This window comes from Schistocerca serialis, chromosome 2 (genome assembly GCF_023864345.2).
Source record: "Schistocerca serialis cubense isolate TAMUIC-IGC-003099 chromosome 2, iqSchSeri2.2, whole genome shotgun sequence".
In the NCBI taxonomy this organism is placed as follows: Eukaryota; Metazoa; Arthropoda; class Insecta; order Orthoptera; family Acrididae; genus Schistocerca; species Schistocerca serialis.
In genome coordinates this window covers 187,208,337-187,352,515 of record NC_064639.1, presented here as the reverse complement: position 1 = coordinate 187,352,515, position 144,179 = coordinate 187,208,337, and the positions used below count along the sequence as shown (strand labels likewise).

At 39.5% G+C, this 144,179-nt stretch overlaps 1 protein-coding gene across 1 annotated transcript; it reads left to right on the top strand.

Annotated features, from left to right (window-relative positions):
- The first annotated feature begins 47,423 nt into the window (after positions 1 to 47,423).
- LOC126456895 (ER membrane protein complex subunit 5) lies at positions 47,424 to 105,231 on the top strand. The gene is made up of 3 exons (XM_050092732.1): positions 47,424 to 47,606; positions 80,704 to 80,756; positions 104,158 to 105,231. Exons 1-3 carry the CDS (start codon positions 47,528 to 47,530, stop codon positions 104,380 to 104,382), a joined length of 357 nt encoding a protein of 118 aa, XP_049948689.1. The 5' UTR covers positions 47,424 to 47,527; the 3' UTR covers positions 104,383 to 105,231.
- Positions 105,232 to 144,179: the final 38,948 nt, after the last annotated feature.

The window sequence follows — 144,179 nt, the reverse complement described above, 5'->3', positions numbered from 1 at the left end:
TCCATACATGGGTGGAATGCGAAGGAACCTTAATCACTGGTACAATGATATGTTCCCTTTGCTATGCATCTCACAGTGGTTTGCTGAGTACAGATGTAGATGTAGATACGAGTGAGCTCCCACTCCACTATCATTGCTGTCAGTCATTAGGCAATATGGTAATGTCAAATCTGCTCATTGTAGAATTTTGCTATCACATAGCTGTCCTTTTTTATTTCATTAAAAGCTTGCTGGCATTCCTTACTCCATTACATTTTTCCTAAAAATATTATTCAAACAAGGTGCATTCAAAGCTCGATTTCTTATGTATTTTCTGTGAAAACCAGCTAAGCCAAAAAATGATCTTAACTCCTTCTTTGACTTAAGGGCTGGAAATTTTGCTATGACTAATATTTCATCACTGTCAGGCAAAATTCCTTCCTTTGTAATACTGTGACCTAGAAATTTCAACTGTTTCATAGTAAATTTACATTTTTTCAACTTTAATGACGTGCCTCCTTTCCTTAACTTTTCCCTAGCTCTTTTAATAATTCAGACTTCTCTTCCCAACTTTTATAAGTTATTAACATATCATGTGCATATATTATCAATATAGCAAGGAATTCTTTTCCGAGAATAAAATCTAAATCTGTTATAAACTTCACTAAGAAATGTTTAATCCATATAGTACAATACAGAAGTGATAAGCTCTGTCACTACACAGAAAACAAGTCATATCTGTTGAAAATTAGTGGTTAAATTGTACTATCACCTTTACATATACAAATGTGCTCTTAGTAACTGCATCTCCATTGAAACTGGCTGAAAAATTGTTTTTGTAAGTAGGCTATTGTCAGTAATGTAGTCTACACCAGATTTGCAGTTCAAATGCTTGCCCTTGCCAGTTCATGTCTCATCTGCTTAAATTATGCATGGATAAACAGTGAGCAACATATTGCACTGATATCCTAATAATATTCACTGACCCAGTCATTCCAATACAAAAACGATGTGCACTGTAAGTAACTACTGGGGGTAACAATGACCATAGTCTGATTCTATTGTCACAGTTAGCAGTAGACGTTATTAGAAGATTAACACTGTAGATAAGAATAATTATAAGTTCACAGTCAATTATTAAAAACAGTCGTGGAATCACTGAGTAATCTGCTAGATGCAAAATTTAGATAACTTCCAGTACAGTACACTTTCTGACTTGAAATGTGTGCTACATCATCTGCAGTACATCAGCCCATGTTTCTGAACATGTAGGTTTTGTTCCATTTAAACTCACCACAGAATGACTTACTATGGCTCTAACAAGCTTTTTTTTATAACCTTACAGTAATTATGACTGAATTTAGCTACTGTTGTTTGCTGGATTTTCATAAATTATGATTAAAGATTTACGTTTCTGATTAACTAAATAGTGCAATGATTTTCTTTTTTAAAAACTATTAGATACAAAGATAATTTCTGTTCAACTATTCTGGCTAGTTTGCTTAAATATGGAATTCTATTTTGATAACAATATTTTAGCTAAAGATCATAATTATTCCAGAATTAAATGAGCAGAAATGTTGCAAATATGTTTGTGTCATTAGTTGTTAGAATACTTGCCTTCATATCTTTTCAATCTACTTTTTCAGGAAGTCAGTAATTGGATATATGTTTACACATGAACAGACACAACAAAATCTAAAATTACTGATGTTTTGTAATTAGCACAGTTTTTAGATGAACTAGTTACTTCATTAACTCCTGATATCCAAAGGAATGTAACAGATGATAAAGTTGGCTAAGCTCTGAGTAATATTCAAGATTTAAGGTGCTGTGTTTATCATATAAATGATAACGTTGAAGATATCACAAAATTTTAAAAACATAATAATTTTCGCGGGAAGAAAAATTTAACACTAGGAAGGAATCCACCTGCTTTGATATAAGGTCAAGACTAGTCATGTAGGTTACATCTTAAAATTTGTGCACTAGCTCATCTATGTTTTCAAGATGGTCAGGTCAAGATGGTCAGTTTATCTTTCTAATATTTTATTTAAGTATGTGAAATCTAACACAAGCACTATTCTCCATCTCATTTGCATATTACAGCTAATAGATTATCATACTCACTGCCACTCCTCTCTATATGTCCCCAACTTCACGTCTTTTGGAATTCCGTTTCTATTGCTTTCCTTCTACACATTAGTATTCTATAAGACTCAATGAAAAATGGTTCATTTGATCTTGATTCACATTTACACTGGCAATTCTTTACGCTTCCTGGTTTCTCACTAAAAATATTCCCAGAAAAACTCCTTTACATCCTCCATTTGACTCTCATTAAGTTTCTCAGCACCTTTCACATTATTTTGAACTCAGTTATGATAATATTCCAAATCTTTCCTCTCATGTGAACTATATTCCTGTTCTTCAATGTATCATTTATCATCAAAATACTTAACTCCCTGACTTAATTGCTGCTGTTCTCATTTATAATGACAAATTGGGTTCGAGAAGAAAAACCACTTCCTGGTTCAATAAAATTTAACTCTTTAGTTGTCCAACAAAATCCTACTTTACATTTATTATCCAATTCATTCCCCAAAAAATTTCCTCCCTCAGATCAGATATTGCAAAGCATCCCTGTATAAACAGAATGTTATTGATTCTAAATGACAGTAGTATTTGCTTGTTCACAACTGTGTGATATCTCCCAGTAGCTCCTCTAATCTTAATTCCAATCACAGTCAACCGAGTAAAATCTGGACTGTGTTTTATTCTATCCCTTAAATTTTTGGACACACCGCAAACTGGACTCAAAGTCACAATTCAACAATTACCTTCTCACTAATCAGTTTCAATATGAATATGTGGACTACTCTGTGTCTCACTATCACCTTAATTTTCTGCTTCATACAAAAAGTTGCTATCAGTTTCTTTCAACCCTGTGTCCTTTATTTCATCCTTCTCTATGTGTCTTTCTATCTTTGCTTGCATAGTACTCACAGGTTCATTAATATCTTCTAAGTTGTGTGAATTGTGTTCTCTCTCTTCCCAACATTCTGAATACATTTCTCAGTGCATCTTATATTCTACTATCAATACTTTTATTATTATAGTGATGCCAAACTACTTTGAACACTTCATTATTTATGTATTTTTCACATTCCTTTTTATCCTCATAACAATTTACTGCTCTACAGATTGCAGCGGTCAAAATCTCACTGTCATGTACTCCCTATCACATTTCTGGTCTCTCTGGGTGTAATTACCGCTGCTGTCCCCATAGCTACCTCTCTCTAATAGTTTGTCTTTAGCTTCTACATCTAAATCTTTATACACATCTATTTCACTTCCTATTTTCTTCTCAATATCATCTACAACATCTTAACTACCCTCATTACTACTAAAAATTACATCTTCATCATTGCAGTCATCTAGGACACACACCTCATTCTCTTTATTACTAGTATCAGGAATAATTCCTTCCCCTCTAGGCACAAGAGTGTCAGGTTCAATAACACCTGTTAAGCTGGTCAAACCTATTTAAATGATATTGATATATGTGGTTACTATGTATATGTATCTTTGACTGTGTTTTACATCTTTGTCCCTACATGCTGTTCCCAGTCATTCCCAGTTCATTTACTTGTGTGTGCAAGCTAACATGTAGTGAAGTGTACCAATGTGAACCAATGTAGTAAATTATAGTATGTGAACAAATGTATCATGTTCTCAATATCCATAGAACCTCAACAGGTTATGGGCCCAGATACACAGATAACCGATCATTAAAAGTATCAGGAATCGCTGTTTAAAACCCACGTGTTATGATTCAAAGTCCAGTGTGCTGTTGTTCACAAAGAAGAATCATTTGAGTCCACAAATATTATGACAAATTACATAATTAATGTGCTGAAGCTAAAGGGATGTGAGAACTACTGAGATTGGGTGTTCGCTATCAAAAATGTGCTTATTCTCAATGGATTAGCGAAGTGTGTCTCAGAAGTAGTTTCATCAGAAGATTCGAAGGCCAAAACAAAGATAATTCTTATGATTGATCCATCTTTATATGTGCACATAAGATAAGCAAAAATGATAGTGGACTTGTGGAAGAAACTGAAATCAATGTTTGATGACTCTGGTTTTGTGAGAAGAATAAATTTATTGAGAACACTGATATCAACACATCTAGAAAAATGTGGTTCAATGACGAGCTATGTGAACCAGATAGTAGACAATGATCAGAAATTATGTGGAACAGGTTTTGCTATTAATGATGAATGCATTGGTTCGTTATTGCTAGCAGGATTGTCAGAAAAATATTCTCCCATGATAATGGCAATTGAGCACTCAAGAATGCAAACGCAATGGACACAATCAAAAGTAAGCTTCTTGAGATGGAAGAAGAGGTCACCATGACTGGTAGTGCTTTTAGGGCCAAAAGTTGGCAAAGTAAACCAAAGTTTTCTCACTGAAATGGAAATACAGTGGGAAACCAAAATAGGAAGCACATTGTTTGCTATAAATGCGAGAAACCAGGCATTTTAAAATTAAGTGCCCTAACAGTGAAAATGATGCAAGACAAAACAAAACTTCAAATGTTTTCAGTGCAGTATTTATAAGTGGCTCTTTTGACAGGAGTGACTAGTGTGTTGATTCAGGTGTTAGTGTGCATCACACAGCAAATGGAGAGCAGATAAAAAAACAAAGTGAATGATGTTAACATTCAATAGATGATGGCTGCAAATCAGACAGAAATCCCAGTGTTGTGCTCTGGAGAAGTTGGTTCAACAACAGTGGTTGGGAAGAACTTTTTTGATATTACTGTAAGAAATGTTATGTGTGCTCCAGAACTAACTACAAATTTGCTCTCTGTGAGCAGGTTAATTGAACAAGGAAATTTTGTTAAATTTGTTAGTGGTCAGTGCAATTATTTATAACAAGCATAAGGAACTGGTTACAACTGCAGATCTGATTAATGGTGTGTACAACCTAAATGTTGACAGAAGAAGTGATTTTTTTGGGAATGATCACAACATCTGATTGGCATAGAAGATTAGGTCACCTAAATGCAAAGGATCTTATTAAAATGAAAAATGATGCTGTAGAAGGAATGGTATGTGAAGACATCAACATCAACATTAGCAAGCAAAACTGTGTAATATGCAATGAAGGTAAACAAACACAGGCAGCCTTTTCCACTTGGAGGCACTAGAGCCTCTAAACCACTTGAAGTAGTACATGCAGATCTGTGTGGACCAATGGAGGTTATGTCATCAAGTGGTGCAAAGTATTTTTTCATTTTCGAAGATGATTACACCAGAATGGGATTTGTGTATTTTCTGAAGACAAAGAATGAGACATCAGAAAAATTTCAAGAATTTCAGAAAATAGTGGAGAATCAGCAAGAAAGGAAAATCCAAACAGTAAGAACAGATAATGGAAAAGCATTCTGTTGTGTGAATTTTGACAGTTTGTTGAAAAAACATGGTATTATACATCAGTTATCCAACAGCTATACACCAGAACAAAATGGTTTGGCAGAAAGGTTAAATAGAACTGTTGTAGAAAAGGCAATATGTTTACTATTTGATGGCAGACCTGAAAAAAGATTTTGGGCTGAAGCAGTTAATGGTGCAGTATACTTGCAAAACAGGTCAGTGAGTTCAAGTTTAGGGAATAAAACACCCTATGACCTATGGACCAGCAGGAAACCCAACACTGGTAATCTCAGAATAATTGGAAGCAAAGTCATGATGCATATTCCCAAAGTCAAGAGATCAAAATGGGATAAAAAGGCAAAAGAAATGTTATTAGTGAGATACAGCAACACTACAAATGGCTATAGACTCTTTGACCCTGAAGCAAATGATATTGTGATAAGCTGAGAAGTGATTACAATGGAAAATGGAAGTGATGCAGAAACTGAAATAAAGAATTGTGAAGAAATCACCACTTCAGTGGGGGATGATGAAGAAAATGAGAAGTCTGATAGTGTATTAAGAAAGGACTTACATGATGTCTCAAAAAAAGCAGTCACATCAGAGAAAGAAACTGATGATAAAAAATGTGTTATGCAAGAGGTTAAAGTGAAAAATATACCCCCCATGAACCACGGACTTTGCCGTTGGTGGGGAGGCTTGCGTGCCTCAGCGTAGGTGCAACCACAACGGAGGGGTATCTGTTGAGAGGCCAGACAAACATGTGGTTCCTGAAGAGGGGCAGCAGCCTTTTCAGTAGTTGGAGGGGCAACAGTCTGGATGATTGACTGATCTGGCCTTGTAACATTAACCAAAACGGCCTTGCTGTGCTGGTACTGCGAACGGCTGAAAGCAAGGGGAAACTACAGCCGTAACTTTTCCCGAGGACATGCAGCTTTACTGTATGATTAAATGATGATGGCGTCCTCTTGGGTAAAATATTCCAGAGGTAAAATAGTCCCCCATTTGGATCTCCGAGCGGGGACTACTCAAGAGGACGTCGTTATCAGGAGAAAGAAAACTGGCGTTCTACGGATCGGAGCGTGGAATGTCAGATCACTTAATCGGGAAGGTAGGTTAGAAAATTTAAAAAGGGAAATGGATAGGTTAAAGTTAGATATAGTGGGAATTAGTGAAGTTCGGTGGCAGGAGGAACAAGACTTTTGGTCAGGTGATTACAGGGTTATAAATACAAAATCAAATAGGGGTAATGCAGGAGTAGGTTTAATAATGAATATAAAAATAGGAGTGCAGGTTAGCTACTACAAACAGCATAGTGAACGCATTATTGTCGCCAAGATAGACACAAAGCCCATGCCTACTACAGTAGTACAAGTTTATATGCCAACTAGCTCTGCAGATGATGAAGAAATGGATGAAATGTATGATGAGATAAAAGAAGTTATTCAGGTAGTGAAGCGAGACAAAAATTTAATAGTCATGAGGGACTGGAATTCGTCAGTAGGAAAAGGGAGAGAAGGAAACATAGTAGGTGAATATGGATTGGGGGGAAGAAATGAAAGAGGAAGCCGTCTGGTAGAATTTTGCACAGAGCATAAGTTAATCATAACTAACACTTGGTTCAAGAATCATAAAAGAAGGTTGTATACCTGGAAGAATCCTGGAGATACTAAAAGGTATCAGATAGATTATATAATGGTAAGACAGAGATTCAGGAACCAGGTTTTAAATTGTAAGACATTTCCAGGGGCAGATGTGGATTCTGACCACAATCTATTGGTTATGAACTGCAGATTGAAACTGAAGAAGCTGCAAAAAGGTGGGAATTTAAGGAGATGGGACCTGGATAAACTGAAAGAATGAGAGGTTGTAGAGAGTTTCAGGGAGAGCGTAAGGGAACAATTGACAGGAATGGGGGAAAGAAATACAGTAGAAGAAGAATGGGTAGCTCTGAGGGATGAAGTAGTGAAGGCAGCAGACGATCAAGTAGATAAAAAGACGAGGGCTAATAGAAATCCTTGGGTAACAGAAGAAATATTGAATTTAATTGATGAAAGGAGAAAATATAAAAACACAGTAAATGAAGCAGGCAAAAAGGAATACAAACGTCTCAAAAATGAGATCGACAGGAAGTGCAAAATGGCTAAACAGGGATGGCTAGAGGACAAATGTAAGGATGTAGAGGCTTGTCTCACTAGGGGTAAGATAGATACTGCCTAAAGGATAATTAAAGAGACCTTTGGAGATAAGAGAACCACTTGTATGAATATCAAGAACTCAGATGGCAACCCAGTTCTAAGCAAAGAAGGGAAGGCAGAAAGGTGGAAGGAGTATATAGAGGGTTTATACAAGGGCGATGTACTTGAGGACAATATTATGGAAATGGAAGAGGATGTAGATGAAGACGAAATGGGAGATAAGATACTGCGTGAAGAGTTTGACAGAGCACTGAAAGACCTGAGTCAAAAGAAGGCCACGGGAGTAGACAACATTCCACTAGAACTACTGATGGCCTTGGGAGAGCCAGTCATGACAAAACTCTACCATCTGGTGAGCAAGATGTATGAAACAGGCAAAATACCCTCAGACTTCAAGAAGAATATAATAATTCCAATCCCAAAGAAAGCAGGTGTTGACAGATGTGAAAATTACCAAACTATCAGTTTAATAAGTCACAGCTGGAAAATACTAATGCGAATTCTTTACAGACGAATGGAAAAACTGGTAGAAGCGGACCTCGGGGAAGATCAGTTTGGATTCCGTAGAAATGTTGGAACACGTGAGGCAATACTAACCTTACGACTTATCTTAGAAGAAAAATTAAGAAAAGGCAAACATACGTTTCTAGCATTTGTAGACTTAGAGAAAGCTTTTGACAATGTTAACTGGAATACTCTCTTTCAAATTCTGAAGGTGGCAGGGGTAAAATACAGGGAGCGAAAGGATATTTACAATTTGTACAGAAACCAGATGGCAGCTATAAGAGTCGAGGGGCATGAAAGGGAAGCAGTGGTTGTGAAAGGAGTGAGACAGGGTTGTAGCCTCTCCCCGATGTTATTCAATCTGTATATTGAGCAAGCAGTAAAGGAAACAAAAGAAAAATTCGGAGTAGGTATTAAAATTCATGGAGAAGAAATAAAAACTCTGAGGTTTGCTGATGACATTGTAATTCTGTCAGAGAAAGCAAAGGACCTGGAAGGCAGCTGAACAGAATGGACAGTGTCTTGAAAGGAGGATATAAGATGATCAACAACAAAAGCAAATCGAGGATAATGGAATGTAGTTGAATTAAGTCGGGTGATGCTGAGGGTATTAGGTCAGGAAATGAGGCACTTAAAGTAGTAAAGGAGTTTTGCTATTTGGGAAACAAAATAACTGATGATGGTCAAAGTAGAGAGGATATAAAATGTAGACTGGCAATGGCAAGGAAAACGTTTCTGAAGAAGAGAAATTTGTTAACATCGAGTATAGATTTAAGTGTCAGGAAGTCTTTCCTGAAACTATTTGTATGGAGTGTGGCCACGTATGGAAGTGAAACGTGGACAATAAATAGTTTGGACAAGAAGAGAATAGAAGCTTTTGAAATGTGGTGCTACAGAAGAATGCTGAAGATAAGGTGGGTAGATCACATAACTAATGAGGACGTATTGAATAGGATTGGGGAGAAGAGAAGTTTGTGGCACAACTTGACTAGAAGAAGGGATCGGTTGGTAGGACACGTTTTGAGGCATCAAGGGATCACAAATTTAGCATTGGAGGGCAGCGTGGAGGGTAAAAATCGTAGAGGGAGATCAAGAGATGAATACACTAAGCAGATTCAGAAGGATGTAGGTTGCAGTAGGTACTGGGAGATGAAGAAGCTTGCACAGGATAGAGTAGCATGGAGAGCTGCATCAAACCAGTCTCAGGACTGAAGACCACAACAACAACAACAGCAGAAGATCACAAAGGCAACCCAAACCAAATATAAGATTTGATGATTATGAGGTTTATTTTTCTGCTGGAATTTCAGATCAGCTCGAGGATCCAACAACCGTGCAGGTGGCCCTTAGCAGACCTGATGCAGAAGAATGGAAACGTGCTATACATAAGAGATACAGTCATTTGAAGACAACAATGCCTGGGAAGTAGTAAACATTCCACAAAGTGCAAGTGTTGTGCAGTGTAACTGGGTGTTTTAGACAGAAATCAACAGTGAAAGTGAAGAACAGCATCGCGCTAAACTAGTGGCAAAAGGATTCGCTCAGAAACCTGGAGTTGATTATGATGACACCATTTCTCCTGGGGTAAGGCATTCAACACTTAGACTTCTAATGGCTTTATCTGTTGAACTAGATTTGAACATTATACATCTTGATGTTAAAACTACTTTTTAAATGGTATTCTCAAAGAGGATATTTTCTTACAACAACCTAAAGGAGTAAATCTTTGTAATGATAAAAGAAAGATTTTGAAGTTAAAAAGGGCTATGAATGGTTTAAAACAATCATCCAGAGTATGGAATGAGAGAGTAAATGATTGCTTAAGCAGTATAGGTTAAAAAAGATCTGATTTAGAACCTTGCTTCTTTACAAAACATACAGATAAATGCTTAGTTGCTATTGTAGCTTTATAAGTGGATGACTTTTATATTTTTTCAGATAACTTAAGTGAGACTGAATTTTTGAAAAATAAGTTAGGAATGGCTAAACATTGTTTGGAGATGGAAATCAAATATGATAAAGCAAATGGAGATTTAGCTTTAAGTCAAGAGAACTATATTGTTCAGTTATTGAAAAAGTTCATGATAGATTGTAAAACTGTAAAGACTCTTGTTGAAACAAAATTTGATTTTCTAAATGAAAAAGAAACTAAAACTAGCGATGTACCTTATCAAGTCTTAATTGGTAGCTTAATGTATTTATCAGTACTTACAAGACCTGACATCTTTTTCAGTGTGAGCTACTTAAGCCAGTTGAATAATTCTTATACTGAAACACATTGGATATGTGCTAAGCAAATTTTGAAATATCGTAAGGAAACTAAGAATTATGGTCTAAAGTTTAGGAAAGGAGATTCAGAATTATGTGGTTATGTAGATGCAGATTGGGCCAGTTGTCCTTTGGACAGAAAATCATACGCTGTTTTTATTTTCAAATTATGTGGGTCTGTAATGTCATGCCAGAGTGCTAAGCAAAAAACTGTTGCTCTTTCTAACACAGAAGCTGAATGTATGACTCTTTCAGAAGCTTGTTGGGAGGCTATTTATTTAAGGAACTTGTTACATGAACTGATAAGTTATAATAAGTATGTCACATTATTCAATGATATTCAGAGTGCACTGAACTTATCTATAGATACACCCAATCATAAAAAAATGAAGCACATTGATGTTTGACATCATTTTATAAGGGAAGTTGTGTCCAATAAAGTTGTAAAAACTGTTTACTTACAAACAGCTAACATGCATGCTGACATAATGACAAAGGGATTGAAAAAAGGAAAACATTATGATTTTTTGGACTGTATAGGTCTAGGTATTTTTTAAGAAAATCATTTAAATGTTTTGAAGTGGGATTGTTAAGGTTGCCAAACCTATTTAAATTATATCGATATGTGGTTAACTATGTATATGTATCTTTGACTGTGTTTTACATCCTTGTCCCTACATGCTGTTCCCAGTCATTCCCAGTTCATCTAATTGTGTATCTAAGCTAACATGTAGCAAAGTGTACCAATGTGAACCATTACAATAAATTATATAATGTGCACAAGTTTATCATGTTCTCAATATCCATAGAACCTCAACAACATCAACATCACAAACAGTAAATACTCCATCTACATCTAATACGTCTTCAATCATTACCTTACATAAACCAAATTCATCAGAAACGTCTGATTCCACCCGTCTGCTTTGACCCATGACGTCACCAATATGGTGGAAATGTCCATTCACCACGACTCCAATATGACGACTATGACGCCATTACACAAGTATGGCAACAAACATGAAAACAGATCGAAAAACCAACACACACATCTTCCTCCAAAAATATAATCAAACTAATGGGACAAGCATGGGAAATTTGTGGTTTATGTGTGGGGACAAACTAAATATAAACACACATAAACACACACCACCATCCCATACCATGCAAAACAATGACATAAATCGACAACACAAAATTCTCAAATTCCGCTACACTCACAAAATCCTCAGGAATGAGACACTTCCCTTGACCTATATTGGTCAATAGAAGCTGACGATATCACAAAACACATAGCTATGATTGCGCATTGGAAACGTACATTTCCCTTGACATATATAGGTCAACAGCAGCTCACGATACCAAAAAAACAGCTACGATCACACATTGGAATCGGACACATTCCTTGACCTACATAGGCCAACAGCAGCTGATGATACCACAATAAACACAGCTACGAACGTGCATTGGAATCAGACACTTCCTTGACCTATACAGGTCAACAGCAGCTCATGATACCAAAACACCTCACACCTATGACCGCGGATTGGAATTGGACACTTCCCTTGACCTATATACGTCAACAGCAACTCATGATACCAAAACACACATAGCTATGACCATGCATTGGAATCGGACACTATATAGGTCAACAGCAGCTGACAATACCAAAACATACATAACTATCACTGTGTATTGGAATTGGACACTTCCTTCACCTATATAGGTCAACAGCAGCTCATGATACCAAAACACACACATAGCTATAAGAACATATTGATATCAATCACTTCCCATTATCTATAAAGCTCAAAAACAACTAATGATACCAAAAAAATTTAAATCAAGTACTTCCCCAAAGATATCTAAATCAACCCCAAGTGCCAATACCGAAACATCAACCACCGACACACACAGAAAATACCATTGACCAAACAACACAGAAATACTCCACCAACCATCATAACAGACAAAAAATACACCCAAAAACATGACTACTTACCAGGAAAGAATTCTGGCGGTACACACAAGGTCAGACACCACAATCACACAAAGCCACATCCTCAAAAAGACACACACACACACACACACACACACACACACACACACACACACACACACACACACACTAACAAAAAAAACCAAAACAACCAGTCACAGACGACACCTGAACAGATCAAGCAGCAACACCAAAATGAACCCAATACACCACATAACACACGAACCATAAACACACCCCCAGAAGACACCACCAACCCCAACAAAATGACATCTACAAACACAACACACTCATAAACTAAACTCCATGCCATCGTGACGTCACACGCCATAACACCCGTATGTTACAGGTCAAAGCCAACAGGTGGGATTGGACACCTCCGTTGACCCCCATTTTCCTCATCTCCCACTGAAATTTCATTGCTTGATATACAGTAAAGATTTGCTAGAGATTCTCCATCTGATTCTATTGTAACACTATGAGTAACCTTTCCTGATCTTCTTCAAACATATCTATATTCATAACCTTCAAGGACTCCCAGTCAGAACATAAGCTATTCATTCTACATTTATTCCTATTTTTGTTCTGTTTGCAACATGGTTCAAAATTTTCTCTCCTCTCAAAGGGTATCAATATTCATGTTATAATAGTTTTATAATAGTTCACCCCAAAACTATCTGGTTCCCAATGCGGCAATATTTACTTTACTGGATTATTATCTCTGTTTTCATATCTGTTATGGTTAAATGGTCTATTATCCTCTCCCTAAAGCCCATTCCCATTGTCATGTGGCCTGTTATCATTTTTGTTTCTACCATTCCATAAAGCAGATCAGTAAGCCAACCCAAAATTTTATTCACCTATCGTCACCACATCTATCAGGCCTAACATTCAACTCATTTTGTACTGTTCCCAATCACAGAGATCTGAAAAATCTCACATTGACGCCATTGCCACTTCATTTCTGCACACAGCTGATCATGTACCAAGAAATCAAAAATGTCCGTCATCTCTGATTTGAGTGTGAACTTTTGAGTAGCTATGATGTAACCTGCATCCTGTTACAACATACTGTTGAAACTTTTAGCTGTGAAACTTTCTTCCAGTTCAACTAATTTTTTGCAAACATTCCCTGCATACATGCATCTATACTGTTAGTTACAGCTTTTTCTACTTCAACTACTTTATTGTTAGTCAAAAGTAACTGATTTTTAATTTTACTTTCTAAGTTGTTGATTTTACATTCATAATTTTGATCATTTTGACCTCCATCATAACACATGGCTTCCATTCTTTTTTATCTCATGGAGTATTTCAAAACTTTTATTAATTCTCTGAACTGTTTCTGTGAAATTTGTTTTAAAATTGGATATTTAGCCTTTTACAGTACCAATTTGTGCCTCAGTTTGTGTGTGCTCTGATTCTACAACTAATTTATAGTTATTGAGACCATGTCTTACTTCATTAACTTTAACATAAGTGTTTAAAAATATATTCCTTCATTCTTTTATTTTGGAATTTGTAGCCTCAGTTTTACTGCCCAAATCATTATTCAGTTCATTTATTTTGACTCTTCAATTGCACTGCCCAGATCATTATTTGTTTGCACTAAACTGTTGTTTAGTTTACTTTTTGTTGCACCAATTTCATTATGTGCTGTCTGAAACCTATTTTTTGTTTGCTTGAAATTCTTCTATTGCTTTTTAAACTATTCCTACATACATGTCAATATCTGTTTCACAACATCAACATTTGGTTTCAAAAGCTCCCTGTGATCCAAACCCCAACTACAAACATACTAGTATTTTCGCCTATTTCTTCGTCTTCCCAACTTTGATCTAGTTTGTTATTATTGTCCAAAATTACATCCACTTCACTGTGGCTATCACTACACTCTGAACCATCATTTGGTACTAAACTGTTATTAATCACTTCAGCCTGATTTGCCATTTTTAACTTCTGCGAAAACACTTCACAACCCTAAAGAAAAGTTTTCCACATGACCTACAATACTGTCTTTCACTACAGTACAAAAGAAAAGAAAAATTATGATCAAAGTGCTTATCATTTCTTACTCCCTGCCTCCCTTCCCTTATGATCCTCCAAAAACCCCTACCAACACTCCACGAAACCCAGAGCTGAAACAATCCCAGAACACTGTTGTTAACCTCTCCACCAAAATCCTCAGCCCCACAGAAGTTTCAGTCATATCCAAAGGCCTCAAATTCCCAGATTTAACCATGTTGGACTCGTGAAAGACCTATTCTTGTTCTCCTGCTCCCCACAGTGGAAACACTTCTTTGCTAACAGCTCCTCCAATGAAGCCAATGCAGTCCCAACATCGAACCCTACCTATCTGAATTCTTACCAGCATCCAACTGTGGCCCTCCCACACTCCCACCTAACCATCCCCTGGTCATCTTCCAGTCATTCCCAACCTCCAACCTGGCCTCACCATCCTTCCCCAGGGCCCTCCCTAAGAGCAACAACCTTAAACAAGAAGAGAGGACTGCCCTACACAATCTAAAAATGGGCCCTGACCTGATCATCCTTCCAGCAGACAAAGGTTCCACCACTGGTGTGATAAACTGGAGTGATTACCTGGCAGAGTGCTTTACCAGTTGTCTGACAGCTCCATCTACAAGCTCTACCAAAGTGACTCCCTCTCAGAAATCCATCCTAACCTCCGATGCCTGGTGAAATCTTTAGGTCCTTCCCAGAACCTCTCTCCTGAATCCATCTCCCAGCTCATCTCAACAACAGCCCACACATCTGTCTTCTACATGCTCCCCAAAATTCACAAATCTAACAATCCTGGGCACCCCATTGTGGGTGATTACAGTGCTCCCACCAAAAGAACCCCAGTCCTTGTTGATCAACATCTCCAACCAGTTGTCCAAAACCTAGCCTTCCACATTAAAGATACCAACCACTGCCTGCACCACCTCTCTACCAACCCTCTACGCCCTTACCTCCTGGATCCCTATACTCATCACTGACAATGCATCCTCCCTATACACCAACATCCCTCATGTCCATGCCATGGCCTTGATATGATTGAACACTATCTCTCCCAATTCCCTGTAGATTCCAGACCTACTACTTCATTACTCATACAACTAACCAACTTCATCCTGACCAATAACTACTTCACATTTGAAGGGAAGGTATATAAACAAATTCATGACACAGTCATGGGCACCCTCATGGCATCTTCCTATGCCAGCCTCTTCATGGGCCACCTAGAGGAAACAATCCTAGCTTCCCTAAACCCCAAACCCATGGTCTGGTTCAATATTATTGCTGATGTCTTTATAATTTGGCCCAAGGCCAGGATGCCTTATCCTCATTCCTCCATAACTTCAACACCTAATCTCCCATCCACTTCACCTGGTCCTCCTCCACCCATCATGCCACCTTCTGAGATATTGCTCTTGTCCTCTCAGATGGCTCCGTCCACATCTCAGTCCACATCAAACCCACAATCACCAACAGTACCTACACTTTGACAACTGCCACCCCTTAGACACCAAAAAATCCCTCCCACACAACCTGGCCACCCATAGTAGACACATCTGCAGGCAATATCCTCCAGACCTAATTTGCAAATAGATCTTTCACGCTATATCCTCACACACAACTTATCCTTAGGTCTATTCCAAAAACCAAGCACTTCCTTTGTCACCTAATACAACCCTGGAATGAAACAACTGAACCACATCCTTTATCAGGGCTTTGATTTATTTTTATTTACACATGAAGTTCCATAGAACCAAACTGAGGGGCAAATCTCCAAGGTCATGGAACGTGTGAGTACATTAAATTACAACATAAAAGTAATAACAGATACAAATAACATGTTTATGAACCCAAAAAAAGTCTTGCCATAAGTTTAAGTAAATGCAATCAACAATATAAAACAAGAATCAGCTTAATTTTACAAGGAGCTCCTGGACAGAATAGAAGGAGTGACTCATGATGAAACTCTTCAGTTCTGATTTGAAAGCAGGTGGGTTACTGCTAAGATTTTTGAATTCTTGTGGTATCTTTCATCATGCCCTGAAATGAGGAAAATCCTACCCAAGATACTTCCAACCCCTCCCAAAGTGGTATTCCACCATTCATCCACCCTCCACAACATCCTAGTGCAACCCTTTGCCACTCCCTCTCCCATCCCCTGTGATGGGGATAATACTCCTGTGTAAGACCCAGATGCAAGACCTGCCCAATAAACCCACCTGGCACCACATACTCCAGTCTGGTCACAGGCTTATCCTACCCCATTAGAGGCTGGGCCACCTCTGAAAGCAACCATGTTATATACCAGGTCTGCTGCAACCACTGCACAGCGTTCTACATTGGTATGACAACCAACCAACTGTCAACTAGAATGAATGGCCACTACCAAACCATTGCCAAAAACAAGGTGGGCCACCCAGTAGCACAGCATACAGTTTCAATGGCTGCTTCACAACCCATGCTATCTGGATCCCCCCACAACCACCAGCTTTTCTGAGCTGTGCAGATGGGAGATATTCTTACAGTACATCATTCACTCCCATAACATTCGTGGCCGAAGGTAATGCATTGCCTCCACCCCTCCTCCCCACCCTCTACCCAATATTGTGTGTGTGTGTGTGTGTGTGTGTGTGTGTGTGTGTGTGTGTGTGTGTGTGTGTGTGTGTGTGTGTGTACACACATCCCCTGCCCTATTATCCCTACCCAGTTTGTGTCCACACATCAGCTAGGGGTTGTGTGCTCATGCTCTAGTCTTTGAAATCACCTGTCCAGCCGTCTACCACCTGCGCCTTCACCTACACCCCTAGATAGTCCACAGATGGCCCCCCACTCTCTCACAAGCCACTAGACACTTCCCCCCAACCTCCTCCCTGCCTCCTTCCTCCTTCCATCCCCCCCCCCCCCCCCCTTACATCACCCCACTACCGCACCTTACTGGAAAAAGGAAGGAGTTGACAGTCGACTGAGCACAATGTAGGGAGACAGGCATGTGCATGTGAGAGAGTGTGTATGTATTTGTGTGCATGTTTTTCCTACAAGTGTGAAAAAAGAAGTCTATTCTGAAAGCTGGTGAATCTCTGTATCTTTTATTTGTGTAGCTACTGACGATGCAGCACCCCTGCCTTTCAGTGAGTCATTTCCTTTATTCCTGAATTATTTATAATTCTTAGTAAGATCTTTCTGTACATGATCTTAAATTTAAAATCACCCATTCTCCTCCCTCTCTGACAGATAATTATTTAATAATATATATGAACCTGCCCAATGACATCTACAGTCATGTTTGAAACTGACAGTCAGCTCTTACACCTCAGCTTGACCAATGCACAAAATCCAGTTCTGCACCCCGAAGACACAGTGCAGCTGCGGAGTTTGACAGTGTGGGGTGAAGAAGAGAATGGGAGTAGCATATGTCTCTTATTCTGAGCATTGGGGCAACACTCTGGTATATATCTGCTTGAGCCTCTGCTTCCCCTCTTGCTGTTGAAACTCATCAGAGCATGGTTCCTCTTCCTCCTCAGTCGTTCTGACAACATGACACATAAATAGCAAAGTTTGAATATAATTCATAGCTACACTATTCAGTAACCTGTATCTGTTGTTTCAATAATCCCTGTGAGCAGAGTCCAGTCAGCAACAACAAGCAGGAGTTTTCTCTTGTTTGTTTCATTTACCAGTACTGTGACCAGCTTTTTCTGTTTGTCACACAAGAGTGTCCAATATACAGTTGTGAGTCTGAAGATGAGAGTTCACAAGTGTGCAGAGACTACAATAAGAAGTCAATACGTGTAATATTTCAGTGCAGAGATTTAGGGAAACTGGTTTGTTTTCCATGTCTACTGAAATAAGCTCTGTATCAAAGATTTAAAGAGAATTGGGCCAGAAATCAAGTTAGCTAAGGAAAACAAATGTGAAGAAATTATAAGAATTTTCAAATATGACATATATGAGAAAGTAGATTGAATATGTGATTGTGCTATCATAAATAAATTATACAGTTTCTGTGTTTGTTGTCTGCAAAAGAGTATGCTGGGTGTGAAATGATTTGGATGCTAAGAGCTATTGATGATCTCAGACATTTATCATACAAGATAAAAAAAATGAGCAGTCCAGATCACATATGACTGCACAGCTATAGTACAATACTTTAGAAAAACAAGATATTGGACAACAGCTGGATAATGCTTATGGGCAATCGATTGAAAGACACAAATATTGGATTTGCAAATCTTTTTATGTACGCTTTTAATTCTGAGCTCACACTTTGTGGACACAATGAATGCAGTGAGTCATCAAATCCAGAAATTTTCAGCAGCTTCTAAATTTCATGCTGAATTTGATACTGTGCTTAGTTTTCACCTTTTAAAGTCTACTGTTTTCAAAAGAACATGTAAACATGTTCGCATTTTTTCCTGTGTGCTGGAGCTTTACCACAACTGAGCAAGACAGGAAATTACTGCCACTGATATTGTATTTGTTATCACAGATAAGAAAATGGTATTTCAACAGCTTGACAGTTTGTCATAGTTATCAGATATATGGCATATCATCCAACCTGCTAAAAAAAAGTGTGCGACTGCATTCTCTACCCCTTAACCCATTGCATAAACAAGTGCTTACTTAAGGGATATTTTCCTGATGAGTTAATACTGTCTAGGATCGTCTCAGTATACAAAAAGGGAGATAAAGACTCTCCATCTAGCTACAGGTCTGTTTCAATAGTACCCATATTCTCCAAGGTAATAGAATGCATCATGTACCAACAATTATCATCTCACTTTGAGAATCTAGGAATAATTAATGCTACACAATACGGGTTTAGGAAGAATCTGTCGACCATTGATGCAATCAACACGGTAGTCAGTTACATCCTCAAAGTTTTTGAGAACAAAGGCTTTGCTCAGGTCTCATTCTGTGACCTAAGCAAAGCCTTCGACTGTGTTGAGCACACGCCACTACTAGAGAAACTAGAATTCTACGGCATCAAAGAAACCAGTCTCAGACTATTAAAAGCTTATCTCAACAACCGTAAACAGGTAAATTTGTGTTGGTAAGGAAATGTCAAACATAGAAAATGTTAAAGTAGGTGTGCCTCAGGGATCTGTACTGGGGCCCTTCCTGTTTCTGATAATGATCAATGACCTCCCCTTGTTTATTAGATCCACCACTGTATTGTATGCAGATGATACGACTTTTCTCCATAGCAGTAACAGTCTTAATGATCTTAAAACCTGTGCTGAAAATACACTCACTCATGCAGCATATTGGTTCAGAGCAAATAGTTTCCTGCTAAATGAAAATAAAACTCAGCAGATAATCTTCACTCTAAGAGACAAGCCACTATCTCATGACCCTAGTTCTGTTAAATTCCTGGGAGTTTATTTAGATGAAAAGTTATCCTGGGGCCAACATGTAAACTATATTAGTAGTAGATTATCTAGAGTAATTTATTTATTAAGACAACTGAGATATTGTGTACCTGAAACATAGATCAGATCATCTTATTTTGCATTTTTCCAGAGTATAATATCCTATGGCATTATCTTGTGGGGTAACTGTAGTCATATACATGACATCCTATTATTGTAGAAGAAAGCCATTAGGATAATTACAAATTCTTCACATAAGGCTCAGTGCAAACCCTTATTTACTAAACAAAAAATTATGACTGTAATAAACCTCTATATATATACAATGTCTTAATCTTTACGAAGAAGAACCTACAAGATGTGAAACGTAGAGAAAATGTACATTGTTACAACACAAGAAGCATCAAACACATATACACGCCTTACCACAGACTATCAAAATCAATAAATAGCTATGAAGTCACAGGGCACAAGCTATTTAATAAGCTGCCACATGCCATACAGGATCTTCCTGAACATACATTCAAAGAAAGACTGCATGAATGGTTTATTGCCCACCCGTTCTATGATATCAATGAATTCTTCAACTGTAAAATGCAGTAATCCAACAGATGACCCACTGTACATTTATTGTAATATAAGCTAAACTATTTCAGTAGTCAATACCTTATCACACTGTATTATAAATTGTAACTTCATTTGACGTTGTCAATTGCTGTAATGGCCTAAAGACAATAAAATCTTTATTATTATTATTATTATTATTTCTCAGAGGGTAAACCCGCATAGCGGTTTTAGCATCATTTTACTCTTGTCTGGCTGCTGTTTAAATGGCACAGTATACAGTTGTTGGGAGGTACATTATATGAGACATTTCACAGTTACTCAGCACCAGATAACTGGCACACAGTTACCATGCTGTTGCTCTGGGAAGCCAACAGCCACGACTGTCCCAGCTGACTGTCGGTGACAGCATATCAAACTGATCAATGGAGAGGTGGCTGTGAGGACTTGTTGTAGTTCACTTCTGGTGGTATTGATGTCTGTTGTTCTAGTGTTCTCTGCTTTGTGTAGTCATTCATGTGAAATGAAACTTGTTCTTACCTGTTTTATCACCATGGAGGTACACATGGAAGTACTAATTACATTAGTAAATGATCAGTTCATTTTATGGGACAGACTCAAGATTTTTGGAAGGCTAGAATCATTAGAAGAAGCACTTGGATACAGGTATTCAAATAATTAACTAATGGTTGTGAAGAGATTGGTGAAAATCAAAGAAAAAATGACATATCTCTAAGATTAGATTAGATTAGATTAGATTAATACTAGTTCCATGGATCATGAATACGATATTTCGTAATGATGTGGAACGAGTCAAATTTTCCAATACATGACATAATTAAGTTAATTTAACAACATACTTAAGTTAATATAACAACTTTTTTATTTTTTTGTGTTTTTTATTTTTTTATTTTTTATTTTTCTTTTTAAAATATTTTTTTTTTTTTCTTAATTTATATCTAAAAATTCCTCTATGGAGTAGAAGGAGTTGTCATTCAGAAAGTCTTTTAATTTCTTCTTAAATACTTGTTGGTTATCTGTGAAACTTTTGATACTATTTGGTAAGTGACCAACGACTTTAGTGGCAGTATAATTCACCCCTTTTTGTGCCAAAGTTAGATTTAATCTTGAATAGTGAAGATCATCCTTTCTCCTGGTATTGTAGTTATGCACACTGCTATTACTTTTGAATTGGGTTTGGTTGTTAATAACAAATTTCATAAGAAAGTATATATACTGAGAAGCTACTGTGAATACCCCTAGATCCTTAAATAAATGTCTGCAGGATGATCTTGGGTGGACTCCAGCTATTATTCTGATTACACGCTTTTGTGCAATAAATACTTTATCCCTCAGTGATGAATTACCCCAAAATATGATGCCATATGAAAGCAATGAGTGAAAACGGGCGTAGTAAGCTAATTTACTAAGATGTTTATCACTAAAATTTGCAATGACCGTTATTGCATAAGTAGCTGAACTCAAACGTTTCAGCAGATCATCAATGTGTTTCTTCCAATTTAATCTCTCATCAATGCACACACCTAAAAATTTGGAACATTCTACCTTAGCTATATGCTTCTGATTAAGGTCTATATTTATTAACGGCGTCATACCATTCACTGTACAGAACTGTATGTACTGTGTCTTATCAAAATTCAGTGAGAGTCTGTTTACAAGGAACCAGTTAGTAATTTTCTGAAAGACAGTATTGACAATTTCATCAGTTAATTCTTGTTTGTCAGGTGTGATTACTATACTTGTATCATCAGCAAAGAGAACTAACTTTGCCTCTTCATGAATATAGAATGGCAAGTCATTAATATATATTAAGAACAACAAAGGACCCAAGACTGACCCTTGTGGAACCCCATTCTTGATAGTTCCCCAGTTTGAGGAATGTGCTGATCTTTGCATATTATGAGAACTGCTTATTTCAACTTTCTGCACTCTTCCAGTTAGGTACAAATTAAACCATTTGTGCACTGTCCCACTCATGCCACAATACTTGAGCTTGTTTAGCAGAATTTCATGATTTACACAATCAAAAGCCTTTGAGAGGTCACAAAAAATCCCAATGGGTGGTGTTCGGTTATTCAGATCATTCAAAATGTGATTGGTGAAAGCATATATGGCATTTTCTGTTGAAAAACCTTTCTGGAAACCAAACTGACATTTTGTTAGTACTTCATTTTTACAGATATGTGAAGCTACTCTTGAATACATTACTTTCTCAAAAATTTTGGATAAAGCCGTTAGAAGGGAGATTAGACAGTAATTGTTGACATCAGATCTATCCCCCTTTTTATGTAAAGGTATAACAATAGCATATTTCAGTCTAACAGGGAAAATGCCCTGTTCCAGAGAGCTATTACACAGGTGACTGAGAATCTTACTTATCGGTTGAGAACAAGCTTTTAGTATTTTGCTGGAAATGCCATCAATTCCATGTGAGTTTTTGCTTTTAAGCAAGTTTATTATTTTCCTAATTTCAGAGGGAGAAGTGGGTGAGATTTCAATTGCATCAGATTGCATAGGTATGGCCTCTTCCATTAACAGCCTAGCATCTTCTAATGAACACCTGGATCCTACTATATCCACATTTAGAAAATGATTATTAAAAATATTTTCAACTTCTGACTTTTTGTTCATAAAGTTTTCATTCAATTGATGGTAATACTGTCTTCCTGTGCTCTTGGTTGACCTGTTTTTCTTTTAATAATATTCCAAATTATTTTAATTTTATTATCAGAGTTGCTGATTTCAGACATGATACACATACTTCTGGATTTTTTAATAACTTTTCTTAATATAACACAGTAGTTTTTATAATGTTTGATAGTTTCTGGGTCACTACTCTTTCTTGCTGTCAGATACATTTCCCTTTTCCGGTTACAAGATATTTTTATACCCTTAGTAAGCCATGGTTTGTTACAAGGTTTCTTACGAGTATATTTAACTATTTTCTTGGGGAAGCAGTTTTCAAATGCATTTATAAAAATGTCATGAAATAAATTATATTTTAAATTGGCATCAGGTTCACGGTACACCTCATCCCAGTCTAACTGCTGTAGGCTTTCCCTGAAATTTGCAATTGTTAAATCGTTGACCGAACGTACTACTTTGGAGGACTGTTTAGTATTGGTGAATGGAGCTATGTCATATGTTGTAACTAGCTGTGCACCATGATCAGAAAGACCATTCTCAACAAGCTGAGCATTTATCTGGTTAAACTTATCTTGGTCTATAAAGAAGTTACCTATCAGTGAGCTGCTATCCTTTACCACCCGAGTAGGAAAATCAATAACGGGTGTCAAATTGAAAGAACTGAGTAATACTTCAAGGTCATTTTTCCTATTACCCTCCTTCAGAGAATCTACATTGAAGTCCCCAAAAATAATAATTTGCTTCCCCCTGTCTGACAGATAGCACAAGGAGTCCAAATTTTTGAGAAATAGATGAAAATTTCCTGATGGGGACCTATATACAATTACAATTATAAATGTGCCTTTATTTAATTTAAGCTTACAGGCACATGCTTCTATATGTTTCTCTACACAAAACTTTTTTGTTTCTATACTTTTTGCACAATGATAACTTTTGACATATATGGCAACTCCTCCTTTCTCCATATTTTCTCTCATTACATGTGCAGAGAGTTTATATCCACTTACATTTACCTCATCCATATCAGTAACAATGTGATGCTCAGACAGGCACCGTATATCTATTTCATCGTCAGCTTCTAAATCTTCTAAACAAACCAGAAGTTCATCTATTTTATTCTTTAAACTCCCAATATTTTGATGAAATATACTAACATTACTTTTAATTATACTTTTATGAGAACCTTTCCTTATTCTAACATTTGCAGTACTCTCCTGTCTGAGTTTCTCATTGTGCTTAGGCCTAGATCCTATCAAGTGTGATCACAAAGTATATTGTTTGTTACATTCCATTGTTCAGCAGGGTTGACACTAATGTCAAGTATCATTGTCACTTTTTATCATATGGCTGCATCTGTCATATCATCCTTAGTGTCTGACATCATGGCATAAAAAATGCTGAAACTGCGTGCAAACATGGTAGTCAGAGATCACAAATGTGTTTCTATAGTGCACAGGCAATGATGGAGTGAATAATCACACAACCGGGATACATTGTAGAGCACTTTTATTATAGCACGGAGCATACACAAGACAAGTGACCGAAGCCGTAAGCCTCACTGAGTGTCAGAGAGTTCTGGTTGACTGTCAGTGATGCTGTTTGCCAGTGTAGTGTTCCTGCATGATACTCAAGAAAAAATTTTATATATTAGTTTAGAAATCAAATGAATCAAGTGATGAGGCTTCAGAGTGGTCTGAGACACTGGGGGAATTCAAAATGTCCCTGTGAAGTCTTGGTAACAGGGCTGTAAGGTAAGATACTGGCTACCACATGCTGAATGGTATCCATGGGATGTTCAAGAATAAGCTACCACACTTTCATTTGCTAATGTTTTTTGTGTTCTTTTTTACCTCATAAATGAACTGTAACATTGTCAGCTGGAATTCCACTTTTTATTCATTGTATAACTGTCAAAGGACAGAATTATTCCGCTCTGGCTTGTGCTCCAAGATGCTAATTACCTCAAGTTCAGCTGAATCTGGTTCCCTTTTTTCTCATATCGAGTAATGCTGGTTTTTTAAAGGTTTCAACTTATTCTTCCCTGAGTGTTTTGGTTGTAGTGGGATGATGTATTTCTTCACTGTAAAAATGTTCAGTAAGTGGTAGATGACTAGTGTGATACTAATTTGTTTTGTTTTATTCAAAAATATACCAGTAATAACCTACTGCACAACCACTTTATGTTTTCTGTTTGAAAAACATTACATAAATTTTATTTCATGTTAATCTGAATGTTTCTTTCAGAGAAATGGCCACCAGTTATACATTTACAGATCTTTACCACATTTACAGATCTTTATCAGGTCACAAATTTTTTCAAACCAAGTGCTAGTCTGGATCAGGTGACAGAGGATTTAGGTTCACTCTGTAAAGGATTTACCAGGAAGACACTGTGGTTATTGTGGGAGGGCCAGGGAACAGCATCGACAGAGATCCTGGGTACAGTATAGAGTGTGACCTGGTAAAGATTGCGTCAGCATCGAGACACACCAATGTTGAATTTGTATCTGTCCAGACGCCATGACTGGCCTCATTTGAACTCTTCTGTTGGGAGAGTTAATTTGGAGTTGGAATGGCTGCTTGGGTCGGGTGCGGGGGCTCATATTGGTGTGGTTTCTGTTGATTCTCTCAGTAGGTGGGACTATACCAGGCACGGCCTACATCTCAACAGGAAAGGGAAGGGGAAACTGGCTGGGGTAATAGCAGGAAATTTAAAGGGGGGAGGCACTGCCATGAATGGTAAAATACCAGTGGTTACAGGTGTTGGAGCAGCACCTTTTTTAGGATAGGTAAGACAGAAAGATGTCAAGTTCTACGAGAGGTCAGGATTGAATCAAATCTTCAGTTTAGGAAAGAAATTAAACAGCACAATTCTAGCACATTGGATCACCAATCACAGCTGTCGATTATAAATTTTCACCAATCACCAGAAATTTTATCTTCACCAAGTTGTATCTCAGTCCTAGGTAATTGCATTGATGAATTAAAGTCACCCAACCCAGTTGACATAATCTGCCTCTCTGAACACCATATGATAAAAAGTGACAATGATACTTGACATTAGTGTCAACCCTGCTGAACAATGGAATGTAACAAACAATATACTTTGTGATCACACTTGATACCCTGTTCCTTTTGCAAAGTGGGCTACATCTGAGACACAGCAACCCAACCAATTGAATTTAAATCTACTCACTTTCTAAGGGACATCAACCACACTGTGCATGAATCTGACTGCTCAAAACATAATGCAGCTGGCTGCATTGCCCTTCACATCATCCACCTTACATCATGCCATGTTGTACATGAACATTACTTGCTTAACCATAATTCTGAAACAAACATTATCTCGAAAACCTACTGGCTGCAGGACAATTCTCAGACTACCACCATTCTGGCCAGACCATCCAATATTATGATTCACCATTGTGGATAGCATTTTCACATAAAGTGACATGATCAGTGATGGCACCAAACTTGTTATTTTATTAAACCACTTGAGGGAACATGCAGACATAATAATAATAATAATAAAGATTTTATTGTCTTTAGGCCATTACAGCAATTGACAATGTCAAATGAAGTTACAATTTATAATACAGTGTGATAAGGTATTGACTACTGAAATATTTTAGCTTATATTACAATAAATGTACAGTGGGTCATCTGTTGGATTACTGCATTTTACAGTTGAAGAATTCATTGATATCATAGAATGGGTGGGCAATAAACCATTCATGCAGTCTTTCTTTGAATGTATGTTCAGGAAGATCCTGTATATCATGTGGCAGCTTATTAAATAGCTTGTGCCCTGTGACTTCATAGCTATTTATTGATTTTGACTATCTGTGGTAAGGCATGCATATGTGTTTGATGCTTCTTGTGTTGTAACGATGTACATTTTCTCTACATTTCACATCTTGTAGGTTCTTCTTCATAAAGATTAAGACATTGTATATACAGAGGTTTGTTACTGTCATAATTTTTTGTTTAGTAAATAAGGGTTTGCAGTGAGCCTTATGTGAAGAATTTGTAATTATCCTAATGGCTTTCTTCTGCCATAATAGGATGTCTTGTATATGACTACAGTTACCCCACAAGATAATGCCATAGGATATTATACTTTGGAAAAATGCAAATAAGATGATCTGATCTATGTTTCAGGTACACAATTTCTAAGTTGTCTTAATAAATAAATTACTCTAGATAGCTTACTACTAATATAGTTTACATGTTGGCCCCAGGATAACTTTTCATCTAAATAAACTCCCAGGAATTTAACAGAAATGGGGTCATCAGATAGTGGCTTGTCTCTTAGAGTGAAGATTATCTGCTGAGTTTTATTTTCATTTAGCAGGAAACCATTTGCTCTGAACCAATATGCTGCGTGAGTGAGTGTATTTTCAGCACAGGTTTTAAGATCATTAAGATTGTTACTGCTGTGAAGAAAAGTCGTATCATCTGCATACAATACAGTGGTGGATCTAATAAATGAGGGGAGGTCATTGATCATTATCAGAAACAGGAAGGGGCCCAGTACAGATCCCTGAGTTACATCTACTTTAACATTTTCTATGTTTGACATTTCCTTACCAACACAAACTACCTGTTTATGGTTGTTGAGATAAGATTTTAATAGTCTGAGACTGTTTCCTTTGATGCTGTAGAATTCTAGTTTCTCTAGTAGTGGCGTGTGCTCAACACAGTCGAAGGCCTTGCTTAGGTCACAGAATGAGACCTGAGCAAAGCCTTTGTTCTCAAAAACTTTGAGGATGTAACTGACTACTGTGTTGATTGCATCAATGGTCGACAGATTCTTCCTAAGCCCATATTGTGTAGCATTAATTATTCCTATATTCTCAAAGTGAGATGACAATTGTTGGTACATGATGCATTCTATTACCTTGGAGAATATGGGTACTATTGAAATAGACCTGTAGCTAGATGGAGAGTCTTTATCTCCCTTTTTGTATACTGGGACGATCCTAGACAGTTTTAACTCATCAGGAAAATATCCCTCAAGTAAGCACTTGTTTATGCAATAGGTTAAAGGGTACAGAATGCAGTCACACATTTTTTTTAGCAGATTGCATGATATGCCATATACAGGGTGAGTCACCTAACGTTACCGCTGGATATATTTCATAAACCACATCAAATACTGACGAACCGATTCCACAGACCGAACGTGAGGAGAGGGGCTAGTGTAATTGTTTAATACAAACCATACAACAATGCACGGAAGTATGTTTTTTAACACAAACCTAGGTTTTTTTAAATGGAATCCCGTTAGTTTTGTTAGCACATCTGAACATATAAACAAATACATAATCAGTGCTGTTTGTTGCATTGTAAAATGTTAATTACATCTGGAGATATTGTAACCTAAAGTTGACACTTAAGTACCACTCCTCCTCTGTTCAATCGTGTGTATCGGAGAGCACTGCAACATACATCGTGTTTCTACAGAATGATCTGCCAACGTTGCTCGAAAATGTCCCACTGGAAACGCGTCGATGTATGTGGTATCAGCATGGTGGTGCACCTGCACATTCCGCAACTAACACTAGGCTGACCCTTGACAGGATGTTCGACAGGCGTTTCATAGTACATGGAGGACGCATAAATTGGCCAGCCCGTTCTCCTGATCTTACGCCTCTGGACTTCTTTCTGTGGGGTACGTTAAAGGAGAATGTGTACTGTGATCTGCCTACAACCCCAGAGGGTATGAAACAACGTATTGTGGCAGCCTGCGGCGACATTACACCAGATGTACTGCGGCGTGTACAACATTCATTACGCCAGAGATTGCAATTGTGTGCAGCAAATGATGGCCACCACATTGAACATCTATTGGCCTGACATGTCAGGACACACTCTATTCCACTCTGTAATTGAAAACGGAAACCACGTGTGTACATGTACCTCACCCCTCATGGTAATGTACATGTGCATCAGTGAAAAAGACCAATAAAAAGGTGTTAGCATGTGGACATAATGTGCTGTTCCAGTCTCTTCTGTACCTAAGGTCCATCACCATTCCCTTTGGATCCCTATGTAATTCAGGGCTCTCTGATACACACAATCGAACAGTGGAGGAGTGGTACTCAAGCGTCAACTTTAGGTTACAATATCTCCGGATGTAATTAACATTTTACAATGCAACAAACGGCACTGATTACGTATTTGTTTATGTGTTCAGATGTGCTAACAAAACTAACGGGGTTCCATTTAATAAAACGTAGGTTTGTGTTAAAAAACATACTTCCATGCATTTTTGTATGGTTTGTATTAAACATTTACACTAGCCCCTCTCCTCACGTTCGGTCTGTGGAATCAGTTCATCAGTATTTGATGTGGTTTGTGAAATCCAGCGGTAATGTTAGGTGACTCACCCTGTATATCTAAGCTATCAGATGATTTCAGTTGTTTTATGACCCCTTGTACAAATCTAGGCGATACTTCGGAGAAGGTTAGCTTGCTTGCATTTAGTGACTGTCTACCCCAATTTTGGGAGAGTAACTCTGATGGACTAATGTCTGGTTTGATAATTGCATCTCCTATTTCTTTCACTGAATTAATAAGAAACTCATTGACTGTTTGAGGGGGGATATTAATTTTGTCTTTTTTAGTATCTGTGGCAGCACTGTTAATTACTTTCCAAGCAGTTTTGCATTTATTGGTGGAATTATGTATGCTGTTGGCATTGTAGGTTTTTTTGGCTTGCAGGATGGCTTTTTTGTATTCATTCCTGCATTCCACATAGGCTGATTTGGCATAGTCAGACTTCACACTATTGTATATGTTGTACAGTAACAAAACTTGTTTCTTTAGATCTGTCAGCTGTTTAGTGTACCATATATTTTGTCTGTTTTGAGATCTGGATTTGTGGCTGCTGTCCATTATTTTGATTTTCTTTATGGGAATACTATGGTTAAGTAGGGTCAAGAATGCATTAAAAAATCTATCAAATATTATTTTGGCTGGCAGGTCTTTACTTGATGTGTAATGTCCATCGACACTACAATGGCCAATCCAGTCTCTGTCAGCAAGGGAATTACGAAATGTGATAATTTTATCCTCAGTTACGGGTCTGGTAATCACAACTGTTGGGACAGGTCTGTTTGCATTTCTCCTATTGAGGGGAATTTTACTTACATAATTTAGAGATACAGAGTCATGGTCAGAGAATGGGAACACTACAACTTTGAAGGTGTTTTCAGTCATCTTGAAGTTTACAAAGATGTTATCTAAACATGCTTTGTTTCTTGTGGGCCTGTTATTGACATGATGTAAATTGTATTGTCTTAGTAAGTTTTCCAGATCTGCAACACTACCCTTACATTTAGTAACATCAAAATCAGCATTCAAATCACCTCCTATTGCAATATCATAGTGTAGCCATTTAATATTACTTAATTCACTCAATAGCATGTCCATTTTTTCTAAAAATATGTTAATGCTTCCCTTTGGTGATCTGTACATGGATACTACTATTTGCTTATGACTATTAATGATTATACCCGTAACTTCAAAGTGCTGTTCATCACACAAGGAATTTAGGTCTAGTTTGGTTATTGTACAATTGAGTGACTGGTTGGAATAAATTGCCACACCGCCTCTAATGTGCTCTTTCCTACAGTAGCTATTTACTATACTAAAATTGTCAAATTTGGTAACTGCAAGTTCATTCTCATTAGCCCAGTGTTCACTCAGACAAAAAATATGAAACTGGTTATCAAGACCAAACTCGTTTATGATAAGTTCTTTATCTTTCAGTCCTTGAATGTTAAGGTAACATATTTTAAGATCCATGCTCTTATTGCTTACACACTGAACACTATGGTGATTGGTTTTCAAGCCTTTTACAAGGCTTATCTTTTGGATTTCTGCCTCTTGTTGCCTTTTACTAAAAAATTGTTCACTTGGAGTGGTAGCACATCTACTGCTGTATGCCTACTCTTCCCTCCTTGTGATGATATTGTAGATGAGGCTGCTACTACAAACTGATGGAACTGCTGTTTTGGTGTGTGGAAGCACTGTTGTGGCATCTGATGACTGAGGAGATAAGGCTGTTGCTTCTTCTTCTGCTGCTGTTGAATCTTGCTGATGAAGTGTGATAGGTACCGCTGCTGCTGCTGCTGCTGTAGGCATTGTTGTGGCAACTGGTGACAGTGAAGATTTGGATGTTGCTTCATCTTCTGCTGCTGTTGAATCCTGTAGATGAAATGTGTTAGGTGCTGCTGCTGCAGCGTTTGTTATGTGTGTAGGTACAATTGCTGCTTCCACCTCTACTGCTGCAATAGAAGTAACCATTTCTTCAGGCTCTGCTTGCGTCAAGCAAGGAACTGGAAGAGCAGCAATTACTTCTTGGTTGTCAGATGCTTTCAGTATCATGCTGATGTTTTGGCACAGAATCTTCTTGCCTCTGTTATTAAGGTGCATGCCATGTCTCATGTAACAGTCTCTTTGCAAGGAATCCATACTTATAAAATATGCATTTTGGTAGGCCCTGCAAATCATTGAGTATTGCCTGTTTGCTTTTATGATTTCCACGTTCACACATGACCATACCAAAAGGTCATGCCTATGTGGAATTCCGACTACAAAAAATGATTTCTCTTCTGTTGAATTTAGTATTGCCTTAAGGTTTCATGTTGCTCTGTGGAGATCATTTTTAGATACATTATTGGCTCCAACTATGACGATATAATAACTGATACCAGCACATAACAAGTATGAGACTGTGAGAGCAGCATTACTTTGCCACCTCACCCTTTCCCCAGAGGAATGAATACATCATGTCATTTATGACAAAATTTTAAGAGACAAGACTCCATTGCAGTTATGATGATTCCCCCACACACAGATCAATTTTTATCTAATGCACAGCCATATGTTATGGACCATGTGGGTTGTGAAATTCCCACCACAAGTCCAACTAGCCATGGTCATCCATCAGCATGTACATTTGGGTGTACTCTTTCAAGCTGCTGATCAAAGATACTCCATCATACAACACAGACTGCATGTTAGTAATGTTGATAACAATGATGGTGGGCAAGACTCACAACCTCAATGACAGTACAAGTAATGGCCTGGCAACAATGTACCAAGCCGATCCTGCATGATTTTTACCAACACTGATGTCACCGTGCCTGGCCAGAGTGATGATCTCCAGGCATCATTAACAACCCCCCCCCCTCTTCCCCACCATCTGTACCAGGCCTGCACATGTGCAGAAAATGGCCAAGCCCATCACCTATTCCTGTGTAACATGCCACCAGCCACACTGCACCTACACAGAATCATGTTTACTGGTATCATGCAATGGATCGCAACTGCCCACAACTGCCATCCTTCAAGCAATTTCCCAAACAACATGCATGGCTGTTGGAGGTGCATCAGATTGCGCAGGATATTTAAGTCACATCAACTGCCACAACGACAACAATGGATCACAACCACCTGTCTCTTTCAAGATAATAGACTTTTTGTATGTGACCACATCAATGGCCGGCTATACCTCATTGACGCGGGCTCAGAGGTCAGAACTTCACCACCTGCCTCACCAAGCTGAACAACATCCCACACAACTATTCATCTCCATGTAGCAAATGACTTGACAATCCATATCTACTGCTCACAAGTCTGCATGTTATTCCTTGTTCTCAATGGAGATTTCACTTGGACTGCAGATGTAGCAGAACCAGTTATTGGTGCAGACTTTCTCTGACACTTTCACCTGACTTGTCTAATTGTGTACTAACTCACACAACCAGTGGCTGCTTCTGTTCTGGTGTACTTGACCATACACCTTCAGTAGCCCAGCACAACGGCACAACTCATCCCATGCCATTACCACTGCCACTTGCAAATGTAACCAATGATCATCAGCTACTCCAGAAATGCCTCCATACCATCGACCATTTTCAGCACATCCAACAACTCCATCTTACACACCTGAAATGAACTTTCACTTAAAACATGACAGCTACATCATCAGATACAAGATCCAAGAGGAGAAAGGGAACTCAATGCAACATGACAAGAATCTCAACTGTCTGTGTGAACTACCTCCATCCATCACCTCCAACTCACTAACATCACTAGACTATCCTGACCCAACATCTCTACTGCCACCCAAGGAAAAGCTCACAACACTGCTTCCAGCTACTCCAATAAAGGTCAGTACTACACTGCTCACTTTCCCGCCCTGTGCTGAGACTTGATGCACCTTCCACCAGAACAATTCAGGCAGTGTGCCATTAAGAATGGAACAGTCCATAAGATCATCACAAAAACTGGCCCCTGGTATGCCACAGACTATGTTGGCTACTGTTTGACCTACTTAGAGCTGCCAAAGCGGCAATGGACAAGCACAGATAGTTTGCTCCTCCAACAGTTCCTGGGCTTCTTCCATAAAATTGGTCCCCAAAAAAGTGGATCTCTCAGGCTGTGTAGTGATTATAGAATCCTCTATGCTTGTATCATCATGGACAGCTATCCAGTACCAAATGGTCAGAACTTCATCAACTATTTGGTGAATTCCTCTGTTTTTAGTGTTATTGACTGTAAGATGACATACTTAGAAATACCTATATGACATTCACAAAACAGCCATTATTATGTTTTATGGTTTGCTCAGATTTACACTGATGCAGTACTGATTTTGAAACATGGCATAAACATGGCAATGCTTCAGCGATCATTTACTCTATAAATTCCCATTCTGTTACACTTATCTTGCTGACATTTTAATTTTCTTTCCAGGCAAGGAATCTCACATTAACCACCTCAGACAAGTTTTTGACACCTGTAATGTCTCTTGCAGTGGTCTCTCCACGATATTTTCAGAAATTTTATAAATTATATAACTCAGTACTTATCTCGAAATATCCCTTCTTATCTTACCGATTCCTAAACTTTAATATACGATGATTATCAATGCAAAGTAGTTTCAAGCCCTATTATTCCTTGTAGCGTCCATTTACTCCATGGAATAGCTTCTCTGCTATCTGTTTTCTCTTATGAAAAGAATGAGGCAATGCTTGCCGATTAGCCGTGAAAGAAGGAGGATGTATATGCATGTATTATTGAGCTAGTCACCATCTTGATGAGATTCTGTATGGGAAGGAATTTAATACATGAACTAAACTAAAGTAAGTGTGTTCACGTATTATTTAACTGATTATTATTGACAGTGTCCGCTTACTACGCTGTGTTGCACAGGATCAGTGGGGAACGTCTGATTTAGACTGGACGAACCTGCCGTTTTGTATGCTCAAGATATCCAGATAATTCAAATAAATAGGCTAACATGGTCTTACCAGCAGATCTCCAGTCTTCCCCATGTGATCGCCAAAAGTTAATAATTATTACAAATGTTTTCAGGAGATCGACTGACAATTTTCGTCGCACCGAGACTTCGAAATTGCTTCACTTCCTTATGGAATTTAAGTTAAGCTCAATTTAATCAGGATAGAACAGTATTGAACTGTGTGAATGTGATAAGGCTGCTTTGTGAATGAAAATTCCCTTAACATACGCATGATTTTACTATCCTGATCAGTGAAGCTAAATCAGGCCGGTGTGAGAGGGGTTTTAAATTTTTTGAATACCACAAAAAAAAAAAAAAATTAAACACCCTCTCTCACAACAGCATCACAATCAACAATGACAAATGTCAACTTTGACTCAAAGAAGTTGCCTTTGTTGAACAGATTATCAATTCATTGAGTATCAGTCCCACACCACAACATACACAGACTATTCAATAACTGCCTCCACCACAGGACTAACAGTAACTATGCTGGTTCTTATGCATGATAAATTTCTACAGAAGACATCTTCTACATACAGCCTACCTGCAAGTGTTGCTAACACAAGCTCTAACCAACGTGAATACTACCAGGAAAAACTAACTCACATGGATGAGCAAGATGCTATCCACTCTTGAAAGCATTGTGGGCTACCTTACCTAGGCTATCATCTCTGCAGATCCCCTCCATGCCCTCCCTGATGCACAGCTGTTCATAACAGTAGACATGAGTGAAACCGCTATTGGAGCTGTGCTACAACAAGGAGGGGGGTGGGGGACATGAACCTTTGCAGCATACACTCTGTTTCTTCTAACACAAGCTAACATTGTCACAAGGCAAGTGGACCGCATATGACAGGGAGTTACTGGCACTTTACAAAGCAGTATGCTACTTCAGAAAGGACGTAGAAGGATGTCCACTGATTATGTACACCAGATAACAGCTACTTGTTGACTCTATTTGAAATCCATCTGAGGATAAATGCCCCTGACAGTTTTGGCATTTAGTCTATGCTGCCCAGCTTACAATGTGTGTCTGCCACCTCAAAGGTGTGGAGAATGTATGCCAGATTATAGAATAGAATAGAATTGAACTGAAGTTTATTTTTCTCATAACATACAATTTCTAGCCATTGACTTAATATACAGGAGACTCATCAAAACACAAAACCTGGTTCACAATTTTCCTTGTAATACCTGTAAGATAATATATGGTACTGAATAATTACTTAATTAAGAAATTAATAATTTTTCTTCAAAAGTAACAAACTTTTAAAAATTAACAGTCTTAAATACTTGCTCTCTCCTGTTCAAATTTTCAGGTTGTCACTTATGAATTCTTCTACTTGAATAGTAACATTTCTGCACTAGTTTCTTGTATAAGGATTTTTCCAGTGTTTCTAAATTCATGCTGAGCAGTTCTCTTTCTTTCACTTTGTCATAAATTTTCATACCCATATAGTATGGAGTTTGAGCACAAAGATTTAAATGGTGGATGGGCAGCATGAAATTAATTTGATTTCTGGTGTTGTAATCACGTTGAAAATTATTTACTACAAATAAATCAGGGTTACTGTGTACAAAGATAATCAGCTCATATGTGTATAGTGAGAGAACACTTAATATACTTAAATTTTTAGGAGTGGGCAACATGATTTTCTTCACCCTACATTGTGCATATTTTTAATTATGGTTTTCTGAAGTTTTAGTATTCGACACATCTGGTTTGAGTTACTCCAAAATACAATTCCATACCTTATTACTGACTCAAAGCAGCTGTGATATACTACTTTTCTTATGCCCATACTGGTAACATTGTACAATTTTCTCATTGCAAATGCTAGACTATTTAATTTATTTGCAAGATATTATATATGTGATCCCCATGATAGATTTTTATCTAGTTGCATTCCTAAGACTTTCACACAGCCACGCTTCCTGCAAATCCTGGTTTCATGACTGACATGAATATCATTTAATTTTGTTTGTTTTGTTTTAAACTGCATTAACTGAGTCTTTTCGTTGTTTAATTTTAACCTATTTAAATGAAACCAGGTATCTAATTTTTCTAAAGTATTTAATACCGTTTGTGGAATATGATCAGTACTGTTACTTTCAATGATTACAGATGTGTCATTTGCAAATAAAACTAAGTAACACTCAGTATTAAGTGGTAGATCATTTATGTAAAACGGAAACAGAACGGGACCTAAGACAGAACCTTGGGGTACTCCATGTGGAATGGGTTTTCCACCTTGAAGTATAAGTTCCTCTCTCTGATGGTACAACTACTTTTTGTTTTCAGTTGGTTAGATAGGACTTAAACCATCCTAATACCATGCCCCTAATTCCATACTTTTTCCAGTTTACAGAGTAGCAAGGAGTGAGTCACACTATCAAGGCCTTTGACAGGTCACAAAAAATTCCTGTGACATGCAATGAGTTGTCTAGAGATGAGCTAATTTTATCAACAAAATTATTTATAGCAGGTACTGTGGTTTTGCCTTTTTTGAAATCTGTACTGACTTTTTGAGATTATTTTAAATTTTGCTATGAAATTTTGAATTTGTATGGTGACTACCTTTTCAAATATTTTTGATAGTGATGGAAGAAGAGAGACTGGGTGATAGTTTCCCATATTTTTGTGCCATTTTTGAGTAGTAGCTTAACTACTGCATACTTCAGTATGTCTGGAAAATAACCTTCTTGAAGGGATTGAGTAACAATTGTAGTTAGTGATGGTGCATTTATTTTAGAGACTGTTTTTAACACTTTTGTTGGTAACCCATCCCATCCTGCTGATGTTTTGCTTTTTAGTGATAGTATCACGGTAAATGTACTGAAAAATTCACCTTCAGATTGCTCACTGTTGAAGAAATTTACCTTGTCTGGGTAATCATCTACAATGATGTTTCATTTGTTTACATTTATAAGGAATTCATTAAATAATTCAGAAATTTGAACAGGATTTACAATAATTTCATCCTTTATCTTCATTTCAGAAATATCATGGCCTCTACCTGTGGTATATGTTTCAATTTTGATCACTGACCATAATGCCTTTGATTTGTTTTTGCTATCCAATATCTTTCATGCATCAGCATCTTGTTGTGTACCCTCAACTATGATCAGTTCACTGACGCAAAACAGCACAATGAACAGTTACAAGCCCTCATTCACAACCCATCTGTGAACATAAGGATTGAATCTTGTTCTGTACTGGGGGGTGACGCATGCTGTATTCTGCAACATTTCACAAAATGAGTCACACCCTCTCATACCTCAACAATTCTGCCATCCTATATTCAAACAGCTCCCAAATTTAGTACACCCTGACATTCACCCAATGATGCACTTAGTGATGGGCAGATTCATGTGGCCTAACATCAAGAAGGGCTATAAACTTTGGCCTCGCGTGCACTCAGTGTCAGAAGCGCAAACTCTCACATCACATGCAACCACCTGTAGGCCATTTCAAGATCCCAAAAGGATTATTTCAACACACTCGTATTGACCTTGTTGGCCCTCTACCTGACTCTGATGGCTACCACTATCTTCTCTTGGCAATTGACTGGGTAACATGTTGAGTTGAAGTAACACCCCTAAAAGGGATAACAGCTGAATCTACCACCAAAGTGTTTACTGAAATTTGAATCTCACACTATGGTTTCCCATGCTCATCAGGACAGCAAAAGTCTGTGCTCTTCCTCAAATTATTCAACGTGACAGGCATTAAGCACTTTAGAACCACAGCATACCATCCCCAAAGTAAGACTGGTCGAACTGTGGCACCACATGTTAAAGGCAACACCCATGTGCCATGGAGGACTGTGGACCAAGGCTCTCCTGTGAGACTTCCTAGGAGTTTGCACAGTTCAAAAACATGACCTCAAAGCCTCACTGGCTGAAATTCTATACAGGGAGACGCTATCTCTCCCAGAAGACTTAGTGCTTGAAGAACCATCACCTTCACCCCCAGACCTACCATATTCAGTCAGGTGTGACAAGAACCACATAGCATGTTGTCATATACCATCACCCCTCACACACTTGGTGCCTAAAGTATTTGTTCACAAAGCACTCACAGACTGTGACACCATAATGTTAAGAGATGATGCATCACAGGCAGCCTTACACTTCCTCCTGCTCGGGCCCCACAGAGTGCCCTGAAGAAATGATCAAACATTCCACATATTATTAAATGTAAAACATATAACCATGTCCATCAGTCAGTTCAAACATGTGTGGACACTACAGGACACCTCACTAGATTACAGCATGTGCCAACTGACCCCCTTGCTGACACTTCCCGACTCTTCTGTTATTGATTCTGTACTGAACACGTTCAAGTTGTAACTGGATGTTCACAACTTCTTTCCTGAGGCCCTCTACATCAAGCTCATGGAAAGCTACCTCCTCATCGAAGGTCACCATGGCAATCACTAGACTCCAGATGGTTCCATCACATGGCACTTCTGCAAGACTGTCAAGCTGCCATATGACATCAATATCACTCCCCTCACATCCCACATTTCCAGTGAGGGTATCCTCACAATCTTGGTGCCACCTTTACTTCTATTGAACCAGTCACCATTGCCACTGCCACCCAGCTCCAGTGACATACCCTCCACACTGCTATCCCCAGACACATGCCCCACTGCAAGCCAACCAGCCTCCATGATTACCATTTCTTTGCCACCCAACATATGATGGCAGACAACAACACACATGGTAGGCCTATCCATCTTTGTGCAATACTGCTGTGATGTGCTCCATGCAGCCTCCCTCACAGTGCTCTGAACTAAGAGGGTGAAGGGAGGGAGGGGGGGGGGGGGCAACTTTTCATTGTACTGAAAACAGCACTAGTGTTAGTCGACCAAAATCCTGGGCAGAAACATTCTGACAGTCAATCTGACTTACGGTTTTGTTGCAGTCAATCATTTGTCTTTGTCTTTGTCTTTTACATTGTATCCAGGTTATGCGATTATTTGCCACTGTTATCACCTATACCCCGTAGAACCACATTCTAACGCTTTCTTGGACGACAAGAGACTGTGCTGTGTTGGGATGCATGACTCCCATGTCTCTTCCAGTTGACTCATATGTTGTGCATGCAGCCGATACTCATCTTTGGGTCATCAGCTACATCGCCCTAACCGTTTAGTTCTTCTCCGAAGACTGTATCAGGTTAAAGAGAATAATATTAACCAATCTCTATTCTTGAAATAAATCACGTACTTGTAGAATCTTTTCAGTTCAACAACAAGATATTTTCAACTCTCATCCCCACAGTAACAATTATTCTGTACAAGCTCCCCCAAGCCATCTGGTTCCAAGATAAATGTCAGAATTGACAAAACACCCATACAATTACATATGTGCTGCCTCATGCAGAGCCAAGACATTAAGTAAGAGTCTCTACACAATACACACTTCATCTGTCTCTGTAACAATCCTTATGACACCACAAACCACAGAACATTATACAAACACTCTTTGACTTTTTGATATAAATTCCAAGGCACCTTGATAAATATGTTTTTGGTTCTTAAAAATCTTTCAAATACTTAATGCTATCACATTCGCTTGAAATGGGCATGAAAATTGCGATAAAATTTAAAATATTTCATTTTTTCAATCGTCTGATTGCGACTAGCAACATGTGTATAGGTTGGATACATTCTCTGAAGGATGTGTTATGGTGTTGGACTGAATACTTTATTCTTACATGCAGGTCATCAAAAGTTTACATACTAATCCTAAAATAGTTGGAGATTATCACCATCATTTCTAAGGTCCTCAAAAGGTATAATCTCCCAACATTGTGTCTTCTCATGTTGGTTGTAAGTGCCAACTGCATCTTGTTCTTCTTCTTTTCTTCAGGCATCTAGAAAAGACCACCCACTCTAGTAATTTATTGTGATTTATTTGTTGACTCTATGTCCAGCTGTAGACATATGTGTACAAATGTGAATGTCTGACTTTCTGCTGTCGCTACCCTAAAACGAGGTGACTTGGGACACTTTTTATGTTTCTTTGGCTTTTATTAGGACTCTTGCAATGTATGAAAAGAATGTGTACATCAAAATGTAGATCTAGGTCAGTAAATTACATTTACACATCTCATTTTATCTTAAAAGTTGTCTTTTCTCCATTTTTTTTGTTGGTGTCCAACATCACTCTGCAGGGTGGGATGACTTGGGACACTCAAATTTTTTTCTACAAAACCGCATTCATCTCACTAAAGAATGACTTTGGACAATGAAGTGTTTTTTAATTTTAAATATCTGACACCAATTATAATGTTCTTTAAGATGGGACAATCAAAATTATGATATATTAAAATTAAAATAAATGTTGAAAAGTGAAAACAAAAGAAGTGAAATAAGTTTTTTATGATATTGTCTTAAAAGAATGTTTCACATACAAAAGTATAAAAATAAAATGTTTTGTGTTGTTTTTTACATGAGAGTAACCAGATATTTGTTCACTTTACTCTGTGATTTCATACGGTAATCAGTAATGATCACAACAACAAAAAAAGAGGGGAACAAGACTGCACAAAATTTGTGCCACAGAGACTTCTTGAGTGTCTTGTTCATATTGAAAGACATAAATGTCCAGCTGCTTTTGAAACTTTCTTATAAATTAATTTTCCACTCTGAAACCTCTTATGGCCAATATTTTCCCTATGAATGTTTTCAGAACAACCTATGATATTTATCCAATGTAATTAAACATTACAGCAATGAACTCTCCTTTGTTTAACTCATCCACTTAACTGCTAGGTACCTGTGTACTAGTTTTTCTAATTGGTGTAGCTTTGTGCTCAACCTAATTGTCATCAGTTGAAAGATGGTCATCTATGTCAGAGTCATTGCTCTGATATTTTTCACTCTCTGATCTCAAATTTTCTACAGCAGAATGGTCAGAAGTAGAAGGTAATGCAGCAGTAGCATCAGAATTTTATGGGAGAATGAATCATGAGGGTTGTCCAAATCAATGTTTGCAATGCTTTCATCACGTGGAAGACAAAGTGGCTCTGTCTCCTTACTGTCCAAATCAAATAAAAATAAGTGAAAAGAAATGTCCAGTGTTTCTTTCAGTTTCATCTTTCTTTCCAATAGTTTTGGGAATGAGTTTCAAGATCTCTTGTGGACTGAATGGAAAAATTGTCTTTCATAATGGGACCCCGATTCTTCAGCTTCCATTCTTCTAAAACTTTTCAGCACTCAACCTTCAGCTGACAGAAGTAAATTACAGATATGTTGAATTAGGCAGAAGTAATATGAGGAACAGCTCATAAATAATGAACACCAATTTTATTTACTTATACATCTATTTATTTAGTTTATATATAAAAACAAAGATGAGGTGACTTACCGAACAAAAGCGCTGGCAGGTCGATAGACACACAAACAAACACAAACATACACACAAAATTCAAGCTTTCGCAACAAACTGTTGCCTCATCAGGAAAGAGGGAAGGAGAGGGGAAGACGAAAGGAAGTGAGTTTTAAAGGAGAGGGTAAGGAGTCATTCCAATCCCGGGAGCGGAAAGACTTACCTTAGGGGGAAAAAAGGACAGGTATACACTCGCACACACGCACATATCCATCCACACATACAGACACAAGCAGACATATTTTGGTCTTTAAATATGTCTGCTTGTGTCTGTATGTGTGGAAGGATATGTGCGTGTGTGCGAGTGTATACCTGTCCTTTTTTCCCCCTAAGGTAAGTCATTCCGCTCCCGGCATTGGAATGACTCCTCACCCTCTCCTTTAAAACTCACTTCCTTTCGCCTTCCCCTCTCCTTCCCTCTTTCCTGATGAGGCAACAGTTTGTTGCGAAAGCTTGAATTTTGTGTGTATGTTTGTGTTTGTTTGTGTGTCTATCGACCTGCCAGCGCTTTTGTTCGGTAAGTCACCTCATCTTTGTTTTTATATATAATTTTTCCCACGTGGAATGTTTCCTTCCATTATATTTATTTAGTTTTTTATTTATCGAGTCTCTCTTTCCAGTCCTTCAGTATAATCTCTACGCCTCTCTACAACTACAACTACAGCTTCATCTTGGAAGCCCTGTTATTCCATCCAGGACACCACATCTGCTCATTTGTCAAATGGCTTGGATAAAGGTGGTAGAAAGCTCTTCCAGAGAAGGATAACAGTATCCATGCATAGGTTTTTTCAACTTCGGGAGCAAGTTGAAGTCTGGTGGACTGTATGCCTTGGAGAATGAATGGCCCAGCCTCAGGTAACTGAGGCCAAGTCTTGTGCATTTTTCTGCGCAGGTTTTGCATGAAGTTGCAACAATGCACTGCTGTGACATCTGTTCCACATGAGACTATCTGTCATGATGATTGCTTGGTGATCATAAGCAAAAATCATCATTTGCTTGAGCTTTGATTGGGCACATTGAAATTTTTGTGGACACTGAGAATCTGAAGCTCTCCATTCGTGGGGCTGTGATTTCAACTCCAATTCAAAGTCTGTAATCCCTGTTTCATCAATAGTGACAATTCAACATAAGGATCCTTGATATTCATGGTCAAATCATTGTTTGAGGAAGGTTGCAATATCCAGGCATTTCTCATCTCTTCAGCAGTCAAATAGTGTGGGACCTGCCTCCCAGGAATTTTTCTCTTTTTAAAATAATTTGTCATAATACAGAATACTGATGTTGGGGAATTCCTGTGGCTTCAGAGAGTTCCTCACAAGTAACACAGTGATCTTCTTCAAGAGCATCTGCCACGAGTTTCACACCTAATTCATCCATTGACATTTTTGGCCTTCCTCATTTTGGATTATTGTTGATGGAAAAGAAATGTGAGATAAAATTATCACTCAGGTTTTTGAACGGTTTGACTTTACAGGGTATCTCATTGCTACAAATTTATTTAACTCTGAAAAACTTGTTTTGTGTGGAAATCAGTTTCCACAAATGTTGCTGCAGAAGTCTTGCAAAATAGATGCTTTCCTTCAATGCAATAAGTTCAGAACAACACTTCAGATATTACACATAAATAGTGAGTTTAGAACTCTCACAGGTGATGTTCAAAAATAATTTGCAGAAGCCTTTTATGAAGACAAACTTCTGAAAGTGGCTGTTCCCAGAGTGGTGACATGGTCTGAAGTGGAATGATCTTTCTCTACCTGGAAGAGAACAAAATCTTTTCTGCTATGTACTATGATTCAAGAGCAGCTAACAGCAGTAGCAGCACTCTCCATTGAGAAAGACTTTGTATGCTGTCTCATAGACTTCAGTGAACATTTAATTAACAGTCACAGCTGTTAAGGAGTGGCGAATGGATTTTTCATGTAAACATTCATCATATGTGTATTTCCATACAGCAATTGTTTTTCATTTTTAGTCTTTTTATATTAGTTATTTGGAACATCGTAGACCATCCTCCAATGAAGCCCCCCAGAAAAGCCACATGAACTGCAACTGACATTAGTATTTGCCTCTTTATAAAGCTGCTGGCTGCCAGTGGAAAGAGAGGCTTCTGCTGTACTAAAACACTCCTTGAATTTTTCCGTCCTAAGAAAAGCTTTATCTGTGCTTCCGCACTATAAGGAGCAGGCAAAAGAAGCTGGTTAGTATTCTGTGGTTTCATGCCACCCTCAGCAAGATCACTTGTTGTAGTGTTTTGAGTCCTCAAATTATTATGAAGTATGTATTTAGCAGTCACAGTGCTATCTATAGTGTAAAGCTTACACTTGATGGGTCTTTTTAACACACAAAACCTGGGATTCAGTACTTCAAATGCACATTATACTGTTTGACAAGCACACAAAAACCTATAGTTAATTTTTTTTTCTCATTATCAGTGACTTTACACTTAGGGTAGGGCCACATGAAGATATTTAATAATGGATATGCCTCATAAACTATGAGAACATAAGGAGTTGCATTCTTTTGTTCAGAAAGTGGTTAACCTTCCGGGATATTTAAAGTTCCAACAATGAGTTAATTTTTCTAATAGCAAATTCAAGAAAATGCTTCCATTACTGAATCTGCCCACTGAATCCACATCTATAGAAGTAAATCTATAATGAGCATCAACAGTTACTTTATTATTTTATTACTAGATCTGCATCATTTACCAGTCATCACTGGTCAGACTACATCAAGACTACTTACATAAATAAGAGTTATTTACAGTTTTTCATAAATGTAAAGACTAATATACACAATACACTGATTAGCCAGAACATCATGATGACTGACCTACTATTGTTACAAATCCATCCAGGTGATAGCAGCATTACCTGACAGGGAATGAATGCCAGTCAGACACACGCACGGTGCATTTAGTATCAGTGAGCATGCTATCCACGTGTAGAATGGGGAAGGCGTGTGATTTATCTGAGTTTGATCGAGGGCAGGTTGTGATGGCCTAGAGGCCTGGGATGAACATTTTGGAAAATGCACGACTTGTCAGGTCTTCTAGGAGTCTTGTGGTGAGTGTCTTCAACACATCATGAAACCAAGGTGAAACCATGTCCACACATTGTGCGGTTGGGCAGCCACCCTCAATTACAGCTATTGGACATTGTAGGCTCGACAGACTGGTAAAACAGGACAGGCAACAAACTATGGTGGAACTAACATCAGACTTTAATGCTGGGCAGAACACAAGTGTGTCTCAACATGCAGTGTACCAAATACTTCTAACGATGGGCCTCTGCAGCCAACAACATATGTTTCTGCCAATTTTGACACCACAACATTGGCAACTACAATTGAAATGGCCATGTGACCATCAGCACTGGACGTTGGTGCGGTGCAGAGCATAATATCTTCTGATGAATCGCATTACCTTCTTCATCTTCCAGGTGAACAGCTCCTTGACACCTTTACTGTGGGCCAGCAACAAGCTGGCAATGGCTCCATTATGCTCTAGGGAACCTTAAGGTGGGCATTCATCGGTCCAGTGAAGCTTGTGCAAGGCACTATGACATCCAAGGACTATTGCACACACACACCCCTTCATGGTGATCGTTTTTCGCAAAAACAGTGGCATTTTTCAACAAGATAATACACTATGTCACAAGGCCTGGAGTGTGATGGAGTGGTCTGACGAGCACAGTGGTGAGTTCCAGTCAGTGGCTATGGGGGCTATAGCCCCCCCCCCCCCCCCCCCCCCCCAATGGAGCATCATATTACACTGGATAAAATGACTTCAGAAATCAGCGAATATATTACAACATATTCATTCTTTTTTTATATAGTTATGTAGCAATATAGGTTGCAATGTATTTCAAACACATTTTAACAAAAGAATAAGAGCAGCAAATATTTTATTATTACACATTTTTTACCCTGAACTCCAAAACAGTTACCAGAAACTACTTTGAACAAAACCAAATTTTACCAGTTTGTTGGTGGAGGAGCCCAACTCTCCTTTTGTTAAGCGATACTTCATAGCCCCCCCCCCACTTGACTGACATCTAGAATCGCCTCTGGTTCTATTTGATGTGCTGACCTCCCAGTTCATCATATCTGAACTCAATACAACATACCTGGGTTGTGAGTCAACATGGCGTCAGAGCCCATTGCCTTCCCTCCAAGAAATTTACAGGAATTAGGTGACTTGTATATGTGTATCTTGTCTCATGCTGAAAACCACTTGGGTTTTTTTTTTCCACTGGTGACGCCCAAAAACATGAACTGGCGGAAGATTGTCGTTATTTCTAAGCTGGTGAATATAGCCTTGCAGTGCTCCAGTCTTTTGCTTGGTGCAACGATTTTGATGGCTTTCTTTTGTAGCATTAATAAACCCTTGCAACTTGGAGTGTTCCCAAAATAGTAGGCCATAACGTATGTGGCTATCAAATAGTGCATAATAGCCGGACTCGGTGGCCGTGCGGTTCTAGGCGCTGCAGTCCGGAACCGCGGGACTGCTACGGTCGCAGGTTCGAATCCTGCCTCGGGCATGGATGTGTGTGATGTTCTTAGGTTAGTTAGGTTTAAGTAGTTCTAAGTTATAGGGGACTGATGACCTAAGATGTTAAGTCCCATAGTGGTCAGAGCCATTTGAACCATTTGAAGTGCATAATACACTTTCGTAAGGTGTGGATCAGTTAATACACCTTTTAGTCTCTTCAGAAGGCATTACACAGGAGAGCTGTAGTATTCCTACACACACTGTGTGCTCATCCATTAATAGTTTGCTGTCATTCATGAATCCCAGCAGTTTGACAGCCTCCACATTATTGTGGTATCCAACGTTTCAGATGTTGTGTTTCTTTTTCGTTCATTCTCATTTTACTATTGATGAATCATTCTCTGATGTTTCCAAAGGGCTTGCAGAGCTTGTGCAGCAGCTTTTCCTTTCGAAAAATGGGTGGCGTTATCAGAAAACTGTAACAAGTGGTTGTTACAGTCAAGATCGTTGACACAAATAAGAAATACGAGAGGTCCTGTGACGGACCTCTGTTTATAGCTGAAATAAGAGGAGTCAGATAGCAGAAGTTTTCTGTGACAAGTGGTTGTTACAGTCAAGATCGTTGACACAAATAAGGAATACGAGAGGTCCTGTGACGGACCTCTGTTTATAGCTGAAATAAGAGGAGTCAGCAGAAGTTTTCTCAGTGTAAGATGTTTCCCGTCAACAGCTGCAAGATAGATGTACAATTGCCATTTCTTTTCAAACTGGGAGCGCTTTGCTGCGCGATAGCAGGAGTGTTATGCGCTGAACTGTGGAGGCTCTGCACTGCCGTGCCTCTGCTCTGCTGTGCGCGGTGTGCACTGTGCAGCAGGTCTACTGTATCTCAAACGCATTGATTAGACGATTACAGCTAATAAGAATAAAACGTTTCCTGACAGATAGCTGACATAAATAGTTTCAATGTTTTGCAAATATTTTTAAACCTCGCAGATTTTTTGTTATATTACCTTAACTTAAATCCATTTTTGATATTTAAGCCACGTACAATACGCATTTTATACTGAAAATTTAGATTCCTTTTTGTGCTACAGCGTCGAAAGCCAAATACAAAGGTAAATAAATACATAAAATTATTTTTTCCCTCAAATCAAATCGCTGTAAACTTTGGCTTTTCAATGTTGCCTACCGTGGAAGATCATTGTTTATGTTGTTGTCGTCTGCAAAAGTTGTGTAGTGTACACATAATAGTAAGGTCTAAGGTTACAATATCGGGGAGAGTTGGAAGTGATATTACAATATGGCATCATTAACACACAAATTAATTCTTTCGTTTGGATTGTTATCGTTATTACATGCGGCGTACTCTGCTGCACAACGTGAGTAGTAATCTACATCTGCATTGTTTGAAGTTCTTAATTGATTATATTACTGTGAAAGCGACAGGAATTTTAAATAATGTTTTGATGGGCCATTATTGTTTTACTTTCAGGAGAGTATTTCGTAAATTGTAAAATTTTGACCTTGGTGCTTGTAAATAAAATAATAATACCTTAGATAGTTTCTGGCTTTTGACTTGAGTCGTTTCAGACCAGTTCAATTCGATTTATTAGCAGCGTTGTATCTTATATATTGATGAAGGATCTGTTGTAGCTGATATTGCGTGAAGCAACTTTATAATTTTATGTTACTGTTACTTGATAAAATAGTATATGAAGCAATTTTAACTATATTTTATGTTACCTGATAAAATATTCGTAGGCCTATAAACAACATTGAGCGAGACGCACCACAGTTGAGATCACAAATTAGCAAAGTAAAAGAAGTTTTTCGAGGGTGGCCAAATACAATTATAATTTTAAAAAATGAGTTCTTCAATTAGCTTAACAAAGAAAATAAGCTGCCGCACTTTTAATGCTGATGATTCACGTATTCACAGTGCTATAAAAGCTGCTGATTATTTACGTTTTTCTCGAGTTCTTTGTTTTGAATGTGTCGAATTCCGATCACCATATCGTTGGTAATGCACTAAATAGGATTATTGTTTGATAAAGGGTACTTTTTCAATACATGACTCTTTCAGGCCTATGTATTGCACTAGGCCTATGAAAATCGCGCCTATTTCTTGCTTCATAGCTATAGACTTGACTGTTTAACACTGAGCACTCCTGATGTATCTTCCGAAAACATATACTTTCACAAGTGTATTTAGGTGTTAGACTTCCTCATTTTAAATTCCTTGAAGAAATACTTACTTGATTCCCTAAGTATGATCCTACAATTTTTGTAATAGCTGTCTTTTGAAGTAGGCAGACTGGTATTCCCTCAAAACACTATGCCATACCATAACATGCTGTGTGCAAGTGCGGAGTAGATACACAACACTGTGTCAGTACTGCATTAATTTTTAAGCGTCCTCGGCCATGACGATACAGACGTATTTTTTGTTTAACTGTTGTGCGTATTTTCCCCACCTTAACAGTTCATCCAGCCATACTCCCTAAAAAATACATGTGATGTTTGCTCTGTAGTAAACTTGTCTGCTTTGGCACTCTGTTAAATATAGCTATGTGATTCTGCCATGGAAGTAAAATCTGACTATTAGCTATGAAAGTTTGCTAACAGTGTCACTAGCCTTTATGTAAACTGTGCAAAGGATTTTCTGCACACTCCAGATGACTTAGTGTATTTTTTATTGAAAAGCTCTAACTTGTTACTAGTTTGACCATAGGTAATCACTGTGTAACACCATCTGTAAAATGAAGGTAAAAGTAATGTGGCTTTTGTATGGTCATGAGTGTGTCACCATCCGTAAAAGAGTCTACATCTACTTACATACTCAGCAAATTGCTGCGAAGTGCATGACAGAGTGTACTTACGTTTTCCTCCTTTCACATAAGTAGCATGGGAGGAATCTCTGCTGGTCATGAGTGTGTCACCATCCGTAAGAGTCTACATCTACTTACTTACTCAGCAAATTGCTGTGAAGTGCATGACAGAGTGTACTTACGTTTTCCTCCTTTCACATAAGTAGCATGGGAGGACTCTCTGCTTAAATGCCACTGTGTGGATGTAATTAGTCTAATCTTGTCTTCACAGTCCCTATATAAGCAATGCATAGGGAGCTGAAGTATATTCTAAAGTTGTTCACTTAATACATGTTCTTGAAACTTTATATGCAGGCTTTTGTGGAATATCAAGTTTCAGCATTTCAGTGATCCTCTCTCATAAGCTAGAGAAAACAGTGACCACTTGTACTGCCCTTTGAATACATTCCATATCCCTTGTTAGGTGTATCTGATGAGAGTCCCACACTCCTGAGCAATATTGTAAGACCAGATGCATTAGTGTATTGCAGTCTTCTTAGTAAAGTGCATTTTCCTAGAATCCTCTCAATGAAGTGAATCCTGCCATCTGCTTTATCTATGACTGAGCTAATGAGATCATTGAATTTCATATCCCTGCAAGTTCTTACAATCAGGTATTAAGATCAGAAATTAATGCCAGTTGTGATTCCTCGGCATTGTAATCATTGGATTCAAATTTTCTGTTTTATGAAACACACAGTTTTACATTTCCCAATGTTTAAAGCAAGTTATCAGTCTTTGTCCCATTTGAAATTGTTCAAGATCTACTTGGATATTTATGCAGCTTTTCTTAGATAGCACTTTGTCATGGAAAATTCCAGGTCATTAATATACAACACAGTTAGAAGGGTCCTAAAACACTTTAGGCACACCAGAAATTACTTATAGTTCTGTTGATGTCTACACATGCAAGGTCACATGGTTTGTGCTCCACCCAAGTCATCCTTAAACCCGTCATAGATTTTGCTTGATACCCAATATGATTGTACTCTTGGCCCTATATGACTGTACTTCTAGTAATAGCTTTTGGAGTAGTATTGAATGAAATGCTTTTTGGAACTAAAGAAATACTGAATCTCGCTTATTGCGTGGATACATGGCTTTCAGAATGTCCTGTGAGGAATTTGGGTTTCATATGATTCAGGTTTTCAGAATTCTTGTTGGCTGGCATGAAGAGTGTCATTCTGTTCAAAATACCTAATTATGTTTGAGCTCAGATTATGTTCCAAGAACCTATAACACATTACTTTATGATTCACTTTTGCTACCATTTTTGTAGGCACAGTTTTCTTTTTCCAACCTCTGGGCATAGTTTTCTGTCTGAGTGATCTCCAATATAGTATGATTAAAATAAGAATAACGCTGCCTCAATTTATGTGTAGAATCTGATGAAGATTCCTTTGCTCCCTGGAGCCTTGTTTAATTTTAGCAATTCAAACTGTTTCTCAACACTACTGGCACTAAAATCTATGTTACATATTTACCTATTTTTGCACTTGTTTTGGTATTTAACTTGGGCACTACATCTTCTGTTATAAAGGAGGTGTAATCCATCTCACTTCTGGCAAAGGGGTTACCTTCATAGTCTCAGATGTTATTGAATTTAGCATATGTTAAAATGTAGGAGCAAGTAAGAAAGACTTTTTTTATTTTCTACAAAAAAAAAAAAAAAAAAAAAAAAAAAAAAAAAAAAAAAAAAAAAACTTGCACCTAGATGCAGGTCTCCAAAGATGACACTGCGAACACCATTTTGAAGATCAGAGTTTTGTAAAAAAAATTTAAAATGATGCTGTATCTCTGTAACAGTTGTAGATATTTGTTTGGAGTTTTTTTTTCTTTGAAGGATAATTGCTTTATAATTACAATGGTATCCTCCATTTGGACATATCTGTCAAAGTTCTTTTACCGTCACCTTTTGAATTATTTCTTTTATAATTTACAGAAATTTTTTTCCAAAAATACCAATGATCCAGAAAAATTAGATTTTTTATGTTGATTAGTAGCATGTAGTACTATATTCTCTGTGAAAGAGAGCTTCCACTTTTAAGTTGGACAGGTTTTATTTTAAAAAATCCCTTTTCTTTAACTTTCAAGGCTGATGAATGTCTTCACTGAAGTTTTTTCTTACTAATTTCTTTGTTACAGTGTTTATTTCTATTGTCTTTGTTGCATTATTTCTTATTGCTTTCTTCATTACAGTTATTTCTTTTCATTTTCAAGGGTGCTGATATTTCTTACACTTTGTTGTAGTTTCTTTGTTGTGGTTGTTCTTTGCAGGTTTCTGTATTTTAGTTGTTCAGTGCTAATTTGTTTACTGAAGAGGCCTTAAAGAAATCGGAGACCATCCAGTGAGTTCTGTGTTTTTGTGAGGAATTTGCCAGAGCTCTATGCATCAAGAAAGTGCAGAGAAATTACTAAAGCTATGGATGAATACACTACAGCAAAACTGACCACACTCTTCAAAGCAGAAATTCTATCTTCAGAAGAAAATGAACCAAAGCACTCATGCACTTCTTGCAAGGAATTTTTCACAAATATCACTTCAGCTGTTGAACATTCTACATCCTACAGTGAAAAGGTGCTAGTTTTAACCATTATTCCAGAGACATTTTCAAAGAAAACAATTTTGAACCACATTCAATCAGTATCAAAGTACATGGTAGACAAATCAAGAAATGTGAGAACTGTAGAAGGAGTCTTTGGAAGACCAAATCGCTATTATGGTCATCCTGTAGAAGTAGCTCTAGTTCAAATAGCAGTCATTTTATCTGGAAGATAAGTGGGACTGTTCTCGCCAGAGTGCCAACAAAAAATGACACCATAACTGTAACAGTTGAAGGTCAAAAAGTTGTAAAAGTGAAGAGGTACATGACTTGCAGTATTAAAGAAACTCTTGCAATTTATAAGAGCAACTATACAACTTCACATATTGAAAGATCAAAATTTTATGCACTACGAGCTAAGTGGGTAGTTCCACATCCACCTAGAGATGTCTGTTTAAGTGTGTATTGCACGAATTCTGAACTTTGTGGGGTAATTTTGAAGAAATTACTGGAGCACGTGACATAAGACACCTTGGTCAGGCATGTGAAGTCATTAGTAGCTTGTGGCGTAAAGCGTGAGATGAGCGTTTCAAGAATGTGGTGACTGCCTTGGAAAGGGAGGACTGTCTTTACAGACACTTGGCCTGGAAGATGTAGCAGATAACTCTGCAGGAATAAACTAATTAAGAAAACTGTTGCCTTTGACAGTTTCATTGGTGAACTTGGTAAATTGTCAGTGAAATCAGTAACACACCACCATCTGAAGAAACTGCAACAACATCACATCAACACATGCTTTGCTAGCAATGCACAGAATACTTCAACAATGGCAGCGAAGATCATCATTAGTTCTGTTGGTACACCCAGTCATTTTAAAAATCGTTACCAGCTGTTTGAATTGAGTAAGTTGCTTGTGCCAACTGACTGGATATACAGTGCTACTGCTCATGGGAAGGGGCCTTGTGATGGTGTAGGGGGCCTGCTGAAGCACCATGCTACAAAACATAATCTTTCCAGACCAAATACAGCTGTGATTCAAAATGCTGAGGATTTTACGAGAGTCGTGAAATCTTATACATCCACTTCCCTCATTCTTTTGTCCAAAGAGGAAATCGAAGAATTCCGTGAGTAGAAAAAAAGAATAGTTCAAACGAACTACTGTGAAAGGAATTCAGAAGACACATTTTTGGACTCAAAGTGATGGGCGAACTCCTTTTGCACGCACTTTAAAGAGCAAGAAAGAAGAAATTTCATTTGTTTGGCCAACACCTCAGAAACAGCAGGATAATATTCAGATTCACGGTCTGAGATGGGGGATGTTTTTGGTGTTTGTGTATGACTGTGATTGGAGAAGTGCAGAGATTATAGACACGTTATGAGTTAAACAAAATTGTAGTGAACTTTATGCTACCACTTGGACCAGCTGCTGGATATAGATTTCCAGCTGAAGGGCAGCAACAATGCAATATGTCCTCACTTCCTGTTCACGATGTTATGAAGATTGTAAGTGCTCCAGTTCCTATTGGATCAGCAGGAAGGCATCACTCTATATCAGCAGAAGATACTGAAGCAGTGGAACACAATTTTAGTTCATTGACAGGAGTTGTATAAATTGAAACCTTTAAGTCTTTGGATTTTCACATACATTTTGAAACCATTTAAAATGCTTGGAAAATGAGTCTCGTACTCATCTTTCAAAACTAAAATTATGTTAAATAAGGCTAGGTTTTGATTTTTATGAGCCTGTTATTTGATAATGTGGTAATAAAATAGGTTTTATATCTGGCAAAAATTTCAATTGTTTATAAAATCTGTTCAACCTAAAAGTGGAATCTCTTCTTTTCAGGGTATGTAGAACTGTGTGGGGAAAAAAAAAAAAAAAAAAAAAAAAAAGTTTGGAACCATATAGTAAAAGAATTTTGACAGATAAGTCCAAATGGAGGATTTCTTTGTAATCACAAAGCAGTTACCTTTCAAGTTAAAAAAAAATTTAGAACTGTTCCAGAGATTAAGATTTTTAAAATTTTTTCCAAAATTCGCATCTTTAAAATGGTATGCACAGTGTCATCTTTGGAGGGCTGTATTTCAGAGCAGAAATTTTTTCAGAAAAAAACAAAAAAAAAATAAGTATTCTTTACTTAGACCTTCATTTTAACATATGCTGAATTCGATAATATCCGAAACTATGAAGGTGAGATCTTTTCCTAGCCTGCCTGAATTGATATGGACTATGCCAGGAACAAAAACTAAGTTGAACTATTGTATTTTTTCGCTAGTTTAGTCAGTTTTGGTTCCTGTGTCATCCATATGCGCCTGTATGTTAATTTTGGTGCCATTGACAGTCTTTACATACGACCAGAATTGCTTTGTGTTTTGTGAAATATCTTTTCTCTCTTAACAGTGACTTGGCATTTCATTCAGTTTGCCCCTATCTACAGCTGTATGTTTTGTTTTACATTTATTAAGGGGTAGTCATTGTTTCCTTAGAAGTTTCTTTACCATGACTGTATACCATGGGGAGTTCCGTTAGTCACAGACTAATCGGTACATATCTGTCCACTCCTTCATCAACTACCCTTGTAAACTTAAGCCAGCATTCGTTTAAATTGCCCTGGCATAAGATAAATGTTTCAAGTTATCTTTGAAATGTGATAAGACTACCTCTTTATGTAGGTTATTGAACGCGTAAATCTTTACATTGGTTGTAAGTGCCTTTTGTACTTCAGTAATCGCTGTTATTGCAACTGTGCTATGATCAGTGGTAGCAGTTTCAACAAGGACATCATCAAAGAGATTACATATTTTTGTTGCCAAATATCTAACATAATCCCATTATGAGCCAGCTTCCAAACTATATATTCCAGGTAGTTTTCAGAGGATGTTGTCATACCCACCAGTTACAAAACTGTAATTTGTTGAATGATTTAAGTGTTCTCCATTGATGTCAGTATGATTTGGGGACATATAAATTAATGAGTTGCAAGTTTCTCAAAAGTTTTTGATTACATCTGGGGTGAGTCCAGTGGTCAGTAGGACCCAATTATGTATAAGTTTATATCCATGCTTGATAATGAGTCTTAGCTAATTATCGTCACATGCTGCTTCAGTTTTGCATCTTCGTGGATCTGAGTTTTTTTTTCCTATTGCAACAAATACATCACCTCAATTTACAGTTAGCCTGTTTTTTTGAGATAGACTTAGGCTTACCATAAAAATCTCACAGCTGTCAAATTCAAGTTTTAGGTAAATTTCTGTATCTAGTACTGCATGACTTCAATTGTTTTTTGGAATTGCTTCACATTCTGGGCCTGTGTTGTGAAAGATTTGGCAGTTGATCACTGAATTTTTAATTCTTTCATCTCTTTGTGTGGGGGGGAGTTTATCTGGTCTTACACTAATGTTTTGGGGTCTCCTACAGCTAAATTGTATGGAGAGGCACATAGGTAAGTAAAAAAGAAAAGTTATGCACTCTACACAGTCAGCCACTCAGGTAGCGACACATTTAGGGGAACCATAAGATTCTCAATTCCCAGCTCGTCACACCCTAGCTGGTCACAAAAATATCCAAGTCTCAGGTTCAAGCGGTATAGGGCCATTGTTCCATTTTGCGAGCTTCATTAAAACTGTGTGAGCAAGGCAGGTTGTCTTGACCACCTCTGACTGTCACTATAATGTACTGAGCATGACCCAAAGACATTAGGGGTGATAGACGTCACACACATAACATAATACAGTTGATAATTGAAAGAAGCAACAAGCTAGTTATTAACATTACAGTTTCATGTTATAGTTCATCCATTTAGGATCAAAGAAACATAACTACAAAAACAGTGTTTTGAGATAATTCGATTTGAAAGTTTTGTCTGAAAAACTGAGTATTTTCTAATAGCTTTTCACAAACCTTTCGATGGTAAATAAGAAGTATACTTTATTGACGGTTGTTTTCTACTAGGTGTTACATATTTTAGTCACTCGATTGACACTAATGAATTATTTAATGAAATTATGCATGCAGTTACATTTGTCCGATACTTAACTTATAAATGGCTGGTGCTGTATGACATATAAATGCCAAACAAATAATATGCAGCTTTAAGCGATAATATGATATTAAAGATTACTGCAGTTGTGTTATTAATGTATTTATAAATACAGTTCACGCGGAACGAGTTATGGGAATGTGTGTCAGTGCTTTCAGTGAGAACTATAAGCAAGAGAACTGTTTTCCAGGATGTTTATCAACAGTTTATGATGGAGAATACATAAAAGCCATTATTATTTTCACTTTGTATTATTTGTCTGCCATATCATTGAATTACAATGAATAATTTAGATTCCGTAGAAATGTTGGAACACGTGTGGCAATAATGACCCTACGACTTATCTTAGAAAATAGATTAAGGAAAGCCAAACCTATGTTTCTAGTATTTGTAGACTTACAGAAAGCTTTTGACAATGTTGACGTGAATACTCTTTCAAATTCTGAAGGTGGCAGGGGTAAAATACAGGGAGAGAAAGGCTATTTACAATTTGGATAGAAACCAGATGGCAGTTATAAAAGTCGGGGGCATGAAACGGAAGCAGTGGTTGGGAAGGGAGTGAGACAGGGTTGTAGCCTTTCCCCGATTTTATTCAATCTGTATATTGAACAAGCAGTAAAGGAAACAAAAGAAAAATTCGGGGTAGGTATTAAAATCCATGGAGAAGAAATAAGAACTTTGAGGTTTGCTGATGACATTGTAATTCTGTCAGAGAGAGCAAAGGACTTGGAAGAGCAGTTGAATGGAATGGACAGTGTGTTGAAAGAAGGATATAAGATGAACATCAACAAAAGCAAAACGAGGATAATGGAATGTAGTCGAAGTTAGTCCGGCGATGCTGAGGGAATTAAATTAGGAAATGAGACACTAAAAGTAGTAGATGAGTTTTGCTATTTGGGGAGAAAAAAAACTGATGATGTTCAAAGTACAGAAGATATAAAATGTAGACTGGCAATGGCAAGGAAAGCGTTGTGAAGAAGATAAATTTGTTACCATCGAGTATAGATTTAAGTGTCAGGAAGTCATTTCTGAAAGTATTTGTGTGGAGTGTAGCCATGTATGGAAGTGAAACATGAACAATAAATAGCTTGGACAAGAAGAGAATAGAAGCTTTCGAAATGTAGTGCTACAGAAGAATGATGAAGATTAGATGGATATATCACATAACTAATGAAGAAGTATTGAACAGAATTGTGGAGAAGAGGAGTTTGTGGCACAACTTGACTAGAAGGCAGAATCAGTTGGTAGGACATGTTCTGAGGCATCAAGGGATCACAAATTTAGCATTGGAGGGCAGTGTGGAGGGTAAAAATCGTAGAGGGAGACCAAGAGATGAATACACTAAGCAGATTCAGAAAGATGCAGGTTGCAGTAGGTACTGGGAGATGAAGAAGCTTGGACAGGATAGAGTAGCATGGAGAGGTGCATCAAACCAGTCTCAGGACTGAAGACCACAACAACAACAACAATTTACAGGTAACAGAAATGATATTCTTGTTTTCTAATCTTCACATAACAAACATAAGAAAAATCATTTTAACAAAACACAGTGTTCCCTCAGACCTGTTTTTCTGTTCATGGAATGCTGTTTCAAAAATAATACAACACAGACATTTAAATGAACCAAAACTAGTGGTTTACATGAAATAGCTAAGGTGATGAACTAGCAACAATAATAAAGGAGACAAAACCAGAAAAAAACATGAAGTCTATTCCTGTGATTCTTCCATGTTTTCCTGATTTTCTGAATCATTAGCAGCATTGAGTCCTTGATATAATGTTTGATACCTGGGAGGTATAATACCCTTGTTACATAAATGTAAAAGATCTTTTTTCTTTTCTTTACTTGTGCAGAGAGGACTCTCATATGCTAGGCACAGAGTATTGTCTTCAGGTCCTGAATTCGAAGAATTTCGTAGGCGGGTCTTTTCTTGGTGTGCAAAACTTGAAAGTCAAGATCATCGTTGGAATGCTTGAAAAACGTGTCAGACTGATCTTTCCTATATTGCATCCAAAGATTCTTAAGCCATTTTACAGTTTCTCCATTCTCAGCAGTTTTCCCACTCTGACTATTTTCTTCTGAAGCTGGTTGAAATCTAAAATTTGAGTGTTGTCCATTTCTGTTACTCTGTACTTGTTGGAAGTCATTTTTACAATTGTATACCAGCCAATGGGATTGAAAACATCCACATGTTTACTTTATCTTTTGATGCTCGCATGCACTGAGTCTACTTCCATTTGTGTGTGTCCTGGCTCAAAAAAGCATTGGTCGATAGTTGGAATGTCCATTGTATTTACTGCATGCAAAAACATAGTGCTCTTGTTGGCATTCCTGTTCTGGCCCCCACATGCATCAGAAAACAAGTTTATCAGTTATCCTTATGCATGATTTTTCAAAAATACCGCAAATATGAAGCCACCTCTGTGGACCCCCTTTTTGCTGGTGTCTCGTCCCACATTTAGCAGTCGATTTTGTTGTCTCCTACATTAAAAACTGTGAGTTTGAGTTTGCACACGGAGAGCATTCTTTTATAGAATACTGCCTTTGCATTCACTTTAGGGCAGCAAAGCACAACTTGTAAGTCAAATTCAGCTAGCAAAGATTCGTCTTTTCTGGCACTTTCTTTCTTAATGTTCTTAAATTCCCGTGCCATTTCTTTCCTTTTCAGATGCTCTTCCTGATCCCTTTTAAAATCTTTGCCTTCCTTTTTCTCAGTCGAAAGGTGTGAAAACTTTAAACATTTATCACACATATCTTTTCATCGCCGGTGGAATTTCAGATTAAATTCCTTTGTGAATATCTCCCTATACAGCCATAATTTCTTGACTATCTGTCCTTCCTCATAGTGTTGTTCCCGATGCAACTCATACATTATCTTAATACTCATCAGCAGGTAAATAATCTGCTGTACACTCTTTCCTCTTGTAATGAGAAGGAAGGGTAGGAAAACGCTATGTTTCCTTATAACCTCTTTACTTTCTTCGGATCTCTTTATACCTGGCTCATGACATCCTCTTTACTCTTTCTCAATTACATGATGTTCATCTCTTTTTTTTAATAGTATTTCTTACAAAGGTTTCAGAAATGTCAAATGTCTTGAGAAAAAACTGCATACACACTTGAATCTTATCAGATCCCTTTATTAGATAGAATTTCTTGGTCCTCTTCCTTCGTGAGTTGTCCAATTTTTCCTCACACTTCATTTCTCTTCTTGTTCCACTAACTTATTTAGGTACTGCCTTTGTAGCTCAACTGACGCAAGACCCCAATAGGCTCTATGGATATTTTGTCTGTCTTGCTTAGTAAACTTACTGGTGCACTGTCGTGGACATTTAGAGCAATCTTTTGGCTTCACATTTCTTGCAGAACTTTGGAATTCTTCGTAGAAATATACACTCTACCATGCTGTTGATTGATTTTTCTTTGATTTCTTTTCCATTCCTCTTTAACCGCTACCCTTTTTCATTTTTTTGTTTTGTTACTATTCTCAGTACCAGTATTGTCATCTACAGTTTCCCCTTCCAGATGGTGATGATTTACTTGTGCATTAGTTGCATCCTCATCAGTTTTTGTGACATTCTTTACAAGAGATGTTCCATGTTCAGTACTGCTGTCTGTAACAATAACATGACTGGTATTCAGAGGATGGGAAAAGGAAATTAACTGGTATTGCTATAGTGTCTAGTAATTATTTGGCTACTCACCAGAATCTGTAGTGTTGTCCAGTTCATAAGAAGGATCATCATCTGTATCTGAACCAATGAATGTCCTGACCATCTCCACATCACATTTTTCCTCAGTTATGAATATTATCAATAATAATAATAATAATAATAATAATAATAATAATAATAATAATAATAATAATTACTATTATTATTATAATTATTATAATAGTACTTACTACCGAAATATATACACTAAGAAACAGTTTCTAATAAGATTCCATTAAATTCTGTTCCTTCTTGAGGCACATTTGAACCATCCGTCTTCCTCTGGATTCCATAGCGCTCCTCCTTTCTTGTAAACCCATTCACAACTGAAACAATATTTATCTTTCTTTCCAGGGAGTAGCATTTCATTGTTGTCACACAGCGGCAGTGACAATGCTTCTAAAGAGAAGTAGCAGGAAAAGCAACTTCTAACAGTTCTGTTAGGATCAGAGAAGCGTAAGAGCTGTTCCGTTTCACAAATTAACACTGCGTCCAGTGGTCTAAAGACGGATCAGCTCTTCCGTCTGTTTGATTCTTACTATTTTTTGTAAAATGTATATACGTTAACAACTAAAATGGAAACCACATAAGATAGAGTTATGCTTGTTTGATTGTAATGTAGGTCTTGATTTCTTGTACCTTATGGTACCAACAACTCAAAAGTGGCAAAAATGTAGTTACGTCTGTCTGATCCTAAATGGGTGAGTTGCTAAATTCCTTTATGTCATAAAATAAGTGGGCTACTAACTAGTTGTGTAGTGTTTGTTGAATGCTCATTCTGGTAAATTTTGTAGAGCTTGTGGAAGCTTATTAGATAATTTTTGCCCCATGAGTTCATAGCTGTTAAGTGATTTCAAGCTGTTAAGTGATGGTATGGAGTATAAATGCATCTGTTGCTTCATGTGCTGTGTGTTGTTTGTGTTGTGGTCTCAAGTCCAGAGACTGGTTTGGTGCAGCTCTCCATGCTACTCTATCCTCTCCATGTACCTACTGCAACCTGCATCCTTCTGAATCTGCCTAGTGTATTCATCTCTTGGTTTCCCTCTACCATTTTTACCCTCCACGCTGCCCTCCAATACTAAACTGGTGATCCCTTGATGCCTCAGAACATGTCCTACCAACTGATCCCTTCCTCTAGTTAAGTTGTGCCACAAATTCCATCAAGTTGTACCACAAATTCCTCTTCTCCCCAATTCTGTTCATTATCTTCTCATTAGTTACATTATCTACCCATCTAATCTCCAGCACTCTTCTCTAGCACCACATTTCGAAAGCTTATGTTCTCTTCTTGTCTAAACCGTTTATTGTCCATGTTTCTCTTCCATACATGGCTGCACTCCATACAAATACTTTCAGAAACGACTTCCTGACACTTAAGTCTATATTTGATGTTAGCACATTTCTCTTCTTCGGAAACACTTTCCTTGCCATTGCCAGTCTACATTTCATATCCTCTCTACTTCCAACATCACCAGTTATTTTGCTCCCCAAATAGCAAAACTCGTCTACTACTTTTAGTGTCTCATTTCCTAATCTAATTCCCTCAGCATCATCGGATTTAATTCGACCACATTCCATTATCTTCGTTTTGCTTTTGTTGATGTTCATCTTATGTCCTCCTTTCAAGACACTGTCCATTCTGTTCCACTGCTCGTCCAGGTCCTTCGCTGCCTCTGACAGAATTACAATGTCATTGGCAAACGTCAAAGTTTTATCTCTTCTCCATGGGTTTTAATTCTTACTCCGAATTTTTCTTTTGTTTCCTTTACTGCTTGCTCAATATACAGATTGAATAAAATCGGGGATAGGCTACAACCCTGTCTCACTCCCTTCCCAATCACTGCTTCCCTTTCATGCCTCTTGACTCTTATACCTGCCATATGGTTTCTGAACAAATTGTAAATAGCCTTTCGCTCCCTGTATTTGACTCCTGCCACCTTCAAAATTTGGAAGAGAGTATTCCAGTCAACATTGTAAAAAGCTTTCTCTAAGTCTCCAAATGCCAGAAATGTAGGTTTACTTCACCTTAATCTATGTTCTAAGATTAGTCGTAGGGTCAGTATTGCCTCATGTGTTCCAGCCCAGCTGATCTCCCCCGAGGTCGGCTTCTACTAGTTATTCCATTCATCTGTAAAGAATTTGTGTTAGTATTTTGCAGCCGTGACTTATTAAACTGATAGTTCGGTAATTTCCACATCTGTCAACACCTGCTTTCTTTGGAATTGGAATTATTGTATTCTTCTTGAAGTCTGAGGGTATTTCGCATGTCTCGTACATCTTGCTCACCAGATGGTAGAGTTTTGTCAGGGCTGACTCTCCCACGGCTATCATTAGTTCTAATGGAATGTTGGCTACTGCTGGGGCCTTGTTTAGACTTAGGTCTTTCAGTGCCTTGTCAAATTCTTCACGCAGTATCGTATCTCCCTTTTCATCTTCATCTACGTCCTCTTCCATTTCCCTAATACTCTCCTCAAGTACATCGCCCTTATATAGAGCCTCTATATACTCCTTCCACCTTTCTGCTTTGCCTTCTTTGCTTAGAACCGGTTTTCCATCTGAGCTCTCGATATTCATACAAGTGTTTCTCTTCTCTCCAAAGGTCTCTATAATTTTCGTGTAGGCAGTATCTATCTTGCCCCTAGTGATATATGCCTCTACATCCTTACATTTGTTCTCTAGCCATCCCTGCTTAGCCATTTTGCACATCATGTCCATCTCATTTTTGAGATGTTTGTATTCCTTTTGACCTGCTTCATTTACTGCATTTTTATATTTTCTCCTTTCATCAATTAAATTCAGTATTTCTTCTGTTACCCAAGGATTTCTATTATCACTCGTCTTTTTACCTACTTGATCCTCTGCTGCCTTCACTATTTCATCTCTCAAAGGTACCCATTCTTCTTCTTTCCCCCATTCTTGTCAATCATTCCCTAAAGCTCTTTCTGTAACTCTCTACAAGCTCTGGTTCTTTGAGTTTATCCAGGTCCCATCTCCTAAAATTCCCACCTTTTTGCAGTTTCTTCAGTTTTAATCTACAGTTCATAACCAGAGTCCACACCTGTCCCTGGAAATGTCTTATAGTTTAAAAACCTGTTTCCTAAATCTCTGTCTTATCATTATATAATCTATCTGAAACCTTCCAGAGTCTCCAGGCCTCTTCCACGTATAAAACCTTCTTTCATGATTCTTGAACCAAGTGTTAGATATGATTAAGTTACGCTCTGTGCAAAATTCTACCAGGTGATTTCCTCTTTCATTCCTTATCCCCTTCTCTCCCTTTTCCTACTGTCAAATTCCAGTTCCCCATGACTATTAAATTTTCGCCTCCCTTCACTATCTGAATAATTTCTTTTATCTCATCATACATTTCATCAATCTCTTCATCCGCGGAGCTAGTTGGCATATAAACTTGTGCTACAGTGGGTGGTGTGGGCTTCATGTCTATCTTGGCTACAATAATGTGTTCACTATGCTGTTCATAGTAGCTTCCTTGCACTCCAATTATTTATTTATTTATTTTTTATTTTTTTTCCATTATTAAAGCTACTCCAGCATTACCCTTATTTAATTTTGTATTTATAAACCTGTATTCACCTGACCAGAAGTCTTGTTCCTCCTGCCACTGAACGTCACTGATTTTCACTAAATCTAACTTTAACCTATCCATTTCCCTTTTTAAATTTTCTAACATACCTGTTGGTTTAAGGGATCTGACATTCCATGCTCCGATCTGTAGAATGCCACTTTTCTTTCTCCTGATAACGACGTCCTCTGCCCGGAGATCCAACTGGGTGTGTATTTTATGTCCAGAATATTTTACCTGAGAAGATGCCATCATCATTTAACCATACAGTAAAGCTGCATGCCCTCGGGAAAAATTACAGCTGTACAAATAACTTACGGGTTTGCTGCCGGGTGACGCCGTCGAACACCGCTGATATTTCTACAGGAGCAGACTCTGCCATTCTCAAGGCACAAATGCAAGGAAGAAGAAATGTGCAAGCAAATTTAATACCTCGGTTCACAGAGGAGAAACAAGGAAGACACCACACACAGAACATGTGTCAACACAAACAAAGATAACCAACGTCAGAAATATCGATAGTTACTATTAATCAACAAGTGACATAGCAGTAATTCTGTCCCTCTGTTTTTTGATGAGAGACAGAGCCGGATTCCAAGCAGCATTTAAACAAAATCCACCGTCTCTGTTAATAAGCTTGCTTGATAGTCTGATTTCAACAGCTTCCTTAATAACACTATCCCAATATCTGGACGTGCAAGCCAGAATCTCCGTGTTGTTGTATTCTGTAGGATGACCGGTGTCAAGGCAATGTTCTGCAATAGCAGATTTGCTCGGCTCTTATAAGCGTGTGTGACACTTATGTTCAATACACCGGTCTTTCACAGTCCTGATTGTATGACCAATATATGACATGCCACAACTGCAAGGAATACGATAGACCCCAGCCTTACGCAAACCAAGATCATCTTTTACGGACGCCAACAGGGCCTTAATCTTAGAAGGTGGTCGAAAAACACATTTCATATCATATTTCCGCAAAATATGGCCAATCCTGTTGGAAATGCTTCCTGCGTAAGGCAAAAAGGCCGTAGACTTAGGTGCCACTTCGTTGCTATCGTCACTCACCCATTGCACAGAAGGCTGATGGCGCAACACACTTTTGATCTGCCTCTCACTATAACCATTCTGACGAAAGGTGACTTCGAGATGTTATAGCTCAGCTGCCAAACTTTCAGGATCTGAGATAAAGTGGTCCCTGTGAGCCAAGGTGCGAAGTACTCCTTCACGCTGAGCTGGATGGTGACAACTGTCAACTCACAGATACAAGTCAGTGTGGGTAGGCTTCCTATAAACAGAATGTACCAATGTACCATCAGTCTTCCTTTTGACCAACACATCAAGGAAGGGAAGGCATCCATTCTTTTCCATCTCCATAGTGAACTGAATATTCGGGTGGATTGAATTCAGATGTTCCAAAAACCGGTTTAAATTCTCACTACCATGAGGCCAAACAACAAAAGGATCGTCTACATATCTGAAAAAACACGCAGGTTTCAGGGTCGCTGACTTCAATGCATGTTCCTCAAAGTCCTCCATAAACAAATTGGCCACAGTAGGTGACAACGGGCTTCCCATTGAAACTCCATCAGTCTGTTCGTAGTACTGACCATTGAATAAAAAGTAAGTGGAAGTCAGCACATGTCGAAACAAATTTGTTAACTCAACACCAAACTTAACCTCAATTAGAGAGAGGAACGCGAGTGAGAAGAGAAACCACATCAAAACTGACTTAAATATCAGAATCATTCAAACGCAATCCCTGCAATCGATGTAAGAAATCTGCAGAGTTCTTAATGTGGTGTTCACACCTACCTACTAGTGGGCTCAACAAACTAGCAAGATGTTTAGCTACACGATATGTCGGAGCACCAATATTAGAAACAATAGGCCTCAACGGGACAGTCTCTGTATGGACCTTAGGGAGGCCATATAATCTAGGTGGTACAGCACAGTAAGAATTAAGACTCTTGATAGTCTCCTGTGACAAAGAACTTTTCTTCAGGAGGTTATTTGTCTTTCTTTCAACACTCTTAGTAGGGTCAGCACCGATTTTGCGATACACCGAATCAGAAAGTAGACACTGCATCTTTTGAATGTAATCATGCTTGTTCAACAAAACGGCGGCGTTTCCCTTGTCCGCAGGTAAAATAACAATATCAGGATCCATTCTAAGTGAACGTAAAGTAGCCGCCTCGGCTGCTGTAATGTTACACTTGGATGGACGGGCCCCAGTCAACACACAACAAGCTTCCCCCCTAACCCCTTCCACAGCCTCAGAAGGTAGTTTATAAACAGCCTGTTCGATAAGAACTAATAATAAGATCAATGACCGGCAAACTCTTAGGCGTCGGTGCGAAGTTCAAACCTTTCCCCAGCACAGACAAAGCTGCGTTGTCAAACGTTTTCTCCGTGTGATCAAGAGATTGATCACAGAACGTCGAGAATTAGAATTAGACACTGAGCCAAGGAAACGTTCAAACTTCACCGAATGACGAGCAGTTACAGATTGAAACTCCCAGTCAGACTGTGACCAAGAGGCACAGTCCATCCAATCCCAAGAAAATTCAGAAACATTAGACGCCATCATTAAATGAAGCTGAAATAATTCCTTAGAAACAAAATCTAATTGATGGCAATATAGTGGATCCTTTCACGAACAAGAGCTAAACCAGCACGTTGCTTGATGCGATTGGCGGCAGGAGAATTAATATGATGCACAACCATAGCAAACATTGGAACCACACTATGATTTCGACACTTCAGGCCTGGATTTCATCCACAACCATATGATCCAACACTTGGACATTCCCCTGAGGCAACAGGTCTTCAAATCTACAACTATATTTGGCTCAAAGGTGCTTTTCCATCATAATGGCCAGACAGTGTAATTATCCCTGACCTTAAGCCCAGGAAAAACCCAATGTCTCTAGACAGCTACCACCCAGTTAGCCTGATGAATGTAATTTGTAAACTGCTTGAAAGGATGATCAGCTTCAGATTATGTTGGGTACTCGAATCTCGGGGCCTTTTTCCCTGTATCAGTGTGGCTTCCGGACAGGGCGATCTCCAACTGACAATTTACTCATGGAATCAGCCATCAAACAGGCTTTTACTCATCGCCAGCACCTTGTTGTGGTCTTCTTTGACCAACATAAGGTGTGTGACATGGCTTGGCACCATCATGTTTTAGTTATCCTCCATGAATGGTGCTTCTGGGGTCCCCTTCTGATTTTTATGTGCAAGTTTTTATCCCACTGGCTCTATCGGGTTAGAGTTGGCACTTCACTCAGCACCCCTCAGATTCAGGAGAATGGTATCCCACAGGTTTCTGTGCTAAGTGTCACACTTTTCCTCATTGCCATAAATGGGCTTGTGACCTCTGTTGGGCCTCTGGTTACCCTGGCATTGTACGTTGAAGATTTTTGCATCTGGTGCTGCTCTTACTCGGTAGCATCTGCTGAACGCCAGCTCCAAGGTGCCATCTGCCAGGCCTAAGACACCTAAAGACTACATGCATGTGGAAGCTTAATGCTCTCTGCCTCCTGGCCCACACATCTTGGGGTGCAGACTGTTTCACTCTTCTCCATATTTACCGTGCCCTGGTCTTGTACAGACTAGATTATGGTAGTCAGGTTTATGGTTCAGCAGCTCCTTCCACTTTGAAACTCCTCCACCCTGTCCATCATTGTGGGGTGCATCTGGCTGTTTGTGCCTTTTGCGCTAGCCCTGTTGATAGTCTCCTCACAGAAGCAGGGATTCCCCTGATACACATCAGACGGATCCAACTCCTTGTTTCTTACGCAATCACCATTCACCAATTCTCTGACCATCCTGTGAACCCTGTGCTCTGTGCCAATGAGGGGTGTCTCCCTCCTAGCACCCGCCCGTGGGTGGGATTTCTGATTGATATGTGTCTCACTTCCCTCTGTCAGGATCTCCATCTTCACTCACTGAACTGCACCCCGTGTGTTTCCTCCCATAACCCCACCCCCGCGCCCCTTGGATGGTGCCTAGACCACAGATTAGGACCGATCTGTTCCAGGGTCCTAAGATCTCTGTCAGTCCTATGGTTTACTGGTGTCTTGTATGAGCCATCCTTGCAGAGTTCCAGGGTGCCACCATCTTTTACACTGATGGTTCTAAGACAGTCGATAAGGTGGGATATGCTTTCACATTTCCTACTGGCTTCAAACTCCATTTATTGCCAGGATCATGTAGTGTGTTCACAGCAGAGCTTCTAACCAGGGCCCTCCTTTTTGTTTCTCAGGCCTCCCTCCACAGTGTTTTAATTTGTTCAGACTCCATGAGCAGCCTGTAGGCTATTGACTGATGCTACTCTTGTCACCCTTTGGTGTCTGCTATCCACGATCTCTCTGCCCTAGCACATGCCTCCTGTTCAGTCAGTCATCTTTCTCTGGGTCCCAAGGCATGTAGGCATGCCAGGGAATGAATTGGCTGACTATTTGGTTTGAGAAGCAGATACTTACCACCCCCCCCCCCCCCCCCCCCCATTTCCTTTCATGATTCCAGTTGCAGGCATGTGGATCTACATCAAATGTCAAATCTCTCTTTGCCCTAAATTGGAATGCCATCTGGAGCGCTACTGCTCATAGTAATAAACTCCACACAATCAAGGAGTCTGCTGCAGTTTGGTGTTCTTCCTTCCACTCCTCTCAGAAGGAGTCCACTGTTTTATGCTGTTTACACAATGGTCACACTCGGCTCACCCATTGTTTCCTCTTACGTAATGACCCACCCCCACAATGTGATTGTGGAGCCAGACTGACGATATCTCACATATTGGTGGAATGTCCCCCTCCTTTCGGCCCTTTTTGTTAAGTATGGTCTTCCCGATACCTTAAATTTAAAATTAGACAATCCACGGATGCTTGAACTGGTCCTCAGTATCCTTCGTGAAAGTGGTTTTTATTTCCAGATATAAGGTTCTACTTTAGTCTTGGAGCAGGGGCAGGTTGGTTGTGGTTGGGACTTCTTTTACAGTCCTCTTGGTCTGTGACCCCATGACCGCCCCCTTTTTTTCCAGTTTTTAGATTTGGACTCACCTTTTATGCCTTTACTGTGTGTGATCAGTGATCATTATTTTATAATTTGACTCCCCTGGGTTGATCTGTCCACTTTTAGCAGACAATCTTTCTTCTGTAACTCACTTTGGAATTGTGGGACTGCTGAGCTCGCCATTTGGTCCCATAAACCCTCTCAGTTAATCAGTCAATCAATACTTTAGAGAAAGCTGGGAATATAAATTATTTTGAAAGTGAAACTAATAAATTGTTATTGAGTTGATAACAGCATTTAATAAAAAATATTTGAATTTTTGGGGACAGATATTAATATTTTTGTTTCTTGCATCTTTTATAACTTTGTTTATTAGTTTCCATGCGGCTGTGCAACTATTGGTGGAATTCTTAATACTGCTGCAATTTTGTGTGTGTGCTTTTTGGTTTTTCCCCCCCTTCAGTGATGGCTTTTTTATACTCATTCCTGCATCAACATAGGCTAATCTGGCATTGTCAGTCTTCAGACTGTTAAATATGTTGTACAACAATATAACTCGTGATTTTTTAAATTTCTCAGCTGTTCAGTATATCATGGATTTTGTTTATTTGGAGCCTTAATTTTGAAGCCTTTTTCAGGTATTTCGTATTTCTTTATGGGGATATTGTCATCAAATTCTATCAAAAATACTTTAAAAAACTTATCATTGGGGGGGTTGTACCCTTTCAGATGAGCCCCCGACAACACAGGGATCACACTTCTGATGCCTGAGCACTAGCTCCCCACCAGATGTTTTGTACGGAAATGTATCAAATTACACTAAAACATTGATCATCTGATCCTGGCCACTCGTCATATAGGTCTAGACATTTCATTGCAGGCTCTTATGACACCACTGCTTTCCCTACCCTGGCTACCCTATAGAAAGAGGGATAAGGCAGATACCTGGGAGCATAGCAATTTATCCAATACTAAGTATGTACTCAAGCTGCTGGAGTACCTTGACTGTGACAAAGTTGTTATTTTTTGTGGAACATATTGAAGATAAAGGTGGAGAAGCTGAGTCTTTGGGAAAAATATACCATGGATCACTATTGATTAAAGCCGCCTCTGCTGCACAATCTACAGATGTTCAGGCATGTAGCCATCTAGGTGACATACCAGTGACCATTGCCCAACACAAAATTTTGTGTGTGGTCCATGGAATCATCTTTCAGAAGCCTTATGCCCCAGACAGATGATGAGCTATGGGCTAATCTCGAGTGGCATACATGTTGCTCGACACATCCAAAAAAGTTCCAAGGATAATGGACCAGATACAGGCACCTTTATCTTGGTGTCTGAAGGAAATGTCCTGTTGGACATGATATACAAGCATGATGTGAACACTTAAGTCTCATCACCCGTGAGGTGCTTCCATCATATGCTGCATGTTGGACCCAAAATGTGGACACTGTGGATCATCTCTCCACTAAGGTAGCTCTTGTGAATAACCACCTTTGTGTGTGTCAGTTACACAGATAGTCATCATCGACATTCATCATTTTGTCCAGTCTTCAAGAAAGAAAAGAAAATACAAATATAAATTGATTGAACTGCCTGTCATATACTGAGGCATGAGGAAAATGTGAACAGTTACATCGTGCTCAAATGATGACCAATTACACTAGTCAACAGCCATTTTGCATCTGGTATGTGATCCATCAACTAGTATGTATTCTGGTGTGTAGAATCCGAATATACCTTTCAAAATGTTCTAGCACATACCATGTTTGAGTGTTTAAAGGTTTTTTTTATTTTTTCATATTGAACTTCTGTTTTGATGTTTAATGTTTGTTTTTGGTTTGCAGAGGAGAGCTAGATGATCTACAAATCGTCTGTAAATGGTTGGTGTGGTAATCCAGTGGTGTGAAAGAAATCCTCAGAGAGTGTTTCCTGTGAAAGATAGTGCAAACTTTTTGTGTTTAAAACTTACGCCAAGAAAAATGGCAACTAGTAAATCTCATTGCTGTCTAAACCACCCTGACAACTTTTGTTGTGTGTGTGGGAAATTCAGTCCAAAAGCCCAAAGAAAAACAACCACTGATTTGGTTAATAAGGCGTATAAATTGTATTTTGATTGTCCTGTTGGTGATGAATATAAAAATTTTGCACCTCATATTGCCTGTGTAACCTGTACTACAACCTTAACCAAGTGATTGAAAGGAAAACGCCGGGCCATGCCATTTGCTGTTCCGATGGTGTGGTGTGAGCCTAAAGACCATTATTCAGACTGTTACGTCTGTCTTAAAAATATTTCAGGACAGTCAGGCAAAACTACACATAAAATAAAGTATCCAAATATATCTTCAGTGCATTTGCCTGTGCCCCATGATGAGGGGTTGCCTGTTCCTGTCTGTAACTTGAAAGCCACAGAACCAGACACCACGTCAAGTGAATCAGAAAGTATTGAACATATAGAAGAGTACTGCCCTCAGTATCATGACACTTCTCCTCAGCTCTTTAATCAAAAGGAATTGAACAATTTGGTTTGCGATCTAAAACTTTTGAAATGGCAAGCTGAACTCTTGGGGTCGAGACTGCAACAATGGAACCTTCTAGCTCCAGGGACAAAAGTTTCCTGTTTCAGATCAAGAGGTGCTTCCTTCGCTCAGTATTTCGATATGCAGAATTCTGTGTGTGTATGTAGAGATGTCAATGGTCTGATGATGCAGCTAGGTGCACAACATAATCCTCAGGAGTGATGACTATTTGTTGACTCCAGTAAAACCAGCTTGAAAGCAGTACTACTGCATAATGGCAATGAATTTCCATCGGTACCTTTGGCTTACGCAGTAGACATGGAAGAAACTTATGAAATCATGTCTTTGCTGCTACAGACAATCAAATACAAGGATCACAAAAGGCAGCTTTGCCGTGATTTAAAAGTTGTTGCACTCCTTACAGGTTTACAGACAGGATTCACGAAATACTGCTGCTTTTTGTGCCTTTGGGCACCCATGACACCAAGAACCACCGTACAGTCAAAGAATCGCCTACAAGGAAGTCATATGTTCCTGGAAACGTAAATGTGAACAATACCCCATTGGTTGAGCCTGGTAAAATCATTTTGACTCCCGTTCATATCAAGTTGGGCCTTATCAAAAACTTCGTAAAAGCTCTGGATAAAGAAGGTGAGGTCTTCAATCACTTAAAAGAAAAGTTTTCCAAGTTAAGTGAGGCAAAGCTGAAAGAAGGTATATTTGTTGGACCACTAATAAGAAAATTGCTGAAAAATCCAACCTTTGATACCAAACTCACAGATATCCAATTAGCTGCTTGGTCTTCTTTTAGAGCAATTGTGAATGGCTTTTTGGGAAATAGAAAATACAAAAACTATGTAACCATTGTGAATGATCTGTTGGACAACTATAAGAACATGGGGTGTAGAATGTCGCTTAAAATACACTTTTCGCATTCTCACCTTGATTTCTTCCTGGAAAATTTGGGAGCCGTAAGTGATGAGCATGGTGTATGCTTTCACCAAGACATTCTTACCGTGGAACACTGTTACCATGGTTATTGGAAACCTTTGATGATGGGTGACTACTTCTGGGGTCTTGTTAGGGAGAGTGATGAAACTGCAAACAAAAGAAGAGCTCTGTCGCCACATTTTTCAAAAACCAAAGACGATTAAAGGTGAAAATATCTTCTGAACTAATTTGGACCTTTTATTGACATCATGCCCGTATGTACATACAAAATAGTATTGATTTCAAACATTCTGAATGTGTATTTTTGTTTGACTTAATTGTGTCAGTTTTCGCTATTACCATTTTTTATTCTGCTGTTTATCTAGGAAATGTGACATCATAGAGAAAACCTGATTTTACCAGTGTATTCAGCACCCCAAAATTAGGTAAATCCACCCATTTATAAACCAGATGCAGAAAAAAAGTTTACATTTCTGAACTAGTATTATTTGAAACTCACAGGGTCCATCATCCCCATTACCTGAATTTCTTTTCCAAACCACATCTCTCACACCCCACTCTCATGTTCCCATGGCTCCATCTTGGGGAACCATTTCCCGTACCAAGCCGCAGAAGCAGCTTCCTCCTCCAGTGTGTACCAGTGACCGCTCCCTCTTGGTACCAACCTCTCCCTGGATCCGAGGACTGACACCAGCCGATGGCCAAAGGAACTGTGGCCTGTGTTGTCTAGGCTGCCTGCTCTTCATCCATCCCCACACTCACCATGGATGGGCCCTCACAGAATCCCAATCGCCAAAGGCTGTGGAGGACGAGGAGGAGGAGAATTAGAATCAGGACAAGGCTACTCTGGTGACAGTGGAGGGGCCACATCCAGCCCCCACCCCCAGCCTCCGTCGATGCAGTCAGACTTTGAACCAATGCTTATTTATGTGGTTCCATTCCCATCGGTTACAGGCACTGATCCTGGGGCATGACTGGTCCTTTTTCACACCTAACCTTGACACGTATAATATTATCATTCAGTGAAACTATAATGGATATTACTGTCACATGCCATAACTACAGCACCTTATTTTTTCCCCTTCTGCAATTTGTGTTTTTCTATAAGAAATGTGCTTCAGTGATGACCATTCATCAGTGTTCTATAGTTATCAGAAATTCTGTCATAACTGTGCTGGCCTCTCTCTGTCAGATTGTAAGATTACTCTTAACACACACACATGTCAGTGGAACTGCTATTCCTCTTTCTACATCTACATTGATACTGTGCAAATCATACTTAAGTACCTGGCAGATGGTTCATTGAACCACGTGCACAATAATTCTCTATTATTCCAATATCGAACAATGTGCGGGAAAAACGAACACCTATGTCTTTCCTTGTGAGCTCTTATTTACCTTATTTCATTTTGATGATCATTTCTCCCTATGTAAGTTGGTGTCAAGAAAATATTTTTGCATTTGGAGGAGAAAGTTCGTGATTGAAATTTCATGAGAAGATTCCGCCACAACAAAAAACGCCTTTTTCATCAATGTTCTATAGTTATCAGAAATTCTTTCAGAACTGTGTTGGCCCCAAGAGGGCATTTGGAGGGGTATATAAATTGGTTCACACAGATGTCATCAGTGAGTGGATTCCTCTTGGAAACAATAGGGGTGCAGATGCAAATGACTTCAGCAATCACTATTTGCACCAAGCAGGCCACTTACTTACACTGTGCTGACCACCTTAGCCCAACAACTCCCTCCCCCCTCCCCCTCTCTCTCTTTTTCTGCTACTTGGGTACTTAAGTGTGCACCACTCCCTGTCGGAGGGTAGGAGGGGGGGAGTATCACTAGCCTTCCAATTTATCGGCTTCCTACTGACCATGCTCTGTGTTTCCTCAATGATGATACCCCTAATACCCCTACCCATTTCAGTGTCAGCCAAGGCACATTTTCAGCTATTGACCTAACAGTCTCTTTCCTTAATCTCATAGCTCCTCTACAGTGCTCACTACATGGCGCAGTTTGTGACAATGACCACTCTCTGGTGATGTGGGCCTCTTTTTCCTTGCCACTGCCAGATGGGCTGACTACCACAGTAGATGCTTTGAAGCCAACTGGCAGTTGTACGCCTCTGCTGTTACCTTTACACTCTCTCTCCCTCTCTCCGTCAGATTGCAAGATGACTCTTGACACAATCACCTATGTCAGTGGACCTGCTATTCCCCTTTCTACATGTACATTGATACTGTGCAAATCACACTTAATACCTGGCAGAGGGTTCATCAAAACACCTGCACAATAAGTCTCTATTATTCCAATATCAAACAGTGTGTAGCAAAAACGAACACCTATCTCTTTCTTTGTGAGTTCTTATTTACCTTATTTCATTATGATGATCATTTCTCCCTATGTAAGTTGGTGTCAAGAAAATATTTTCGCATTTGGAGGACAAAGTTCATGATTGAAATTTCATGGGAAGATTCCGCCACAACAAAAAACGCCTTTTTTTTAATGACGTCCACCCCAAATTCTGCATCATGTCAGTGTGGCACGCTCTCCCGCGTTTTGCGATAATGCAAAACATGCTGATCTTCTTTGAACTTTCTCGGTGTATGTCATTAACCCTGTCTGGTAAGGATCCCAGAATGCACAGCAGTACTCCAAAAGAGGACAGACAAGTGTAGTGTAGGCAGTCTCTTTAGCAGACCTGTTACATTTTCTAAGTGCTCTGTCAGTAAAATGCAGTCTCTGACTTGCCCTCCCCACAACATTTTGTGTGTGTTCTTTCCAATTTAAATTATTCATAACTGTAATTGCTAGGTATTTAGTTGAATTTATGGCTTTTAGATTTGACTGATTTACCGTGTAACCGAAGTTCAATGGATTCCTTTTAGCATTCATGTGGGTGACTGCACACTTTTCATTACTTAGGATCAATTGCCAATTTTTTGCATCACACAGGTATCTTTTCTAAATCATTTTTCAGTTTGCTTTGATCTTCTGATGAGTTTATTAGACAATAAATGACAGCATCATTTGCAAACAACCTAAGATGGCTACTTTCTACAGGTCCCTTCCATCACCAACCAGTGCCATGTTGGACCAGAAACATTGCAATAGCTGTTCAAGATAATCACAGAGGCCTACAACATTTCAAGTGAAATCCTTTGTAAACCAACCTTATCACTTTTAAGCAACTTCATGCTAAGGCTTGCCATCTAATGGAATACAATAACAAGGGATGATGGGAGCACTATGCCTCCTTCCAGAGAATGTATGCCTCCTCATCCCAGGTGTGGGCCAAACAATGTAGTCTTCTGGGCAGCCAAAAATCCAAAACAGTGCCAGGTATCTTTCTTCGAGGTGGTCTTTGTACTGAAACCTTGGCTCTTGCTGAACACCTTGTTACCCACCTTGTGATGGCCTTGATGTCCTCTTCTTATGCGGCTGCCTTCCAGGTGTGTAAGTGAAAACGAGTCTCACTCTCCTTTTCGCCTTGGCATACTGAATTATACAGGGTCTCCAGTATAATTGGTCAGTGTTCAGAGATGTGACGGGAGTCATCATTTGAAGCAAAAAAGTGTAGTAAACATAAGCTCCAAAAGGCATACCTTAAGAGCTATGAACACTAGTTCATTAGAACAGATGTGTTTCATAGTAGCAAAGATGAAAAAGTGCTCATAGCTCTTAAGGTGTGGTTCCTGTCATATCCCTGAATATTGACCGATCCTCCTGGGACAGCCTGGAGAATGAAGCATTCTGGGGATTGGTTCAAACTGTTGCCTCATCTCATGATATGGCCCTGGGCCATGATTCTATTCACAGTCAGATTATCCAACATCTGACTATTATTCAGCAGCTCTATCTCGTCAGGGTCTTCAGCTGTATTTGGAAACAAATGCTGTAGGCATTTTGAAACTGACAGGCTGGGATGGCTCTGATGCCATGATGAGAGGCATCCATTTGTAACTGAGGCTGATACATTATTAAACAATGGGCAGACCGTAGGCAAGTTTCCGAAGTTTGAAATTCCAGCTGAGAAACTGTGGCCCATTGAAAATGAAAGCACTTTCACTGCAACTAATTCAAAAGATAAGCTATGGAATCTTCTACAAGACTGGCATAATAGGTAATCTTCCCGAGAAACATCTGGATATCCTCACAGGTCTGGGAAAGCATATCTTTGATCTCCTTGACATAGCCCTCTGTGGGCTATAACCCTTCTTTACTAAGGACATATTGTAGATAAGTGACAGAAGATTTAAAAAAATCAACATTTAGAAAAATTAAACTTGAGATGCTTTCCAGACATACCTGTGAAAACCTGACTTGGATTGTGTAGATATTCTTTATTTGTACTGCCTATAACCAGGATGTCATCAAGGTAGTTGTCAAAATGGGGGTATATATGCTATAAGCTATTCTAAACATCCCTTGGAAAATAACAGGTAAAGGCCAAATGTTTTTATAAAACTAAGATTTTCTTTGACTTTTCGGCTAGTGGGAGCTGTCTCAGTGGTGTGAAGTGAAGCAGTCAAGACTGCTTGACAGTAACCAAAAATGAAGCACAAATTATATGCAATACCTCTGGTAACTATGGATCTTACCGATACACACCTCTATTACAAGTGAGAGAACAATTGACATCTCCATTTAAACTTTTTGCCAAGAGTGCACACAAATTTAAACTTCTAATTCCTACTTTGAAGCTCTGCTGCATAGCTTACCAAGTCTAATTTATGCTGTTACAAAAATTCTGGTGGAGCTGCAACCTTATGCATTTTAGTAGAAATATATTCTGCTAACAAAGCATAAATGTCCAAAAGCAGTAACTGAAGGTTCCAAAAATGGGGCCTGTTTCTGCACATAATACAACTGAGGCTGCTGGATAGCAATATTGCCCTCTCTCATTTCAGGCACTGATGTGACTTGTCTGGTAACATAGTGTTAACAGCTTCTGGTAAATGTCAGTGTCCTCTAGGAAATCATTAAACAGTTGACAGGCTTGTATAGCTAGCATGGCTTGCAGACAGAAGTGAAACTGGGCCAGCAGCCCCTTGATCTTAAATTGGCTGGCTAGTGGGCTTGCATACCTGCGGACCAGAGATGCTGTATGGTTTCCCATTCACAACAGCCCTGCCGGATGTAGGTGGAGTGCAGCATATCAATAGTTACCCATCATCTATCAATATGTCCAGTGAGATAAGATTAAAAACCTCATTGTTGTGTGCCTAAACAAACATACTATAATTATGTGAAGGTATGCAATACGGTACTAGATTCAATTCAATTGATTAGAATCAGAGCCAATGAATCCTTAATGCTGCACTCAAGAAAATTATGATTGACTGTACATGTCTCAGCAAATTGGAAAGTTAATGTGGCAAAGTTAACTTATCTGAAAAGGCAGTCAAAACTGGTGCAATAGTTCATTTCTATCATGTGATATAATATAGGTCCTGTAATGTGTCAATGATGTTACACAAAGAATCACAAAACCCATAGAGTATTCCTTTGTAGATTTTAGTCCATGTTTATCACTATCACCTTATAACCATAAGCAGGAAGCTATATTTTAATAGAATTGTTGAAAGATGATTCTGTCAGCATAATTTGAAATATTTACTGTAGGTACACTTTATGAACAAGCTCCTTGTAAGCTCTGGATCTCTTTATGCAATAATAATCGTCAAACATGGAAAATACTTTCTTCATATGAGTATGCTCAACTTTCATAATTGAAAGATTTGCTCAGAATAAATTCACCTTGAACTTCAGACTCACCAAATGCCCATGAGAAATTGCAAATTTGGCTTAACTTGAAAACAGACAAGAAAATAAATCATTTACAGCTCAAAAAAAAAAAAAAAAAAAAAAAAAAAAAAAAAAAAAAAAAAAAAAAAAAAAAAAAAAGAGGTTATTAGACAATTTTCCCCTGCCAGACATAGCATTTAAAATAAAACAATTTTCGTGGAACATAATTTTTTGTGAAAACAGCATTAACAAACCTTTATTCTCTCTGTAAATATTTCAGTACTAAAGGAAATCACTCATTGAAGGGATGAAAATAATGAACACTTGCTACTTTTTGGAGTAATCCTTACTTGAACTAGAGTACAAATACACAGAAAAAGGAGACGCGTGCATGCATATACATGCTTGTGCCCTGCATGGCGCCATTTGGATGCACAATTTTGGTAGGTGGGATTGTGTCGATTAGGGTGGATAAAGGGAGAGAGAAATCGAAGACAGGGAGAGGGGCTGGGTTGGGGAATGGGTGGCTAACAACTTGGAAGGAGACAACTGGTTCGCCAGCTAGAAATGCGGGATGGTGGAGTGGCAGGTGCACAGGCTAGGCATGTGATGCGTGGGTGTCAGAGCCAATGGGGATTGGTGCACACTAAAGGTGATATGGGAATGTGAATTGGGAGGGGTTGATAGTATGTTGGGTGGAGGGTGTGGGTTACTGGAGATTAAGCGAAGATAGTTACGGGAATGAAGGATGTGTTGCAAAGATAACTACGATCTGTGTAGTTCAGAGAAGCTGATGGTGGAGCTAAGAATCCGCATGATCTGGGTTGTGAAGCAACCATTGAAATTTAGCATGTTATGTTCAGCTGCATGTTGTTCCACTGGGTGGTCATCTTTTGTTATTTGAAACAGTTTGGCAGTGGCTATTCATATTGGTGGACAGCTGATTGGTATTCATACCAACATAAAAAGCTGTATGGTGTTTGCATTAGAACCAGTTTATGGCATGGCTGCTTTCACAGGTGGCGCAACCTCTAGTGGTTGGTTGGTTTGGGGAAGGAGACCAGACAGCGAGGTCATCGGTCACCTCTAGTGGGGTAGCCCATGTCATGACTGGAGTAGGAAATGCTGGATGGGAGGATTGGCAGAGTTTTGCACCAGGTCTTCGACAGGGATATGATCCATTATGGCAAGGGGTTGGGAGTTGGATTGGTATAGGGATGGACTAGGATGTTGTGTGGGTTGGGTGAGTGCTAGAAGACCACTTTAGGAGTTAGGAGGGTTGGGAAGGATCTTGGTTAGGATATCTCTCATTTCAGGGCATGATGGTATATAATCAAAGCTTTGATGAAGGATATGGTTCAGTTGTTCAAATCCAGGACCGTATTGGGAGACTAGGCAGATGCTCCTTTGTAGCTGATTATTGTGGGTGATGGGAAGATTAGGGATGTTTGAGGATATGGCATAGGAAATCTGTTTGCGGGCTAGGTTTAGAGGATAATGCCCATCTGTGGAAGCCTTTGTGAAACCTTCAGATACGGGGCAAGGTAGTTGTCTACGCAGTGGGTATGTCATCCATGGGTGACCAAGCTGTATGAAGGGATGTTCTGATGTGGAAGGGATGGCAGCTGTCAAAATGCAGGTACTGTTGGTGGTTAGTGGGTTTAATGTGGACATTGGTGTCGACGGAGCCATCAGAGTGGTGGAGGTTTGTCCACGTTAAACCCACTAACCACTAACATTACCTGTATTTTGACAGCTGCCATGCCTTCCACACCCAAAAATCCCTCCCATAAAGCCTGACCACCTGTGGATAGCATGTCTTTAGTAATGAGAACTTCCTTGCCTAATATGATGAAAATCACATGAAGCCTTCACTTACAGGCACCACCCTCCCAAACCTAATCCAAACAAATTTCCTGTGCCATTTTCTCACACACTCCTAATCCTCCCACCATCCCCCAGAATTGGCTACAAAGCAGCACATTCCCTGTATCACCCATTGTGACTCTTGACTGGAGCAACTGAGTCATATTTGAGCCAGAGCTTTGATTATATATGCCCTGAAATGAGGGACATTCTACCCAAGATCCTTCCCACCCCTCCATAAGTGGTGTTCTGTTGCCCATTAACCTACACAACATCCTATTCCATCCCTATGCCACTTCCACTCTCATCCATTTGCCACAGGGATCATATTCTTATGGGAGACACAGTTACAAGATCTGCCCAATCCACCCACCCTGCACTTCCTACTCCAGGCTTGTCACGGGCTTATCCTACCCCATCATAGGCCAGGCCAGCTGTGGAAGTAGCCGTGTCAGATACCAACTCTGCTGAAAACATTGCACAGCTTTTTATGTCAGTGTGACTACTAACCAACTGTCCACCAGAATGAATGGCCACCACCAAACTGTTGCCGATAACAAAGTTGACCATCTGGTGGCACAAATGCACCTGAACACAACATGCTTAATTTTAATATGTTCTTCACAACCCAGGCCATTTGTGTCCTTCCCTCCACTACGAGCTCATCTGAATAACATAGATGAGAACTATAATTACAACACATCCTTTGCTCCTGTAACCATCCAAGCCTTAATCCTCAGTAACCCATTGTTCCCACATGCTACACTAAACTATTTCCCCTTCCTCCAGCCTGTCACCATCTCCAAATTCGCATCCCGACATCAGCTTCAGCATTGGCTCTGATACCGACACATCACTTGATTAGCCCAGGCTCCTGGCACCCCTCCCTCTTGGTTAACAGGCTGCCCCCACTTTGTCCCCCCCCCCCCAATCCATCCCACCCAATGCAACCCCCACCCCCAACCAAACCAGTCCACCTGCTGGGGAGAGAGGGGGGGTAGGGGGAGAGAGAGAGGGAGGGAGAGAGAGAGAGAGAGAGAGAGAGAGAGAGAGAGAGAGAGAGAGAGAATGTGTGTGTCTACAACTCAACACCTCTGCTTTTTAATGAGGGGTCTCCTTTACTCCTAAAATATTTACATTCTATCAGAACTTTATTGTGTATATGTGCGTGATATGTCTCCAAATTAGCAAATCTTCAGTAATGTAACTATCTTGAAAATTTCTAATTAGACTTTACAGATGCTAGCTGTCACTATGTATTATGACATAGCTTTGCAGAGTGCACTCCATGACATATTATCACTACTTGTAGCACTACAGGTAAAACATCCTGTTGTTAAGTGGATGGCTGTGTGTGTAATCATCTGTTTTCGTGTGGTATTGTGAACTATACTTAATGTTTTTCTTTTTTTTCTCTTTGTATAATAGAACAAGAAGGATGTAGTGGTGTTGTCGTGAAGGAGATAATGTAATGCATAGGAGATATTACTCGTATAGAATTTATAATTAGATATTTATTATAAGAAATATTATATCTCTGTTTAATATTCTGTATTGCTTCTGATAAACTGTAGTATATGAAATAAAAAAAAACTTGTAATGATAAGTATTCTTTGCACTTTGTTTCAGATCGTTCATACCTTCGAATCACTGAGCAGGAGTTTGTCACCTTGCCATTTGATGTAAGTTTTATGTAATCGAACTTAAGTAGCAAATACAAGTACTTTAAAAATTCCTCCTGAGTGTCAGTATGTTAACACATTGTTTTGTGTGATTTTAGAAACACCAAGGTTAAGTCTAAACAGCATGTTTTACTGGATAAATTGAAAGTGACGTGTACACACTTATTAATGTTGTGATGAAAGGAAAAAGTTTTAGCATTCACTGTGAAGTGTTATTCCTAGATATGTTATGAAATATTTTTGTTTTTATATAATGTTCATTGCAGTTACAAAGTAAAGCTCTATCCTGGAAAAAAAAAGAAAAGAACGTGCCATTCATAACTAAAACTGTGTTGTTCAGACCTTATAATTTACAACAGGTTATGGGCCCAGACCACGTCTAAAGAACAAAATAGTTCTTTTTAGAAAAAAAATTTATTCAATCCAGTGTGTGCTGACAGAAGATTTTTTTGTTAAAACTATTTGTTCAGTAAGAACATGGCTACAATTGGAGGTGGTAAAGTGAATGTTGATAAACTTGAAGCAAATGGGCAAAATGTAAGTGGCACGTCTATGGTGCTTCATTCATATGGACTCAGAAAGTGTTATTGGTATATCCAAACCTGTTGTGTTGCCTCAGGATTCTACTATTGAACAGAAGGCAGCATATGCAGAATGGCAAAAGAATTATGCGAAAGCAGCAAGTCTTGTGGCAAGTGTGCTGAGCCAACCAGTTGGTGAACTGGTGTAGATGTGCAAAAATGCTAAAGAAATATGGAATAAACTACATGCCCGATTTGAACATAGCAGCATTCAATGTTTGAACATGTTAATTGAAAACTGTTTTTGGATCAAACACAATGAAAGAGAAGCACACATGTGACTAAGCTGCAGAAGTTATTTGTAGATCTAAATGATTTAATGAAACATGAAGAGATCAAATTGTCTAAAAGAAAATTAAATTGTCTAAAAGAAAATTAAATTGTCTAAAAGAAAATTAAATGGTTGAATTTTATTTATGCTCGGAAAGGAATATGATAATTTTAAAGATCTCTGGGAGACAATGCCAGCGAAAAATCAGAGTTTCTACTTGCTTATCAAAAAACTTTGTACCATTGAATTGCATGAACAAATGCAACGGACAATTGCATTTGTTCATTTCTAACACACAGAAGAAGATGATGTTGGAAGAGCGAGCAGAGCAAAAATTTCCATGCAATAAATGTGAACTACTAGGTCACTGGGCAGAGGGGTGGGCGGCGGGGTGTCCACTGGATGCTCTTGATGCATGCGGTGAGAACAGAAGGTGAGTTGTAACACTGTATTTATTTCATACGCCATGGGTTTGCGTAGTAGAAATTGCATTGACATAAATAAATGGTATTTTGATAGCAGTGCTATGAAGCATATCACTTGGAATAATCAGTACTTCATTTTGTGCAGTGAATTTGATGTTCCTGAAGTGGTTTTGTTAGGAAAGCAAGGTAAAATGTGTGCATGTGATCAAGGTACAGTCTTTATCGAAATAAGACAAAAAAATAAATGGTACAATGCTAGAATGGAAAATGTTTCATATGTCCCCGATGCAAGTGCTCATTTCTTCTCAGCCAGAGCAGCTGCTTGTAACAGCTACAATATAACGTTTGGCAGCGAAAGTGTTAGGATTCAGGAAAGAGCCATTGGCAGCATCGTTATGACAGGCAATGTGAAAAATGAGCTGTATGTGTTGAAAGTGTGTTGTTTGGCCAGGAAAAGGTAATCAAGTGAACTTAGTGACATCATCTGAAACATTACAAATGTACCATGAAAGAGTTGGTCACCAGAATAAACAAAACATCAAGAACATCTCAAAGAAACTTAACATAATTGCAGAAGGTTGTAAAGATGAATTTTGTGATGGTTGTGCATTAGGAAAGATGCATAGACATAGACTACCATTCAGACAATGAGCAAATCGCTCCACAGCTGCTGGTGAATTAATCCATGTAGATATCAATGGATCAAAGAGTATAGAATTATTTGGAGGTGCTTGATATTATATAAGTTTTACAGACAATTTCAGTAAATTTCACTGAATTTTCTTTTTGAAGCACAAAAACAAAGTTTACAGTGTGCTTAACAATTTTAAAAAGAAGCTCGTGAATCCAAAGGCCATGCTGTTAAACAGTTCTGATGTGATCGAGGTAAAGAATATACTAGCAACAGAGTTAAGGAATTGCTCATAGATAAGGAAACAGAATTACTGATTCCTCCACCCTATACTCCTGAACAAAGTTGTTTGACTGAAAGTGAAAATAGAACTGTTGAAGCTGCATGTTCAATGCTGAACACAAGCAAACTACAAAGAGGATTATGGGCAGAAGCTTGCAATACAGCAGTCTATATTTTAAAATCAACTGGAAGGTCTTTGGTTCCAGACAAATTTCATGAATGTGTTTTTTGGAAGATGGGGCTGGAAATTGTGTACAGTTTTTTATCACTTGTCATAATTTAGTAGAGGCAAAAAAAGCGACAGTTGTAAAATTTGTATCCCATACTTCAGCTGACCCACGTCAGTCCACTGAAGAATAGGATACTAGTGCTAATGAAGGTGAAACAAAGTATGTCCTGCTCGGGGTATTACATTTGTAGTTCAACTGAGACACAGGACATCAGTGTTACATATATTGGTTTTTGCATCGGCACTAGCACTAGTATCCTATTCTTCAGTTGAACTACATAGGTCAACTGAAGAATAGGATACTAGGATTCAAAAAATAGGTATATCTAAAATTGTATTTAAAATTTGGATGTATGTGATGTATGTCCACCATCTGTGTTCTCTGTCCTGCATTCCTTTGTTTCTGAACATTCATCTGTGTTGTTGTTGTTGTTGTGGTCTTCAGTCCTGAGACTGGTTTGATGCAGCTGTCCATGCTACTCTATCCTGTGCAAGCTTCTTCATCTCCCAGTACTTACTGCAACCTACATCCTTCTGAATCTGCTTAATTTATTCATCTCTTGGTCTCCCTGTATGATTTGTAACCTCCTTGCTGCCCTCCAATGCTAAATTTGTAATCCCTTGATGCCTCAGAACATGCCCTACCAACCGGTCCCTCCTTCTTGTCAAGTTGTGCCACAAACTCCTCTTCTCCCCTATTCTATTCAATACCTCCTCCTTAGTTACGTGATCTACTCATCTAATCTTCAGCATTCTTCCGTAGTATCACATTTCGAAAGCTTCTATTATCTTCCTGTCCAAACTATTTATCATCCATGTTTCACTTCCATACATGGCTACACTCCATACAAATACTTTCAGAAACGACTTGCTGACACTTAAATCTATATTCGATGTTAACAAATTCCTCTTCTTCAGAAACGCTTTCCTTGCCATTGCCAGTCTACATTTTATATCCTCTCTACTTCAACCATCAGTTATTTTGCGCCCCAAATAGCAAAACTCATTTACTACTTTAAGCATCTCATTTCCTAATCTAATTCCCTCAGCATCACCCGACTTAATTCGACTACATTCCATTATCCTCGTTTTGCTTTTGTTGATGTTCATCTTATATCCTCCTTTCAAGACACTGTCCATTCCGTTCGAATGCTCTTCCAAGTCCTTTGCTGTCTCTGACAGAATTACAATGTCATCGGCGAACCTCAAAGTTTTTATTTCTACTCCATGGATTTTAATACCTACTCCGAATTTTTCTTTTGTTTCCTTTACTGCTTGCTCAATATTCAGATTGAATAACATCGGGGAGAGGCTACAACCCTGTCTCACTCCCTTCCCAACCACTGCTTCCCTTTCATGCCCCTCGACTCTTATAACTGCCATCTGGTTTCTTTACAAATTGTAAATAGTCTTTCGCTCCATGTATTTTACACCCGCCTCCTTTAGAATTTGAAAGAGAGTATTCCAGTCCACATTGTCAAAAGCTTTCTCTAAGTCTACAAATGCTAGAAATGTAGGTTTGTCTTTCCTTAATCTTTCTTCTAAGATAAGGCGTAAGGTCAGTATTGCCTCACGTGTTCCAACATTTCTACGGAATCCCAACTGATCTTCCCCAAAGTGGACTTCTACCAGTTTTTCCATTCGTCTGTAAAGAATTCGCGTTAGTATTTTGCAGCTCTGATTTATTAAACTGATAGTTCGGTAATTTTCACATCTGTCAACACCTGCTTTCTTTGAGATTGGAATTATTATACTCTTGAAGTCTGAGGGTATTTTGCCTGTCTCATACATCTTGCTCACCAGATGGTAGAGTTTTGTCAGGACTGGTTCTCCCAAGGCCGTCAGTAGTTCTAATGGAATGTTGTCTACTTCCGGGGCCTTGTTTCGACTCGGGTCTTTCAGTGCTCTGTCAAACTCTTCACGCAGTATTGTATCTCCCATTTCATCTTCATCTACATCCTCTTCCATTTCCCTAATACTGTCCTCAAGTACATCGCCCTTGTATAGACCCTCTATATACTCCTTCCACCTTTCTGCTTTCCCTTCTTTGCTTGGAACTAGGATTCCATCTGAGCTCTTGGTATTCATACAAGTGGTTCTCTTTTCTCCAAAGGTCTCTTTAATTTTCCTGTAGGCAGTATCTATCTTACCCCTAGTGAGATAAGCCTCTACATCCATACATTTGTCTTCTAGGCATCCCTGCTTAGCCATTTTGCACTTCTTTTGATCTCATTTTTGAGACGTTTGTATTCCTTTTTGCCTGCTTCATTTACTGCATTTTTATATTTTCTTCTTTCATCAGTTACATTCAATATTTCTTCTGTTACCCAAGGGTTTCTACCAGCCCTCATCTTTTTACCTACTTGATCGTCTGTTGCCTTTCTACTTCATACCTCAGAGCTACCCATTCTTCTTCTACTGTATTTCTTTCCCCCAGTCCTGTCAATTGTTCCCTTATGCTCTCCCTGAAACTTTCTACAACTTCTGGTTTAGTCAGTTTAACAAGGTCCCATCTCCTTAAATTCCCACCTTTTTGCAGTTTCTTCAGTTTTAATCTACCGTTCATAACCAATAGATTGTGGTCAGAGTGCACATCTGCCCCTGGAAATGTCTTACAATTTAAAACCTGGTTCCTAAATCTCTGTCTTACCATTATATAATCTATCTGATACCTTTTAGTATCTCCAGGGTTCTTCCATGTATGCAACCTTCTTTCATGATTCTTGAACCAAGTGTTAGCTATGATTAATTTACCGTATTTACTCGAATCCAAGCCTCACTCGAATCTAAGCCGAACCTGAAAAATGAGACTCGAAATCAAGGAAAAAAAATTTTCCGGAATCTAAGCCGCACCTGAAATTTGAGACTCGAAATTCAAGGGGAGAGAAAAGTTTTAGGCCACACCTCCAAATCGAAACACAGTTGGTCCATTGTAATATGAGACACAATTTAGGTCGAATGAATGACGATACAGTTACAGTAGTTTGGTTCGAGTCGTAAGCTTAGCAGTTAAGCTTTACCAGGTAGCCATTGCTATGCGTCAGATGCTCCGTCCGTATTTATACGGGTACCCTTCCTTTTTCACGTGCTTCATCTGGTTTGAATTGATTGCAAATTTTTCTTTGATCTCATAAGTGCCGTTCTCTTTCTTATAGGTGTTTACGTCACTCTAAGCTGAAAATGCATTACTGTACTGTGTCATGCATTGTTAAGCCTGTCTCGCCGCTCGCGGCATGGCTTGCTTTTGTGCGTGTTACCGCCGCTTACAATTATTTTTTTTTAAATAGAGACGAATCGTCTCATTAGCGAAACAATGTCAAGAGACTGCTATTTGTTGTTACTTACACTGCTGCTTTCTTTGATAACGGTCGACAAGAACCAAATAATAGACTGCGTATGATAGATGATGTTCTGAACGAGAGTGTAGCAAAAATTTTTCTCCATTTAAAAATCTTTGCAGACGCCTCTTTAGTACATTACATCCTGCACAAAAATTAGAGTCATCTTAGATTTAAAAATCTAGTCAATTTCCGGGCTTCATTTCTGACTGTACCACTACTAGGCATAAGAATAATACAAATATAAACATGATATAATATGTATATTTTTCCGCCTTCGCTGTTGTCTCACTCTAGTTTCGTAGTTTATTAGGCAGATAGGATTTAAATGAGATAGCAGCAAACACGAAAGAATACATGGCAAAATGTTTGTATTCGTATTATTCTTATGGTGAAGAGAATACTGCATGTGATTCACAATTCATAAAAGTTCCTATTAGCAACCATCTCTTCTCACAGGTAGGAAAAAATTCAGAACGTAGAGTTGGCCATATTGACAAACATCCCAAACAGTCTTGCCAGTTGTTTTTTCGTAGTACATTGAAATGCTGCGATATTCGAAGATGAACAATACAGAATTTGTATTTACTTTGTTAGAGAATGTATGAAAATGCAGTGGTCGGGGCGGAGAAAAAAGCTCGTCTTCCACGTTTTTTTTAATTGTTTACTGACGCAGAGGTTTTGGCGCCAGTATTTATCTTTATGCGTGCAAAGCATTCCTGTGTAGTGCTACATATATTCGACGGCAGACGTTAGTTGTGGCGGCACCTGCCAACATTTTTCAGAACTTACGCTTACTTTGCACTCGATTCTAAGCCGCAGGCGGTTTTTTGGATTACAAAAACCAGAAAAAAAGTGCGACTTAGGTTCGAGTAAATACGGTATGCTCTGTGAAAAATTCTACCAGACGGCTTCCTCTTTCATTGCTTACCCCCAATCCATATTCAACTACTATGTTTCCTTCTCTCCCTTTTCCTACTCTTGAATTCCAGTCACCCATGACTATTAAATTTTCGTCTCCCTTCACTACCCGAATAATTTCTTTTATCTCATCATACATTTCGTCAATTTCTTCATGATCTGCAGAGCTAGTTGGCACATAAACGTGAACTACTGGGGTGGGCGTGGGCTTTGTATCTATCTTGGCCACAATAATGCGTTCACTATGCTGTTTGTAGTAGCTTACCCGCACTCCTATTTTTTTATTCATTATTAAACCTACTCCTGCATTACCCCTATTTGATTTTGTATTTATAACCCTGTATTCACCTGACCAAAAGTCTTGTTCCTCCTGCCACCAAACTTCACTAATTCCCACTATATCTAACGTTAACCTATCCATTTCCCTTTTTAAATTTTCTAACCTGCCTGCCCGATTAAGGGATGTGACATTCCACACTCCAATCTGTAGAACACCGGTTTTCTTTCTCCTCATAACGGTGTCCTCCTGAGTAGTCCCTGCCTGGAGATCCGAATGGGGGACTATTTTACCTCTGGAATATTTTACCCAAGAGGATACCATCATTATTTAACCATACAGTAAAGCTGCATGCCCTCGGGAAAAATTACGGCTGTAGTTTCCCCTTGCTTTCAGCCATTCACAGTACCAGAATAGCAAGGCCATTTTGGTTAGTGTTACAAGCCCAGATCAGTCAATCATCCAGACTGTTGCCCCTGCAACTACTGAAAAGGCTGCTGCCCCTCTTCAGGAACCACACGTTTGTCTGGCCTCTCAACAGATACCCCTCCATTGTGGTTGCACCTACCGTACGGCCATCTGTATCGCTGAGGCATGCAGGCCTCCCCACCAACGGCAAGGTCCATGGTTCATCTATGTCATTATATCTGTGCAATACATCATATTTGGTAACTTGTGACATCATTGGTCACAGCCAACATGTTGTATCCCATTCTTCAGTATTCCAGAAAACTTGATCACCTCAGAATTTTTTGTACAGGTTGCCATGTTCACATAAACAAACATTTTTGTTCAAAGTTTGATGATAAGGCTGTTTTTGGTCATCTTGTTGGGTATGTCAATGACAAAGATGGATGTAGAGTCTGGACTCCAGCTGAAGCATATGATCCCCCTGCGGGTTCGGGGGTAAGAATAGGTCTGCGGTATTCCTGCCTGTCGTAAGAGGCAACTAAAAGGAGTCTCAACTGTTTTGGCCTTTAATGTGATAGTCCCCTAAGGGGTTTGACCACTCCATTTCAAAATTTTTCGTTAGTGCGTACCATTTGCAGAAGGACGCCTTATGTGGTACATTCTATATCCACCTTGCCTAAGATCTGGCACACACGATATTGTCATGGAGTTGGACTTACACTGAGCATCCGGCCAGCTGCAGTGTGTTCTGGGTAGCATACATTCCCTCCATTGTGCACTTCCATCTTTGCCCTTGTGATATACATGGATATTCGACACCCGACATCTAGCACGGTAGCCAGTCCGTTGTGGTGGGGTCGTCATGTACCCTCTTGGTGGTAGCCACCTGACTACACAGGGATTGCACTGCTGATGCCTGAGCTGCTATATCTCCACGTATGCCGAGGAGTAGATGCCTATTCCGCTGGGGCATCAGGACTCCCGGCAAAGGCCATCCTGCCAGGTAATCTTTGCTGTGGATGGGTGGCACCCGTGGGAAGAGCCTCTGGTCGGAGTGGGTGGCATCAGGGCGGATGACCCGCTATGAAGCATGGTACATCATCTCTCGCTGGTGGGCCTCCACCAGCAGTCGCTAAGCGATTGAGGTCTAACCTCAATGGCAAGAAATATGATCTGAGATCATTTCCCTCCCTGGCCACTCCATGTGGGGAACACATGGCTAAAGACGGCAGTGCAGATTATTCACCCTGGTTCCTCATCTGTACGCGAGGTGATGGTGAATCATTTATGCTGACGAAGCCTCAGCTTTTTGTGGAGCATATAGAGGACAAGTTTGGGGAGGTGGAGGGCTTGTCCAAAATGCGCTCTGGTTCAGTTCTAATCAAAACAGCATTCTCTCTCCAGTCACGGAGGTTGCTCGCTTGTGACAAGTTGGGGGATGTTTCAGTTACCATCACGCCCCATAAGAGTCTAAACATGGTCCAGGGTATTATATTCCACAGGGATCTTCTTCTGCAGTCAGATGATGAACTACGCGCCAACCTAGAACAACAAGGTGTTAACTTCGTCTGGCGGGTCCATCGAGGTCCGAAGGATAATCAGGTAGCCACCGGTGCCTTCATCTTGGCCTTGGAGGATGATGTCTTATCCAAAAAGGTCAAGGTGATGGTTTACCGCTGTGATGTGAAGCCATATATCCCTCCTCCGATGCGGTGTTTTAAATGCTGGAAGTTTGGGCATATGTCATCCCGATGTACTTCCGGCATCACGTGTTGAGATTGTGGACGTCCTTCGCATCCCAATACTTCATGTGCCCTGCCTCCCATCTGTGTTAACTGCGGAGAACACCATTCCCCCTGCTCGCTGGACTGCTGGGTATTCCAGAAAGGACGGATCATGGAGTATAAGACCCTGGACCGCCTGACCTACACTGAGGCCAAGCAGAAATATGAGAGGCTACATACTGTGCCAATGACGTCACCCTACGCCGCTGCTGCAACAACGGTTCTCCCGTCTCCTGTGTCGTGACATACGGTTGGCTCTATGATCCGTCAGAATCCGCCGGCCCCCTTGATTGTGGGGGGCACTTCACTCCCTGTTGCTCCTGCACCATCTATTTCAGGAGCAACCCCCCCCCCCCCCCCCAACCATCGGGGACATCAGTTCCCACTTCCCAGCGAGAGAAGCATAAGACTTCTTTGGCTCCTCTTGCCAGGACGGGGTCCCTTGGGGATCTCCCTTCGCAAGTTCCGACCAGCGGAAAAGCAGACACCTGTAAGTGGCTGAAACAACCACCGTTCACTGGTCGTATGGCTTCACGGTCGTCGTCCGTCCCTGAGACTGACCCAGTGAAGCCCTCCCAGCCAGAACCACCGAAGGCACAACGCGAGAAGCAGAAAAAGAAAAAGAAAAAGGTTCCCAAGAATCCTGACATTGCAGTGGCACCCATCCCACCGCTTCCTACAATCTCGGTGTCTGAGGATGAGATCGAGATTCTGGCGTCTGCTGAAGACCTGGATCTCACTGGACCCTCGGACACAATGGATGTCACTCGCGCGGGTACTGAACCGGTGGCAGCAAGTGACCCAGCGGCGTAATCTGCCTCCCCAGTCCCTTCACACCTTTCTCAGCCATGGACAATGTCACCCTCCAGTGGAACTGCGGCCGTTTCTTCCACCATCTTGCTGAGCTCCGACAACTTCTCAGCCTTCACCCTTTCTTCTGGATTGGCTCTTCAAGAAATTTGGTTTCCAGCGATGCGAACCCCCGCCCTCTGTGGCTATTGGGGTTATTATAAGCACCGGGCAGCTTATGAAAGGATATCTGGTGGCGTCTGCATCTATGTCCTTCACGCTCTTCACAGCGAGTCTGTCCCTCTACAAACACCTTTAGAGGCTGTCGCTGTTCGGGTGTGGACACACAGGCTGTTACTGTCTGCAGTTTCTATCTTCCACCGGATGGTGATGTCCCACAGCATGACATGGCTGCGCTGATAGCCCAATTGCAGCCACCTTTCCTGTTACTCGGCAACTTCAACGCCCCTAACCCTCTATGGGGTGGGTCAGTGGCAACAGGTCAAGGCGCCACCATTGATCATGTATTGACATAGCTCGACCTTTCCATTTTAAATGATGGTGCCTTCGCACATTTCAGTGTGGCGCATGGCACGTACTCAGCCATCAACCTTTCGATCTGCAGCCCTAGCCTCTTACTACCTGTCCAATGGAGTGTGCATGACGACCTATGAGGTAGTGACCACTTTCTGATCTTTCTGTCACTGCCACAGCGTCACTCTTCTGGGTGCCCTTGCAGATGGGCTATGAATAAGGCTGACTGGGACTTTTTCTCCTCCATGGCTGCTATTGCGCCTCTTTCTAATGAAGCCATTGAAAGCGGTGGTGCACTCGGTCACCACCAGCATCGTTACTGCCGCAGAATCTGCCATTCCCCGTTCTTCCGGGTCCCCTCGGCCGAGGACTGTGCCGTGGTGATCGCCTGCGATCGCTGAGGTGATTAAAGATCGCCAGTGGGCGCTCCAGCATCACACGCGACATCCCTCAATAGAACACCTCATCGCCTTTAAACGGCTGCGTGTGCTGGCCTACTGCCTTATTCGCCAACACAAGCAGGAGTGCTGGGATAAGTTTTCCTAGTGGATTGGTGAAGACTTTTAGCAGGGCTAGAATTAGGCTTTGCTCTTTTGCAGACTCCATAGTCATTCACCATCTGCTCAACATCCTTGTATAAGGAAGACCAAACCACATGGCGCCTAATATTAGTGATAGTTTTGTGGACGCCTAGATACCCCCAAACACCACATGATGAGAGTACCGTAACACAGGGTGGACGAGCTGATAGGGCAAACAGATCCTAAAACCACCTGACTTTGCCCCACCACGACAAACTAGGCCTTTATGGATGAGATGACCAGCCACCTGTTCACCATTCAATAGCTTACCCTTAATGGCCGTAATCCTAGGATCACTGTCCGTCTTTGCCAGAGGTCCCCGAAAAGTTCTGGAACTTCGAATAATATCCTGCCTACACAATCCCCTGGACTGAATACTTTCAGACTGCTGAACCCTAAACTTAGACATCTGACTCAAGACATTGGCAACCTGATTGTAGGTGCCATGGATATGCTGCACCTTGAATTGGAAAGCTGACATTCAGACAGCCCAGCAAGCTATACGACCTGTCTTACGTGGGTGTGCCAGCACCCAACTGAGGGCTTGATTGTTAGTTTCAAGCAAGAATTTGCGATGCTCAAGATAAAAGCTAAACTTTTCTAAAGCGAAAAGCACCCCTAGCACCTCCCATTCTTAGACATAATACTTAAGTGCTGCCAGATAACCTTTTAGATGCATAGGCCACTGGTCTATGATCCCTTTCCTGTTCCCATAGGGGGACTGCCGTTACTTCACAAGTAGAGGCATCAGTTTGGACCACAAAGGGAAACTCAAATTTTGGTATAACCAGGACGGGTGGGTTACTGGCAACATGCTTAATAGCTTCGAAGGATGCCTGGTGAGTTTGGTTCCAACAGAAATTAACTCCTTCCCTGTGTAATTCTTTAAGAGGGGTTATTTATTCTACTACCAGTTTCGATCTTAAACTATCATTGACAGCAGCTCTACCATATACAAAAGTCAAAGTGACTTTTGTATGTTGTACAGCTGCTGTTGGTGATGTTTTAAGGCCAAAACCAGTAGCAGAATAAATAACAATATCACAGACAGCACAGTGTTACACATTTTGTAAAATTCATACATGCAGTTTACAAGTGCCTAAACAAGATGTTCAGTTATGCTAAGTTAGTCGCATATTTGTGGAAATAGTTGGCCATCCCAATGAACCTGGAAAACACCTGTTCATTTACAGGAGGGGGAAATTTTTGGAGATCTTTCATATGCTCCTGATTGATCCTAACCCCTTCGGCAGAGACTAAATGGCCTAGAAAGGAAATCTGCCAGTGTGTCAAGTTGACCTTAGCAGGTTTCATGGTCAATCCTCCTTTGCTAAATCTCTCTAACAGTGCTTCCAAATACTACAAGTGCTCCTCAAACGTGGGGCTATAGATAACATCGTCATCCAAGCAGTTATATACAAACTTAAATTTTAAGTCGCCGAGCACTGGATCCAATGACCTGGATAAAACAGCCACTCCTGTTGACAGGCTGAAAGGAACTTTGTTAAATTCAAAGAGATTCCAATCTGTACAAAATGCAGTAATGTGCTTGGACTCCTGTGACAGCAGAATTTGGTAATAGGCTTAGTTCAGGTCCCAAATGGTGAAATATTTTGCTCCAGAGAACCATGTGCAGAATGATGGATATCACGTAAAGGTATAGACTCCAGTATAACCTTTTCTTTCACCAACCTGTAATCAACTACCAGTCAGAACTCTCCCTTACTACCCTTGGGTACCAAGAACATAGGTGATTTGTAGGAGGAAGTAGAAGGTCTTATAAACCCTGCACACAACATACCATCTATGAGGGCACACAGGCTCTTCATCTCGAGGAGGGTGTAAAAGGGGGGGCGGTGGGGACACGTGATAAACTGTCGGGAGATTGCAGAACTGGAACATCATCAATCATCCTGATTTTGTACAGGATTTTATTAGTCATGCCAAGCCTATTGGTGAGCACTTTCAGAAACTTATTGACACTTGCAACAAGTGATCCCTTTGTTGTGGCTCCAAATGACTCCATTCATAACACCTTAGCAGGCAAAACAGAACATACCAGCAATGAGATTCTATGTGAGCTTAAACCAATTTGTTATCCAGGACAAAATTTAAAATAAATAGTGTGTTGTAGACCATCAAACATTAATAAAGCGTGGTATACAAAATCACAGCCCAAGATTAAATTAACAGACAAATTCTTAATTACTAACAGCTTAACTGGCCAGGAAAAGTTCTCAATACTCAAACTAACCACAAACTCACCCACTAAAAGCAGCTGACGACCGCTAGCAAGTTGACATTTCCGAGAAGAAGCTCATAAAGGAGAAAACTTACATAAAGACCAATACTCCAGGCACCAATGATAGTCCAACAGTGATCCTGAGCATCCAGAATCAACAAGGATGCAGACTGGCTCATGATTCCAGTGAGCAAACACAAAGGGTAAGGGCTCGTGCACAACATCCCCGGCCTGATGACAATACCTGGAAAGGAATGTATAGGCTCCTTTCCCAACTTCCAACACTGTGAGCTCTCTCTCTCCCACTTTCACTGAACCGGAAACTCAAGAACAAAATGTCCTACCTGCTGGTAACAAAAACAGTCCTTAGATTGCTGTTATGGGTTACTGTGGAATTTGGATTGCACGGAACAGCCACTGGCTACCAAGCAACCAAAAGATGACTGAACCCACTGATTATCAGCGTAACTAAGTGCCTCAATGCTGAATCCGAAGCACTTAATTGATCAAAGATAGTAGGTTTACTAGCAAAGGTGATGCGAGATTGATCCTCTCTGGCACCATCCTTTCCAATATGTTATCGACAATTTGACCCTCGGGAACTTGTAGCTCTAAGGCCCAAACAGCGAGATCGATCCTCTGGCACCATCCTTTCCAATATGTTATCAACAATTTGACCCTCAGGAACTTGCAGTTCTAAGGTCAAAACAGCAATTCGGTTCCACTCTATATATTTACTAAAGGTCTCATTACTACTTGATTGCACCCGTCAGTAATACTTACACTGCAAATTGTTGTTCAAATGGAGTGACATCTTTAAACTGATCACCTGTTGATGTAACTACCTCAACTCTTTTCCCTCACACTAAATATCAACAAACATTTGACTTGATGTCCCACTAGTTAACGGGTACAATAACTGAAGATCCTGATTATGAGACAAAATTAACAAATCCGTGTGACGCTCAAATTTAACCAAAAGCCATAAAACTTCCTCAATGTTACTCCTGGACTCAATGGATAATTTATCAATTTCCCTCAATAAAATTCCCATAGGGTGTGGTAATTTACAGAAATTCCTCATACCAAAACACTGAGGCGAAGTAAGTGCTCGAACAGGATTATTCAAACTTGGGTATCAGAAACCTGGTCCCCACTTGAATTTGTTACATCCTCTAAGGCAAACTGATTCACAACGTCTTAAAATTTGGCCGCTTGACCCTGCTGTTGTCAGACAACTTGGACTTGTTCGTCATCCGCCTTAAGACGGCCAAGATCACTAACTCAATTTCCCAATGGAGAAGCTGTGCCTGAAGGCAAGTGAATTGCTAACGAATGGGAGGAGCACTGTCAAGAAAATCAGTGGTCGGCTCTAAACTGGCCAACGCAGCAGTGTACTGTGCCAGGGCATCACATACCTCACCAACAGTTTCTGCGGTAACGACGAGTGGCTTATCCAATGCCACCCTCACCCGCGCAACAAGATCGGTAACGCTTCCCTCCACAATTTGAGAGCTAATGTTAGATTCATAAGTTTCTTTAACAAGTTGAGCCCTAGGCAATGCTACACCTCCATAGTGAACTGTGACCTGAAAGTCACAAATGTACAAGTAACAATAGTTTACCTTAACTATTACATCACTATATAAATAATCAAGGTGAAAGATACTTAAACGTTTGCCTCTCCCCACTCCCCTTCCCACCTCCTCCCTTCCCTGCAATAAAAACCACACATTGCTGCCAATTGACGTGGCCAAATGAATACAGTAGCAATTTTAAAAAAAGCAAGGCCAATGGAACATGGAACAGCTAGAAAATTTCAGGGAAAATATCTTTTGCCTTTTAGTAAAACACTTTATTTAAACATGCCAAGATTGTTGAATTAAAAATTTCCCTGGGGTTTTAAGAAATATAATTTAAAGCAACAACCTGTTTTTTTTTCTTTTTTTTTTTTTCAAACAAAAAAGAAAGAAAGAAGAAGAAATGTTTCAAGCATTTAAGAGGAAAAAACACAACAAGAAAAATGTTAAAATCTTGATGAAATTCGCCAATTCTTAAGATAAATGTTAACCATCAAATGTACACCCTTTCTGCAATTTAAAGCAATGATCTTTTCTAAAAAGTTTCCAAGCATTTAGGAGAAAACAATCATTTTAAAGACCAGCCAGATATGTATTCAAGGCAAGCTTCAGTTATTTACAATTGCCACCACATTTAATAAAACCTTACAACTTTCAGTTGAACAAGAAGAAAATTGTTAAAATTCTTAATGAAATTAGCCAATTCTTACGAGAAAGTTAACCATCAAGCTTACACCTTTTCAGCAATTTAAACCAACCACTTTTTCTAAAAGGGTTCCAAGCATTTAAGAGAAAACAATTAATTTAGGGACTGGTCACATTTACATTCAGAACAAACTTCAGTTACAAGGGGCGTTTGAAAAGTCCATGCAAAGTCTGAGAGATGGCACCACCGGCGTGTATCGAGTTCATGTTTAGTTAATAGCATTTTTGGAAAGAACGCACACCATGTTTCAGCCATATTGCTCTAGTTCTTTGTGTTTGGCATTTGTGTAAATCAAGGAAGTCGAGTGATTGTCAAAAAATGGACGAAAAAGGATTTCGTGTAGTGATTAAACATTACTTTATGAAAGGCAAAATGCCTCAGGTGACTAAAGAGAAGCGTGATAAACATTATGGTGACTCGGCACCTTCGATTATAACAGTTTATAAGTGGTTTCAACATTTTCGGAGTGCCATATGGGCACAAGTGATGCTGAACATTCTGGACGCCCTGTGGAGGTTACGACTCCAGAAATCATTGATAAAAGCCATGATATGGTGATGGATGACAGAAGAGTTAAGGTGTGTGAGATTGCTAGTGCTGTGGGCATCTCGAATGAATGGGTACATAATATTTTGCATAAACATTCAGACATGAGAAAATTATCCACAAGATGGGTTCCGCGATTGCTTATGCTTGACCAAAAACGGAATCGTGTGAAGTGTTGCAAGGATGGTTTGCGGCTGTTCAGGAAGAATCTGCAGGACTTAGTGTCGTTTCGTCACTGTGGATGAAACATGGATACATTACGATACTCTGAGACCAAACAGCAATCTAAACAATGGGTTGCCAAGGGAGAATCTGCACTAAAAAAGGTGAAGACCATTCCTTCGGCCGGAAAGGTTACGGTGACTGTCTTGGGATTCGCAAGGGATAATCCTCATCGACTATCTGGGAAGGGATAAAACTATTACAGGTGCATATTATTCATCGTTATTGGACCATCTGAAAATTGAGCTGCAAGAAAAACGCTGGCTATTGGACCGTAAAAAAGTCCTTTTCCATCACGACACTGCACCAGCACACACCTCAGCAGTTGTGGTCGCAAAATTATTGGAAATAGGATTCCAACACTCTTCACATCCCCCCCCCCCCCCCCCCAATTTTCCACACTTCTATTTGTTCCCCAATTTGTAGAAATGACTGGCAGGACAAAGATTTTATTCAAACGAGGAGGTGATTGCAGCAACTAATAGCTATTTTGCAGACTTGGACAGTTCCTATTATTCAGAAGGGATCAACAAATTAGAACAGCATTGGACAAAGTGTATAAACCTAAAAGGAAACAATGTCGAAAAATAAAAAAGATTTACCCCAAACATGTAAGTAGTTATTATATTTGCATGGACTTTTCAAACGCCCCTCGCATGTATGATTGCCACCATACTTAATAAAATCTTACAAATTTCAGTTAAGCAAGAAGAAAATGATTAAAATCTTAATGAATAGAGAAAAGCAGGAGAACAAATTTGAGAGCCCTGGCCAAGGTACATCAAGGCAAGCCTTTAACTACATATAATGCTTCACTTAACTCTTGATTCAGTGAGCCAACTGCTGAGCCACCATCCCTCAGTTGTCGCAGGTGTGGGTGTCCTTCCACCTCATCAGATCAGTGGCGTCTTCTACAAGATGTGGCCCTCACATCAGCTAGACTAGAACACAATAAGGCGTGTGTTAATGGCCGGTTCCATACCACTGGTTGAGAAGTAGTTTCAATAAACATACACAGGAGATAAATAAAAGTCCAGTGCGAAGCAGCACAGTGAGCCTGTAAAACAAGGCCCACAACTCAATGCGGCCGAATCGAACCAAAATACCACAGAGATGTTACCGAAACCCAGAACGACTGAAGAGGCAATCCCTCAACTTAGGTCAGCTCGAAGGAGCCAACTACTTATACAGTCCACAGATGGAGTTAACAACCACACAGCTGAATAATATGCTGTTCAAATTAAATGTCATTCTCAGCAGCGCTTCTCTTTCTACAGCATTTTGAAACTGGATCTGTAATTATGGACTCCGTGCACTAAGACATCATGGAATAACTGGTACAGTTTTAGAGGGAGCAATTTGGGGGGGGGGGGGGGGGGGGTAAACAATGTAGGGGAAGACAGAGACTGGAATATATCTGACAAATAATGGAGAATATTGGGCATAAGTGCTGCTGTAAAATGAAGTTGGAGGGTGGGGGGAGGGGGCGTGTTAGGCTAGGAAGATGGGTTTCTCGACTAGATGAGGAGGTAATGTTGACCTGCACAGGACTGTGCAAGATCTTTGGGATACTGGAAGAGTGCTACTCATGACTGAAGATGTGGCAGCCGTAGGCGGTCAGGCTGTATGAGAGAGATGTTTGTGTGTGGAACTTTTGAAATGATGACATTGTTGGGATTAGTGGCTTTCGTGTGAACAGAAATTCTTATGAAGTCGGAAGTCATCATCCAGGAAGATGGCATGATGAGGACCAGGTGAATGTTCTGGGAGAGAGAGTGTTGACATTCTGGAAGAATAAGGAGGGGAAGTGGGATGTGTATGACTTAAATGCAGATCATAAATATTTCATTACTGAATCTGGACCAGTTTTAAGTTTATAGTTAATGAAGAAGAGTTTTGTAGATGACCTATGAAGATTTTGAAATAGGTGTTTGTGTTCCCAGGATAGTGAGTTTTTGGGTGTAGTTCACTCTTGATTAGTAGGGAGGAAGTGGCAACAGTTGGAATCAGTCAATCACTGGGTGAAGTAGTTTTCAGTGCTAGCAGGACCACAGGTATTACATTTAGCTGGTGCAGAGAAAGTTGCCATTAACAACAAAAAGATGATTGCTATATAATAAAGGTACAGGAAGTGTGTAGAGCTGGTGCAGGAAAGTAGTTCATGTTTTTTAGATAGATAGTCTTCAGGTAATGGTTTGAAAATGTAGGATATAGATTCTTTCAGTAGGAGTGCAGCAACCAGCCACAGTATGGTATCCCCCATGTTTGGGAAGCATAACAGGAGAGGGACATAGGAGGGGGGGGGGGGGGGGAGAGAGAGAGAGAGAGAGAGATTAAACATAACCTGGACTTCTGATTGGAACGTCTCTTGAACATCATCAAATTTAGACTTGTGGATGTTTGAGGAAGTATGCATATCACACAATAATGCACACAGTATTCTGAATGAAGAAGCTGAGGTTGTGATGGATGGCATATTTGTTGATTGACATCACAGATGTACATGGAAGAACTTTTCAACTTTGAGTTTGTAAACATGATGTAGATCTTAAGTATAATGCAAAGTCCCCTGATATTCTTATGGGACAGTAGACAAAATGTGAATCCACCATTACACTTTGGAGACACAATTAAAGTCAAAACTATGTGTTTATGTATATGAAACTTCAGCAAAAATGGCAAATGCAGTTGTGTTGATATGAAATGAAGTGTTGACTAACTCTCTTTCTTTCTCAAAGTATATCATTGTGGTTGACTGCATAGGCAAGTGTAGAAAAGTAACTGTCTCTCATTATCCAAAATAATTGAACTGTTGGCATAGGAATTGAAGCAGAAGTTTCCAATACATGTGCACAAAAAAACTGTTCTTTCACTGCTTTCTCACATCTTGCGTTTTGGTTCAATGGCAAAAATACATGTGTCTCAAACCTTTTGGATCAAATCAAAACAGCAGGTAATGGGACCACAAACGATTATATTGAGATAGGAGACCAGTGGTCAGAATTGCATATTTATTGTGTTATGGATGTAAACAGTGTACACTGCAAGAAACAAGGTAGCACATAGTAATTGTTCAAAGCAACGACCATCAGTCTGCGGATGTACTGCAACAGTGCTTGCAGTTCCACTGCACGCTCACAAAGATTCTGGGTGTCTGTTGTATACTGCAAAAGGCAGCGGGTTATAAAACAATGTACAGCCCTGACCAGCAAACAGACATACTGTACACAATTTAGATCATAGCACACGCATCATGTGATAACCAAATGCATCACACCAGTGCTTTAACCTCTGTTGCATACACAACACTATCCCTAGTGTCAGCCGTCCATCTCATCAGACAGCTTGTGATGTGTCCATGGTGTGTTGGTGTGTACAGTGCAATGTTACTTGTCACATGAGGTGGCAGGCATTCATTTGGGAAGTATGGTGCAGCAAGATGTAGTGCCCACAAAGTGGCACAAATGCACAGAGGAAGTTTTCCAAACAGCCATTGTCCTAATTGGAAGACATTTATCTCCATGGATACCAACTTTCAAGAGGAGTCATTCAACCACATAGAACCGTCAAGGATCCCGCCAAGAAAATGTGAGAACACCAGATTTTGAGGAAATGTTGTTGAATTGTGTTTTCAGCTACCCAGAAATAAGCAGCCATCAAGCTGCCCGTGAAGGCTATAGTGTGGAGAGTACTGTTGGAACACGCCTATCATAAAGAACATGTGCAAGCACTGGGATCAAGGGATTTTGAACCACACATTCATGTCGGTCAATGGATTATCCACTGTACTGCTATAGTGCTGAACTTCGTAACAGTTTGTATTGTTCACAGGCAAGGTCTCATTCCCCTGGACGGACATTGTCCAAGATCCCCTAATAGGACCTTATTTGCTGCCTCCCTGTTTGACTAATCCACATTACTTGGTGTTTCTGTTGGATGTGCTGCCACAGTTCTTGGAGACTGTATTCCTTGTTGTTCACTAAAGGATGTGCTTTCAGCATGAAGGTGGATCGGCCAGTTTCAGTGTTTATGTCCACGAGCACCTAAATGACATGTACCCTCATCGCTAGATTGGAAGGGGAGATCTTGTCTCATGACCAAGGCAGTCACTGAATCTCACAACTCTGGACTTTTTCCTCTGGGGTTACATCAAGATGTTGGTGCATGCATGAAACACCAGTAAAAAAGGATGAAGATCTGCTTGCTAGGGTCCAAGCTGCCTGTCTCCTTGTACAACAGACACCAGGGATTTGAGAGAGTGTGGCAGAACTTCATGCGTCATTGCCATGCTTACATCAAGCCTGCCGTTCGTCACTTTGAACAGTTACTATGAGCTACATTGCTGTTATGCGGTGGTTGCTGTGTATGTATCTAACACAATTAAATATGCATTTTCGACCACTTCTTACCTATCTCAATATAATCAGTTGTGGACCCACAACCAACTGCTTCAATTTGACCCAAAAGGTTTGAACCTCCTGTATACCATCTAGAACTGAACTGTTCCCTACCCAATCTTTTACCCAGTTTTGGCTCCACATAAATTCAGTTTTTCCGAATCTCATAAAATTGCTTAGAAGGATGAGATTTTCACTTAGTGAAGAGATTATCTTTGCTGCAAGGAAAGAAGTTCAAAATAAATTTCCATTGTAAGAGAGAGAAAAAAAAGGAAATCCCATTGGAACAAATGTATTGAACAGAGTGAAGAATATGTTGAGAAATAAATTTTTGATTTGCCTAAAGAAATTTTTGTTTTTCCGTATCATGGGATACAGTACCCTATAGGTGTAATGCATTGTGAAGATGGCTTGTGGACAACAAAGACCTCTGTGATTGTGTTTGGAGGACTCAGTTTGTAAACTTATGCTCTTGCACTAAGGAGTTATACGCTCCGCGGACTATGACTGTCAGAACAATGCCAAGTGTGGGATTGCTGTGGCCTTCTCCACCAGACATCAAGGCACCTAGAGTATCAGCAACCAAACTGACAGCCTGCAGCCGCGGGTTGCCCGCTTCACAGGCACACGGAAGCGCTACACAACCAACAGGCAATATTGACGAATGGCCACAACAACAACAACAACAACAACACAGCAAAGACACCAGCGGCCACCAGGGGCCACTACTGGCCCACATAAACATAAGGAAGAGGTCGCTGCAGATCCCGGAACTATTTTCACACGTCAAACCACGTGATGGAAAATAGTTCCGAGGTACTCATCCGCCGAAGCGCTATGAAGGCCGGAGCTCCGCCGCACATCGGCAGTTCATCGACTGCCAGCAGACGTGGATAGCTGCCGCCCCGGCAGCCTGGCCTGGATCTTCTCGCTGATCTCTGGATTAGGCTTGGTATATCGGAGAAATCTCTGGTGGAGACTAGTAGGAAATTATTTCAGTTGTTTTTTATATTATTCTTGTATGTAGTTGCGATTTGAAGACGGATCGCTGTTTTGTGTTGGTGTTATACTTGGAGAATTTGTTTTGGTTAATTGAACAGTTCGGACTTTGTTCGTTAGTTTCTTCTGCTTATGCAGACATAACAGGGACAATTATGCTTTTTAATGTCACATACTATTTCTCAGTCGTCCCTTGGTATGAGAGTCTAAAACAGTGACTGTAAACATTTATGTGCCACTAAGGATAAGGGTGTGCTCTATGAACCACTACAAGAGGCATTAGAGCGTGAGACTCTCACTGATCATGCAGTTAAACTCCCTAGCCACCTTCTCTCCTTGGACTTCAGGACCCACAAGGAAAACAGTTTAATTCTGGTGTAAGAGAGTAAAGATATAAGGGGCTTTCGAAAAGAAACGAGCCACAGGCACAATTACAGAAACCAGTACGTGTATGTTAGAAGTATTGACCCTGGTTGTTGAGACACTTGTCCCACTGTGACACAAGACAGTGAATGGCTGTCTCATAAAATTCCCGGGGCTGCGATGTTAACCAGTTCTGCACGTATAGCTGGACGTTGTCCAAAGTGAATTGTTTGTCTCTTTTGCTGAGGTTCTTCTTTGACCAAAATGCCCCCCTTCTGATCCACTTCCTGCAGCATGGGACAACAGTGAATAGCCAGTGTTACTCGCAAACCTTGACCACCCTTTGCCAAGCAATCAAATCAAAATGACCAGGCAGTCTCACCCATGGGGTCATTCTGCTCCACGACAATGCCAAGCCTCATAGGGCCAACACAGTTGCGGAACGCCTGCAGAAATTCAAATGGGAGGTTCTCGGCCAACCTCCATACAATCCGGGCCTCTCTCCCTGTGATTATGCCATTTGTAGTCCCCTTAAAAAGGCTCTGAGGGGCAAACGATTCACCTTGGACAACAATGTCCTGCTGTACGTGCGGAACTGGTTAACATCGCAGCCCTGGGAATTTTATGAGACAGCCTTTCACTGCCTTATGTCACAATGGGACAGGTGTCTCAACAGCCAGGGTCAATACTTCTAACATACAGGTATTGGTTTGTGTAGTTATGCCTCCGGCTCGTTTCTTTTTGAATGCCCCTTATAGAAGTGAGTGAGTGTGATTTTTAGCTATGTTTTAATTTATGTATATAATATAATTTAACAACATTTGTGTTGGATTTATTAAGAGTGTTAAAAACCTCACTGTTAAAAACCTCACCTCTGCATGCTTGTCCACAAAGGGGTGCTGAAGTTAACTGATTTTTTTCAGGAGATATCAAAGTTTTCACTTTGAAACCTCTGTTGGGAAATATATATTTGATTTGGAGTAATAATATAAACAAATGAACATGCTTCAAGTACTTCCATAAATTTTAGTTCTGATGTAATTTTCAACTTTAGATTCGTATTGCAGTTGGATTCTTTATTCTGTGTTAAACTTCGTATTAAACTTGGCTGCCTTTTTTGCAAGGAATTCTCCATGTTTTGTTATCATAGTATGATGTCTTGTAAAAAAACTCTGTATATAGGACATTTTATAGTGTACTTGTATAATGTTAATCCCTTATATTCCATTTACATATGTAAAGTGTAGACAATTTTAAATTACAGCAGACTTTTTCCGTTTTTTTTTTTTCAGATAATGATACAAGGAATTGTGAGTCTCTTTGTGACATTATATGGTGTCTTACATATAGCTGGAGACTTCAAGGAAATAAGAGCCACAGTTGATCTGGAGAATAAATCTTGGGAAACTCTGAGAAATATACCTTCATTTTATGTGTTTAGTCACAGAGGAAAAGCTTTGTCACCAAATTATGTGCCACCAATACAAAAATCTGCACTTGAAGAGCCACAGTCATGATTTTAGAAATGGATATATTTCAAAAGTGAAGGAAAATATGTGTTTTGCACGTTTGTCTTTCACTATTTCAGTAACTAATCATTATCCATTCCTTTTTCATCTGCAGAATAATGTCTGACAAACTTTTTGTTAAATATGTTCATAATACTATTCAGTTAACATTTGATTTCAGAGTATTTTAACATCACGTTCAAGAAAGTTGAATTGAGGAGCGCACATCAATTTGCTGTGTTGAATAGCATTTATTGAGTTGTTATAATGAATGTAGTAGACCTTTGAAGTTTATACTTTATTAGTTATTCTCATATATTGAGTTGTGTGTAGCATAAGATTTTGAATCCTGGCAATCTTGCTGCAGGCAGAGAGAAACCAACATGGTGCAAATAAACTTTTTGGAAGTGAAAGAAAAGATAGTGTTGTAAAAGATTATTCATTATCTGTATTCCTGCATTCATAATAAGTATGAAAGCAGGCATTTTAGGAACAGCAGCAATGGTGCAATGAAAATGATTGGGTTCAGAGTTACTTAATGCTAGGACAGGTGTTTAGGAATGGGAAAAAAAACCACACACACACACACACACACCTCATGTCATCACCATCTGCACAAGCAAACTCTGTATGAAATAAAGCAAAATATGCCAGGCAAGAAGTGCATCACAGAAAAATTGTGAATCTACAAATAGTTATCAAAAGGTCAAACATCAGTGAGGTTTGCTGATGTCTTATTTGAGCTGTGAGATAATGTTTTATTAACATTTTACTTATCTGTTGGAATTAAAATGTTGTATTGTATGACAAAGAGACTAGTAAAAACAATAAATTATTTTCCTTCTTTCCCTAAAGAAACTATTCAAAATGTGTATTGTTATTGATTTGAATACATCTGTATGCAACAGCTGAACTGATTGTAACTAAGATACAGTATTTCTTTATTCTGTAACAATCTCTGACTTTGATTCAAAACTCCTAGCCACATCTTATCTTGCGGGGGCATCTACTGAATGGAAGTATTGACCAGCAATTGAATGGTACACCTCTCTAAGTTTCAATTCATAATACAAGCTGTGGTGTTGTTGCAGAGTGCACCACCAGGGAGCAGGGATATAATACCATGTAGACAAGTCATCTGCTGCATATTGTCATATTGAATTAGTTGTGCTTGCATATCGACCACTAAGTAGCACCAAGTAGGTAGCAGTGAATTGAGTGAATTACATGCATGTGCTCTTATGCCCTTATTGATTTATGCCACATCATAAATTGTGCCCATACTGAACACCTGTAATTTGAGTTAAAAACTAGGAGACGTGTTGTATCCAGAGAAGTGTGTTTATTTTGTCTATGTCTTGTAGTTTTCACACAGTCTTCTACTTGGAGGTACTTGTGAATAACTCTGTAGTCTTTAATGTAAAAGTCTGATTTTCTTACAATTAATATTCCACTGGCAGTACCATCACAGCTGAATTAATCTTTAAACACAGTCTGGTTGCTATGTTCAAGTTTTGTTTTATTCATAAGCAACAGTAATGCAAAATAACTGAAGTTAATAAATGTAAAACTAGCTCTCCTAAAAACACATGCACGTGTGCAAACATATGGTACTGATCACAACTTTTGTTTCTTAATAACTGGCTTCTCTCTCCTTTTATTAGTGAGCAAACTGTCTAGTCTTCAGTAATTCAGAAACACTGAAAACCAGTTTGTTACAATTCATAGATACTGTTATATCTATTCAATGGGATACCGGGTAACTAATTTCTGTGGACTTTCCTAATGTGCTTTTCATGAAAGGGTTATTTATCATAGGTTTTAAGCATTACATTACCTTTCAAAAACCTTTTCAAGGACCTTGGAATCCTTACACTCACTTCTGAATATTTTTAATCCTTAATGGTTTTTGTTTCGACAGAACTGTGATATACATAGTCACATAGTCAAACAAAAATACTTTTCATTCTAAACTTTGCCTCCTTGTCCAGGGTTCAGAATGGAGTTTTCTGCTCTGGTAGTAAGATATTCAGCAAGCTCTTGTCTAACATAAAAGAAGAAATTGGGAAACTTTACCTATTCAAAAGAAAATTAAAGACATATCTTATTAGTCACTTTTCCTATAAATTATATGAATATTTAGATTCAGAGATTCGAAAGATCTGTTAATTACATGACAAGTTGCAGTGTTTGTTACAAAGCTATAAATGGGACTCAGTACTTATAGATGTAAAAATCGTTTATTTGAAAGATACCATTGTAATCAAGTAAGTATTAAGCTACTAACAGCAGATAAACTGCAGCTATATAATAAATCTGAGAAGGCAGCAGCTTTTTTTAAGGTAGCATCATTTTTACCAGTTTACTTGATTAAATTAAAATGGCATAAGCACGGAATTATTAAATGGTATAATGATAGTTTATTGTTGATACAGTACATAGATTAAGTTTTTATCTCATGTTAATGTGTACCTTGGCTCATTCCATTTTTTTTTTTTTTTGTTTGTTTGTGGTATACAGGTTTGGACACGGATGTATTTTATGACAAGGAACATTATTCTTCTTTTATTGTAAATGGGTCACATAAGACAATGCAAAACACTTGATGGCCTTGCATTTATCCCAGTATTCTGCCATGCAGAAAGATTGTGACATGTGTTTGTGGTGCTCCATCCATGTCTTCTGTTTGGTCCTTTAAATTTGGTGATTAAAGTTCCTTAATATCTTTTACTGTTCGTTTGTGCCAGTTGAGTCTATTACTTTTATTTTTTGAGAATGTGTGAATTTGATGGATTAGCTTGTATGGGTTTATTCCTTCTGTGTGCTCCACATTTTGGATTCATTGTGTACACATTGTGACTGTGATTTTTAAGGACGTTCCTATAGATTTCTATGTTGTCTTTGGTAGATATATTTCCTCTCTTATTCCTTTTTTCATAATTTTACATTCTTTTACTTATAATTGTTGTTTTAATATTTGTACTAGAGAGTGTGTGTCTGATGCCTAGAGTGCTCCTGATTTTGTCATTGTTGTATAATGGTGGATTTTACACTTATAAAGAAAGTACTTTTGTTAACTGAAATGTAGTTCCTATTTTGTGAAGTATGGATGCTGTGGCCTTCTTTTTGTTATAATTTACAGCAATCCATTCACCTAAGTGTTTAAACTGTTTGACATGGAATACTTGGTGCTCTGGTCTTGCGGTACCGTTCTCGTTTGCCCATGCATGGGGTCCTGGGTTCGATTCCCGGTGGGGTCTTCCTGCCTCGAGATGATGGGTGTTGTTGTGTCGTCTTCATCATCATCATTCATCTGCATTACGGTTGGAGGAAGGCAATGGCAAACCACCTCCACTAGGACCTTGCCTGGTACAGCGGCGCGGGTCTCCTGAATTGTCCCCTACGCTCCTCAGAGTATGGGACCTCATCATCATCACTTGGTGCTAACCTGATGCTGTTTTTATATCAGTCATGAGATTCCCCCTGAATTAAATTTATACTCCAAGTTTACCTACTTCTTACTGCAGTATTTAACAATTTTTTAAATATGTATATCAGTGATGTCTTTGGCAGTTAATGCTGTGTCATCTGCAAAAGCTAGACAGTCTAATTCAACACCTTGGAGTTTAAGTCGCAGTTGGTGTGTGATGCAACTGCTCTTTTCTAATCTCTAAAACAATTTTCAGGAACATAGTTGAGTAGTAATAGGGACAGACCAACCCATGACTGTACGTCTGTGTCTATTTTAAATTTCCAGTTAATATCTGTTCTTCTGATTCTGTCTGTGTGAGTGATTCCTTTATAATGTTTTTTGTGTTCTGTGCTAATCCAGTGTCAGCTATTACTCTAAAGAGAAAAATGTTTACAAACTGACATGGCTCATTGAGCATACAACAAGGATCAGCAATCACATAGGAACCGGGGATCTCAAAGGTCATCTGTGTCTACTAAATGGCATCGCAGTTATTTAGTCGCATGCTACAAATGAATGCCCATTACCGGAGATGCTCAAAGTTCTATCCAAATGCATGGAGAAACACTTGACATTGACACCGCATTGAACGATGCACCCTCTCAGAGATACCTGGTATATTTCAAACACATCCTGCTGCTCATTAGGTCCTCCAGTGATATAACAGGTGTCTCATACACAAGGACCTTCAGATACCCCCGAAGAAAAAAATCAAATGGAGACAGATCGGGTGATTGTAGTGGCCATGCAACTGGCCCAATGTGGCCAGGAAAGGTTGCCTGCAGATGTGCCCACACTTGTTTGCTGAAATGCGCAGGGGTTCCATCATGCTGAAATCAAATGCGACAATGAATGGACATGGGAATATCATTCGGCATGTCTGGCAGAACTCTTGCAGGAATACGAGATATGTATGACTATCAAGTTGGTCCGAGAGAATAAATGGCCCAGTTAAACAGTCTCCAATGATGCCAGCCCATACATGACCATAATGCCCTCTAGTGGTATTTGTTACTCCTGGTTTCTATGTGATTACTGATCCCTGCCATATGCCTGATGTGCCATGTCAGTCTGTAAACATTTTTCTGAATCACCCTATATATGTGCTGAATCACCTAAAACTTGCACCAAAAGTACTGCAGAAAGGAAAGTGCTATTGATGTTCAGTTTTCACAGAATGGATTGGAGTAAGGGTCTCATAATGTTAGCCAATAAACAGATTGCAATATTACTTAGAAAGTGTGTTTTTTTTTTTTTTTTGCAGATGTGCACTTTTTTAAGTAGAACAATCCCTGTTGACATTAACAGACTAAAAGTGGGGTAAATTAGAATGTCAGTGGTGTTTGTTGCAGGACTCTAATGCCAGTTGTTTACGAGATATCGTATTTGGAAAATTCCCCACACCCAAACTTATACAATACCTGTGATAGTACCCTCTGAAGAACATCCCAGGTGCATACACTAGTTATGTGGATTCTGTTCAGTAATGAGACAATTGACCCTCATCAGTTGTGTTCAAAATGACCACCGACAGTGGCAATTCACACTTCCAGTCTGTTATGGAACAAATGCTGCTTACATGCTAGCATTTCAGTGGAGATGTCTGAGCAGGCTGTAGTAATTCATTATGGCATATCATTGGGTGTAGTTGGTATATCCTTGTAAATAGCCTCTTTCAGATTTCCCCACAGAAAAAAGTTTACAGGCCTCAAATTCAGGGATTGGGATGGCCGAGGTAAAGCTCCTCTGCATCCAATCCAATGATTTGGAAACAATCTTTGTGCACTAAAGGCTGGACAGCCATCATGTTGGTACCACAGGTTCCTCCTAGTCTGCTGAGGAAAGTCTTCTAGCATCTATGGAAGGATGGTCTGTTAGGAGGCTGTGATACTGGTGCACATTCAGTGTTATGTCTTTGAAAAATGGGTCTATGAGCTGGTGGTTCACTGTCCCACACTACATGTTTATACTCCATGGACACTGACATTCCACTTGATAAGGCCAACGGGAATTGTCAACGGACTGATAGTGCTTGTTTCGGCAGTTTACCTGGTCATGATTGGTAATTGTGGCTTCATCACTAAACAAGAAACATGATATATCTGGAGTATCCTGTTTTAATGCCCATGTGCAGAAGTTAACATGATTCTCATGATAGTTTCAATGGAGCTATTGATGAAGAGAGATGTGATACGGATGGAACCCATGTCAATGGAGAATGTGTAAGACACTTGCCTGACTCATGCCATTTCCTCGTGGGATTGTGCGGGAGCTAATGTGTGGATCAACTGCAACAGCAGTAAGAACATTAATTTCCCCCTTTTCTGTCATCACTTGTTTCCTTCTGTTATGTTGTCCAGATGTTACACTACCACCTTCATGTACCTGTTCAAAGAGTTTGATAAATAATTACTGAGATGGTTAGCATCTGTTGCGATATCTTGCTGCATACATTGATTGAATAAAAACCATCAGGCAAAAATCGAAAATTCAGGATGGTATGTAACAATATTATGAAAAGGAAAGTTGCTACGCAGACTCAAACAAAGACGAATGTTGAACTCTGCCTGACTCATTTCACTCCTCCATCCAATCATATCACCCCGTTAACTTTCTAGAATTTCCTAACCTCTAACCTTGCCTCACTATCATTCCCCAAATCTCTCAACATGTAAACTAACCTTACATCTCTAGAAGAACCACAGTCCACCACCTAAAAACTGATCCCGACCTTATAATCCTACCTGCAGACAAAGGTCCACTACTGTTGTTTTGAACTGCAAGGATTACCTGGCAGAAGAACTCCACCAGCTGTCAGATACTTCCACCTACAAACCTTGCCACAGTGACCCCTTTGCAGAAATCCAGCAGGATCTCCAGTCACTCCTCAGATCCTTACGCCCATCCCAGAACCTCTCCCTGGGGTCCATCTCTCTGCTCACCCCTACCACTCCCTACACTCCTACCTTCTACATGATTCATAAGTCCATCAACGCAACCACACTGGACATCCCATTACAGCTGGTTACTGTGCCCCCACTGAGAGAATCTCTGCTCTCGTACGCTAACACCTTCAACCTATTACCCGGAACCCACCCTCCTATATAAGAGATACCAACCATTTCCTCCACCCACTCTCCAAAGTTCCTGTCCCTTTACTACACAGTGCTCTGTTTGTCACTATTGATGCCACCTCCATTTATACTAACATCCCTAATGTCCATGGCTAGAGGCACCTGTTTGTGGTGAAAATTTTTGCCCGATTTCATCTTTAAAAAGTTATTTCGGTATATTTTTCGCTAGTTTTTTTTCCCATTTCGTCAATAATTTTGCTAAATTTTATTTCCACTTTTCAGCAGTAAAAGGTAAAGGAAATACATTTATGGCACATTTGCAGTGAAAAATATTTTATTTTAGATAAATTGAAAAAGTATAAAAATTATAAATCTTATTAAAACACAAATACCAAATCATGAAAGTTTGGAAAACATTTATCCTGTCCTAGTCTATGTACACAACACACAAGTCAGTCTGAGAAAGACAAGAATACCATGACTTCCATATTACTGAGATTCAGAGCTGTTCTGTCAGACATTATATTGCAGTTTCTAGAAAATGATCTCTCACTACCAACATTACTGACTGGGATCCACAAAGCCTTCACTGCAGCTTCCACAAAAAGTCCATACTCTGCTTTCAGGGAAAGAAGAATACCAATCACATCAACATCTTTACCTTCTGTGCAAGAACTAGCTACTAAATCCCTAAACAATGTGTATGGTACAAGAAATTCTGACGTTGGAAGTTCTTGTAGAATGGGAATTTTCTTTATCAGCTGAGAGATTTCAGCACTGTCTAAATTGCCTTTTATTATGTTTCTCGAATCAAACAATTTACCTATAGAAGAAATGACAGTTTTTCCCGTATCACACTCCATCAAATAGTTCAAGTCTTGCTCTACCTACAGACAGAAAGAGTGATGTTAGAATTTCGTGTGTATGTTTGTGTTTGTTTATGTCTATCGACCTGCCAGCACTCTCGTTTGGTAACAAACGAAAGCGTAGGCATGTTGATAGAAACACAAAATTCGAGCTTTCACAACCAACGGTTGCTTCATCAGGAAAGAAGGAAGGAGAGGGAAAGACGAAAGGATGTGGGTTTTAAGAGAGAGGGTAAGGAGTCATTCCAATCCCGGGAGTGGGAAGACTTACCTTAGGGGGAAAAAAGGACAGGTATACACTCGCACACACACACACATCCATCCTCACATATACAGACATAAGCAAACATTTGTAAAGGCAAAGAGTTTGGGCAGAGATGTCAGTCGAGGCGGAAGTACAGAGGCAAAGATGTTGTTGAATGACAGGTGAGGTATGAGCGGCGGCAACTTGAAATTAGCGGAGGTTGAGGCCTGGTGGGTAACGGGAAAAGAGGATATACTGAAGAGCAAGTTCCCATCTCCGGAGTTCTGACAGGTTGGTGTTAGTGGGAAGTATACAGACAACCCAGACGGTATAACACTGTGCAAAGATGTGCTGGCCGTGCACCAAGGCATGTTTAGCCACAGGGTGATCCTCATTACCAACAAACACTGTCTGCCTGTGTCCATTAATGCGAATGGACAGTGTGGTGCTGGTCATTCCCACGTAGAAAGCTTCACAGTGTAGGCAGGTCAGTTGGTAAATCACGTGGGTGCTTTCACACGTCGCTCTGCCTTTGATCGTGTATACCTTCCGGATTACAGGACTGGAGTAGGTGGTGGTGGGAGGGTGCATGGGACAGGTTTTACAGCGGTGGCAGTTACAAGGGTAGGAGCCAGAGGGTAGGGAAGGTGGTTTGGGGTTTCATAGGGATGAACCAAGAGGTTACGAAGGTTAGGTGGACGGCGGAAAGACACTCTTGGTGGAGTGGGGAGGATTTCATGAAGGATGGATCTCATTTCAGGGCAGGATTTGAGGAAGTTGTATCCCTGCTGGAGAGCCACATTCAGAGTCTGATTCAGTCCCGGAAAGTCTCCTGTCACAAGTGGGGCACTTTTGGGGTTCTTCTGTGGGAGGGTTCTGGGTTTGAGGAGATGAGGAAGTGGCTCTGGTAATTTGCTTCTGTGCCAGGTCAGGAGGGTAGTTGCAGGATGCGAAAGCTGTTTTCAGGTTGTTGGTGTAATGGTTCAGGGATTCCGGACTGGAGCAGATTCGTTTGCCACGAAGACCTAGGCTGCAGGGAAGGTACCGTTTGATGTGGAATGGTTGGCAGCTGTCATAATTTAGGTACTGTTGCTTGCTGGTGGGTTTGATGTGGACGAATGTGTGAAGCTGGCCATTGGACAGATGGTGGTCAACGTCAAGGAAAGTGGCATGGGATTTGGAGTAGGACCAGGTGAATCTGATGGAACCAAAGGAGTTGAGGTTGGAGAGGAAATTCTGGAGTTCTTCTTCACTGTGAGTCCAGATCATGAAGATGTCATCAATAAATCTGTAACACACTTTTGGGTTGGCAGGCCTGGGTAACCAAGAAGGCTTCCTCTAAGCGACCCATAAATAGGTTGGCATACGAGGGGGCCATTCTGGTACCCATGGCTGTTCCCTTTAATTGTTGGTATGTCTGGCTTTCGAAAGTGAAGAAGTTGTGAGTCAGAATGAAGCTGGATAAGGTAATGAGGAAAGAGGTTTTAGGTAGAGTGGCAGGTGATTGGCGTGAAAGGAAGTGCTCCATCGCAGCGAGGCCCTGGACGTGCAGAATATTTGTGTATAAGGAAGTGGCATCAATGGTTACAAGGGTGGTTTCTGGGGGTAAAAGATTGGGTAAGGATTCCAGGCGTTCGAGAAAGTGGTTGGTGTCTTTGATGAAGGATGGGAGACTGCATGTAATGGGTTGAAGGTGTTGATCTACGTAGTCAGAGATACGTTCTGTGGGGGCTTGGTAACCAGCTACAATGGGGCGGCTGGGATGATTGGGTTTGTGAATTTTAGGAAGTAGATAGAAGGTAGGGGTGCGGTGTGTCGGTGGTGTCAGGAAGTTGATGGAGTCAGGTGAAAGGTTTTATAGGGGGCCTAAGGTTCTGAGGATTTCTTGAAGCTCCGCCTGGACATCAGGAATGGGATTACCTTGGCAAACTTTTTATGTAGTGTTGTCTGAAAGCTGACGCAGTCCCTCAGCCACATACTCTCGACGATCAAGTACCACAGTCGTGGAACCCTTGTCCGCCGGAAGAATGATGATGGATGGGTGAGCTTCCATATCACGGATAGCCTGGGCTTCAGCAGTGGTGATGTTGGGAGTAGGATTAAGGTTTTTTAAGAAGGATTGAGAGGCAAGGCTGGAAGTCAGAAATTCCTGGAAGGTTTGGAGAGGGTGATTTTGAGGAAGAGGAGGTGTTTCCCGCTGTGATGGAGGACGGAATTGTTCCAGGCAGGGTTCAATTTGGATAGTGTCTTGGGGAGTTGGATCATTAGGAGTAGGATTAGGATTATTTTTCTTCGTTGCAAAGTGATATTTCCAGCAGAGAGTTCGAGTGTAGGACAGTAAATCTTTGACGAGGGCTGTTTGGTTGAATCTGGGAGTAGGGCTGAAGGTGAGGCCTTTGGATAGTACAGAGGTTTTGGATTGGGAGAGAGGTTTGGAGGAAAGGTTAACTACTGAATTAGGGTGTTGTGGTTCCAGATTGTGTTGATTAGAATTTTGAGGTTTGGGGGGGGGGGAGTCTAGCTGGAAGTGGGAGATTGAGTAGATGGGAGAGACTGGGTTTGTGTGCAATTAGAGGAGGTTGTGGTTTGCTGGAAAGGTTGTGGAGGGTGAGTGAGTTGCCTTTCCGGAGGTGGGAAACCAGGAGGATAGTTTTTGAGGTGGATGGTGGCATGCTGTTCTAATTTGCGGTTGGCCTGTAGGAGGATACTCTGAACATCCGGTGTGGATGTGGGAGAGGAAAGATTGAGGACTTTTATTATTTCTCCACCCTTTAACGTGTTTTGGTGGCAACACAAACACCTAACCTTTGTGCACATCGTTGTTTACCAACCCAAGTTCACCACAGGATCAACATAGCTTAGCTTTAACCAACACTTTTCTCGACTTTTTTCACACCAGATCTCCAGTTGCTTTCTCGATCACCTTTATCTCTCCCCATATATTTTTATTTTCATTTCAGCCTCGTGGTACACTTTCCACCTTCTAATACCATGTCACCCTCACAATATGCCCACAACGAACCCATTAAGTTTTATTTACATTACCTCTGCAAACATGCCTTCACCCTAGCCAAATTACGCTCCCATATTTTATTTACTCAGGCTTGTCTGACATTTGGCATTACCCGCAAAGGCCTCGCACTTAAAGTTTCCATCTCTGGCTGTAGCCCTTCTTTCCATCAGTCCCTATACCAGTTCCAAACTGAACAATACATTGCCCTCGCCCACCTAATCCTTCACCTACACATCAACTCAGCCAATGAACACACCCGTCAACTCCTGTTGTTTTTGTTGTTGTGGTCGTCAGTCCTGAGACTGCTTTGATGCAGCTCTCCATGCTACTCTATCCTGTGCAAGCTTCTTTATCTCCCAGTACCTACCGCAACCTACATCCTTCTGAATCTGCTTAGTGTGTTCATCTCTTGGTCTCCCTCTACGATTTTTACCCTCCACGCTGCCCTCCAATACTAAATTGGTGATCCCTTGATGCCTCAGAACATGTCCTACCAACTGATTCCTTCTTCTAGTCAAGTTGTGCCACAAACTTCTCCCCAATCCTATTCAGTACTTCCTCATTAGTTATGTGATCTACCCATCTAATCTTCAGCATTCTTCTGTAGCACCACATTTCAAAAGCTTCTATTCTCTTCTTGTCCAAACTATTTATCGTCCATGTTTCACTTCCATACATGGCTACACTCCATACAAATACTTTCAGAAATGACTTCCTTACACTTAAATCTATACTCGATGTTAACAAATTTCTCTTCTTCAGAAACGCTTTCCTTGCTATTGCCAGTCTACATTTTATATCCTCTGTACTTCGACCATCATCAGTTATTTTGCTCCCCAAATAGCAAAACTCCTTCACTACTTTAAATGTCTCATTTCCTAATCTAAATCCCTCAGCATCACCCGACTTAATTCAACTACATTCCATTATCCTCATTTTGCTTTTGTTGATGTTCATCTTATATCCTCCTTTCAAGACACTATCCATTCTGTTCAACTGCTCTTCCAAGTCCTTTGCTGTCTCTGACAGAATTACAATGTCATCGGCGAACCTCAAAGTTTTTGTTTCTTCTCCATGGATTTTAATACCTACTCCGAATTTTTCTTTTGTTTCCTTTACTGCTTGCTCAATATACAGATTGAATAACATCGGGGAGAGGCTACAACCCTGTCTCACTCCTTTCCCAACCACTGCTTCCCTTTCATGCCCCTCGACTCTTATAACTGCCATCTGGTTTCTGTACAAATTGTAAATAGCCTTTCACTCCCTCTATTTTACCCCTGCCACCTTCAGAATTTGAAAGAGATTATTCCAGTCAACATTGTCAAAAGCTTTCTCTAAGTCTACAAATGCTAGAAACGTAGGTTTGCCTTTCCTTAATCTAGCTTCTAAGATAAGTCATAGGATCAGTATTGCCTCACGTGTTCCAACATTTCTACGGAATCCAAACTGATCTTCCCCGAGGTCGGCTTCTACTAGTTTTTCCATTCGTCTGTAAAGAATTCGCGTTAGTATTTTGCAGCTCTGACTTATTAAACTGATAGTTCGGTAATTTTCACATCTGTCAACACCTGCTTTCTTTGGGATTGGAATTATTATATTCTTGAAGTCTGAGGGTATTTCGCCTGTCTCATACATCTTGCTCACCAGATGGTAGAGTTTTGTCAGGACTGGTTCTCCCAAGGCCGTCAGTAGTTCTAATGGAATGTTGTGTACTTCCGGGTCCTTGTTTCGACTCAGGTCTTTCAGTGCTCTGTCAAACTCTTCACGCAGTATTGTATCTCCCATTTCATCTTCATTTACATCCTCTTCCATTTCGATAATATTGTCCTCAAGTACATCGTCCTTGTATAGACCCTCTATATACTCCTTCCACCTTTCTGCATCCCTTCTTTGCTTAGAACTGGGTTTCCATCTGAGCTCTTGATGTTCATGCAAGTGGTTCTCTTATCTCCAAAGGTGTCTTTAATTTTCCTGTAGGCAGTGTCTATCTTACCCCTAGTGAGATAAGCCTCTACATCCTTACATTTGTCTTCTAGCCATCCCTGCATAGCCATTTTGCACTTCCTGTCGATCTCATTTTTGAGACGTTTGTATTCCTTTTTGCCTGCTTCATTTACTGCATTTTTATATTTTCTCCTTTCGTCAATTAAATTCAATATATCTTCTGTTACCCAAGGATTTCTAGTAGCCCTCGTCTTTTTACCTACTTGATCCTCTGCTGCCTTCACTACTTCATCCCTCAAAGGTTCCCATTCTTCTTCTACTGTATTTCTTTCCCCCATGCCTGTCAATTGTTCCCTTATGGTCTCCCAGAAACTCTGTACAATCTCTGGTTTAGTCAGTTTATCCAGGTCCCATCTCCTTAAATTTCCGCCTTTTTGCAGTTTCTTCGGTTTTAATCTACAGGTCATAAGCAATAGATTGTGGTCAGAGTCCACATCTGTCCCTGGAAATGTCTTACAATTTAAAACCTGGTTCCTAAATCTCTGTCTTGCCATCATATAATCTATCTGAAACTTGTCAGTATCTCCAGGCTTCTTCCATGTATACAGCCTTCTTTTATGATTCTTGAACCAAGTGTTAGCTATGACTAAGTTGTGCTCTGTGCAAAATTCTACCAGGCGGCTTCCTCTTTCATTTCTTAGCCCCAATCCATATTCACCTACTACGTTTCCTTCTCTCCCTTTTCCTACTACCGAATTCCAGTCACCCATGACTATTAAATTTTCATCACCCTTCACTATCTGAATAATTTCCTTTATTTCATCATACATTTCTTCAATTTCTTCGTCATCTGCAGAGCTAGTTGGCATATAAACTTGTACTACTGTAGTAGGCGTGGGCTTCGTATCTATGTTGGCCACAATAATGCGTTCACTATGATGTTTGTAGTAGCTTACCCACATTCCTCTTTTTCCTATTCATTATTAAACCTACTCCTGCATTACCCCTATTTGATTTTGTGTTTATAACCCTGTTGTCACCTGACCAGAAGTCTTGTTCCTCCTGCCACCGAACTTCACTAAGTCCCACTATATCTAACTTTAACCTATCCATTTCCCTTTTTAAATTTTCTAACCTACCTGCCCGAAAAGTCCTCAATCTTTCCTCTCCCACATCCACACCGGCTGTTCAGAGCAGCCTCCTACAGGCCAACCGCAAATTAGAACAGCATGCCACCCTCCACCTCAAAAAACTATCTGATCTCCTGGTTTCCCACCTCCGGAAAGGCAACTCACTCACCCTCCACAACCCTTCCAGCAAACCTCAACCTCCTCTCATTGCACACAGACCCAGTCTCTCTCTCATCTACTCAATCTCCCACTTCCAGCTAGACTCCCCCCAAAACCTCAAAATTCTAATCAACACAATCTGGAACCACAACACACTAAGTCAGTAGTTAATCTTTCCTCCAAACCTCTCTCCCAACCCAAAACCTCTGTCCTATCCAAAGGCCTCACCTTCAGCCCTTCTCCCAGATTCAACCAAACAGCCCTCGTCAAAGATTTACTCTCCTACACTCGTACTCTCTGCTGGAAATATCACTTTGCCACGAAGAAAAATAATCCTAATCCTATTCCTAATGATCCATCTCCCCAATACACTATCCAAATTGAAACCTGCCTGGAACAGTTCCATCCTCCATCACTGCGGGAACCACCACCTCTTCCTCAAAATCACCCTCTCCAAACCTTCCAGGAATTTCTCACTTCAAGCCTTGCCTCTCAATCCTCCTTAAAAATCCTTAATCCTACTCCCAACATCACCACTGTTGAAGCCCAGGCTATCATTGATCTGAAGGCTGGCCGATCCATCATCATTCTTCCAGCAGACAAGGGTTCCACGACCGTGGTACTTGATCGTCGGGAGTATGTGGCTGAGGGACTACGTCAGCTTTCAGATAACACTACATGCAAAGTTTGCCAAGGTAATCCCATTCCTGATGTCCAGGCGGAGCTTCAAGAAATCCTCAGGACCTTAGGCCCCCTACAAAACCTTTTACCTGACTCCATCAACGTCCTTACACCACCGATACCCCGCACCCCTACCTTCTGTCTACTTCCTAAAATTCACAAACCCAATCATCCCGGCTGCCCCATTGTAGCTGGTTACCAAGCCCCCACAGAACGTATCTCTGACTACGTAGATCAACACCTTCAACCCATTACATGCAGTCTCCCATCCTTCATCAAAGACACCAACCACTTTCTCGAACGCCTGGAATCCTTACCCAATCTTTTACCCCCGGAAACCACCCTTGTAACCATTGATGCCACTTCCTTATACACAAATATTCTGCACGTCCAGGGCCTCACTGCGATGGAGCACTTCCTTTCACGCCGATCACCTGCCATCCTACCTAAAACCTCTTTCCTCATTACCTTATCCAGCTTCATCCTGACTCACAACTTCTTCACTTTCTAAAGCCAGACATACCAACAATTAAAGGGAACAGCCATGGGTACCAGGTTGGCCCCCTCGTACGCCAACCTGTTTATGGGTCGCTTAGAGGAAGCCTTCTTGGTTACCCAGGCCTGCAAACCCAAAGTGTGTTACAGATTTATTGATGACATCTTCATGATCTGGACTCACAGTGAAGAAGAACTCCAGGATTTCCTCTCCAACCTCAACTCCTTTGGTTCCATCAGATTCACCTGGTCCTACTCTAAATCCCATGCCACTTTCCTTGACGTTGATCTCCATCTGTCCACTGGCCTGCTTCACACATCCGTCCACATCAAACCCACCAACAAGCAACAGTACCTCCATTATGACAGCTGCCACCCATTCCACATCAAACGGTCCCTTCCTTACAGCCTAGGTCTTCGTGGCAAACGAATCTGCTCTAGTCCGGAATCCCTGAACCATTACACCAACAACCTGAAAACAGCTTTCGCATCCCGCAACTACCCTCCCGACCTGGTACAGAAGCAAATTACCAGAGCCACTTCCTCATCCCCTCACACAGAACGTCCCACAGAAGAACCCCAAAAGTGCCCCACTTGTGACAGGATACTTCCCGGGACTGAATCAGACTCTGAATGTGGCTCTCCAGCAGGGATACAACTTCCTCAAATCCTGCCCTGAAATGAGATCCATCCTTCATGAAATCCTCCCCACTCCACCAAGAGTCTTTCCGCCGTCCACCTAACCTTCGTAACCTCTTGGTTCATCCCTAAGAAATCCCCAAACCACCTTCCCTACCCTCTGGCTCCTACCCTTGTAACTGCCACCGCTGTAAAACCTGTCCCATGCACCCTCCCACCACCACCTACTCCAGTCCTGTAACCCGGAAGGTGTACACGATCAAAGGCAGAGCCACGTGTGAAAGCACCCACGTGATTTACCAACTGACCTGCCTACACTGTGAAGCTTTCTACGTGGGAATGACCAGCACCAAACTGTCCATTCGCATGAATGGACACAGGCAGACAGTGTTTGTTGGTAATGAGGATCACCCTGTGGCTAAACATGCCTTGGTGCACGGCCAGCACATCTTGGCACAGTGTTATACCATCCGGGTTGTCTTGATACTTCCCACTAACACCAACCTGTCAGAACTCCGGAGATGGGAACTTGCCCTTCAGTATATCCTCTTTTCCCGTTACCCACCAGGCCTCAACCTCCGCTAATTTCAAGTTGCCGCCGCTCATACCTCACCTGTCATTCAACAACATCTTTGCCTCTGTACTTCCGCCTCGACTGACATCTCTGCCCAAACTCTTTGCCTTTACAAATGTCTGCTTGTGTCTGTATATGTGCGGATGGATATATGTGTGTGTGTGTGTGTGTGTGTGTGTGTGTGTGTGTGTGTGTGTGTGTGTGTGTGTGCGCGCGTGCGCGTGTGTGTGTGTGTGTGCGCGTGCGCGAGTGTATACCTGTCCTTTTTAAGCTCTTGGCAAGGTCACGAAGCTTAGACTGCAGAAGATGAATTAACGGTATCTTGGAGCCCTCTAATGTCAGCAGCAAATTGCAACATTTTGAGCAGTGCTCAACAAGAAAAATAGCTTGGGATTGAATTTTTTTTTTTTTGCTTCAGCAGAAGTAAAAGCTTTAAAATAATTGACAGGTACTCTCTCATCTTCAACAGTTTCAACAAATTCTGCTATATCACAGAGATCTTCTCCAAGGTACCCAACACTTTCAAACCACAAGTTCCACCTGGTGATGACAGGAATAGGGAAAAGTTTAGCTTTTGTGGGTACACCTACATATTTCTGAGCTAAGAACTGAATGTTTGCATGCTTTCTCTTTCGGGTATTAAGGAAGATGTGTTTTGTCTGCAAGACACAATGGTTCAAATCACAAAGTACTGCAGGCCACATATCGCCAACCAAATTTAATTTATGAGCCCAGCATTGTGTGTGTACTTAACCCTTCTGAAACTAAAATCCTAACTGCATTTATACACTTGTCCATATAATGGGCTGAATCTGAAGGTATAGAAACTACATTTCTGTACTGAATTTCAAGTTTCTGTATTACACTCATAATTGCTTGCGCACGTTCTGTAGCATTTGCATTTGCAATAACTTTCACTCCCCCGACAAATAATTTCTGAACTGCACCATCGCCACAACTAAGTACTTTTATCAGAACCTCGAACACACACTGCCCTTTTCTGTCTGTCGTTTCATCACAAAGAATTGAAACTCTTCCGTCTTTCATGGCTCCTTTTAATCTTTCCTCTTCTTCTTTGATGAACGAGGTATGTAACCTTCCCGTAGTCTTCCAGCTGAGAGTAACTCTCCAGCACCTTAAAAATGTCAATAGAACTGCTATTAGGGTACTATATAACAAATTAAATCACCACATTACCCAATTATAAGACTTTTTTTAAGAGGGTGCTCGAGGAAAAATTATTTTTAATATAGGCCTATTCTGACCAACAAAAATTATTGGCTATCAAGATTACCTAATCTTTGCTGCGATTAGCAGACGGTAAATTAATTATTACACAAACCTGGTATGTATTTGTTCATCCATTCTCTCAGCTTCAGATGATCAACTTTTTCCATTGGAATGTTAGCCTCAATGAAAGCTCGACTAGTCAATAAAATGAATTCTTCTTTATCATTTTCACTCGTTTTGCCGCTGCAGTGACTTCTGTGAGCGCAGCTTGTCTTTTTATACCAGTAGTTGTTAGCGCCTTCTCTTTGTTCTTCTTATGGGAAGAATACTCGATATATTATATATATCGAAATGGTGTACAATCAATATCTGGATTGTATTACCATAAATCCAATCGAATTTCCGCAGTTAAGTTCAAATGACAAGATTTTGCAAAGTTTCATCAATTATTTTGCGATTTGGCTTAAAAGTAAATAGTTTCATGTTTTCAGCAAAATGTGTAAAATTTCGCGCTTTGCGAAAAACAGGTGCTTCTATCCATGGCCTTACCGCTATTGAGCACTACCTTTTCCAACGGCTGACGGATTCCAAAGCAAAACCTCATCCTTAGTCGCCATGACCAATTTTATCTTCACCCACAAATTACTTCTCCTTTGAAGGCATTATCTGCAAACAGATCCGGGGTACGGCTATAAGCACCCGCCTGACACTACCCTACTCCAACCTATTCACAGACCATTTAGAGGAATCCTTCCTATACACCCAGAATGCTAACTCCCTCACTTGGTTGAGATTCATTGATGACATCATTGCGATCTGGATCAAAGGTGAGGACATCCTGTCCACATTTGTCCAGAACCTCAACAACTTCTCCCCATTTGCTTCATCTGGTCCTACTCAACCCAACAAGCCACCCTCCTAGATGTTGACCTCCACCTCAAAAATGGCTACATCAACATCTCTGTCCATATCAAACCTAATAATCACTAGCAATACCTCCACTTTGACAGCTGCCACATGTTCCGTACCAAGAAGACCCTTTCATACAACGTAGCCACCCATGGTCGTTGCATCTGCAGTGACGAGTAGTACCTCTCGAAATATAACGAGGGTCTCACTGAATCCTTCACAGACCATAACTATCCTCCCAGCAATGTGCAAAATCAAATCTCCCGTGCCTTATCTTTCCAGTCCCCCGCCACTTCCCAAAGTCTTACTAGCCATAGAGGAGCATTCCCCTCATAACTCGGTACCACCCAGGACTGGAGCAACTGAATTACCTTCTCTGCCAGGGTCGTGACTACCTATAATTATGTCCTGAAATGAGAAACGTCCTGCCAACTATCCTTCCCATCCCTCCCACAGTGGTATTCCACGGTCCACCAAACTTACACAATATACTCGTCCATCCCTATACAACCCCTGCTGCCAACTCCTTACCTTATGGCTCATAACCCTGTAATAGACCTAGATGCAAGACCTGTCCCGTATATTCTCTCACCACCACCTTCTCCAGTCTGGGCACAAACATCACCTATCCCATCAAAGGCAGGCCTACCTGTGAAACCAGTCATGTGATCTACAAGCTAATCTGCAATCACTGTGCTGCATTCTGCGTGTGCATGACAACCAACAAGCTTCGTGTCCGCATGAATGGCCACTGACAAACTGGGCCAAGAAACAAGTGGACCACTCTTTTGCTGAACACACTACCAAACATGATATCCTTCATTTCAGTGACTGGTTTACAGCCTGTGCATATGGATCCTTCCCACCAACGCCAGCTATTCTGTATTGTGCGACAAAGGCCTTCTTGGCTGAAAGCTTATTTGTGACTACCTTTTTGTTGTGCCTATCTGTGACTAAGCATCTCCGCTGTATGGTTAGTAGCAACTTCCCTTTTCATAATATTATTATTACAGTCTGTTTATTGGATAACAGTGCGAGCCCATGACTTCCAGTTCATTCTGTGAAAACTGCGCACCAATAGCACTGTCCATTTCTGCAATATTTGCAGTGCATCTTTTATGTGATTCACCCTGTATGTACCAACAAATATGACGACTTACTTTGGCTGTGTTTTCATTGAATTCTTCAGGACATTATTGTTGCGTACAACTTGTAGACAATGGTAAGGAGAGGTGGGCTACAGAGTGCTGCGGCAACTGTCGTCATAAGAAAGTTGGATAGGAGCAGAAATGATTAGCAAATAAGTTAACACAGTAAACAAGAGATTTACTTAACTTGTATTTCTCCAAGTGAATGAAAATTCTTTACTAATACTGCAGCAAGAAATAAAGTTCAATGTCACTGAGGATGAAGCTGTCTGAACTGTGCACTGACAGTGGTGTTGGAGCCGCAACCAGTCAGCAACTGCATAGTGTCATGTAGTGAAGTGGCTCCAAGGGCAGGTGGGCTATTTGGCTGCTGCCAGCCATCAGGTATTGCAGCAGCAGAGGACACTCATGGTACTTAGCCACTGAAGCCAAGGTCCAGCGGCATGCTCCATTGGTTCCATCGTATCCCTCACGACCACTGCAAGCGTCTGATGGAAACTTGCAGTTCCGTTACCAACTTTGACGCCCATGGGGTGATATCGATACATGATACCATAATTATTCAGTTTATTGTCAAAATATTTTTACATCTCAGTAGTTGCCAATTAGTTTTCTTGTAGTTGTGCAAGTGCTGCTATTCTTAAGTTATGATCTTGAAATAATATTCAGACAGACCATGTAGATCGCATTAGTGTCACCATTGCAGCTGTTCCTATGCTGGAATCTTGAAGCTTTGATAAATTTTCAGCTTTCTACTAAATAATAGAGAGCACTTCTTGTGAACACAGTTATATTGCACCGTATGTTACAGTTGGTGTGTACAGGAGGAATGGTCAGTATTCATGGATATGTTAGGAGCGGTCATTCAAAGTCTAGTAAGTATGGGCTCTAAAGTGAAACCCCTATTTTACATTTTCATATGGTCCAGACTTTTCTTTAAAAAAATGCAAAATTGAGGAAAATGCAGAATTAAGAAAACATTAAAATACCCAAAATACGTACAAGAACATACAGAATTGGCATATATGATTAAAAATTGTAATTGTCACCAATACATTGTATAAAATCTTTATAAGTGAAGGAAATTTACAGTACAAAGTTTATACAATAATTTATGGCAATGAATTTCATAAGTTCTTAAAAAATCACAGATGTGTAACACCAAGTAAAGACACATCAAAAAATTAAAATCGATATCTGGGTACAAGGTAATCGAACTATCTGCCTAGCTACGATCACAAATTGTATGTCAAAACATGCATTTTTGTGACACCTTTCCTTTGTGCTTAACCAGAAAAAGCAAAAATTGATGAATATGGTGAATTAAACCAGAAACTATGAAGGACTATGAAAGGCATCAGGATGTAACATGTGGGGGCAGTTTAATTGGGTTGAGTAGACTGCACACTACGCTTTGCAATGGTGATGTCACTAGTGGACTTTCGACCATCAACTTTTGCAAGTGCTTGCGAATGCCCCTGTGTGAACTGTGTGTATTTCAATCATTCAGTTCCTTTGTAGTATGTAATTTATGTCCACGGTATGCTGTTTCAAAGCAATGGTGCATTGAAAGTGTATCACAGATATGTCATACTCATCATTAAATATCAATAAAGCATCAGTGATGTAAAGCTTCAAGAGATTTTATGACAACTAATGCACAGTATGAAATGCAGATGAGTAAGCCGTAACATAATGGATAATGTCATGGTTATCTGAGTTAGAGGTTATAGGTTCGCAACTCGCTGCATGCTAATATTTTTTTCAGTTTAGTACTGTCATCACGTTCTGGAAGTTTGTTATGATTGTAATACAATGTGTTCTGCAATATTTGATGTTATTTAACATTTCTGTCTGACTAGAGAACAAACGATGAAATAAATATTTGCTTGTTTACTTTCAAATGTGTGGTGATTTCCAAGTGTGTGGTTAGGCAGAAACCTAAGAGGACAGCTTAATTCCTGTGATTGAAACAAGCAGCAATCATATTGTTCATTGTCACAAGTACTTCGCTGTTTATTTCTGAATATGTGACAATTTCCGGGGTGTCTGATTAAGCAGGAACCTAAGAGAAAAGCTTAAATTGCTGCAAGTGAAACAGTGAGCAGTAGCATACATATTCTTCCTTGTCACAAATATTTTGCTCGCTGCACAACCACAAACACATTCCCCCTGAAGAGTTCTTTCTAGAACTGAGATTCTTCTGTCACTAACGCATCTGGAAACATCAACTTGGTGCTATAGCAATTGACAAATATATAGCCTCATTCCTGCTTGCACCACATCACAATTACATCAGTTCCTTCCTGCAAAAAGTAGTGTGAAATGAACTCAACCCATAACATTGCACAGTGAAGCTAAACATTGCAAGTTGTGTTGGCAGCACTGATTGTGGATTACGACAGCATTGCCACTCACACCTCCCCTCTCTGCAATGGCCCAAAATATTCCCTGAACTCTGCCACCACCAAAGGTGTGATCTGTCTTCTTTTGTGGCACTTATAAATCGTTGTCACATCAAATCTCAATAAGAAGAAAATGTGATGAATTCGAGTAAGACATCGAATAAGAACATAGAATCAAGTAAACCTTACTAGGAAGAAATGTAAAATTGGGGATTTTTTTGCATTGATTTTATGGATTTTTCATGGGGATTATGAATTCATAGTGTAGAATCATGGGAAACAAAATCAGAGAATGTAAAATCGAACTTACACTTTACTTTAAGAGCTATGAGCACTTATTCATCTTCGCTGCAATGAAACACAACTCTTCTACTAAACAAGCTCCTAGCTCTTAAGGTGTTAACTTTAGAGCTCGTGTTTCCTGGATATGGAACATTGCTACTGTGGTGTCTTGTATAAGGCAACACTTTGACATGGCACATCTCTTTATTCAGTGGGGTGCCTTGCTCCTCCAAGCTGAGAAGCCTCGTGAAATAATTGCTGATCTGGCAGGTAACACTGTGCATAGTGAACTATCGTTGTCCCATCTTGCAGACTTGTAACAACCATTTGTATCAGTTCACATGCACAAACAATAACAAAACTTCCAAATAGTTTGTGATTCTAAACTACTTAACTAATAAAAATACTTTTAACTGTTACATCATCATCACTTTACCTGAGTGGTATGTAACATCACGTATCCCCACCCGTAGCTGAATGATGTTGCCACTATTATAAAATATATATGGATAATACTTGTAAGTATGTAATCTGATTATTATTATTACAAAGAGAAAGCTGAAATATAGAGAAACTAGTTTCTTTTATGTTTTCAAATTCTAAACTCTGTGAACATATAATGCAATTGGATAGATAAAGAATCCACTCACCAAGCGGCAGCGGGAGAACACGCCTATAAAGTTATTTAAATTTGCAAGCTTTTGGAGCCAGAGGCTACTTCTGACAGAATGACTGTGGGGGAAGGGAGAGAGATGAAGGACAAGGACTGGCAAGATTTAGGAGATGGAGAGAGTTCTGAAAAGTTTCCCAGAACTATATGTCAGTGGAGACTTACTGGATGGGATGAGAAGGAAATATTGATTGTTGGGGATTGCATCAGAAGAGATTTAAAAACCTGAGAGTTTAAAGGTGGAAGACAGGGTAATATGTAAGACAGAGATTACTGTCAAGACTTCCTGCACCAATTAATAAGAGTGGAAAGCTAAGTACATTGTATGTGAGAAGAGGTAGGCAGGGCCAGAAAATGAAACATTTAGAAAACTAAAAGGGAGTGAAGAAAAGAATAGTTACTGTGAAGAAATGCTGAAACCCGAGAAATGCAGAATCCTAAAACCTTTTGGCATGTCAGGGTAAGCAATTAGCTTTGTTACTTGTACTGATTTAAGCTAACATTTCCATACAAAAATTATGCAAACCCAGCCATAGCATTCACTGGAATTAAACAGTACAAATTTTGATGTAACAAACACTGAGCAACCACTGTTAACATCACCCATAAGAAAACAACACAAACCCTCAGCAGACATTGCCGGAGCATAAATTAAATATACTGAATCTGTACATATTTACTGATGTATACTTGCAAAATATACATACATGATGATTCATTGAATGTATATAATCGTTATTATGTTTGATTGTATTCCTCAATAGACATTATATGTTTTACCAAAGCATATATTTATTGATTGTGTCACTGTCATCAGCGAGAGGAGTTACAATGTTAGTGCAAATAGTAATCTTTTGTAGCATTGCATATTATATTCCCTTACCTATTATTACCTACAATATAAACACTACTAACACTCAGGCACTCATATTCTTATTATTCATTTATTAAACAAGTATATTAATTTTGAAAATGTATTGCCTCAGAAATTCATTTTTAGATTTACAAGGTGTGATCAAAAAGATTGTACATGTTTTTGAGTGCTCAGCAAACTTTTATTTATTTATTTATTTATTTTTTAAAAAAAAGAGGGATCAAAGAATGTGCATTAAATTTTGCTTGAAAAATGGGAAGAAAGTGCAGCACCACATTCAAAATATTGACTGTAGCTTTTGGTGAATCTACTATCTGAGTAAGACACGTGTTTATGAGTGGTATGAATGTTTCAAAGAAGGTCAAGAAGATACTGAAAACAGCAGCTACACTAGATGCCCTACGACATCAATTACTGATGACAATCTGCAAGAAGTAAGGAATACGATTCTGGAAAATTGCCAAATCACCTTCAGAGAGGTTGCTGATGATGTCGGCATATTCTTTGGCTCACGCCAAGCAATTTGATGTTTTTGGCATGAAATGTGTAGCTGCAAAGTTTGTTCTGAAATTGTAGAATCTTGACAAAAACGGTGTTGTGTAGACATCGCTCAGGAATTGCTGAATAAAGCTGCCAATGATCCAGAACTTTTAAAGAAGGTTATAACAGGTGACAAAACATGGTTACACGAGTATGACATTGTAACCGAGGTCCAATTGTCCCAATGGATACTGCCTGAACAGCCAAGACAGAAAATTTTTGCCAAGTTTGATCACATATCAAGATTCTTCTCACTGTTTTCTTTGATTACAGTGGGACACTACATGACGAGTTCCTGCTGTATGGTCGTATGATCAATAAAGAATGGTACCTGGAAGTTATGTGCCATTTGCTGGAGGCAATCTAAAGAAAATGACCAGAATTGTGGCGGAACCACTCATTGAAACTGCACCACAATAATACTCCTGCTCACATCTCCATGATTGTTCATGATTTTTTAGCAAAAACCAACATTGTTACGTTGCCCCAGCCACTGTATTCATCGGATATGGCTCCCTGTGACTTCTTTCTATTCCTGAGGTTGAAGAGTAACATGAAAGGATGTCGTTTTGCTACCATTGATCAAATATTTGAAGGAGCTGAACACTGTAATGAAAAGTGAGTTCTACAAATGCTTCATGGTTGGAAAAAGTGCTGGCGCAAGTGTATTATATCTGAGGGTGATTTGCTTTGAATGGATAGAGTTGATGTTTATGAATAAATAAAGATTCTTAAAAAGAAAAAAAATCCTTTTCTCTTTGACCCTACGACTTATCTTAGAGGAAAGATTAAGGAAAGGCAAACCTACGTTTCTAGCATTTGTAGACTTAGAGAAAGCTTTTGACAATGTTGACTGGAATAATCTCTTTCAAATTCTGAAGGTGGCAGGGGTAAAATACAGGGAGCGAAAGGCTATTTACAATTTATACAGAAACCAGATGGCAGTTATACGAGTCGAGGGACGTGAAAGGGAAGCAGTGGTTGGGAAGGGAGTGAGACAGGGTTGTAGCCTCTCCCCGATGCTATTCAATCTGTATATTGAGCAATCAGTAAAGGAAACAAAAGAAAAGTTCGGAGTAGGTATTAAAATCCATGGAGAAGAAATAAAAACTTTGAGGTTCGCCGATGACATTGTAATTCTGTCAGAGACAGCAAAGGACCTGGAAGAGCAGCTGAACGGAATGGACAGTGTCTTCAAAGGAGGGTATAAGATGAACATCAACAAAAGCAAAACGAAGATAATGGAATGTAGTCGAATTAAGTCGGGTGATGCTGAGGGATTTAGATTAGGAAATGAGACACTTAAAGTAGTAAGGGAGTTTTGCTATTTGGGGAGCAAAATAACTGATGATGGTCGAAGTACAGAGGATATAAAATGTAGACTGGCAATGGCAAGAAAAGCGTTTCTGAAGAAGAGAAATTTGTTAACATCGAGTATTGATTTAAGTGTGAGGAAGTCGTTTCTGAAAGTATTTGTATGGAGTGTAGCCATCTATGGAAGTGACACATGGATGATAAACAGTTTAGACAAGAAGAGAATAAAAGCTTTCGAACTGTGGTGCTACAGAAGAATGCTGAAGATTAGATGGGTAGATCACATAACTAATGAGGAGGTATTGAATAGAATTGGCGAGAAGAGGAGTTTGTGGCACAACTTGACTAGAAGAAGGGATCGGTTGGTAGGACATGTTCTGAGGCCTCAAGGGATCACCAATTTAGTACTGGAGGGCAGCGCGGAGGGTAAAAATCATAGAGGGAGACCAAGAGATGAATACACTAAGCAGATTCAGAAGGATGTAGGCTGCAGTAGGTACTGGGAGATGAAGAAGCTAGCACAGGATAGAGTAGCATGCAGAGCTGCATCAAACCAGTCTCAAGACAAGACCACAACAACAACAAGGAGATGTTTTAGGTGGGAGTGGACAAAAGGTGGTGTCCTAAGATAACTCAGGCTAACAAAAATATCTGCAAATATTTCTTAAAACATATTATTTATTACAAAGATGAAGACTGTTGATATACGTACACAAATAAAATGGTGGATAAGATATGTGTATGAGAATCACACACTAGAATGATATTAGAAATCTATTTGTGTATGACACATTATGAAGTGTGGTGTGACACACAAGGGAACCTGTCTCTGGGCAGAAGTATCATGTTTCTCTCCAGTCACGCTTATCACGCACATCTAGCTCCTTGGAGCAAACTCATGTCAGATTACTCTTCTACTCTGTTGGCTTGATGAATTTTGAGAAATGTCTTTCTGTCAACCAAAAAGGATGGGGCATTTGTTCTGGTCTGCCTGGATTAGGAGGAATGAAAATCCCTTTGTGCTTCTCCATTAATTTTTCTGAGAGGGTCAACATAAATTCCAGTGAGTCCTCTTTCCCCTCTAGATTTGCCTTACAAAGTAAACAAATTCCACAGACAAATTTCCAGCAAATGAAACAAGATTTTCTTGTAATGCTTCAGGTTTCACTTGCATTTTGGGTATTGGATATGAAACCATTCTCAGATTGGTTCACTCCACTCAGCTTTGGCTTTGTAGAAGGGGAGGGGATGACAATTGAGGAAGGCCTTGATGAGCTGAAATGCTACTGTATTAACAACATATACAATAGATAGCCCCTGATTTCACTAGGCTTGGTGCATTGACCCCCAGCTACTGACCACGCACTCACAGCAGCTGCTACTTCTCCATCACAGAAAGGCCTAGCACCATGGCAGGCGATGGTGGGGAGGACTATGGCTGCATCACTCTCCAACCTCCGAAGTGCAGGAGATCCATGTTGTATCCCTGGTGAGGGTAGGGCAGTCTGAAACTCCTCATCTTTTCCACTCGGTTGGTCACAGGGTGGATCATGGTTTCCTGAGCTGGAGCTTTGCTGAAGGGCAGGGGTTTAGGGCCCAGCAGAGGAAATAGCAGTTGCATCATCTGCATGGAGCGGAATGTCAGGGACTGACCATACATCACGGTCCCACTCAGGAACATAAGAAGCCTTAAATTTATTTTCAAGGTACTGGGAAACTGGCCAGATTTTGTTCACTTTAGGATTTCAATGATTTGGAGCATGATAAACTTCATTATTAGAAAAATGAAAATACTTTTTAATTTGGAAAAACCTCTTGTAAGACATTGCATCTTGAAAAATGGAGTTGATATGCTTGTCTGCCATGACCAGTACATCCGCAGTTCAGGCTCCTGAACAACACATTTCAGAATGGTTAGAGCAAAGAAAATTGAAGTTTTTCACATGACAGGTCCAAAAAAATTACAGCCAGTGGTTGAAACACATTGACTGATATATTTCCATATTTATCATTTCCAGCAAATATCTATCAAAAATGTTCAAATATATCGAGTTAATCATTGGCAAAAGGAATTGTACAGCCAAGATTAGCAGTAAACAGAAGTTTTGGGGGAGCACAATTAGCATTTGGATGAATAAGAAGTCATACTCTCACCTGAGGCCAATCTATACGTCTGTCTTCCTCTCTTGGTGGAAGTTCAAAAGAACCATCACCAGATTCCGAAACAGAGATATCTTCCCACCGCTCTTGCTTCCTGGAAGGATCACTATTCATTTTATAAAACTGCATCAAAATGCTTGTAAAGGACACTGTTATGTTACAGTGACTATGGAAACTCTAGTGATACAGCTCTTAATCTTGGAAATATATCCCTCAACTCCAAGTGTCGTAAAGACTTCATAAGCACAAGCCAGCAGCTACAAACTGAAACAAATGTGAAGCCACAAAAAATGATAACTAACAGCAGCAGAAGGAACTACAATGATTATAATTGGGATGATTGTGCTAAGTAGTGACAGCGGGAGGAAATAACATGATCACAACCAGGTTGCTGGTGCAGGGGCTTGCAAAATTTGGGAATCCAAGTTATCTCTGGTTAATATTTCTCAGCAAAACAGTTTAATCTGAGTTATCTTGGGATAAACATTTTGGAGTGCACTACTACAACTGAGGTAGGTTCCTCTGTTTCGTAACTATGGAGTATTATTATTATTATTGGAACATATTGTGCTGCTAGGCACTTAAAAATCCTTCAAATCTCACGAGGCTGTTAGCCCCTCATTCAACTACTATGTAAGGATACTTTTCACCCTTTTTCCCAGATCCGCTTTGACATGATGATTTTAACTTCCAGTATTCGTATAATTAAAATATGATTAAATTTGTAGGAAAAAAATTCGTATTTGAGTAACGTGCCTTTTTCCTGTTCATTAAACATTTACAAGTTTTGAGGTAATTAATAGAAAACTATTCCTTACAAACTGTGTTCAGTTATCAGTAAGCAATGTGTTTGGCTTGCCAACATCTACAGAATACTCTGTAAAGATCCAAATAAATCTGCTGCTATTAAACCATTTTGAGCTTTTGATATTACTGGATATATTTTATAAGTCCGGTAACTACTACCTTCTTTAACCTTTTAACATAATTCATGTGTTCTAAAAACTTTCCTTGCTTCTCTACTTAAATTATTAATTAATACATTTCTGTATACTGAAATGTTCATAACCTTTATGCAAAAACTATATTAGATCTTCTGTCCCAGATGAGAAAGAAATAACTTCTACTGGTAAGAACTGTCATTTACTCTCCAAAACAAAGTATCTTCATTTGCAAACCACTTCTTATCTGTCTTCTTTATTGTTCCTTGCTCATAGGATTTGATATTGTTTCCAAAATATTTGTTGGCTTTCAATATTCCTTCTATACTTTTAATTAGTTCTCTTACTTAATTCTAAATGAGTGCCTGGCACTGTGTTAAGTGAACTTATATTATATCTCTGTCTTAAATTCCTGTAGAAGGAGAACCATCACATTATTGTACTGTGTAGTAGCTTACTCTCCAGCAAGAATGCCAATGCTTGATGATCTGTAAATATTATAATCTTCCAATCCCAGATTACAGTTTGGAATTTTAGAAAATGCCAAATTACAGAAAACTAGTGAACATGGCAATGATTTGCAATTGCTCCCCCCTCTTTCCGTCCATCCGCCCCCCCCCCCCCCCCCAAAAAAAAAAAAATAAAAATCTCTCTCTGTCCATTTTCTCATTTTCTCCCCCTCTCTGTTCATAATATCTTCTGCTCACACTCCGACCTAGAGCCTGGTTCATTGTTAGTGGAGACAAAATCTTGATTGGGAAATGAAGTCACTTAAAATGAGTGGATAAATAATTTGGTATCATTAATATAAGGGAGAGACCTCTCCAGCTGCTGGATCTGTGAGGATAGTAGCTTCAGTGACAGAATTTCTCAGAGTTTTAATCTGTGAGCAGGTAGGACTGTGAAGTTTCAGATGACTCAGACACCATAGTAGTATTCTATTTAGAAGTAAATAAGCCGTAAATACAACATTTTCCTTTCCTCTTCAAGCTTACCGCAATGAAGAAAACAAAACAGCATACTGTTGGGTGTATAATTTTTGTTTAAAATTGTAAGCACACACAGCACATATATCCATCTGAATAGCACATATGTCCATCTGAATGCTAGTAGAGTATCATATAACACTTTATAGTAAAATAGTCCAGCACTTTCCGAGATTTTTCCTAACGTCATTTCCTCTTTTTTTATATTAAGTTCTTGACAGATTTAGTCCAGATTTTTACGTGATACTCTAATGTACTTTGGTATAGACACAGGCTACATGTTTCTTTCCCCCATATACATTAAATATGTATTATATCTAAAAACAAAGATGATGTGACTTACCAAAAGAAAGCGCTGGCAGGTCGATAGACACACAAACAAACACAAACATACACACAAAATTCAAGCTTTCGCAACCAACGGTTGCTTCGCCAGGAAAGAGGGAAGGAGAGGGAAAGATGAAAGGATGTGGGTTTTAAGGGAGAGGGTAAGGAGTCATTCCACACATGTCCATCCACACATATACAGACACAAGCAGACATATGATATGTCTGCTTGTGTCTGTATATGTGTGGATGGACATGTATGTGTGTGTGTGTGTGTGTGTGTGTATATATATCCGTCCTTTTTCCCCCTAAGGTGAGTCTTTCCGCTCCCGGGAGAGTTAATATATCAGTCGATTTAGACTGTTTCAGTAGTAGTTGTAGCAAAGAGACTGTGGAGGTGTGAACCTAGACATGTGAATTTTGTGTGTGTGTGTGTGTGTGTGGTACTTTTATATAGTTTATGTCATGTTTACTGTGGCTTTTACTGGAAAAAGCAACAGTTGTATGTTCTTCTTATAACACCTATACGTATATGTACGTTATGCCAAATATGACTTTAACAAGTGTTACCCTCCGGAAGGAATTTTGATGTGTTAACCTAATGGACAGAAGGTATCGAACATAAATTTCGTTACTATGGCAATTAATAGAAAGCTGAAAGACTTTAATTTAGGAAGTCATGAAAGTAGTGAAAGTTTTTGTGAATGAAATGATAAACGGTTGCCAGCCTAATTAGGCATAATAATGTAGGAACATTAAGCTCCAAGAATTTAATTCTGACTATCCCAAGAGAATATATCTTGCAAACTACAGTTTTTATTCACAAAAATATTGAGCAATAGTTAGCAAGCAGCTGCATACATGAGCACCAAACCAGAAACAGTAACTGCTTGCACCTAGACAGAATGAATAAAACGAAAACCCAAATCACTATGTTTTACCAAGGTGTCAAGATATACAATAAATTGCCAAAAGAAATCATAAAGCATAAAGGAACTATGCTAAATTTAAAGCATTCCTTAAAGAATATTTATTAAAAATAGTTTTTACTTGATTAGAGAATTCATGCAGCATAAAATTGGCATAAATAAATAATCAGGTTAATCAATTATAAAGTGGACATTCTAGATTGTAATTTACCCATACAAGTATTACAGGAGACTTGTGATATATTTCTTTTGATTGAAGCAGGTTCTTCAGCATTATGTAATTCAATGATAAATTGTGTGTGTAATATACATATATATATTATGAATGTATTATATATAGCTTGTATATCATTACCTTATATGACAAAATAATGTATATATGTATGTATAATGATGACATCCATACAAAGAAATTTGTTTATGGATGAATAAATAAATAAATTATAATTTTGCAGAAAACACTCTCATTATTTCTTCCTTTGTAAAGTGCAATGAACACAGACAACTACCAGATGAACTGAACAGTGATTAGCAGTAGTTATCATTCGCATAAATTAGCAGTCACAGAAAGATAAATGGTACTTGACTCCTGTAGTAATAATCATCATCTCAACCATTAACCAATTCAGCACCAAAAAGTTATCAAAGACATCATGAGACTATGTGAAGCATGACAAGAGTCCTGGTTTAACTATCACACAAACATCACAAATGCAATAAAATAACACTGTACAAACACTTTCTTATACTCTCTCTTTTATGGAAATACTTCAAATTCCTTTAGCAATAGCAATATCTAGTTTAACGTATTCATAAAGAGAAGAATATAGTGGGGCCCATGAACTGTCATTTACTCTACAGGCAAATTCTATAACCATTTCAGAGACAAATTGCATTACACTAATGTGGATTTCTAACCCCACTTGAATTTGTTTATATTTCAACACTATATAGCAATTTGCTCAAATGTTATTCTCAAATAAAACTTCAGAAATTAGTTTATGGTAATAGTCAATAAAAAAAAATCAAATTTTCTGTAAGTCAAATTATGTGCCTCTTTCTTTACCTGTGAAGCAGGTGGTTTAACTAGCAACAATTATACACTTTATCACTGAAACTTTGACACATTCAAATTAGAAACAATTCAATGATTATTCCAAAACAGGATACTCGGTCTTTTGCACATTTAGGATAGGACCTAAAATGGTTTCATGATCAAGACAATTTCAAAGTTCATACACACGTTTTTATCACTTGAATTATTATTGAAATAACACATACACAAACATACTGGTCCATACTAAAATACATACCTGATTTCTTGAAGTTGGCGGAGCAGTAGCGCAGTAATGGTGGCAAGCACGTGACGGCTATCTGGTCTCACCTCTTGCAGTTTAAGGCTCTTTTCAAATTTCTTCTTGGCGACATATTAATAATTTTAGAGCCATTCCATAATACAAGAGCACCATATTACAGACGAAACCACATCCGAGGCAATTTCAACATAAATCGGCTTCCGAATACCTCACTTGGCACTTAAGGTATTGACTGTACAACTGCTGGGCACTGACTGCGTAATGTGCTCTGTCTCTTACTTCCCAGATTAACTGACAGATCCACCTTTTATTGCGCGCCAAGTGCCTTCCATAGTAGAGGGGGTTCCCTACATCTTTTCCTTTATATAATTCAACTTCCTTAAGTATGAACCAGTATTCAAAGTACAATTTCTCTTTCACGAGCATACATATTTTATGAAGTTTCATTATTTTTAAACATTATTAAATATTTATAATAAATACATCATAATCTTCCACTTTTCCACTGACAATTCAAAGATCTTAACTAGTACAGAACAATCACTTCATAGTCAAATTCACATAATTACATATCATGACCTACTTACATCCTAATGGTGTTACATCCTTTTTCAGGATATCATTCTCCTTGAAACAATCTCAACATAAGCCATATCCCAATGTACCTCTGGCTAACTTAAAGGCTTGATGCATTGGTGTGTGAAACAGCTTGCTTAACATTACTAATTGTTTTAGCTGTTCCATCAACCCAAATCCACTTAGACTGTTGTTTCATAGGCACAATAGTCAAGAATCATTGTTCATTGCTTGTACTCTAATAAAACATCTATTATTGTAATATCTAGTAATTCAAGTGCTAACTTCTCCTATGTATTGACAGACAATACTTTCTTGTAAACTCGTCTTGCAAATCATTTCAAGAAGAGAATTCTTCCAAATGGGCAGTTCCCCATTCAGCAGCTTCCACTTCCAAATGGATAAGGACAAAGTCAATTTTGTTGGTATCATCCCAATGTTTAGGCAGATATTTAGAAAAACAAGCTAAAAAAGTAAGTAGTTGGTTTAAATTACGTACTTGCTTGGACAATTTTGTCCACTTCCTAGATGGAATTCCTTTTAACTCTTTAATTAAGTCCCAGTTTATTAACTTCCCCCTTTGTCTTGGTTAATTCATCCTAAAGCTTTTGTAATTCACCCTGGGTTTTATCTGTTTCAACTGCTGCATTATGTGTACTTGCAGGAGATTCCATATTTTCCCTGTACTTTTTATTCAATTAAGTCACTAACCAACTCCTCCAAATCTGCAGTTCTGTCAAAATCTTAATTTTGCTCTAACATGTTTAATTTGATTGTCTTATCTGTTTGTGAACCTCAGTAAATTCCTGTTCAGTGAAATCTTTAATATGTTTTAAATCCTTCATGTTGTTAAATTCAGCAATTGTTTGTTTCATTGTTTTTGCAAGAGATTTTTCGAATTGAACATCTAGAGGCTCGATACTTCATTAGTGGTATCTAATCCAACACCGTGAGCATTTAAGTCAGTATTTAAATGTTTTACATCTGTTTCTAATTCAGCCTTATTTGCACCTAGCACTCGACATATCTAGTTCAGCATGTAAATAAGCAACAGCCTTCAACACCTCCTCCATCTAGCATGTAAGTATTGGAATATAGCAAAAGGAATAACAAGTTTGCAACTAGTCTTTTCCTGCAATCCACTATTGTTTTGTGTGTAAAAAAAAAAAAAAAAACCTCTTCTATCGCGCGCGCGCACACACACACACACACACACACACACACACACACACACACACACAAAAAACCACCACCACCAACAGAAACAAACCAAAAAATAAGATTCTTGGATTAAACACAGCCCACTGAAAGTGATTGTGTAGCATGGTGGGAACAGTGCTGATGTCAACTGGATTCCACTCAGGGAACTGAGTTACTTTTAGTTGGTGCATGGCTAACCCTGTTGCTGTGTGATGCTGTGGAATAGTTGTGGGACAGATGAAACTGTTGTAGCCTTATGTAGCTTTGGCCACCAATCTCCACACTCGTAGTCTTTAAAAGTCTTTTGTGATGTAGTTATTGTCAGTTTATACAATGGATTTTTATTTACAATTTATTTTTTCATCTTCTTAGATATAAATGCTTATTTATGTCACTGTGAAATCTCTTTCGTTGCCAGTGACAACAGCAATATTTATTGTAAATTTTCTTTTTAGAATTGTTAATTTCTTCTTGATTTGCATTGAATGTATACTTCTTGTCCAAATTCCATTGATTCTCAGCACAAAATTAATTCTGGGTGATGCACTAGGGCACCAGATTGAAGCGTTACATGCTAGTCTGAGAAATGTGTGTATTCAGATTGCGAGTGCTGTTATATTTAAATATGAATTGTTGCATTTTGAAATAATGTTCAGAGGAACCATGTAGATTGCATTAACATGGACAACTCACTGCTGAAGCCATTCCTATCCTGGAAACTTTGATAAATTTTCAACTTTCTACAAAATAATAGAAAGCACTTCTGAAGTCACAGTGCACTTTCTGTTACAATGGGTGTATACGAGGGCTGCTCAAAAAGTAAGATGACTTTTAAAACTGCGCGGGCAACGTATATTCTATTATCAATCTTTTTTGTTTGTTTGTTATGTTGGTACACATGTCCCAAACATATGTTCACAGTTTCAAGTGTACAGCATACTTTGTTTGTTTTTGACAGATAGAAAGGTTAGACGTGTTTTAGTGTGCTCGGTGATTTTCAATTATTATAAAAAATGGAGCCAAGAATTTGCATCATATTTTCATGAGAAATGGAATCAAGTCCTCCATAACACTTGAAATGTTGACAGTGGCATTCGGTGTGTCTGCTGTAAGTAAAAAAAATGTTTACAAGTGGTACAAGCTCTTCCAAGATGGCTGAGAAGGTGTTCTTCCACGATGGCTGAGAATGTGCCAATGTTGAGCCTCACTCTGGACACTCCAGCACATCAACAACAGATGATAACGTTGAAGCTGTGAAGAAAATTGTTTTGGAAAATCATCAAATTACCATAAGAAAAGTTGCTGAGGATGTTGGCATGTTGGTCAGTTCGTGTCATGCAATTTTTTTGGATGTTTTGGGCATGACACATGTGTCAGTAAAGTTTGTTCCAAAACTTCTCAATTTTGATCAGAAGAGCTGTTGCATGAGCATCACTCAGGAGGTCTTGAATGACATCAATGGTGATCCTGATTTTCTCAAAAGGGTCATAACTGGTGACGAAACATGGGTTTACGGTTATTATGTTGAAAACAAAGCCCAGTCATCCCAATGCATGTATCCCGGAGAGCCAAGAGCGAAAAAAGCATGCCAAGTTCGGTCAAGTGTTTTTTTGCCTCAAGGTCGTACAGTCAATAAGGATATTACCTTTACTTTATGTGCTGTTTGTGCAAAGCAATATGCAAAAGACATCCAGAATTGTGAAAAAACAATTCATGGGTTTTGCATCACGACAATGCAGTTGCTCATTCAACATTGCTTGTGAGAGATTTTTTGGCTAAAAAAAAACACGACAATCATGTCTCAGCCACCACATTCACTGGATTTGGCCCCCTGCGACTTTCCCTGTTCCCAGAACTGAAGAGACCAATGAAAGGACGAAGATTTTCAATGACTGAGAAAACAAAAACTGCATTGCTGGAAGTACTCTAGGCTATGCCAAAAATTGCTTATGAGAACTGCTTTGAGGCACAAGTCTATTGTATCTTAGGGGCATTACTTTGAAGGGGACAACATGAATATTGATGAATGAATAAATATTTATTCTCAAAAATATAAAATCTCCATACATTTTGAACACACCTCGTATGTTACTGGCAATGTGTGAAATGCGGCATTCTCTAGAATGTGTAGGTAAAAATCAAACAATGGTCAATCCAGGATGGAATGTAACAATATTATGAAAAGGAAAGTTGCTGCTCACCATATAGCGGAAATGCTGAGTCACAGATAGGCACAACAAAAAAAAAAGACTGTCACAAATGTCTCTAGTTAATGTATAGAATACCTAAAATTGAACTTTGAAGTATGATGTTTTATACATTACCTAGGCATGGTACACTTTGCCAAACTGTCTGCTTGCATAGAATATAATACACCCAATTCTGCCATTTTTTTCCCCGCCACTACTAGTGGCATTTGGGTCTGTTCAGTAGTTGCAAATACAGCCTATTGTTGTACAGTGTTCAACTATCATACCATGGATATTGCCATAATAGTACTCCAGTGTATAACATCCAGTTGAAATTCCACAGACGTTCTCCTGTCATCTTTCTCATTGTTCTTGTATCACCGTTTTGGAAGGGAGTGTAGTTCCAACAAAGGAATCAGGCCATGATGACATGCAATGATGGTTCTGCCATGAATTATCTGAAGTAAGAGCCAATGCTGCTAAGAACTGTGTTTTCCTAACCAAACCCAGTTACCAATAGTTAGTCAATGATGTGAAAAAGACTAAGACGACCATGAAGAACGAACCAAGGGACTGTTGGCTGCTGAAACACTATGATGTAATGGTGGTTGAGAATAAGACTAAGTTGGTCTATGCTGTTAAATAAAGTATGAGCGCTATACAATTTTATATTGCAGACTCTGAGTTATTTGACATACTCCGTAAGGCCCATTTGCCTACTATTCCTGGGGGACAGGACAGGATGTTCAAAAAACTTTCACTCAAGTGTAAGAACATTACACATCATGATAATCAGGTGTACATTCACCTTTGAAAGCTTTGCCAGAGGAAGCGAAAAGGTTTTAAAAAAGATGGTGTGATCAAGTTAGCATTTTTTTCAGAATGCAGTTCCCACTGTCAGGTCGATCTGTTCGATTTTTGGTCCCATCCTCATAGAGAGTACTAGTTTATAATTGTCTGCCAATATCATCTCACTAATTCTGTAGTTCTTAGGGCTCTGAAATCAAAGATAGCATACAAAGTAGCCTACAAACTCATCAACATACTTTGCTTGGTGCTCCATCAATTCTACAGTCTGATAGCAGCAGGGAATTTGCAAACAACGGGGTAAACAGCCTAAATGGAGTATTGGCCCACCTTGAAGATCATCTTTGGTGAGCCATGGCACTCACAAAGTCAGGAAACTGTTGAAAGAGCAAATCAGGACATTGAAAATATGCTGTGTGCTTGGCTGCAAGATGAAAAAACTGGCTGCTTGAGTGACAGACTGTAGTTCATCGACTTATGAAAAACAGAGCTTTTCATTCTGGGATTTACAGGTCATCACACAAAGATCTGTTTGGCAGCAAAGCTAGAGGAGGTTTTTTTCACGTGTCCCTACCTGATGACAATTTACAAGACGTAGAGACTGAGGAAGAGTTGGAAAAAATAATGGAGAGTGTACAAACAACACAACAGCAGAAAGAAAGACGAGATGAATCAATGTAAGAGGCACAGCTCTCTGCAGAAGATATAGATGAGAATGCAATCCATGATGGAGGAAATCAAAACAAGAGAAAGCCATGGTTGTTGAAGAGCCTTCCATTTATATGGTTATTGAAAATCCTTTTTGTGATATCTGTTGTGTCTGCTTAAAAGAAAGCATTGGTACTCTTACATGTCACAAGTGTGGTCAAAAAGTTCATACTACATGTGGGCATTCTCCCAAAGACAATGACAGCAATGAAGTAAAGGTATGGAGTTAGCATTTTGTGCAGTATATGCTTCAATATCGAGAAAAGCTATCCAAAGTAAAACAGAATTAAAATTGAACCTTGAGATTCAGGCCAAAAAAGAAAATGGGTTCTGGGGGAAAAAAAATCCTCCTGTGCCTTTGGCTGCCACTGTGCGAGTCCCGATTCCCGATGTCGACAAAGGTGGGGTGACTCAAGCAATCTGGTGGCAGTTGTTATGAATGTGATGGAAATTGGCTTTTACTGACTTGGAACTGCAGAAGGAATGTTGAAGTTGCCGTACACGAGATCAGAATTCACCATATGTCCAAAGAACTTAAGAAATGAAGACATTCATGACGGTGAAATACGTCTCCGGTCTGCAACAGGAAGCGCCCAAGGATATGTGCAATGCAACACAAAATGCCAAAATATGAGGTCCCTTTGTGTGGAAAAGCAAATTCAGTTCAAATGTCAGTGTAGCCTCCCTGCTGCAACAAGTACATCATGCCAGTTTTTCTTTGTGTTTTACTGCTAACGATATTCTGTTCACATGTATTTCAATCTCAGTTCTGTTTTCACTGTTTTCCGGTAAGAATATCCTGTGCTTTATTTCATAGTTTCGTTCTTTCAGTTTCAAATGAGCATTAATTAATAGAGGCTTCTCATCTTGTGCCCTTTAAATACACTTCATAAATGGAACTGGTCATTCTGTATAATGCCAAGGAATTGTATAGAAAGTCTAGGAAGAGTATGTAACATTTTCACAAAAAACTTACATTTCATAGTTTGTCTAAAACCATCAAACATTTTATACAATACAGGGATTTCACACAATGCTGGAGAATCAATAATTCAAAATACATTAGATGTGACATTATGTGCACTGTGTCTGACAGTTAGGAATGACAGCTCTATATGAATTCGACAGATTAAATAATTATTTAATTGAATAGATAAAAAATACACTCATCAAGCAAAAGAAGAACACACATTTAAAAGACTGTTGTAATTGGCAAGCTTTTGGAACCAGTGGAGCATTCTTCAGGCAGAAGGGTTGAAGGGGAAGGAAGAAGGGTGAAGGAAAAGGACTGGAGAGGTCTATGAAAAGCGGTAGATTCCGGGAAAGTCACCGAGAACTGATGAGTCAGGGGATACTTACCATACGGGACGAGCAGGAAAGACTGATTGTTGGGAACTGCATTGGACAAGATTTGAAAACCTGAGACCTTAAAAGTGGTAGCCAGGGTAATATCAAACAGAAATTACTGCTTAAACATCTTGCATGAGTTAATAAGAGTGAAAAGCTAAGTGCATTTTATGTAACAGAGATGGGAGGTGTGGGCGGTAAAAATAGATGCGAAAGATAATGAAAGCTGTAGAAAACTAAAATGGAGTGAAGCAAAGAGTAGTTACAGTGAAGAAATGCTGAGACGGAAGAAATTAACATAAATTAAGGCCAGGTGGATGGCGAGAACCAAGGACATGTAGCATTAGTTCCCACCTAAGGAGTTCTGAGAAACTGGTGTCTGGGGGAAGAATCCAGATGGCACGTGTGGTGAAACAGGCATTGTGGTCATGGATGTCATGTTTTAGAGCATGCTCTGTAACAGGATATTGCGATTTGCCATTATACACTCTCTGCCTATGCCGATTCACCTTAATTGATAATTTAGTGGTAGTCATGTCAATGTAAAAGGCCAAACAGTGTTTACATAACAGCTAGCATAGGACACGTCATATACCAGGAGTTATGTAAACATTGTTTGGCCTTCTACATCGGCATGACTACCACCAAATTATC

Coding starts and splice junctions, on each gene's coding strand:
- LOC126456895 (XM_050092732.1), top strand. CDS start 47,528: ATGGCATCATTAACACACAAATTAATTCTTTCGTTTGGATTGTTATCG. Junction 47,607..80,703: donor GGCGTACTCTGCTGCACAAC/GTGAGTAGTAAT, acceptor ACTTTGTTTCAG/ATCGTTCATACCTTCGAATC. Junction 80,757..104,157: donor TTGTCACCTTGCCATTTGAT/GTAAGTTTTATG, acceptor TTTTTTTTTCAG/ATAATGATACAAGGAATTGT.